Raw genomic sequence first — 144,179 nt, 5'->3', positions numbered from 1 at the left:
AAATGTGCCAATTAATAGATACAGAGTGGCAGGATGGATTAGAAAATTCAATACAACTTTCTGCTGCCTACAAGAAAAGCACCTGAACACTAATGGCAAACATGTACTCGAAGTGAAAGTTTGCAAGGTAATACTTTAGCACCCACAGAAAGTCTCGGGTAACTGTCATACTTAATCACGTAATCACTTAACTTCCTGTTAGTCGTCGATTTGCTCTAGCGGGCGCCAGTAACGTCTCCATTTGTCCCTGTCGCGTGCTAGTGTAGCCCAATGGCATCTGTTCGCTCTGGGAACATGAAGAGCCTCAAACCGATCGTTCATGATCTTCACGAAGAAGTCTGACCATATGGTAGGTGGGCGGCCACGAGGTCTTTTGACATCCCCTGGAATCCAGTCAGTAACAGCTCTAGTCCAGCGGTCATCTTTAAATCTCATTACGTGACCAGCCCATCTGATTTTTGACACCTTGGCAAATGAGACAGCGTCCCTGATTCTTGACCATCGACGGATGTCGGAACTCCGGATTTTTTCTCTCATTTGAGTGAAACGTGACATTCCAAGCATAGCTCTTTCAATTCTTCTTTGGGAGACCTGAATAGCGTTCTCATCCTGTTTTCGTAGGGCCCAGGTCTCTGAGGCATATGTTAATGCAGGAAGAACAGTGGAATCAAAGAGATGTGCCCAGAGCCGGAGGTTCTTCGCCCTCTTAGCTATTTCTTTGACGCTCTTGATGGCGTTTCAAGCCGCTGTCTTCCTCCTGTGCAGCTCGGGTGCCAGGTCATTTGTTATGTTGACTTCTCGACCTAGGTACACAATAGCTGTTGCATTCGGAGATGGTCGTTCCGTTGAGAGCGAATGGGGCATCAGGAACGAGGCTGTTTCTCATAAACATTGTCTTCGTAAGATTCAGCTGTAGTCCTACCTTTCCACACTCACGGTCAAAGTCGGCCAGCATTTGTGCCGCTTGGCTGGTTTGGTGTTATTAAAACAATGTCATCAGCAAAGTGGAGGTGGTGTAATTACCAACCATCTATCTTCACTCCCATTCCTTCCCATTCCAGTCGTCGCATGATGTTCTCGAGGGTGGCACTGAAGAGTTTCGGTGAAATGGTATCACCCTGCCGAACCCCTCTCTTGACATCAACGATCACTTCTTTGCAGAATGGTGAGATCTTGGTAGTGAATCCGCAATACAGCTCACGGAGGATCTTGATGTATTGGGCTTGAATGCCCTGATTGGGTAGGGCTTCAATGACCGCTTCCGTCTCAACAGAATCAAAGGCCTTCTTTAAATGAATGAACGTTAAACAGACCCTCATCTTGAACTCCCGAGAAACCTCAGTGAGTTTGGTTATTGTGTGGATATGGTCGATGGTGCTGAATCCTTTGTGGAACCCGGCTTGCTCGCATGGTTTTCCTTCATCCAGTGTTCTGCCAATCCTATTTAGGATGACTTGAGTGAACAACTTGTAGATGACAGACAATAGGCAGATAGGGCGATAGTTGCCAATGTCATGGATGTCTCCCTTCTTGAACAGTAGTACGGTCCTGCTGGTTTTCCATTGGGACGGAACCTTGCATTCAGACAGGTAGTGAGTGAAGAGCCGAGCCAGTGTATTGATGAGTACTGATGGCAGGTTCTTCAGGTGTTCAGGTCTGACCTTGTCTGGACCGGGTGCTGTTTGTTTCTTTACCGACGAAATGGCGTGTCGGATTTCGGAAGGGAGAACATTGGGAACGACATATCCATCCTGTGGAATTTGGTATGTCGGCAAGTGGACATGGCTGTCGAAGAGATTTGTGTAGAAGTCATAGATAATCTTCTCCATTGCCATTCTGGAGGATGTGATGGATCCATCAGGACGTCGGAGGGCAGTCATCTTGGTCTTATAGTTGGCGAAGGACAGGCGGGTGTTACGAATACTTTTCCCGGCTTCTGCCGCATCTACCAGTACTTCTGCTCTTCTCTCTTTGAGGTCTTCCTTGATCACATCTCTGCACTGCTTTGCGAGCTCGGAAGTTAGCTTGCGGTTGCCTGAGGCATGCGCCAAACCACGCTGGCGAATAAGCTCAAGAGTTTTCGAAGACAGGCGTTTTTTTGTGGCTATCTCTCTCTTGTTGTTCCTCGCACATTCATGGAGGTGCTGAACCAGTCGATCATATTCCTCGTCAATGTTGTCAACAATGGCATCTTCCCATGTTGCTGCAATAGTGACAAAGAGTTCCCAGTTGGTGGTCGTTCTGGGAGTTCTCTTTTTGAACTTTGCAGCCCTTTCTCCCTGCTCTGTGAAGTAGAATTTTGCACGAAGGAGACGGTGGTCCGATCCAATTCGAAATTTTGGGACAACAGCGACATTGGTCAGGCAAAACCGTCGATTGAATATGATGTGGTCTATTTCGTTGTGGAATCGTCCACCGGGCACTCCCATGTCCAACGTTTAGATTCTGCCTTCTGGAACTGTGAGTTACCATGGATGGTCTTGGTTGACATGATGAACTAAGTCTCTTACCCTGTTCATTCCATTCTAGGCCATGGGTCCCAATGTGAAGTTCTTCAGCTGATCTTCTCGGTCCTATCTTGGCATTAAAATCACCCACAATGATCTTGTAGAAGGTGTGGTCTTCTTTATAGAACTTCTCCAGCTCCATGTAGAACTTCTCGATTTCTCTTTCATCATAATGAGATGTTGGTGCATAGACAACGAAGATAGAAACTGCAGGCAGTGAGCCACATCTATTCAAATGTAAACGTCCAATTTGGGTTGTTAGGCATTCGAATGAATCAATGCTCTTGGCCAAGTTTGTGTTGACAAGGACACCAACGCCTCCGACACCTCTTTTTTCGCATGTTCCGAGGTACAATTCTTCTCCAGTGTCGAAAACGGCATGGTGAGATTCGTGCCTTTTTGTCTCGGTCAGACCAATGATGTCGTACTTGATCATTCGCGCTTGTACCATCAGGTCCTCGATGGATGTATCTGATACTAGCGTATGTGCATTTTTGTCTTCCTTTGTTGTGGCAGCCTAGTTCGGCCTTGAGATTTTGTCGACCTCTCCTTTCTCATCCTTCTCAATGCTGCCATGTTGGTGAAGCCTTCAGGGTCAGGTGAATGAGACCAGTTGTAGTTACTGGGTAACTGTATGTGTAAAAAATGACAATCAACTTCAGGCTAAAAGTTATGAGTCAGAGAGATAGTCATTTTTAATGTTCAAGGGATATGTACTGCAGGAAGAACTGACATATATATATATATACATATATTTATACAAGAGTCCAGCAAAATTCTGAAGACAAGTGCCAATAAGCTCAAAAGAAAACATTGACAGCAGCACCATAATAGTTGGAGAACAGCACTGCACTATCAAAATGTGATAGAGCATCTAGACTATAAATCATCAAGGAAATCTTGGATCTGAAGGAGTAAATGGAGGAAATAGTTGATATATATATATATATATATATACATATATATGTCTTTATCACCCCAAACTGAATACACATTCTTATCTAATGTGCATGGGACATTCTTCATGCTAAACCACATTCTGGGTCACAAAACATATCTCCATTAAGTCAAAAAAGATAGAAATTGTAGTAACCGTCATCTCAGACCATGATGCACTGAAAATAGAAGTTAATTACAAACAGAAATGGAGAAACTATTGGACAATAAACAAGTCACTACTGAACAAACAGTGGGCCAGAGGGGAAATCAGAGTGAAAGTTTTGCGAAAGATTGCTGGAAACAAACGATAATGAAGACACAAGCTACTAGAACTTGTGGGGCACAGCAAAAGTGGTATTAAGAGCAAAGTACATAGATATACAAATATTCATCAGGAAATAAATAACCTGTATCACTGTATCACTGTCATCCTTTTGTTCATCAATTGCCTCGAGCAGGCCCCAGTAACGTCTCCTTCATCCTAGCCCTGAGATTTTAAAAGTGCCACATTCGAGGCTCTTTTAGGGTAAGGATCATGAGACCCATCATTGTTACTGGTTTTCGGCATATTAAATACGCCACGGGGAGTTTTCCATACTCTACCATGTGGGCAGGATACTTTTGGTAGCCTGCCATGTTCTCCAGAGTAAGATCTAGATAATAAGTTGTTCCACGGCTTTCGGGAGCAGGATTTTATAATCTCTGGGTCTTGGCCGTTGATGGGATTATATGGCACTGGGGGCAGTTGGTAGATGTAATGCCTACATACTGGAAGATGGAGGATCTGGTTGGAGGAGGCCCTAGTCTCAATCTGAGCAGCCTTAGAGATCTATGCCCCAGGTCCCACACACCTGGGTTCCTCTGCCAGTTCCTTTATGCGTGAGGCTCATCCAAGCATATGGAAAGTGGTATTAAGCATGACTGTGGCTGGAACCCGAGATCTTAATCTGCAGGGGCTCTGCTCGGGGTGGGGAGGGAAACTCAATCCACCCTCCTCCAAGGGGCCCCGGTGAGGACAGCCAGTCGTGGAGGCAGGAGACTCTGCTCTGTTCTCTTTTGGAAGTAGGGTTTTATAGTCTCTGGGTCTTGGCCGTTGATGGGATTACATTGCCCGAGGAAACAAATAAACAAATAACAAATAAATATTTAAGAATGTGGTTTAGCATGAAGAATGTCCCATGTACATTAGATTATAATGTTAGAATGTGTATTCAGTTTGGGTCATAATGATATATATATATATGTATGTATATATATATATATATCACAAATCTTTCCTCCATTTCCTCCTTCAAATCCAAGATTTCCTTGATGATTTTTAGTCCAGTTGCTCTATCATGTTTCTATAGTGCAGTGGTGGTCTCCAACTATTATAGTGCTGCTGTCAATGTTTTCTTCTGAGCTTATTAGCAGTTGACTTCAGAATTTTGCTGGTCCCTTGTAAGATATATAATATAATAATAATAAATAATAATAAATAAGTAACCCCAGCTTAAGAAAATGGAAAATGATCAACAAAAGAGCCCAAAGCAGGCAGGAAGAAGGAAACAATAAAAGTTAGAATAGAAATTAATGATCTGGAATAAAAAAATATCCAAAAGAGTAAGCAAACCAAGAGCTTGTTCTTTAAAAAAATAAAACAAAATGATAAGGAAGAAGCAAGGCTCATAAAGGAAAAAACCCCAAATAATCCTAATTAACAAAATTAGATATGAAAAGGTGGAGTGTGGTGTTACCCACAGGGCAAATGCATCATCAGCCTGATGTTGCCTTCAGACTTCATGATACCCCAAAATTGCATCTGTGCCTCTGGCCCGACCCTAACAACTTAAGACCAAGTTTTCTATGAAATTAAACTACCAAAACTTAGGTGTGTGGGAGCCATGCCCATAAGCCACACCACCTCTGGCTCAGCTATGTAAGCTCATTTATCCTCCTTGCTTCAGAGACCCATAAATAAATTAGAAATAGATCAAAAGCCACAGTTAATCTCAATTTATCACAAGTCTGAACAGGCCAGTGTAGATTGGATGGGAGCAGGTCAGCCTGGTGTCTGCCCAAGCAGAACCCCCAGCAGCAGCTTGCTTCCACAATCCAAAATCATCGGGATGCCCCCACCCAGACTGTAAATTCTTGGGATGGACCTCACCAAGATATAAACTGCTGACAATTCAGGTATGTGGGGTTTGTGACTGAAGTATCAAGAGTTTCTTGGGGTTGGAACGGGATACCTTTCCCCACCTACCTGTACTTCCAGAAGCCTTGGCAGTCACGTTCATACCCTCAAAGCGTCTACCCAGTTAAAATAGCTACTCCAGTCTTACTTTCCAGATAAAAATGCTGAACACCCTGAACAAACATGATGGCCTCTTAGTGCCTGTACTGCAAGCAATAATGCACAGAACGAGAGAGAGAAAGAAGAAAAGTGCATAGAGGCAGGACAGGGTGTATGTTTGGGATGGTGGGAGGGAAATGGAGGACATAGGTGGTAGAAAATACACATTAATGGAGAGATGGGTGTTGAATCATTGTATGACTGAAAACCAATCATGGCCAGCTTTGTAACAGTCTATCTCATGGATATTAAATAAAAATTGGAAAAGAAACAAAAACAATGGATAGAACAAAAACAAATAAACAAAAATAAATGAAAAGGGAGAAATCACAACTGATACCAGGAATATTCAAAGGATCATCACGGATTAATCTTCAGTGGTTTTTGGTTTTTGTTTATTTGTCTTGGGGACTACACCTGGCGATGCTAAGGTGTTACTCCTGACTCTGCACTGAGAAATCACTTCTGTTTGGTGCTCATGGGACCATCTGGGCTCCTGAGGATCAAACTGCTTGCCTATGTTCAAGGCATGTGCCCTACTCACTGTACTATCTCTCATTCCCCAATTTTAAAAGTCTTTATGCCAGGAAACAGAGACTGTAGAAGATATAGATACATTCTTGCACTTCTATAACCCCCAAGTCTGAACTAAGAAGATCAGGAACACCTAGGGCCTATCACTATTGGGAAAATATAAATGTTAATCAAACCCTCCCCCAAGACAAAAGATCAGGCCCAGATGGATTCACTAGTGAGTTCTTTAAAACCTTTGAAGACCTACTGCCATCCTTTCAAGGCTCAGTCAGGAAATTGAAGAAACAAACACTCCTATATTCTATCAAACAAACACTACCCTTATCTATGAATCAGACAGGCCTGACACTTGCAGAACCCAATGAACAGTTCGGCTCTTTGGATCCAGACATCAGATGAGCAACCTGAGCCTGTAGTGGCATTGCCATTACTTACTAGTAGGGATGCCACCAATGATAATTTTATGTGGTGAGCCATTATGCTTGATCCAGGAACACCTAATACTGCCTGTTATGCCGAGGTGCATTTCTTCCAATATTTTATTTTATTTTTATTTATTTATTTTTAAATTTATTGAATCACCATGAGAACAGTTACAAAGCTTTTGGGTTTAAGTCTCAGTCATACAATGGTCAAACACCCATCCCTTCACCACATTTTTCACCACCAAGAGCCCCAGTATACTCCCCACAGCACCCCTCCCCCTGCCTGTATGGCAGATGATTTCCACTTTACTCTCTTTCTACTTTGATTCCATTCAATATTTAGACAAAAGACCCACCATTATTATTTGGAATCTTCCCCCAACAATCAGACCTGCCAAAAATGCATCATCAGATAATTTGTTTTCTATTACTAATTATAAAGAGCATATGATGTCATGCAGCCACTATTTTGGAATTCTGAAATTTTAATAATTAATTCTAGAGGGATTTCTGACAAAAGCCACTGGGTTCCGAGATTGGTTTGTGTGTCTCTGGGATCGTAGCCATTAAGGAGCTCAACAAGTAGCCACAGGAGCCGTTCATGGGTGGCAACTCAGGGTCTTGTCAGGATGGGGAGAAGGGCCGATTCCATCCCCCATCCCATGAGGCCCTGCGTGTTTCATCACTGCAGGTCCATACCTGAATGTCCAATAGGCTCTGGAAGATGGTGGCCACCATGTCACCAGGGGAATAGCTGGAAGGGATGACACCTTTCCCCACCCGGGGTGGCCTGGCACTGATAGCTTAATGCAAAGTCTAGACGCATTTCTGCCAAAAGCCTCTGCTGGGTTTTGCGATTCATTCGTGTGCCCCTGGGATCATGGCCGTTAAGGAGCTCAATAAGTAGCCTAAGAAGCCGTTCATGGGCGGCCACTTGGGTTCTTGTAAGAGCAGGGTAGAAGGACCGGTCCCCCCCGCCCCCCCCATTCCATGAGGCCTGCATGTCTCGTCACTGCTGGCCTGTACCTGATTCTACAATAGGCTCTTCTTCTCATATTTTAGATCAAAGTGCTCTGGGACAGACCAATTATATTTCATGATTCTCTGCTGGTCTTTTTTTTTTTAACAACTGCATCAAGTTTAACTCATCAAACAAAAGGAAAAGCACGTGTATTGTCACACAGCTCCAATATAAACCTGGGGTCACGGAGGCCAGACCCAAAATGGCACCCTGCCCTTGAACACCAAATTCTAAGAAACTCATTTTGCCCAAATCTAAAATAGAGATTTAAAGGCAAAATTATTGAGTTAAGTGTCATCAGGGTCCTTCAAACATTACCTGAGCATGAGTAGAGTCTCATCTGCTAAATCTGAACTAAAGAATCCAGGCAAAATAAGAACAGAGATATTTTTGAAATAAAAACTCCTAGAAAATGCCCTTGACCATTAGTGTGTGCTGGACAGGAAGGGCTGGGGTAAGAATAAAAGAGAATGGAGGAACATGTTAAAAATTTAAGCAGAGATAGATAAATGGGACTATCTTAAACTAAGAAGCTTCTGCACCTCCAAAGAAACAGTGACCAAAATACAAAGACAGTCTACAGAATGGGAAAGGATATTCGCCGAATACACATCTGACAAGGGGTTGATAGCCAGGATATACAAATTACTGGTTAAACTCCACAAGAAGAAAACATCCAACCCCATCCAAAAATGGGGCAATGAAATGAACAGAAACTTTCTCAAAGAAGAAATCCGAATGGCAAAAAAGCACATGAGAAAATGCTCTACATCATTAATCATCAGGGAGATGCAGATCAAAACCACAATGAGATACCATCTCACACCTCAGAGACTGGCCCACATTCAAAAGAACAAAAGCAACCGATGCTGGCGCAGATGTGGCGAGAAAGGGACACTCCTTCACTGTTGGTGGGAATGTCGACTGGTTTATCCCTTCTGGAAAACAGTATGGACGATTCTCAAAAAATTAGAAATTGAGCTCCCATTTGACCCAGCAATACCACTCCTGGGAATATATCCCAGAGAGGCAAAAATGTATAGTCGAAGTGACATCTGCACTTGTTTGTTCATTGCAGCACTCTTTACAATAGCCAGAAACTGGAAGAAACCTGAGTGCCCAAGAACAAATGACTGGTTAAAGAAACTTTGGTACATCTACACAATGGAGTACTATGTAGCTGTTAGAAAAGATGAAGTCATGAAATTTAGATACAAGGGGTACAACATGGAAATTATCATGCTAAGCAAAATGAGTCAGAAAGAGAGGGATAGACATAGAAATATTGCATTCATCTGGGGGATATAAAGTAACAAAATATGAGATTAATACCCAAGAATAGCTGAGATCAGCACCAGGAAGATTACTCCATAGCTTAGTGGCCAGTTGGGCATTCTAGAGGAAAGGGCAGCTCAGATAGAGAAGGGAACACCAAATAAAGGGTGTTTGGAGGATCCTCCCAGGAGGGGAGATGCATGTCGAAAGTGGACTATGGACTGAATATGTTTGCCACTCAATGCCTCTTTTGCAGACCACAACACCCAAAAGGAGAGAGAGAACACAAGGGATTGCCCTGCCACAGAGGCAGGGGTGGATGGGGAGATGGGGGTGGGGGGGATATTATCCATGGTGGTGGAAAATGGGCACTGGTGGAGGGATGGGTATCTGATCATTGTATAATCAAATCCAAGCACAAAAACTTGTAAATCTACAACTGTACCTCATGGTCTTTCACTAATAAAAAAATTAAAAAAAAATTTAAGCAGAATATAAAGATCAAATAAATATGAAGCAACATGGAAGAAAATATGCTGGGTCTGGTTACATGGTGTTGCTAACGAAGGCAAAAGGATCCACCAAAACCCTGTCAATAAAAATACATTAATTCAGTAAGGTATATTGGTCACACTCAACAGTGCTCAGAGCTTACTATTGTCAGTGCTGGTTGAACCCTATGGGGTGCAGGATATTGTACTCCAAGTATGCAATGTGCAGGCCCTACCTAATGTACTACTCTCTCCTGTCCCTCAACAAATAGTAAAAGCTCATGTTCCCTTCTCCCTTAATTAAGCTATTGTGGAAAAAGTTGCTCTCAAAAGTTGCTCCTTCTCATGCTATAATATGGGGAACTAGAACTGAGCTGGCAGCAGATTTTGAGACATGATAAAGGCACTTCAAACCATGTTGTGCCGTGGAAGCATCCAAAGGGCACAAAAGAAAACTGTCAAAGAACAGAGTCTGGGCACAACACTTGTTTACTGAGGGCCAAAATGTTTTACCGACGGGCCAAAAGGCCCTGCCACCTTAGAGTCCTTCCCTGTGTTTAGTGGTTAAGGTCTTTTGTTGAGCTCTAAAGTTTCTGTGAAAAGAGCCATGGACGACAATGGCCAGGTTGGGACAGGGGTGCTGAGACAGATCACCAGGGATTGGCATGTCTGCTTGTGGCTTCGTTGGTCTGCACTATGACCCTTCTGGACAGCCTGGCAGGCAGCAACAGACGCATTGCCTTCTGGATGTCTCTCTGAGTGATGGTGGAGTAGTATGCCAGTTGTGCGGGCTTCTTTGTATACATTGGAGGATGTTCTTCACTAAGCAGTCCAATATGGACATGGTCTAGCAATAAATACTCAAGTTGTTGTGGGTACTCTTCAGAATCATGCTGAAATAATTGGCGAAACTCAGAGTTTTGCCTTGGTGGAGTCAGTGTTGGGTTTTGTGGTGGTGGCACCTAGGACATAGCATTGTTTTCTGTGGAGACGTTTGTGACAGATTTCTTGAAGAAGGCTACTGTTGCTGATGCAGCCGCTGTCACTCTCGCTGCCACTGCTGTTGGAGCTGTCGCTTCTGGGCCTGCTCTTCTGCTCTGGGCCAACAGGTGGCTCAAAGTTGGGCTAACATATCTCTTAGGCAGCTTTGCAAAGCTGGTTGCAAAAGTCAGTGGAGGCACTGGACGCCACGGGCCTTCCTATATATAGTCCCTTCCTTTCTGATGTCATAAAGCCTCGCCTCTCCCTGGAGACTGCGGGAAAGGAGGCTGGGGGTTTTCACAAAGCCCCAGGATTCCTGTGGCATTGGAATGCCCTTCTGCCTGGAAACACATTCACCAATCGACCCACCCTTCCCTTGACCATGACCACATAATGACTGACAAGGGTCTGGTGTTTGTGATGGTGGGGACATGGCTTAAAGGGCTGCGGGCATCCAGGATTTGGCTTACTGAAGGAAGACATTTAAGAAGGTCAAGTGGACATTGCTACAGTTAAGCTGATTCTAAGGTTCTTGACTTGCCGAGGCACAATTGTGAAAGAACTGTCTTATATACATACAAATATATATGTATATACCTTTTGCAGAAAATTTTGTAGCCTGCGACTTTACTATGGAAATCTATTGATATTAGGATCTTTTTAGGCTCTTAGTACCATGTTATCAGTAAATACTGAGAGCTTTGTGTCTTCTCTTCTTGTATGGATGCCTTTTCTTGCTTACTTGTTATGGCAAGTACTTCCAGTAGTATATTAAAACTGTGAAGAGTTCCCAACCTATTCTTGTGCCTGATCTTAGAGGGAAGATTTTAAGTTTTTCCCCATTGAGTATAATATTTCCTGTAAGCTTGTGATTAACTGCTTTCATTATACTGTATAAAGTTCCGTCAATTGTAATTGAGTTGAGAGTTTCTGTTACGAATGTGTGCTGGGACCTGTCAAATGTTTTCTTTGCATCTATTGATGTGATCATATGATTTTTCTATTTTTCTCAAAATGACGTGTGTATTATGTTCATTCATTTCCATGTGATTAAAAATCCTTCATATCCAGCACGAATCCATTGAATCATTGAATCACATGGTGTATGATGTTTTTGATAAATTGGTGAATTTATTTTTATTAATTTTTTAACGAAACAGCTATGATTTATAAAGTTATTGATAGATGAATTTTAGGTATATAATATTTTATTTTATTTTTAAATTTTTATTAGTGAATCACCATGAGGTACAGTTGTAGACTTACAATTTTTTGTGCTTGGGTTTCAGTTATACAATGATTGAGTATCCATCCCTCCACCAGTTCCCATTCTCCACCTCCAATGCTCCCAGTAACCCTCCCACCCCCCATCCCCACATCCCACCTCACGCCTGTGGCAGGGTATTCCCTTTTGTTTTCTCTCTCCATTTGGGTACTGTGGTTTGCAAAAGAGACATAGCGTGGTGATCATGTTCAGTATATAGTCTACTTTCAGCATGCATCACTCATCCTTGGAGGATCCTCCCAACATTCTTTATTTGCTGCACCCTTGTCTATCTGAGCTGCCTTTTCCCCTATCATGTGCGGCTGGCCTCCAAGCCATGGAGTGAACCTCCTGGTACTTAGCTCGGGTATTCTTGGGGGTTAGTCTCCTATTTTCTTACTTTATATTCCCCAGATGAATGCAATCTTTCTATGTCTGTCCCTCTCTTTCTGACTCATTTCACTTAGCATGATACCTTCCATGTAGTACCACTTGTATGTAAATTTCATGACTTCATCTTGTATAACAGCTAAATACTACCCCATTCTGTAGGTGTACCAAACTTTCTTTAACCAGTCATTTGTTCTCAGTCACTCGGGTTTTTTCCAGATTTTGGCTATTGTGAACAGTGCAGCAATGAACATAGAAGTGTAGATGTCATTTCCACTGTATTTTTTGCCTCTCTGGGATATATTCCCAGGAGTGATATTGCTGGGTCAAATGGGAGCTCAATTTCTAATTTTTGGAGAATCGTCCATACTGTTTTATAAAAGGGCTGGACCAGTCAGCATTTCCACCAGCAGTGAAGGAGAGTCCCTTTCTCGCCACGTCCACGCCAGCACCGGTTTCTTTTGTTCTTTTGGATGTGGGCCATTCTCTGAGGTGTGAGATGATATTTCATTGTAGTTTTGATCTGCATCTCACTTATGATTAATTATGTAGAGCATTTTCTCATGTGCCTTTTAGCCATTCGGATTTCTTCTTTGGGAAAGTTTCTGTTCATTTCATCACCCCATTTTTTGATGGGCTTAGATGATTTCTTCTTCTGGAGTTCAACCAGTGCTTTGTATATCCTTGATATCAACCCCTTATCAGATGGGTATTGGGTAAAAATCCTATTGTAGATTGTCTTTGTATTCTGGTCACTGTATCTTTTGAGGTGCAGAAGCTTCTTAATTTAAGATGGTCCCATTTGTTTATCTCTGTTTTCTCTTGGTTGGTCAGTGGAGTATCGTCTTTGAAGATACCTTTAGCCTCAATACTGTGGAGGGTTTTGCCAACTTTGTCTTCAATGTACCGTATGGATTTTGGCCTGATGTTGATATCTTTAATCCATTATGATCTTACTTTTTTTGCATAATGTTAGGTAGAGGTCTATGCCCAGTTTTTTGCATGTGGTTTTCCAGTTTTGCCAGCACCATTTGTTGAAGAGGCTTTCCTTGTTCCACTTCACATTTCTTGCTCCCTTTTCAAAGATTAGATGTTCATACATTTGGTGTTGTGTGTACGGATATTCCACCCTGTTCCGTTGGTCTGTGGCCCTGCCTTTTTCCAGTACCATGCTGTTTAATTATTACCCCTCTGTAGTAGAGTTTGAGGTTCGGGAGGGTAATGCATTACCACGTCTTTTTTTCCCCAAGAATTGCTTTAGCTATTTGTGGGCGTTTGTTGTTCCATATGAATTTCAGGAGTTCTTGATCTATTTCTTTGTAGAATTGAATGGGTATCCTTACAGGGATCACGATAAATCTGAATAATTCTTTCAGGACTATTGCTATTTTGATGATGTTAATTCTTCCTATCTATGAGCAGGGGATATGTTTCCATTTCTTCGTGTCCTCTTTTATTTCATGGAGTAGCGTTTTGTAGTTTTCATTGTAGAAGTTCTTTATCTCTTTAGTTAGGCTTATTCTGAGGTATTTGATTTTCTGGGGCACAAATGTGAGCGGGATTATTTTTTATGCCACTTTCCTCTCTAATTATTCGTATATAGGAAGGTCATGGATTTTTGTGCATTGATTTTATAGTCTGTGACTTTACTGTACAAGTCTATTGTTTCTAGGAGTTTCTTGGTAGAGGATTTAGGATTCTCAAGATATAGTATCATATCATCTGTGAATAGTGAGAGCTTGATTTTTTCCTTTCCTATCTGGATGCCTTTAATGTCTTTTTCTTGCCGAATCGCTATTGCACTTCCAGTACTATGTTAAACAGAAGTGGTGATAGTGGGCATTCATGTCTTGTCCCTGATCTTAGAAGAAAGGCCCTTATTTTCTCCTCGTTGAGGATAATGCCTGCCATGGGTTTTTCATAGATGGTTTTGACTATCTTGAGGAAAGTTCCTTCAAAACCCATTTTGGTGAGTTTTCATCATAAACCAGTGCTGGATCTTGTCAAAAGCTTTCTCTGCATCTATTGATATGATCACATGGTTTTTATCTTTACTTTTGTTGATATGATGGATTATGTTGATTAATTTCCGAATGTTAAACCATCCTTGCATCCCCGGGATGAAACCCACTTGGTCGTGGTGTATGATATTTTTGATGAGTTGTTCGATTCTATTTGCTAATATTTTGTTGAGGATCTTCGCATGCATGTTCTTCAGAGGTATTGGCATATACTTTTCTTTGTTGGTGGTGTCTTTGTTTGCTTTTGGTATTAGGGAGATATGTGCCTTATAAAAGCCTTTTTAAAGAGTTCCCGTCTTTTCAATTTCCTGGAAAAGCTTGAGGAGAACTGGGAAAAGGTCTTCTTTGAATGTTTGAAAGAATTCACTACTGAATTTGTCTGGGCCTGGGCTTTTGTTTTTCGGAAGACTTTTGATTATCGCTTCAATTTCCTTGTTATGAATGGACTATTCAATGGATATTCAGGTATCCCAAGTCTTCCTGATTCAATCTTGGGAGATTATAGGAATCCGGAATTTATCCATTTCTTCTAGGTTCTCTTGTTTTGTGGGATACAGACTCTCAAAGTAGTCTCTGATGATCTTTTTAATTTCATTGGTTTCTGTTGTGATGTCCCCTTTTTCATTTCTGATTCGTTTTATAGGGTTCTCTCTCTTTCGTTGTGAGTCTTGCTAGTGGCTTATCAATCTTGTTTATTTTCTACAAAAACCAGCTTTTGGTTTCATTGACCTTTCAGATTACTTTTTGGGTTTCTATGTCGTTAATTTCTGCTCTAAGTTTTATTATTCATTTGCTTTGGCCGGGCTTGGGTTCCTTTTGTTGGTTTTTTTCTAAGATCTTGAGCTGTGTGGTTAGGTTATCTATGTAGGCCCTTCCTTCTTTCCTTAGGAATGCTTGCAACGTTATAAATTTTCCTCTTAGCATTGCTTTAGCTGCGTCCCATAGGTTCTGGTAGTTTGTATTTTCATTCTCATTTGTTTCCAAATATTTTTTATTTCGTCTCTGAATTCCTTCATGAGAAACTCATTCTTCAACATTTAGTTGTTTAATTTCCAGGTGTTTGATTTGTTTCTCAATGTCTTTGTGTGATTCGCTTCTATCTTAAGCGCATTGTGGTCTGAAAAGTTTGTTGATAATACTTCTATCTTTTTGATTCTATTGAGGTATGTTTTGTGGCCTATCCCGTGGCCTATTTTTTAAAATATCCATGTGCACTGGAGAAGAATGTGTATTCTTTCTTTTTGGGATGTAAAGCCCTGTATAGGTCTATAAGCCCTCTCTCTTCTATTTCTTCTTTCAAAGCCAATGTTTCCTTGTTGAGTTTTGTTCATGTTGATCTATCCAGAGGTGATAAGACATTGTAGAAGTCTCCAACTACTATTGTGTTGCTAGCAATGTCGTCCTTAAAATCTGTTAGCAGTTGTTTTAACTATGTAGCTGTTCCTTCATTAGGTGCTTATACATTTAAGATTTAAGAGTGTGATTTCTTCCTCTTGAACGCATCCCTTGATAAATTAACTATCCCTTCTGATCTTTTTCAAATATATGTTTTCTGATACTAAAGTGGCCACTTCAGCTTTTTTGAGGGAGTTGTTTGCTTGCAGAATTGTTTTCCATCCTTTAACTTTGAGTCTGTGTTTGCTCTGATTTTCCAGATGAGTTTCTTGTAGACAACAGAACGTTGGTTTCATTTTCTAGATCCATTTTTCCACTCGGTGTCTCTTGATTGTTGCATTTAGGTCATTGACATTGAGAAAGATTATTTTCATGGGACTTTGTGCCATCTTTCTGTAGGGGTTGGTTGTGTTTATAAGTGTTTTCCTTCTTATCTTACAGGAGCCCCAGTAATCCTTTTAGATTTCATTTTGAGTCTACGAAATTCCTGAGCTGTTGTTTATCTACAAAATGGTGTATCGTTCCATTAAGTTAGAGTGAGAGTTTAGCCGGATAAAATATTCTTGGTGAGGCATTCAGTTCATTGAGATTTTTCACTATATCCCACCATTGTCTTTGGGTTTGGAGGGTTTCCTCTGATAGGTCTGCTGTAAATCTAAGGGATGCTCCTTAATATGTGATTTCCTTCTTTGACCTTGCTGCTTTCAGTATTATATCTCTGTTCACAGTATCCATCATTCTGACTATGATAGGCCTTGAAGTGTTTTCATTTGGGTCTCTTTTAGCTGGCACCCTTCTGGCTCCTTGGATCCGTATGTGTGAATTATTTTTTATGTAGGAGTACTGCTATTTATTCAGGCACTGATTAGGCTGATTGAATTGTGCATGAAGTCCACCTTACTTTTTCCCATTTTTATAATTTTATTTATTGAATCACCATGAGAGCAGTTACAAAGCTTTCAGGTTTAAGTCTTGGTCATACATTGAAACACACATACCTTCACCAGTGCCTATTATCCACCACCGAAATCCCCAGTATACCCCAATCCCACACCCTACCCCTACCTGTTGGGTAGGTGATTTCCAAATTACTCTCTCTATACTTTGATTCCATTCAACATTTTGTCAAAAACACCCACCATTATTATTTGGAATTTTACCCCAACACTCAGATCTGCTGAAAGGCAACAGTAGACAATTTGTTTTCTATCACTGGTTATGAATAACGTGTGATGTCACGTGGCTGCAGTAGTGGCTGCGTGATTTTGAAATTTCAAAATTTTAACACTTATATCTGGAGGGATTTCTTGTCAAAGCCTGCTGGGTTCCGAGGTTTGTTCCTGAGTCTCTGGGATCATGGCCATTTAGCAGCTTGATCAGGAGCCAGAGAGGCCATTCGTGGGCAGTGACTCGCAGTGTCATTGGGGTGGGGAGGAAAGGGCCAGCTCCACCCCATCCCGTGAGTCCTCGTGTGTCTCATCACTGCAGGTTCAAACCTGACTGTCCAATGGCCACTGGAAGATTGCGGCCACTAAGCCACCAGGGGGAGCAGGCGGAGGGACAGCACCCTTTTCCCCATGAGGTGCCCCGACCACAGTAGCCTACTGCACAGTCCACATGCATTTCTGCCAAAAGCCGCTGGGTTTCGAGTATTGTTTCTGAGTCTCTGGGATCATGGCCATTAAGTAGCTTGATCAGGAGTCAGAAAACCCGTTTGTGGGCGATGATTCAGGGTCTCCTTGGGAAGGGGAAGAAAGGGCCGACTTCACACTCATCCCGTGATGTCCCGCGTGTCTTGTCACTGCGAGCCAAAACCTAACTGTCCAGTGGCCTCTGGAAGATGGCAGCCACCCAGCTGCCTAGGGGGAGCAGGCGGAGGGACAACAACCTTTACCCCCCTGGGGTGGCCCAGCGACATTAACCTACTACATGGTCCAGACACATTCCTGCCGAAAGCTGCTGGGTTTCGAGATTTGTTTCTCAGTCTCTGGGATTGTGGCCATTAAGCAGCTTGATCAGGAGCCAGAGAGGCTGTTTGTGGGCGGTGACTTGGTGTCTCGTTGGGAGGGGGGAGGAAAGGGCTGGCTCCACCCAATCCCATGACGCCCCACATGTCTCGTCACTGCGGGCCCAAACCTGACTGTGCAATGGCTTCTGGAGGATGGTGGTCACCAGGCTGCCAAGGGAGAGCAGGCGGAGGGACAGCACTCTTTCCTTCCTGAAGTGGCCTGGCGACAGTAACGTACTACGCGGTCTGGACGCATTTCTGCCAAAAGCCCCTGAGTTTTAAGATTTGTTTCTGAGTCTCTGGGATCTTGGCTCTTAAGAAGCTTGATCAGGAGCCAGAGAGGCTGTTTGTGGGTGGAGACTCTGGGTCTCATTGGGACGGGGAGGAAAGGGCCGGCTCCATCCCCACCCCATGAGGCCCCATGTGTTTCATCACGGAGGGCCCAAACCTGACTGTCCAGTGGCCTCTGGAGGATGAAGGCCACCGGGCTGCCAGGGAGAACAGACCAAGGCACAAAACCTATTCCCCCCTGGGTTGGCCCATCACCAGTAGCCTACTGCAGGGACCTGGTGCATTTCTGCCAAAAGTGTTGGGTTTCGAGATTTGTTTCTGAGTCTCTGGGATCATGGCCATTAAGCAGTTCAATCAGGAACCAGAGAGGTCATGCCTTCAATTATATAGCTGTTCTGGAGGTGGTTTGTGGGTGGGTCTCCCACATAACTAACTTTTGGCTGTTTACTTTCTTGGTAAACTTTGCCCCAAGTTTTTGCGGTCTGGCTAAAGGCACAGCAGCAATTTTGGGGTATCTGGAAGTCTAAAGGCTCCATGAGGCTGCTGATTCACTCACCTCAAAGGTACAGATTGACCTGCTAGTGGCACCATACCCCCGTGTCTGCATTCTTTAACACTGGGAACTTTTCAGCAATGATTTCTTTGACTGTAGCTTTTTCATTGGGGTTGCCTCCCTGTCCTTCTGGTACTCTGATGATTCTAATGTTGTTCCTCTTGCATGATCCCCTTGGTCTCTGATTCTCCTTAGAGCTATTTTGATGTCTTTTCTCATTGTTTGTTGTTCCCTATGTGATTTCTGTTGCTTATCTTCAAGCTCACTGATCCTATCTTCAGCTGTACTCATCCTACTGCTGAGGGCAACTACTGAGTATTTAATTTCGTCTTCCGAATCCTTTGTTTGTGACACTTCTTTTTGTAGCTCTATTTCTGCTCTCATTTCTTCCTGTATTTTCTCGGCTATCCATTCTACTGTTTCTTTCATTTCTTCCTTTAGTTTTCTGGATATCTCCTTTATTGATTCTTTGAGTAATTCCTTGACCATCCTCTGCATTTAGTTTCGGAATTCTTTATCAGAGAGAGCATATTTGTGGTTAACCCCAGTTGAGGATTTGGAACCCTTCTTCATCCTCTCCTTGTAGTGGAGATTTTTGTTATTTCTTCATGTTGTTTTGATCGTCTAGTGGTAAAACCCTGGAATTCATTAGCATGGTTCCCTCTTATCGTGGGAAAGGATTCTGGATAAGATCGGTCGATGGTGGTCACCCTTCTCCCTTTCTAGAGTCTCACCTTCCTCTCAGGCATTATTCTTTGGCTTATGACAGGCATCTAGTAAAAGTTTGGAGAAGGTGCTCTTTAATATTGGGCTCGTACAGCTTCTTGCTTACTGGTCTTTTGTTAGAATTGGAATAGGCCAGTGGATTATTTTTGTATTGTAGTTGAGGTTGCCAGGAATTTTTCCACAGAATTGGGTGATAAAGGCTGGGATGAAAGTCAAGAGTGCTGGGAGTGGGAAATGTAATTGCAGCTGTGTGAGAAGGCCACGCCCACTTTAGGAGGCCACACCTACTTTGAGGAGGTCATGCCCCCTACAGTGGTGTCCACACCCCCAGCTAGTCCAGATGCTGGTCCACAGACCTGTTTGGGCAGCAACAAGTTGGGATGGTGCTCGCTGTGGAAGTGGAGGCAGGTGCTCCAGGCCGGGGTTCCGGCGGCAGCTGGCTTTTAGGGTCCCGAGTTTGGGTGGGAAGGGGGCGCCAAGTGGGTACAGACCTGTTGGGCAGGGGCGGCGACTAGTTGGGCTGGCACTTGCTGCGGAAAGCATATAATATTTTAATACCTATACCACCCCCAGTATCAACTTTTCTTCACCAGCTTTCCAATAATCCCACCCTACTCAAACCCCCATCCCATCCTCACCTGTCAACTTGTCAGGCAGATTACAAACTTTCAGTGGTTACAGCTTAGATCTTATATTTTCAGTTTTGTTGAGTCTGTGTTTTGGATATATGGATATACCACTCACCCATATCACCAATATTATTGAAGCCCTCACCCCTGTTCACCCATTTCTTCCCAATATTTTCTTCCTCCCTCGATTCTTTCTGTCTCTATCCTTCTCTCTTAACATTGGGATCAAGGGTTATCTAGGAATCCCCCCCCCCCTTTTACTGCAATACATTTCCTCATCCAGTACTCTATGTACCACAGATAAGTGAGATCATCATATGTTTTTCTGTCTTCTCCTGGCTTACTTCACTCAACATGATATCTTTCAGTTCCAACCACATTGCAGCTAATTGTGTGACTTCATTGTTTCTTTCAGCTGCGCAGTATTTCAGTATGAATAATCCTTCATAATTCATTCATCTGTTGTTGTAAACCTAGGTTGATTCCATATCTAAGCTATTGTATTGAGTGCAACAATGAATAATGGTGTGCATATATCCTTTTGAGAACTTTTTTTTATTTCTGGGGGATTGATGGCTAAAAGAGGAATTGCTGGGTCTTATGGCAGTTCAGCTCTAAGTTTACTGAGAATTCTCCATACTATTTTCCACGTGGGTTATATTAGACAACATTCCCTCGATCAGTGGATGAGAGTTCCATTTTCACCACATCCCTGCCAACACAGACTGTTCCTATTATTTTTGATATGTGACAATCACACTAGTGTGTGATAATATTTCATTGCAATCTTTATTTGAATTTCTCTGACAATACATGATGCAGAGCACTTTTCCTTGTTCCTACTGGCCAAGTAACTGTCTTCCTCTGAGAAATTTCTATTTGTTTCTTATCCCCGTTTTTTGATAGGGTTTTTGATTTTTTTGTTTTTTCTTTGTGAGTACTTTATATATCCTGGATATCAAACCTCTGATGTGTTAAATGCAAATATAGTTTTCCATTTAGTTAGCTGTCTCTTTTTTTAAATTGAATCACCGTGAGGTACAGTTACAAAGCTTTTATGTTTGAGTTCAGTCATGCAATGATTGAACACCCGTCCCTCCACCAGTGCACATTTTCCCCACCAGTATCCTCACTATAACCCTACCCCCATCTCAACCCTTCCCCTGCCTCAATTTCCTCCAGTCTTTCTCTACTTTAGGGCATTATGGTTTGCAATATACATACTGGAAGGCTATCACATATGGCCTTTATCTACTTTCAGAACACATCTCCCATCCTGAACGATCCTTCCAACCTACATTGATTTAGTGATCCCTACTCTATTCCAGCTGCCTTCTCCCACAGCTCATAAGGCAGGCTTCCAACCATGGGGCAATATTCCTGGCCCTTGTGTCTACTGTCCTTGGATGTCACTCTCATATTATGTTGTTTTTTATTCTGCAAATGAGTGCAATCATTCTATGTCTGTCCCTCTCTTTCTGACTCATGCTAAGTGAGCTGTTTTTGTTTTTGTTTTTGGTTTTTTGCTTTTTGGGTCACATCTGGCGATGCTTAGGTGTTACTCCTGACTTTGCGCTCAGGAATTACTCCTGGCAGTGTTCAGGGGACCATATGGGGTGCTGGGAATTAAATCTGGGCCGGCCGAATGCATGTAGCTTTCGAGTTTTGCCAGCACAATCCTTTAAAGAGGGTTTCCTGGCTCCAGTTCACATTTCTTGCTTCCTTATTAAAGATTAGATGATCATATATTGTGGGGAGATGTCAGTATATTCAACCCTGTTCCATTGGTCTGCAGCTCTGCCTTTATTCCAGTACCATGCTGTTTTAATTGTTACTCCTTTATAGTAGAGTTTTAAGTCAGGGAGTTTGATTCCTTCTATTTTCTTTTTCCCAAGAATTTCTTTAGCTATTCGTGGGTGCTTATTGTTCCATTGAATTTCAGAAGTATTTGCTCCATTTATTTGATGAATGTCATGGATATCGTTATAGGGATAGCATTGAATTTATACAATGCTTTGGAGAGTATTGCCATTTTGACAATGTTAATTCTCCCAATCCATGAGCAGGGGATATCTTTCTGTTTAATCGTGTCCTCCTTTATTTCCTGAAGTTGCGTTATGTAGTTTTCTTTGTATAGGTCTTTTACTTTCTTAGTTAAGATGATTCCTAGGTACTTGATTTTCTGGGGCACTATTGCAAACCAGATTGTTTTTTCTCATGTTACTTTCTTCTATCTCACTATTTGTGTATAGGAAAGTCATGGGCATTTGGGTATTGGTTTTACAGTCTGCAGCATTACTGAACAAGTCTATTGTTTCTAGGAATTTTTTGGTAGAGGTTTTAGGGTTCTCTACGTATAGTATCATATAATCTGCGAATAGTAATAGCTTGATTTCTTCCTTTCCTTCCTGAATGCCCTTAATATCTTTTTCTTGCCTAACCGCTATTGCAAGCACTTCCAGTACTATATTGAACTGCAGCTTAGAGAGTGGGCTTCCTTGTCTCGTCCCTGATCTTAGAGGGAATGCTCTCAGTTTTTCCCCATTGAGAATGATGCTTGCCATAGGGTTGTGATAGATGGCTTTAATATATTGAGGAAAGTTCCATCTATCCCCATTTTGACGAGGGTTTTCATCATAAACTGGTGCCGGATCTTGTCAAATGCTTTCTCTGCATCTATTGATATGATCATGTGGTTTTTATCTTTTCTCTTGTTGATATAATGGTTTATGTTGATTGATTTCTGAATGTTAAACCACCCTTGCATCCCCGGAATAAATCCCACTAGGTCATGGTGTATGATCTTTTTGATGATTTGTTGAATTCTATTTGCTAGTATTTTATTGAAAATCTTCGCCTCCGTGATCATCAGGGTTTGGGCATGTAGTTTTCTATTCTTGTGGTGTCTTTGTTTCCTTTTGGTATTAGAGAGATATGGGCTTCATAGAAACTGTTTGGGAGAGTTCTGTTTCTTCAATTTTCTGGAAAAGCTTGAGAAGAACTGGCAATAGGTCCTCTTTAAATGTGTGCATAAATTCGCTTGTGAATCCATCTGGACCTGGGCTTTTTTTTTGGGGGGGGGAAGACTTTTGATTACAGTTTAAATTTCCTTTATGTTAATAGGACTATTCAGGTAGTCTTGATTCAACCTTGAGTGATTATAGGAATCCAGGAATTTATCCATTTCTTCTAGATTCTCTTGTTTCGTGACATACAGACTTTCAAAGTACTCTCTGATGATCTTTTGAATTTCTTTGGTTTCTGTTGTGATATCCCCCTTCTCATTTCTGTTTTAGATTATTAGGGTTCTCTCTCTATTTCGTTGTGAGTTTTGCTATCTATCTTGTTTATTTTCTCAAAGAACCAGCTCTTGGTTTCACTGATCTTTCGGATTGTGTTTTTGTTTTACATATCGTTGATTTCTGCTCTAAGTTTTATGATCTCTTTCCTTCTGCCTAGTTTGTGCTCCTTTTGTTGGTCCTTTTCTAAGATCTTCAGCTGTGAAGTCAAGATGTTTATGTGCGCCCTTTTATTCTTCCTGAGAAGTGCTTGCAGAGCTATACATTTTCCCCTTAACATGGCTTTACCTGTGTCCCATAGGTTCTGGTAGCTCATGTCTTCATTCTCATTTGTTTCCAGGTATCTTTTGATTTCATCCTTGACTTCCTCCTGACTCACTCTTTGTTCAACATTGAGTTGTTTAATTTCCAGGTGTTTTATTTGTTTCACCGTGTATGTGTGTGATTCACTTCTATCTTCAGTGCATTGTGGTCTGAAAATATTGTTGCTTAACACATGGTTTATTTTGGAAAATGTTCCGTGTGCACTGGAGAAGAATGTGTATTCTTTCTTTTGGGAGTATAGAGCCCTGTATAGGTCTATAAGCTTTCTCTTCTATTTTTGCCTTCAATGTCAATGTTTGATTGCTGAGTTTTGTTCTTGTTGATCTATCCACAGGTGATAAGGCAGTGTTGAAGTCTCCAGCTACTATTGTGTTGCAAACAATATCCTCCTTAAAATATGTTAGTAGTTGTTTTAAATATTTAGCTGTTTCTTCATTAGGTGCGTATACATTTAATAGTGTGATTTCTTCCTGTTGTACGTATCCTTTGATAAATAGAAAATGGCCTTCACTGTCTCTTCTAATCTTTTTCAATCTGAAATTGATGTCCGATACTAGTATGGCCACCCCAGCTTTTTTGAAGGAGCTGTTTGCTTGCAGGATTGTTTTCCATCTTTTAACTTTGAGTCTGTATTTGCTCTGACTGTTCAGATGAGTTTCTTGTAGGCAGCAATTTTCTTAAAGGATTTTTGCGCCAACATTTGTCAGGAGTATGAGTCTGAAATTTTCTTTTCTGGATATATCTCTCTGCTTTAGGTTTTATTGTAATCTTAGCTTCATAGAAGGTTTTAGGAAGGACTTTTATGTCTTCAATATATTGCAGAGAGTAAGCAGTATAGGCAATGAAACTTTGAAGATTTGGTTAATTCACTTGTGAACCCATTTGGACTAGGACTTTTGTGCTTGGGGAAATTTTTAGTTACTCTTTCAATTTTCCTACTTGTAATCGATCTGTTTAGGCTATTTCCTCCTCATTCAGCTTTAGGTGATTACACAACTCTAAGAATCTATCCATTTCTTCTAGGTTCTTCAATTTAAAAGCATAGAGTTCTTAATTGTAAACTCTCATTATAATTTGAATTCCTGAAGAAGCCTTTTTAATTTCTCCCCTTTCATCTCAGATTTATTTGAAAAAAAAAGTTTTCTCCTGAGTTTAGCTAGCGATTTACTTAATTGTTTATTTTTTCAAAGAATAAGCTTCTGTACTCTTTGATTCTTTGAATTCCTTTCTTGGTTTCGATGTTGTAGATTTCTGCTCTAGTTTTTATTATTTCCTTCCTCTGCTATTTTTAGATTTGTTTGTTGTTCCTTCTCCAGATATTTAAGCTTGTGTTTAGGTTCTTGATTTGTGTTTTTTCTTCTTTCTTAATATAGTCCTTGTTGCTATGAATTTCTTCCTCTTTATGTTTAGTGTTCCAGCATCTTGGAGAATGTTTCATTTGCAAAGTGTACGGTTACATCGCAGTTCTTTGAGAGTAAGGATAGTAGCTGACCTGGGAATTATTCCTACCAGGGATTATCCCCACCTTGACCACTGGTGGGGTCCAAATTTGGGTGGTTGTCAGCATCCCTCTTCCTTTTCCACTTTGGTGAAGGGTTAATTATGACCAGGGATATAGGATGGACACGGAGACTGGCTGCTGCTGTGCTCACCTCAGTGTCCTGACTGGGGTTGGGTGGAGCCTTCCTAAATCACTTTTAATCTTTTCCATCCCTCTCCACCCACAACACCTACTGTTTAGTACTTTCAGCTCTATCATCACTGTCCAAGAGTTGATTTTCATTGGACATGAGATTATCCTGCATTTGTCCTCCCTCTGATTGATTTTGCTCAATATATAAGAAAATGTTCCATTGAAATTTTGGCAAAACTATAGTTCATCTTTTCCTTGCAGTTTTTATTGTTGAAGTAAATAAATTTTGACAGAAGGAAGAGAAAAAAAAGTATGCTCATGAGAGAATACAGGCTTTTCCAGAAAGAGGAGAGAAACTCTTGAAATAAAAGAAAGGAGTTATGTACAGCAAGAGATAGTCTTTTCCTTGCGTATATATCCCACAACTTATTTATCCATTCTTTCACTGAGAACTTTGGATTTTTCTTCTGTCCTCACTCTTTTGTTTCCTTTCTCTTTCTCTCTTCCTCTCTCTTTTCTCTCCCTCTACACTCCCTTCTTTCTTCCTTCCTCCTCCTCTCCTCTTTCTCCTCTTCTTTTTCTCTATTTCCCTTGCTTCCCATTCTTTCAATGTTTCTCCTGTTACATTCTTTTCTGTTTTATTTCATTTCATTTTCATTGACACTGTTGTAGTTGCTGCTTCTGTCATTGTCTCAGGGGATACACTTGCATCTGCTGGGGTTGCACATACTTACTTGATTGCGGTGCTTGCACTCACTGTTGTAGTCCTGGGGAATTGTCAACCACTTGTGTGGTGCGTTGCAATTGGCAAGTTACTCAGTGCTTTTCATCAATCTTGTGGTCACATGTATGTGAAGTTCATACTCTACAACCCAGGGGCCTGTTCTTGTTTTATATCTTACAACATAGCAAATACTTGACTCCTCCCACACAATCAGATCCCATACATCAAATTGCTCTTTGAAAGTAAGTAAGTAAAGGCCCTCCTGTTGATCATCGATTTGTTCGAGCGGGCCCAGTAACGTCTCCATTGGAGACTTTGTTGTTACTGTGTCTGGCATATCGAATACTCTCGGTAGCTTGCCGGGCTCTCCGAGAGGGGCGGAGGAATCGAACTCGGGTCGGCCATGTTGGCTGCGTGCAAGGCAAACGCCCTACCCGCTGTGTTACACGCTCTTTGAAAATATCCATCCAAATCTATTGTGCGTCTACTAGGTACTGTGCTTTACCATCTTCTTTTTCTTTTTAAAATTTAATCCTCACAAAAAGCCTGCAAGCTTTGTAGTATTATTATACAGTTTTATGTACTAAAAAAGTAGGGTTTCTAGTTAATATTATTGTTAAAGATTGTATAGCAAGTAAGTGATGAAGTTGTTATTCAGATAAATGTATCTAGAACTCCACAAGCAGTGCATGTTCATTACATTAAAATCTGCTGTTCCTGTTCACTTGCAAACAGCATTTCCTTTCCTTTACTACCCTTAATTTGTAGTTATGTGTGAGGAAGTAAATGTGACATACTGAAAAATGAAATTGAAAGAATGACTGTAAAAACAAGTGGTCACAATTCTTTTAACTGTAGCAATGCCTGAAATGTTTGCATGGGTGATTCACAACAGACTAGTTCAAGTGTGATTTGAGGACTGCATAATCAAAGGAACTCAAAAACGTTTCTCACCAGCATGATGTGTGGTTAAGAAAGGCATATTAAAAAGAATTATATATAAGAAAGAGCTCTGTAGGGGTGACGGAGTATCCTTACTGGGTCAATAGTAGTATTCAGACACCTGTAAAATAATTCCTTGTGGAATGAGAATAGAATTATATTGTGGCTGTAACATAGGATTATGTGATTTATAAAAATATTCTTTCAGCCACCTATGGTAGTTACTAATGTATATGCTAATTATAATCCAAATAAGGTTTGTAAAGAAGAAAAATATCAGAACGTACTCAATGTTTTGCATTGGAAAGATGACAACATTTCTTTCAACTCAGATAGAAACCAAAATATTTCAGTCGCTCCTGTGACACTAATGAATCAGATAGAGTGAGCTTGCCAAAGACACAGAAGCAAATTATATTTTTTGTTGTCCCAGAAGTACATTAGGATAGAAGTAGATTTTTATGAGGCTTCACATTTGAATAAGTGAATCAGTCAATGAATTAACGAATGACAAGTTTTAAAGTTGTCCTCTATTCCTTAGTGAAATTCTGAAAACAATTTTTCAAAGATACTGGCTGGAGTGATAGCAAAGTGGTAGGGCATTTGCCTTGCGCGCGGACAGCCCGGCTCAGCCAGGTTCGATTCCACCACCCCTCTCGGAGAGCCCGGCATGCTACCAAGAGTATCTCGGCCGCACGGCAAAGCCTGGCAAGATACCCGTGACGTAGTCAATATGCCAAACACAATAACAACGAATCTCAAAATGGAGACGTTACTGGGCCCGCTCAAGCAAATCGATGAACAATGGGAGGACAATGTTTTTGGACAGGACTCTGCAAGAAATGATATTACTTCTGCAATTTTGAAAAGTCCATGAAAATATGTACAATTGTAACAAATATTTATTAAGAATTTACTCTCTTCTAACAACTTCCCCAAATGATTAAATTTTTAATTTTTCAATATGATATAATATATTGAAAATATATATTATATTACATATATTATACATATAATGTATAGCCTTATGATATTGGGTACTGGTATTGATGTTATTTTACAAATGAGAAAGTAGACTTACAAAGCATACATTTTTTGACTGAGTCCACACAGCTAAAGACTGGTGATTATATTTGATGTCATCTATTACTACCTCAATGATCACACTATATGTTCAAGGATTATGTGTACAAAATGCCTTTAAGTAATTATATCATGAGAAAGAACTAGTGGTAGAGGTAAAGAATTGAACTCAGACAACCTTACTTAAGGAAGCAACATTCAATTACTTCCTAAAAGTGTGTTAAAAGTACTTCACTGAGAGACCAGAACCATTGTACAGCAGGTAAGGTTAGATCTCTGTCATCCCATATGGTCCCTGAAGTGCTGCCAGAAGAAATTCTTGAGTGCAGAGCCAGCAGAAATATTCCTTGAACATATCCAAGTGTGGCCCAAAAAACAAATAAAAAATTTCTTCTCTAAGAATAGTAAATAGTCCAAAACTTGTATATATAAAGATGCAATACTTTGATGGATATAGACTGAAGGTGAAAGGATTATAAATCATTTTTCTTTCTTTCTTTTTTTATTTTTTTAAAAATTTTTATTAGTGAAACACCATGAGGTACAGTTGTAGACATACAAATTTTTGTGCTTGGGTTTCAATTATACAATGATCAAGTACCCATCCCTCCACCTGTGCCCATTTTCCACCACCACGGATCTCAATATCCATGGTTTTTTTTTCCACTAAAAAACATTTTATTTTATTTTTTTTCCAGACTTACATATTTTTGTGCTTGGGTTTCAATTATACAATGATCAAACACCCATTCCTCCACCAGTACACATTTCTCACCACCACGGATCCCAGCATCCCCAGCTCCCTCTCAGAAAGAAAGGGATAGACATAGAAAGATTGCATTCATCTGGGGAACATAAAGTAACAAAATAGGAAACTAACACCCAAGAATGGCAGAGATTAGTACCAGGAATTTTACTCAATGACCTGGAGGCCAACCACACATGATAGGGGAAAAGGGAGCTCAGAAAGAGAAGGGAACACCAAACAAAGGGTGTTGGGGAGGATCCTCCCAGGATGGGAGAAGCATGCTGAAAGTAGACTATCGACCAAACATGATTGCCACTCAATGCCTCTTTTGCAAACTATAAATCATTTTTATTAATTTTATTTAGACTAAAGTTTCATCAATATTTTGTTCAAAAACATGTAGTGCCTTTCTAATGCCTGGAGAATCAAGTTCTGATGTTTTACCTTGACATTCAGGATCTGCAACTCAAAATGGAGTTAGTTTTATCTCCGCCCATTCATAAAGGCTTCAGAATAACTGCATTGCTCTTATAAGATGCTTTATATTAGCCAAAAGTCTGCTTTTGCTAAATCGTCCTCATTTCCTAGTAATCTTTGTAGGTGGTTTACCTCCAGTACCTTATGGAATCTGCTTTCCAAAATTCCAGTCTGTCAAAATTTTATGCACCCTTCAGAACTCTTCTCAAATACCATTTTTTTTGCAAAAAACGAAGCTTTATTTTTACAGAGGTTTACAACGAAATTGAAAGGACAGTACATATATTTTCACATATTTCTGTTCACTGAAATGTATAATATGCTCCAGTATCAACATGAGTCTCCAGATTGCTATATTTTAATTTTATTTTTATAAAGTCCACAGTAACTTATTGCAATCAATATTCCAACAGAGACTGCCCCAATAGCAGGCCCTAAGCAATTTATTTTGTATTGCTTGTTATGAATAATCCACTAAAAATGATCAAAGTGTCCTTAGAAAAAAGAGTGTGCAGATTGTTAGATTGTTGTATATCAGCATGGAGCCATTTAGCTCATTGTATAAGATTTACTAGCAAGCTGTTAGAGGTTAGCCTTGTGTGAATATATATATATATATATATATATTAATTGAGATAAGTTGTATACATATAATAATATATTATATACATTTTAGTGAAGATAAGTTGCCTTCTACTTTATACCCCATCCAATGTGGTGTGCTACTTCTGATATATCAGTGATGTAGAGCATAAGATGCAGCACAGCTGCATTTGTGGCTGCGCATTCTAGAAATTCTAAAATTTTAAAAACCTTGATACAACTGGAGTTAAATTTTTAACTAGATGGTGACTTTGGGGTCCGGAGGCATGTCTGCAGCTTGTTTCTCTCTTCTGAGATTTATTTGTGTTTCTCTGGATTATGGTCATTAATGAGCTTATACGCCACCAGAGGCAGTTTGTGGGAATGTCTGTGGGTCTCCCGGAATCACAGGCAGATGAGAGAATATGGCTTATCACCAACTCCATGCAAGCCTGGAGATTTTGGTCACAAAACTAACATACCTGAGTTTTTCAGCAGATTCACTCATGGATGACACTTAATCTGAGCCTGTGGAGATCAGCTGTGAACATGGTGGTGATTGAGTTTTGGAGGTTTTTGGTTGCTGGGGCTTTGTTAGAATGGGTGTTTTCCCCTACCCACCCAGGGTATGAGGCTCAGCCTGAGCAGGGTTGGAGGCATGTCTGCAGTTTATTGCTTTCTTACGAGATTTATTTGTGAGTCTAAGATTTCTATTTTTAATCTAGAACGAACCTAACCAAGTACATCACAATGTTTTAAGTTCAATGTTTGCTATTATATATTAGTTGGATTTGGGAAGATGTATGATTATACATATGCATATATACCTAGTATAATATAATTTAGTGTTTTAACTCCTATATTCATTGTACCCCACTCATACATGCTAAATTTCTGCCACCAAGGCAGCCAGCTAGCTGCCCATGGCACCCAGAGCTTCAGTAGCACCATTAGCTTCAGAGCCTGCTCTAGTGCTATCACCATCTCCACGAGTCCCCCTATGTCTGGCACTCCACCGCAGACACCAGTTTGGTTCCACTTAAAGTCACTCTTTCTAAGAGAAAATATATAAAGAGCATCTACACTCATCCACGCAAACATTTTATGAGCCCCCCTCAGCTCTGTGCTGAGAGCTGCTGCCTCTCTGCCAGCTCTCTCGTCTGCTGCCACCACACCACCATCTTTACTCTCACAATTTTTAGGTTTTTTGAAGTGTTTATATTATTTTCCTAAAGGCCAGACCAGTCAACATTCCCACCAGTTGACATTCCCACCAGTGGGGATGTTTTTCCCAATATCCATGACAACACTTGTTTTTACTGTTTTTTTTTTATGTGTTTCACTCACATCAGTAGGAGATGATATCTAATTGTTGTTTTGATGTAAATTTCCCTGAAGTGATAAAGAGAAATTTTTGTTTATCTTTATGGTAATCTATATGTCTTTTTGGATGAAGTTTTTGTTCATATCATCCCTCCCCATTTTTTATGGGACTGGTATTTTTTCATTTTTCTTCTTTTTTAAATAAAAAACTGTGATTTACAATGTTATTGATAACTATAATTGTTTAGGCATGTAATATTTCAACACTAATTCCACCACCAGTGTCAACTTGCCTCTACCAGTGTTCTGACATTCCCTCTCCATGACAATCTCACCTCATCCCCACTTAGCAACTAAACAGGCATACTACAAATTTTGAGTGTTTGCAGCTTAGATATAAAGCTTTCGGTTTTGCTGAGTCTGTGTTTTGAATACATGACTATCCCAATTACCCATATCACCAGAATAACTAAAACCTTGACCACTGTTCCTCCCATTATTTCATGTTCTTTCCTTCACTCTTGATTTCTTTCCTTCTCTGCCTTTTCCTCTCTAAACATTGGTTGATCTAGACATACCCCTTTTACTACAGTACATTTCCTCATTCAGTAGTCTATGTAAGTGGGATCATCTGTGTTTGTCTGTCTTGTGCCTTCACTCAACATGATATCCTCCAGTTCCAACCACATTGCAGCAAATTATGGTGGAAAAGGAACTCTCATAAACTGCTGGTAGGAATGTTAGGAATGTTGTCTGGTACAACCCGTATGGAAAACAGAATGAAGAGTTCAGAATTGGACTGCCATATGACCGAGCAATTCCACTTTTTTTCTTATTAAGTTATACCATTGCTTGAGGTATTTTGGATACTAGCCATTTATCATATCAATGTTGGGCCAATACTTTCTTCCAATTTGTGAGATTTCTTTTCATTTAGGTCATTATTTCTTTTAATGTGCTGAAGCTCCATAGTTTGAGGTACTGCAATTTTTTTTCTTGCTTCTGTTTTCTTGTCAATGTTATTGAATCACTGAAGGTATTTCTAAATTCAATATCATGAAAAGTTCCATATTTTCCTATATATAAGGGTTCTAGTCTCATATTAAGGTCTTTAATCCATCTTGACTTGACTTTTGTTCATAGTGTTAAAAAGGGTTCTGAGTTTTATTTTGTGTACGTGGCCAGTTTTTCTTTTTGAAAGTTCAACATTTTGTTCCTTTGTTGAAGATTAACCCACACATCTGGAATTCTCTCTTTGGAACGCCAATTTTATTCCATTGTTCTGAGAGTCTGTTCTTGTTCTGTACTCACTCTTTTGATGATTATAGCTTTATAGTACAGTTTGGAGTTAGTTTCATAAAGAGAAGCTTCCCATTTTCTTTGTTTCCAAGGATTGCTTTGCCTATTGGAGTGTGGGTGACTTATTACTCAATTAAATTTAAAATTTTTAATTTATGTCTTTAAAAATTTCATGTCCACAAACCACAGGTTTGTTTCCATTTCTTCAAATTCTATTTAATTTCTTGGAGTAGTGATTTACAGTTTTCATTGTAGAAGTATTTCATCTACTTTTAAAGGCTTATTTCCATGTTTTTCAAAAAAATATTATAACACAGTGGTATGCCAAGTTGTTCATAATACAGCTTTTTTTCAGGCATTCAATGTTCTGACACCAGTGTGACTGTCCCTCCAATAACCGAGTTTGTCCCTTAGTAGGCACAAATAAATTTAGTTCATGTTGTGTATTACAACACAAAGGCAAATAGATTTATCAAAAGTCATATGAATGAAAGTCAATTTGTGATAATTGTTATATCTCACAATGGTGTTACTAAAGTCATTGTCTGAAGATTTCCTGGGATGGTTGGTGCTATTTGAGCCTTCTGTGTTACTATTTTTCTCACTAAATTTGGTATTCTTCTATGTAAATTTTCTATCAGACTTTCTGTGCTCCTACTAGTCTGACAATACTATATGAAATACTGAATTTGAAGACATATGCGGCTGCTCAGTCCAGGAACTATGGAGCTGCAATGATTTGGTGGTGTAGCAGATCGATGAAGTTCAGTTGTAGAGCTGGGCCATTTATATGTTAGTGGGTATCCATTGTAATTCTAAGTTCCTATACATTCAGAAAGAAAGGGAAATATGATTGCCCTCATTCTGAGAACCCAGAATTGTCAGCCCGGAGCAGTCTATTTAGGTACTTGATTTTCTGTGACATAATTGTAGGTTTTTAAGAAATGTCCCTATATTCTATTTTATTATTTAGGTATAAAATGTCATGGATTTCTGATAATCCATTTTGTAGCCTGCCCCTTAACTGTACAAGTCTATTGATTCTTGGATTATTTTGTGTAGACTATTTTTGAGTTTTCTAAGTGTAGTTTTATGTCATCTGAAAATAGTGAGAGTTTTTCTTCTTTTCCATTGTGGATGACCTCAATATATTTTCTTATCAAATTGCTATGGCAATGATATACAATACTATATTGTGTAGTAGTGGTAAGAGTGGGCAAGTTTTTCTTGTGCCTAAACCTAGAAGGAAGGATTTCAGTTTTTTTGCCACTATCATATTTCCTGTGTAATTGTGGTAAAAGACTGTAACTATGTTGAGGTAAGTTCCTTTTTGGCAGCAACTTTTAAGGAATTTCTCTATAACTGTTCTTTACAAATGTTTTAATGCAATTTTTAATAAAAAACTCTTAAAATACTTCATTTTTACCTAATAATTTATTAAATCGTTACTATTGGATAGCAATGGGCTGGAGTGATAGCACAGCGGTTTGGGCATTTGCCTTGCATGTGGCCAACCCAGGTTTGATTCCTCTGTCCCTCTTGGAGAGCCCAGCAAGCTATCGAGAGTATCCTGCCCTTATGACAGAGCATGGCAAGCTCCCCAGGGCATATTCCATATGCCAAAAACAGTAACTACAAGTCTCCCAATGGGTAGTTACTGATGCCCGCTGGAGCAAATCAATGAACAATGGGAGGACAGTGCTACAGTGCTATTAGTTAACAAGTAAAATTGCAAAAATAGCACTTTAAAATAGACACAAGTAAACTTACTTCGTCAATCTAGAGCAATATTGATGAGAAGTATCATAAAGGTAAAACTTAGGGGAAGCTTACCAAGAACAATGGCCTAGTGAGATTCAGTCAACAGTAAGTTTCATCAAGGAAGTCAATTTTAATTTTGTGAGTTTAAGTTGGAACAGATTGAGAAAGCATTTACTATTGGGGATTCTAATAATTATATATTTATTTAAATGTAATGTAGTCTTTAGGAAGCAGTTTTTACACTTCGTTTGTATTGTCACATTATATCCTCTGTCTGTGAGAGGGGAAATACAGACAGGAGGGTCAGTTCTATTAAAATTAAAATTCTAACTCCAGCCTTTCTTGGCAATCCTTAAAATTCCTCTGCAGTTACTTTATGCCCATAGTAATTACTACCATATGACATAAAACATTTCTTAAAAATTTTTAATATTTTTAATTTAGTCACCAAGAAATTGCAGTTATTCATGGTTGGGTTTCAGATATACATTGTTTCCATGCTGGTCACTTTACCAGTGTCCACTTACCTTCAGCAATTTCTCCCCTTCCCCCATTTGCCTTCAACCCACCAGTTTGCCTTTAAGAGGGGCGCTTTCTAAATATATAAGTTTTTGCATTGTGGTTAACAGTACTGTTGCTGATAGGATTTCATCCATAACACTTCACCACCATTAGCATCACCTTCTTCTCCTGGTTGAACGCTTTTCTCCACCATAGTCATTTCGCTTTCCCTGACTTATCTTCAGCCTTCTATGGCATATTTCTCACTAAATTTCAGGGTTCATGTTCTTTGTTTTAATTTCATTGAGGTCTTGTTATTTCACAATTATAAATATGTTATTTCTTTAATTTGTTAGCTATCACTATATTTTCATATTCATTGATGTTCGTAGAGCTTGCTGGCATAGAGTAGGTACAAAATAAATATTTATTGAACATACAAATGTATGATAGACTATTTTAATAGAATGTCACAGCTGCAAGGAATGTCTGACATGATCAAGTTCAACCATTTTCTATAAGTATAAAATAGTGATTTTGAAAGAAAGATGGCAGCCGCTTGGGAGCTTTGTGGAAAGCCAGGTATGAGCTGGTTGTTATGGGGCGACTAAAACCTCATGGGAAGGGGGCGTTCCTGGCTCGTCCTTCACTCCCTACCGAGGTCACCAGTTGCCGCCAACGAGAGGCTCTCCGGCCCGGCCATGGCTCCAGAAGCACGCAGACTTAATGCAGAGCCCAGCAGCTTGCAGCAGAAAAGTGAAAGGACAATGCGTTAATCCTCGCCACCATGTCTGCCCGGAGAGGAAAGGGTGTTGGTCCCTTCTGCCTTCTTCCCTCCGGAAAGAAAGATGGCAGCCGCTTGGGAGCTTTGTGGAAAGCCAGGTATGAGTTGGTCATGATGGGGCGACTAAAACCTCATGGGAAGGGGGGCATTCCCGGCTCGTCCTTCACGCCCTACCGAGGTCACCAGTTGCCCCCCACGAGCGGCTCTCCGGCACGGCCGTGGCTCCAGAGCACAGTAACCAGTCTCTTAATTATCTGACTCTCAGCAGAAATACTTCCAGGGTTAATAAGTAAAATAGCAGAAATCCAAAACTGCGCGGCTGCTATCGCGGCCGCGCAACATCATTTAATTCTTGAACTTAGCTGTAGAAAGGAAATAATTTCACAATGCTTCTTCAGCTTGTCTGATTTGGGGGTGTAAACTCTAAATAATAATGGTGCATCTTTTATCGAAACAATGAATCTAGTCAAAGTAGATAGAGTGTTAACTAGAATTCATCTGCCTCACAGGCATTGGGAGGGTTGGGGGGTGGGGATTTATTGGGGTTCTTCGTGGTGAAAAATAAGTATTGGTAAAGGGAAATGTGTTTGATATTTGCATGACCAAGACCTAAACCTGAAAGCTTTGTAACTTTTCCCACAGTGCTTCAATAAATAAATAAATTAAAAATAAATAAATAAAAATAATAAAATAAAATAGTGATTTTGTATCAACATATGCAGGTAGTTTTGGGTTCAAGTCCATAACTTGCTAAGTGATTGTAAGAAAATTACTTAAACCTTTTGGAACTTTATTTTCTCACCTTTAAAATTGAGGCCATGGGGCTGAAGCGATAGAACAACAGGTAGGGCTTTTGCCTTCCAAACAGCTGTCCTGGGTTCGATTCTCAGCATCCCATATAGTCCCCTGAGCAACGCCAGGAGTAATTCCTGAGTGTAGAGCCAGGATTAACCCCTCAGCATCGCTGGGTGTGACCAAAAAAGCAAAAATAAATAAATGAATAAATAAAATTAAATTGAGGCCATACATGTAATTTAGTTTACAGGGAAGATTTTGAGCATTTCATCAAAAAAGATGAAAAAAATCCATTGTAGTGCCTACCATCTGGTAGTTTTGTGTGTAAGTCAAGGTTTTGAAATAGAAATTGCTTGAACGGGAGCAGACGGATAGCATAGTGGTAAGGCATTTGCCTTGCACGTCACTAATTCGGGTTCTATCTTCAGCACCCTATATAGTATCCAGAGCACCATCAGGATGCAGAGCCTGAATGCAGAGCCAGGAGTAACCACCGAGTATCTCATGGTGTGACCCAAGAAAACCCCAAAGAAAAAGTTTAAAAAAGAAATTGCAGGTGCAGCAGTGAATCCTGGAAGACAGCAGCTCACCAGAGATCTCTCTGGACCCCATAGAGAGCGCAGCTCACTGGGGTTCCTCATATGGAGCAGGTATCCCCCTCTCCGCCCAGTCCAGATGGATCACCGGTGGCCACAAACTTTCAGAAGAAAAATCCAGGTACCCAGGAACAGGGTCTGAAAATGAAGGCCTCACGGCTGTGGAGACAGTTTATTCCTTCCTGTCTCCCAGCCTCTTTGGGGTCCTGGCTGTCACACCCACCAGCTGCCTCTGGGCCATATTTAAGGGCACCACTGGCCTTGATCCAGAGAATCACAAATGAATCTCAAAAGGGATTATCTCCCTACAGTCAAAAGGGATTATCTCCCTACAGTAATGTCTCGTGACCCCAATCATTTACATATTTAGAGTTTCAGGAGTACAGGATCGCAAAAGCTATTGCACAACCTCTCATAATAATCATAAGCAATAGAAAATAAATTATCTAGAATCTGTCTGTGGCAGGCAGGCTTGAACAGTGGTAGGAAAACTTGAAATGATGGTTGTGGGAAGGTCCAATAGTGGTGGAATTGGTGTTAATATATTGAACGTAATTAATTAATCCGAATGACCTTATGAAAATAAAATTTAAAAAAATTGCTTAAATGATTGACAATAGAAGGAATCATATGCATGGAACTGGACACAAAGGGAATTATGGAGTTGAGGAACCAAATAAGCTAGGGTTCAGAAGGACAGTGGGTATGGGAGTTCAAATCCTAGGCCATATAATGTAAGATCATTATATTGATAACTAAATCAGTGGGGCCAGAGAGACAGAATAAGGCACTTGCCTTGCATGTGGCTAACTGGGTTTTGTTCCTGGAATTCCATATCATCCTCTGACCACTGTCAGGAGTATCCCCCTGAGGGGAGAGCCAGGAATAAGCTTTGAGCACAGTTGGGTATGACCCCCAAACAAACACAATCAATAAAGGTTATTCAATTGCAATAGAAGAAAAAATGGGAAATATATATCTTGTTTTCTCTCTTCCTTAAAGATCAGAAAAAGTTACCTTATGCCCCTGTCCTATAGAGCAGAGCCTGAAAAGCATAAGGAATGGCATGCTGTTTAATCAACAATACTTATTATTATTGCTGTTATTGTCCTCACTAACAACGCAGAGTTAACTGGCTAGAGGCATTCTATTTCATAAGGGGAAATATTTTAAATAATGAATTAGAGACAGATTTCATCATGGTCAACACCATTTGCATTACTCATGATGTGACTATGCTAGAAGGTTGGACTGGATATTTTTAACTTTTTAGCTGCAACATAATATGCTTCTGATTTGGAATATAGCATGACAGATATGGTCATAAGCCTTTTCTTACTGTTAAAATTGGACCTCTGACCAGTTTTAAAACTAGATGTTGTTCACAGTTCATAAGTTCCAATCAAAATTAATATAAACTGTAACGTTTAAATTTTTTATGTTCACTTTAAAGACCTCAATTATGGACTAAATTTAAATTTAAAACTCAGCATGAATTAGATCGCGTATGTCTCTATGTGATGGTTTTTATATTATATGGTTTACATGAATGCTGTTTATCTTGGAAACAGGTTGTTATGCATGTTAATGAGACCCAGGTGTTAATTTCATGTTGTTTTTCTTTCCATGGAAGAAAATCTTTACATTCAGTTCAAGTGTTTTATAAGTATTTGTTGCCATAATTATAAGGCAATGCTTTTTGCATCACAATGTTTACCAGGTTTATTTCCTAATTTCTTTTCTAATTTCTGTCATTTCCCACTACGCTAATATTTTCAAAAGCTGTTGACTTCTATTTAGAACAGACAAAGGTGCCTTCTTTTTTTGGTTATTTCTGTGATGTCCCCATAACTTTCTAACTTTTTGTAATGCGTAAAAACATAGACTGGCTGATGAACTTCTCTAAGAACTGGCTGATACTGGATCCAGAGAGATAGTACAGGAGTTAAGGTGCTTGCCTTGCAAACTGATGATCCAGTTCAATTATTGGCTACACATACATTCCTCCAAAGCACTGCCAGAAGTGACCATTTGGCGCAGAGTTGGGAGCATACCCTGACAATCATACCCTGGGTGTTCCCTTTCTCTCCATAGAATCGACTGATGTTACAAGAAATCACTTTATGAACTTTGATCATTTTCGAGAAAGTTTTTTAAAAAATTTATAAATGGGGTACACCTGGCTGTGCTCAGGGTTTTGTTCTGACCCAGTGCTCAGGGATTATTCCGGGTGGGGTTTGGGGGAAGAATGTGCTGCTGGGGATCAAACCTAGATTGGCTCTGTGCAAGGCAAGTGCTCTACCTGCTGTCCTGCCACTCAGGCCCTCTTGTTTTAGAGACAGTTCTAAGAACGGCCATAATTTCCCACATTTTATGACATAGTTATTGTGGAGTTATGTCCAAAGAGATCATCCCCTGAATGTGTGGTGATTGCTCATTCCCATTAACTTTATAAACAGTTCTTAAGCACCTACTGTATGTTGGGAACTGTGAAATTTATAAATACACAAGAGTGTGCAAGACTTCTTTGAAGTCCTTGGAGAATTTTCAATCTCAATGGGAAACTTGTAGAAAAATTTAGTAATTGTAGTATTGTTATAGAGGTATACTGTGGGTGATTTTGAATATCAGTATAGTACTCCAAAATTAGCTTTTGGTAAGGATCCAAGAGGGTATGATATGTGGAATTAAAGTCATGAAGGAGAATTAAGAGTTATTTTAGTGAAGATATGAAGAAAGGGCATTTTCAGGAAGGAGGTCATCATGAACAAAGACAAAGTTATGAGGAAACTTTATATCAGTTCAGTGTTACTATGGATTTATGGGTGGAGAAATATATGGTGAAGCTAAAGATTTAAAATGAGGCAAGCAGACCTGAAAAGTACAGCTGGTAAGGCATATATTGCACGTGGCTGACCTGAATTAGTTACTTGCAATACATACAATTCCTTAAGCACCAGCAGTGGTAATTCCTCAGCACAGAGGTAGGAGTAGGCTTTGAGTACTGGCGGGTGTGGACCCCCAAACAAAACAAAACAAAACAAGAATAAGATCAGGGAGCTGGAGAGGTAGCATAGCAGGTAGGGAGTTTGCCTTGCACGCAGCCAATCCGGGTTTGATTCTCAGCATCCCATATGGTCCCCTGAGTACCGCCAGGGGTAATTCCTGAGTGCAGAGCCAGGAGTAACCCCTGTGCATCTCCTAGTGTGACCCCAAAAGCAAAAATAGGATAAAATAAAATTAGGCATCAGCATATTGTAAGTGGCTAAACTGTCATGCTTTCATTGGAGTGCCAATTTTTATCTTGAAGTTATTCCTGATGTAGGGGTGAGGTGACAGTGATGCAGGGTAGAGAAGATGGAAAACATAATTCTTTTTCTTACTAAGGAAGAGGTATGTATTTTTTGTGATTAGGAAGTGAGAATGGGATGCACAACACATCTTGAAATGATACTTCTATTCTTTAGATATTTCCAAAGTCGGCATGTACGCCTGAATGCTTTAGTCTTTTTAAGAGTGTGTGAAGATGATTTTGCAGGAAAAAAATTAAAAAGCGAGAGTAAAATTTAAACAAGTTAATTTTAAAAATGTAATTTAATTTAGGTCTGGAGTGATAGCACAGTGGGTAGGGTGTTTGCCTTGCACGCGGCCAACCCGGGTTCGATTCCCAGCATCCCATATGGTCCCCCAAGCACCACTAGGAGTAATTCCTGAGTGCATGAACCAGGAGTAAACCCTGTGCATCGCTGGGTGTGACCCAAAAACCAAAGCAAATATATATATATATATATATATATATATAATTAAATTTAGTTTTGGAGGGGCAGCCTTCCACACAGTGCTCTTGAGTCTTGGAGCTTCACCTAGTGATTCTTGGGGTCCTCTAGACCACATCTGATAATGCTGGAGGACCTCGAGGCTCACACCATGTAGTGTTCAGGGACATCCATGGCCAATTCTCATGATGCTCAGGTTCCTTTGTGGTAGTGCTGGGGGTTGAAGCAGGGACAGCCTCAACCAAAGCATGTGCTTTAACCCTGTTATGTATTTCTGGCCCCTAAATTATTTTATTATTTGAGGTAAATGGCTTGCAAGAGTGTAAATGTTTGTATGTTTTAGAGTTATAACGTTACCCACTACACCACCCACCATGTTGTTGCTAGTATTCTTCCACACCACACTATAGTGTTTCTCAACCTTTTTGCAACTATGCCCTCCAATTTTTGCTTTTGAGTCACACCTGTTGGTACACAGAGATTACTCCTATCTCTGAATTGATTATTACCAGTTTCTAACTTTGTTTCCTTTCTATGCTCCCATCCTACTATCTGATCTCTATTTTGTCTCATGTTATGAATCCCATTTTTTTATGTGATTTTTATCTGTTGCCCCCATTGGTGTATCCTAGTTGAGAAATGTAGTTCTGGTGGTTTATAGGTTACTTACCATTCACTCGCCTTCCCTTGGTATCATCAATTGTGTTGTTAGAGTTTAAGGGTTTCTAGTAATTGAACACTGTTTTATTTGCATCCTGCACGAGTAAGATCATCCAGTATTTGACCTTCTCTTTCTGACGTATTCTTCTTAGTATAACCCAATTCAGTTCCATTCATATTTTAGCAAAAGGAAAATAACATTTTCTTACTCCATGGTGTCTATATATTGTGTATTCTTTAGGGTTAAAAATAAATGTTTGATTTCTTTGAAAAAAAATCCCCTTCATTTCCTTTACTACAGGTTTTTCTGTAACGACCCACACCTGGTAGTGGTGTTTGCACACAAACACACACACTCACATACTTGAGTGAATGCTGCACACACTTAATACAATGCTTAATTTCTATTATATACCTGGCAACCATCTTTCCTTCCTTCCTTCCTTCCTTCCTTCCTTCCTTCCTTCCTTCCTTCCTTCCTTCCTTCCTTCCTTCCTCCTTGCTCTTTGCTTCATTCCTTCCTTCTTTCCTTTCTTTCTTTATTTTTTTTGCCATACTTGACAGTGCTCAGGGCTTACTCCTGGCTCTGTTCAGAGATCATTCCCAGAAGAGTTTGCCGACTGTATGGGGTGTCAGGGATCAAACCTTGGTTGACTGTATACAAGGAAAACACCTTTCTTGCTGAACTGTGAACTAGACTATGTGTATTTGGCTTTTTGCGGATTGAATGGCCCTGTATATGTCAATAAATCTCATTTCTTCCTTTCACTGATCTTGTACCTCTACTGACATTCTGTCTGGTAGATATATCTAATGGTCAAAGTGGAGTGTTGAAATCAAGTGTCTTTTTTAAGTCTGTGATCAGAAGCTTTCATAAACTTTACTGGCTTCTTACTTTGGCTCATATATGTTAATAAGAGTTAGTTCTTCTTAATATATTGTTTCTCAAACCAATAAGTAGTGTCCAGTTATTCTTATCTATATTTGCTTTCCTTAGACTAAATGCTATTTGTTCTTATATAAATATGACAGTGGATTGTATTTGTTCTAACATTTGGCTTGTATAATTGGTTCACATCCTATTATTTAAGCCTGTATTTATCCTGTGAATTTATGTGTTTCTGTAAGCAGAAAATAGATTTTGTTTACTTACTCATCCAACCATACTATGCCTTTTGATTGGATGGTTTAGTATATTGGCTTTCAGGGAAATTATTGATACAAATGAGGATTCACCATTTTTATGGCAATTTTGGTTATTTTTACTCTTTAAACCTTGTGGGATTTTGGGGGTGTGTGTGTCTGGGAGTTTTTTTTAGGGCTGGCTTAAATTTAGCAAATTTTTAGAGCTATTGTTACTCTAAGACTATTTCAATCTCTCCTTCAAACCTGAATGACAGCCTTGAAGGTTAGATAATGAATGTTTTTTCTCCTGCAGTGTTTTGAATATGTCATTCCATTGTTTTCTTGGTTATGTGCTTTCATATTAGAGATTTTTGGTGAGTTTTATGTTGTTTCTCTTGTAGGCTAAGCTTTTCTTTTCTCTTGCTTCTTTAAGTAACCCTCCTCTTTGATTATTTCCATTTAATTGCCATTTTGATGCCAAATGTGTATTTATATGTGGTATTTTGGTACATTAATTTAGTATTATATAGGCCTCATTTTACACTCTTTTATGTGTTCTATGATTAGAAAATTGTCTTTCTTACATTAAATGATTTCCATTTTCTTCCATTTTTAAAGTGTTTTTCTAATGCCTCTTCTTTTATTGATGTAGCTTATATTTTGTCTTCAAGATCACTGATATGGCCTTTGGCCTTTTGAATTCTATTGCCATTTCTTTCTATTTTATATTTTATCTCCATAAATTCTGTTTCAATGTATTTTTTTTAATATTTTGAATCAGTTTCTCTGAGATGACTGAATAACTCTTCCAGAGTTTTCTTTTATTCTCTTCCATAATGAAACACATTGCTCTGAGGTCTTCTTCAAAAGGTGTCAAGGTTCTTTGGTGGGTATGAGTGGACTACTGTGCCTTAGAAGCTAATTTCTTTGGGATTTTATTCTTCTTTGTTTTGTGAGTGCTAACTATGGAGCTGAAGAAGCTAGGTTTTATGATCTGAATACTGACTCACTGTTTCTACTATTTTAACTGGGTTGGAGTGACTGTGTACAGTGCTGTACATAGATGTGGGATATCTCTGGTCTGCTGCAGACCTGCAGGTAAAGGTGCAGGTCCAACCAGTGAATGCCCATCTAGGATCCAAGGGTGCTGCTACACAGGAAGGAAAGGAGGGAGTAGTTCTCAGTGCTGCAAAGAGGAGGCAATGGGCAGTGGATCCCACAGTTTAAGAGGGGGAAGTCATTAGGGTGGGCTGAATCTGCAGTAAGTCTTTGTGGTTTTCTAGTAGTTGTATGAATATGTGAGGTTGGTCGACAAAAATGCTGTACAGCTGCATAAGTGAAGAAGTGGACATTTTGAAATAGCTCTGGAATTAGGATTATGGGACTTTCATTTGCAGGCAGCTATTAAAGTAGGTGATGAGGCCCTGAACTGGATGGGGAGTGCCCCATTCCCTCTGGTGGGCCCAGAGAAGGCAGATGGGTTCTGCACTTCTAGTGTGGGGCTGGGTTGGTGATGGACAATGATTGGTGTGATATTGAGTTGAGATGGATGGTCCCAGCTGCTCCATTAGGCCCAGAAATTTTAAGAGGGAGCGAGTGAACTGTGCAATTCTTGCAGGAGGGGCAAAGTGGGAAGTGATTGGCACTCACCTATTACAATAGATGGTTGTGGCACTGAGCTGATGGGGAGGGCATCCAGGCTTTCTGGATAGCTAACAGGCAAATGGAAAAAAATGTCATCATCACTATTTATTAGGGAACTGCAAATAAATTTTAAAAGAGGGCACAAAATAGGAATTTAGCAGATCATGTCTTTGAAATTAACTATTCTGAGTATTGTTTTCTTTCTATATAAAATCAAGAGAAACGTCAACAAGAGATAGTTGCTTAGGATGACAGAGTAAACAAAAATAACCCAAATGTAGGGTCTGGCCCAAGAAAACACGGTATTTTTTGTGTTATACTCTTTTTATATTGAATTATGGATTAGTAATATGGACAATGATTTTAATTATATGGAGAAAAGCACCTACAGGTCAGCTTTCACTTACATGACAATTGGTACAATATAATTAGTGTTATCTTATCTTATAAGTATTCCCATTATAAGTTAAATTTTCTATCAAATATAAATGCAGCATACACTGTATCTCTTCTCATTCTCACCAAATTAAGAGGCTCTACATTTTTTAAGATGAAGGAAGACATTATTTCTCAGCTGAATGTGGTCTTACCCCTATGTTGCACCCTGACTACTTGTGAGAAAACCAGTCCCTGTATATTAGTCATCCCTTTATTTCTTCCTGAAATGGAGAGTAGTGGGCCATCTTTCCCATTTTAAAAACCATCTGATCTACCCACTTGACTTTCTAATCACAACTGCTTGCTTGGTCAGCTTCTGCTAGATGGTCTGGGGGAATTGGAACACTGTTGAATGTTTGTCTTTGAGCACTTGTCCGAAGCCAACAGTTTTTCTCTTTTGCCAATTAACTTAATGAGGTTCTTCAGTATGACTCCACTGTGGTTTGGTAAAAGTAAGAAGGAATATTGAAACCAATTAAACCTCAGTCTTGGAAGAAGAAGCGTAACTAGTGGACTGAGTGTTGCCACCAGAGACAGCAGTAATTCAGACTCTGGGTGGGAAATGATCATAATATTGGTTGGGAAATGGGAAGAAGGTGGAGTTTTCGAATTTTGAAAACTTGAGGGAAGAAGCCTGCAAGTCTTATGAGTTTTATTAATTGCCTTCACCTTACTCCCAGTGCTTTTTATACTAAAATTGACCTTTAGACCATAAAGTTATGCTATATAGTGTTTACACTGTGCATTTCCATTTTTGTTAGTATAAATTTAGTTTGAATATTTAGGATTCTTTAGAAGTTATATAGACATATTAACTATTTTCCCAGGGCTGTTGCATCTGTCAATTTTCTTGACTTATTAGTAAATACTGTAAATCTTAAGATGTGGCATGACAGTTATGCAATTTTATAAGCATTTTTGGTGATGGAATCTTGGATTCTTAGAACGTTTTTGGAGGAATTATTCCAGTGAACTGCATTGAAGCAAGAAGTTCTTCAGAGATCTAGGAAGGGAAAACAAACTTCGAGAAGACCAGAGATATGCTTTGTAGTACTGAAATAAATTTGGTGAAACAGCAGTAAGGAGAAGTGAAAGGCCCATGGAAACTGGTGTCAAATAAAAGGATTGTTTTTGCTGTTATTGGAAGAAGATGAGTGCGACACTTGTATTTGGCTACTGGGAATATTTCAACTGAATTGACATACTTTGCAATGGATTCATTTGGACAGCTGAATGTCTTGGTGAATGTGAATAGTTATTCTCATTCTCTTATCTCTGGGAGACTTAGTGGCTATCTGTACCAGTGCCCCTTGGTCCCTGACAACTTCTCTGCCAACTGCTTATTGACATTGGGGCATAATTATTCAGTGATTCGTTCATAACTCTTACAGTGTGCTATGTGATGCACTAAGGTCCTTTGTTAATGTTACTTAGAATAACATTAAACCTAAACAGAAAGACTTATGGTTTCATATGTTGCTTATGGGCCGGAGCAATAACATAGTGGGTAGGGCGTTTGCCTTGCATGTGGCAGATCCGATCAACCCAGGTTCGATTCCTCCACCCCTCTTGGAGAGTCAGGCAAGCGACTGAGAGTATCTCGCCCGCAGGCAAAGCCTGGAAAGCTACCCATGACATATTCGATATGCCAAACACAGTAACAAGTGTCACAGTGGAGACGTTACTGGGACCACTTGAAAAAATCGATGAACATTGGGAGGACACTGCCAGTGCCAGTGATGTTGCTTATAGTGAAAATTATTTGTGGTGTCGGGGCCGGAGTGATAGCACAGCAGATAGGCCGTTTGCCTTGCACGCAGCCGACCCGGGTTCAATCCCCAGCATCCCATATGGTCTCCTGAACACTTCCAGGAGTAATTCCTGAGTGCAAAGCCAGGAGTAACCCCTAAGCACTGCTAGGTGTGACCCAAAAAGGAAAAAAATTATTTGTGGTGTCTCAGAAAGTGAATGTTAAAGAACAAGTCTCACTTAGACTTCATGCAACCATATGAAATGTCCTTAAGTTCCATATATTAATGAGATAGTCATAGCTCAGGAAAATTAGACCACTTCTTTAAATTCATATTCCATATTGATTATTGAGTCAAGACTGGAACATAGGTAATATGCCCAAGTTTGTGTGTTTAACCTCTTTGTGTAGGTAAGTGACTTTCCCTGAAGCAAGCAGGGTTTACCAGAGTTAATCTTCATGAAATACAATTTTCTTATATGAATTTGGGGAACAAATAATTTTAAATGACCCATAATAAAAGTTAAATGTGTTTTCTTTCTTTTAGGGCATCTGGGGATGACACTTAGTGGTCATCTTGGAGCTATTGCTAGCTCCATGCTCAGGGATTGGTCCTTGTGGTACTTGGGGAAATCATATGGTCTCAGGGATCAGATCCAGATTTTTTGCATATAAAGCATGCACTCTAGCCAATTGAGCTATCTCCCTGGTCTCATGAAATGGGTTTTCTGGTTAATTTAGAATGTTCATGGATATTTGTTCTACTCCTTTTACACGTGAGCTTGTAAGATTATCAACAAGAGAGGACAAAACTCGATGCACAAGTAATTTTCCAGCCTCATAATCAATATTTGCACATTCACTAAAACAAGTACAATGGCAAGCTCAGACTCAATAATTTATCTTTAGCTGGTGGAGGTGGCAAAATTGCAAAAGGTGCAAGTACAAGGATCCTAATGTCTAATTTCATGTATCACTTTTGGGGAGCAAGGAAAGCAGGTGCCTCCCCCACAGTGCTCAGGAGGTTCAGCAGACACTCCTGTTGATACTTGACCAATCAATCCAGCAGTTTAATGTCAGCATCCAAGAATGTTGTGCATCTCAGGCCACAGAGTATGGTTATCCAGGGCTGCAGCCAGTGGTGCATGGGTATCTGAGTGGTAGCAATGACCAAACCCTGCCAAGTACATGTAAAGCAGCTGCCCTAACTGCTATAATATTTCACTTGTTTTTAAAGTATTTTCTTCAGTGATTTGACATCGGGTTCTCTTTCTATGAATATGCCATGTTGTTTCATATTCATATGGCTTTGTTGTGTTGTTTTGTATGCTTAAGATGCACCCATTACCATGATTGAATACCCATCCCTCATTGTATAACTGAAACTCAAGCACAAAAATTTTAAGTCTACAACTGTACCTCATTGTGTTTCACTAATAAAAATCTAAAAAGAAAAAAAAACTAAAAAAATTAAAAAAAAATAAAATTTGAATGATGGAAACAAAAAGATGCACCCATTACCAACGTTTCCTCACTCACTATCATGTTGATTAATACCTATTTATTTCCTAAAGACCGACTTGTACTTCCTAAGTTTCCACAATATCCTGTGCAGACTTACTTCATTACACTTTATTATAATAACATGTATATATTTATCACCTTTTCCAAGACTTCAGTACTCTTAAGGGAAAAGACTACATTTCATTTTGGGAGCCTTTCCATTAGTAGTTTACTTGCTACATATCAGTGTGTAAAATATGAATGACTGATGAAGAATAAATGAGCTACTTCCAGATATTTTGGTAGCTGTAATTCTGCTTGTATTTTGATTTCTGACTACTATTTCAGCTGAAGTTGTGACCACTTGTCCAGTTTCTTCAAGGTTTCATAGGTTTTTAAAAATTAGAGTGAATTTTTATTTGGGATGTTCCAATATCATCTTGAAAATGGGGAAGTACTGTGAGATGTTATCAAAACCATCACTGGGAAACACTTCCTTAGATGGGCATTAGCCAAAGCTATTGCCCTGCCTTGCCAAGAAGACAGCTTCATATCCTGTGTTTGGTGTGAAAATGTAGTCCCACAGATACAAAGTGCTAAGCCAAGTATCAGAGTGAGAGTGTTGCCTGACGATTAAATATGGACATCACACATTTGTTTTTCAAGATGAAAGGGTCAGAGAGATAGCAAATGTGCTGAAGAAATAGACTCACAGCTATTTGTACCCAGAGTTAAGACAATTAAGTGTAGCTCATGAAGTACAGGAGTTGCTAGGAATGATTAAAAGTCTATGAATTTAATGTATTCGTGTCTGTTAACAGATATTTATCTCCTCGCTTCAAAATGTCAGCGTTTCATAAGTCTTTATTCTTCACCTCATTTTTAAAAACAAACAAAAGCTAACTCAGTGTTTAATAACTTTTCTGAGAAAGAAATGAACACATTCCATCATATCATATATTTTAACCTAGACTGGCACATGTTCTCATTTAGAACACTACCATAATGAATCTGTAGGGCTTCAGCTGTCTTGAAACTTCAAAGGCTTTAATGGTATCAGCCTATTGTTTTCTACCAGTGCTGTCATCTTACACAAAAGAGGCAGTTGTCCCAAACCAGGCTTCATGCCTGAATCTTCACTTACTCTGTCTTTAATGTATCAGCCTATTGTTTTCTACCAATGCTGTCATGTTACACAAAAGAGGCAGTCATCCCAAACAAGGCTTCATGCCTGAATCTTCACTTATGCTGTCTTCGATCTTTTGTCCCTCTCAATCTTTACACTTTACAAAAGCATTCACATAACCTAACTTTCCTGATGACTAGATAGAGGCACTTCCTATTTTTTTCAGCAGTATGGATTTGGTTTAAGAAAGATATTTATTTAGGGCGTTATAATGAGATGACTATTGGGACAAAACTAGAGGTTGGGTTAAAATCTATATAATCAAACACTATGTTTGCTTCTTGTTTAACTCATAACCTTCAAAGCACATAAAAATCCATGTGAGATAAAAACCATGGAAGCCTCTGATTCTAAAACGTTTGTTCTTAAAAATTTGAGGTTTGGATTTCAATGGGTCACATCAATCTATAAAAGGTCTTTTACTGCTTAAATTTTGCAAAATTTAATCTCTCCACAACACATAAATACACAAAATTGACTCCATCTTTTACAGCCCTTATAAACTGTGTATGGTACTCATATCTAAACCAGTATTAACCCTTGGCTAAAACATTTGATAATTTTTTAAATTTTTAAAAAATTTTTATTAGTGAGATATCATGAGGTACAGTTGTAGACTTACAAATTTTTGTGCTTGGGTTTGAATTATACAATGATCAAATAGCCATCCCTCCACCAGTGCCCATTTCCCACCACCACAGATCCCAGTATCGCTCTCACCCCCCATCCCCCCATCCCACCCTAACTCTGTGGCAGGGCATTCCCTTTTGTTCTTTCTCTCTCATTGGATGTTGTGGTTTGCAAAAGACGCAAGGGGTGACAATCATGTTTTGTCTATAGTCTACTTTCAGCATGCTTCTCCCATCCTGGGAGTTTCCTCCCAACACCCTTTATTTGGTGTTACCTTCTCTATCTGAGCTCCCTTTTCCCCTAACATTAGTGAAACATCATGAGGTACAGTTGTAGACTTACAAATTTTTGTGCTTGGGTTTTGATTATACAATGATCAAATACCCATCCCTCCACCAGTGCCCATTTTCCACCACCCTGGATCCCAGTATCTCTCCCACCCCCATCCCCCCATCCCACCCTGCCTCTGTGGCAGTGCATTCCCCTTTGTTCTCTCTCTACTTTTGGGTGTTGTGGTCTTCAAAAGAGGCATTGGGTGGCAATCATGTTTCGTCCATAGACTACTTTCAACACACATCTCCCATCCTGGGAGGATTCTCCCAACACCCTTTATTTGGTGCGCCCTTCTCTATCTGAGCTGCCCTTTCCCCTAGCATGCCCAGCTGGCCTCTAAGCCATGGAGTAATCCTCCTGGTATTTATCTCTGCTGTTCTTGGGTATTAATCTCCTATTTTGTTACAGTATGTCCCCCAGATGAATGCAATCTTATTTCTGTCCCTTTCTTTCTGACTCATTTCACTTAGCATAATACTTTCCATGTAGCACCACTTGTATGTAAATTTCATGACTTCATCTTTTCTAACAGCTACATAGTACCCCATTGTGTAGATACACCAAAATTTCTTTAACTAGTCATCTGTTCTCAGGCACTCAGGTTTTTTCCAGATCCTGGCTATTGTAAAGAGTGCTACAATGAACAAACAAGTGCAGATGTCAATTAGACTATACTTTTTTGCCTCTCTGGGATATATTCCCAGAAGTGGTATTGCTGGATCAAATCGGAGCTCAATTTTTAATTTTTGGAGAATTGTCCTAACTGCTTTCCAAAAGAGAAGAACCAGTCAGCATTCCCACCAGCAGTGAAGGAGGGTCCCTTTCTCGCCACATCTGCGCCAGCACCGGTTGCTTTTGTTCTTTTGAATGTGGGCCAGTCGCTGAGGTGTGAGCTGGTATCTCATTGTGGTTTTGATCTGCATCTCCATGATGATTAATGATGTAGAGCATTTTCTCATGTGCCTTTTTTCCATTTGGATTTCTTCTTTGAGAAAGCTTCTGTGCATTTTGCTGCCCCATTTTTTATGGGGTTGGATGTTTTCTTCTTGTGGAGTTCAACCAGTAGTTTATATATCCTTGATATCAACCCCTTGTCAGATGTGTATTCAGCAAATATCCTTTCCCATTCTGTAGACTGTCTTTGTATTTTAGTCACTGTTTCTTTTGGGTAAGAAGCTTCTTAGTTTAAGATAGTTCCATTTATCTAACTGTTTTCACTTGCTCGGCCAGTGACGTGACATCTTTGAAGATACCATTAGCTTCAATGTCATGGAGAGTTTTGCCAACTTGGTCCTCAATGTACGTTATGGATTCTGGTCTTATATTGAGGTCTTTAATCTATTTTTTATCTAGGAGTACAGCCATTTATTCAGCCACTGATTAGCAGATTGAATTGGGCATGAACTCCACCTTACATTTTTTTCACAGTTTTATTTATTTATTTTTCATCTTATATTTATTTATTTAATCACTCTGGGAAAAGTTACTAAGCTTTCAGTTTTAAGTCTCAGTCATACAATGATCAAACACCTTTCCCTTCACCAGTACTCACATTTTTTCACCAAGAACCCCAATATACCCCCACCAAATGCCTGTGAGGCAGATGGTTTTTACTTAACTCTTCTCTACATTGATTACTTTCATCATTTTGCAAAAGATGTACCATTATTGTTTAGAATCCCCCCCCCCAACAATCAGAATTGCTGAAAGGGCATTGTGAAATACTTTGTTTTCTATAGCTGGTTATGAGAATCATATAATGTTGCCTGGCCGCTATTGTGGCCATGCAATTTTGGATTTCTGCAAAGAGTCAGATAATTACAAGATTGGTTTCTGTGCTTCTGATGGTATTGCTGTGCTGGAGAGCCGCTCGTGGGGGGTAACTCAGGACCTCGGTAGGGTGTGAAGGATGAGCCAGTACCGTGCCCCTTCCCATGAGACTTCTGTTACCCCGTCACCACCGGCTCATATCTGGCTTTCTTATAAGCTCTGGGCAGTGGCCACCTTGCTGCCGGGGGGGAGGCGGGGGAGAAAAGGCAGAAGGGAGCAACACCCTTTATCTCCCAGGGAGGCATGGTGCCATAGTTTAATGCATGGTCCATTCACTTTTCTACTGCGAGCTGCTGGGCTCTGGATTAAGTCCTTTTACCTCTGGAGCCATGGCCATGTGTGTGGTCCAGATACCTTTCTGCCAAAAGCCGCTGGGTTTCTATATTTGTTTCTGAGTCTCTGGGATCATGGCCATCAATCAGCTTTATCAGGAGCCAGAGAGGCTATTTGTAGGGGGTGACTCAGGGTCTCGCTGGGATGGGGAGGAAAGGGGCGGTTCCACCCCCATTTTGGTGAGGCAAAGAGTGTCTCATCACTGCAGGCCCAAACCTGACTGTCCAGTGGCCTCTGGAAGATGGCGGTGAGTGGGCCGCCAAGGGGAACAGGCCAAGGCACGAAACCTATTCCCACCTGGAGTGGCCCAGCCCCAATAACCTACTGCAAGAACAGGACTCATTTCTGCCAAAAGTCTTTGGGTTCTGAGATTCCTTTCTGAGTCTCTGGGATCATGGCTGTTAAACAGTTCGATCAGGAACCAGAGAGGCCATGCCTCCACTTATATAGCTGAGCCGGAGGTGGTTTGTGTGTGTGTCCCACATACCTAACTTTTGGCAGTTTACTTTCTTGGCAAACTTTGCCCCAAGTTTTTGGGGTCTGGTCAAAGGCACAGCAGCAATTTTGGGGCATCTTAAGGCCTGATGGTGCCATCAGGCTGCTGATGCACTTCCCTCACAGGTACAGATTGACCTGCTGGCACCTCTTTAATCCATTTTGATCTTACTTTTTTACATAGTGTTAGGCAGAGATTTGATCCCATTTTTTTGCACGTACCCATCCAGTTTTTCCAGCACAATTTGTTAAAGAGGCTTTTTTTACTCCACTTCACATATCTTGCTCCTTTATCAAAGATTAGATGATCATATGATTGAGGGGAGATGTCAGTATATTCAACCCTGCTCCATTGGTCTGTAGCTCTGCCTTTGTTCCAGTACCATGCTGTTTTAATTATTACTGCTTTGTAGTAGAGCTTGAAGTTAGGGAGGTTGATTCCTCCCATTTTCTTTTTCCCAAGAATTGCTTTAGCTATTCGTGGGGGCTTATTGTTCCATATGAATTTCAGGAGTGTTTGCTCCATTTCTTTGAAGTATGTCTGGGTATCCATATAGGGATTGCACTGAATTTGAACAATGCTTTGGGAAGTATTGCCATTTTGACAATGTTAAGTCTCCAGACCCATGAGCAGGGGATATCTTTCCATTTCCTCATGTCCTCTTTTATTTCCTGGAGTAGCGTTTTGTAGTTTTCTTTGTACAGGTCCTTTACTTGCTTAGTTAAGCTGATTCCTAGGTACTTGATTTTCTGGGGCACAATTGTGAATGGGATTGTTTTTTGTTCATGTCGCTTTCTTCTTTCTCACTGTTTGCATTAAGGAAAGCCATGGACTTTTGGGTATTGATTTTATAGGTTGCAACTTTACTATACAAGTCTATTGTTTCTAGGAGTTTCTTGGTGGAGGTTACAGGGTTCTCTAAGAATAGTATCATATTATCTGTGAATAGTGAGAGCTTAATTTCTTCCTTTCCTACCTCAATGCCCTTAATATCTTTTTTTGCCTAACCGATATTGCAAGTATTTCCAGTAGTATATCGAACAGCAGTGGAGAGAGTGGACATCCTTGTCTCGTTCCTGATCTTAGAGGGAAGGCTCTCAGTTTTTCCCCATTGAGGATGATGCTTGCTGTAGGCTTGTGGTAGATGGCTTTAACTATATTGAGGAAAGTCTCCTCTATACCCATTATGGCTAGGGTTTTCATAGTAAAGCGGTGCTGGATCTTGTCAAATGCTTTCTCTGCATCTATTGATATGATCTTATGCTTTTTATCTTTTCTTTTGTTGATATGATGGAATATTTTGATCGATTTCTGAACGATAAACCATTCTTGCATCCCTGGGATAAATCCTACTTGGTCATGGTGTATGATATTTTTGATAAGTCATTGGATTCTATTTGCTAGTAGTTTGTTGAGGATCTTTGCATCTGTGTCCATCAGGGATATCGGTCTGTAATTCTCTTTCATTGTGGTATCTCTGTCTGCTTTTGGTATCAGTGTGATATTTGCTTCGTAGAAACTGTTCAGAAGTGTTTTTGATATTTCAATTTCGAGGAAAAGCTTAAAGAGGATTTGGAGTAAGTCGGCTTTAAAGATTTGGAAGAATTTACTAGTGAATCCATCTGGGCTGGGACTTCTGTGCTTGGGGAGACTTTTTATTACCATTTTAATTTCCTTGATGGTGATAGGTCTGTTCAGGTATTCCAAGTCTTCTTGGTTCAGCCTTGGGATTCTGTAGGAGTCTAGGGATTTATCCATTTCCTTGAGGTTATCATGTTCTGTGGCATAAAGCTTCTCAAAGTACTCCCTGAGTATACTTTGAATTTCTGTAGTTTCTGTTGTAATGACCCCCTTTTCATTCTGATTCGGTTTATTAGGATTTTCTATGTCCCTTTCTTTGTGAATTTTGCTAGAGGCTTATAGATCTTTTTAATTTTCTTGAAGAACCAACTCTTGGTTTCATTGATCTTTAGGATTGATTTTTGGGTTTCCATCTCATTAATCTCTGCTTTGACTTTTATTATTTCCTTCCTCCTGTTCGGGTCATGCTCCTTTTGTTGGTCCTTCTCCAAGCTCTTAAGCTGTGAGGTTAGGTTATTTATGTGGGTTCGCTCCTCCTTCCTGAGGAATGCTTGTAGTGAAATAAAATTTCCTCTTAACCACAGCTTTTGCTGTGTCCCATAAGTTTTGGTAACTCATGTCCTCATTTTCATTCGATTCTCGAAATCTTTTGATTTCTTCTTTGATTTCCTTTCTAAGCCACTCATTGTTCAATAGCACAGCATTTAATTTCCAGGGGTTTGATTTAGTTTTCTGTTTTTGTTTGTGATTTACTTCTAATTTCAGCGCATTATGGTCTGAGAAGATTGTTGATACAATCTCTATTTTCTTAATTTTATGGAGGTATGTTTTGTGGCTCAGCATGTGGTCTATCTTAGAGAATGTTCCATGCACGCTTGAGAAGAATGTATATTCAGATTTTTGAGAATGAGGTGTCCTGTATATATCTACTAAGTCCCTTTCTTCCATTCTTTCCCTCAGATGAAGTATGTCCTGGCTAAGCTCGAGTCTGGTTGATCTATCAAGAGGTGATAAAGTGGTGTTCAAGTCTTCTACTCATATTGTGTTGCTATTGATGTGTTTCTCCAAGTCTATGACTAGTTGTTTTAAGTACTTTGCTGGTCCCTCATTAGGTGCATATACATTTAGTATTGTAAGTTCTTCCTGTTTTACAGATCCTTCGATCAATAAGAAATGGCCTTCACCGTCTCTTGTGATCTTCTTCACTCTGAAATCAATGTGGTCTGATATTAGGATGGCTACCCCAGCTTTTATATGGGAGTTGTTTGCCTGTAGGATTGTTTTCCAGCCTTTGATTCTGAGCCTGTGTTTGCTTTGACTACTGAGATGTGTTTCTTTCAGGCAGCAGAATGTTGGGTTCAATTTTCTAATCCATCCTGCCACCCTGTGCCTTTTATTTGGTACGTTTAGCCCATTGATGTTTAGAGAGATTATTTTTATGGGGTTTTGGCCCATTTTTCTGTTAAAATTTTTTTGTAATTGAGGGATCTGTCTTGTCTTAAAGTAGCCCATTTAGTTGTACTTGTAACCATGGTTTTGAGTCTATGACATTCCTGAGCTATTGTTTTTCTGTTAAACTATGTGTTCCTTGTGTTATGAATGAGAGTCTCACTGGGTAAAGTATTTTTGGTGAGGCCTTTTTTTCATTGAGTTGTTTCACTATATCCCACCACTGTTTTCGGGCCATGAGGGTTTCATCAGACAAATCAGCTGTGAATCTTACGGATCCTCCTTTGTAGGAAATTTCTTTCTTTGATCTTGCTGCTTTCAGAATTTTGTCTCTATCAAGGTTTTGTTAATTTTGATCAGGATGTGTCTTGGGGTATTTTTATTCAGATTTCTTCTATCTGGTACCCTTCAGCCCCCCTGAATGTGGTCGCATGTTTATTCAGCTCTGGAAATGTCGTAGCAATGATGTCTTTGACAGTTTCTTCTTCATCAAGGTTTTCTTCCTTTCCCTCTGGGACTCCAATAATTCTTATGTTACACCTCTTGGCTTCGTCACCATCTTCTCTTGCCATCTGTTTCCGAATTGTGAGTCTCTTTTCCATTTTCTGCTCTTTTCTGGAGAGTCTCTGAACTTCTTCTTCGAGCTCACTGATTCTGTTCTCATCAGCTTTTACTCTGCTGTTGAGGCCTTCCACTGAGTTTTTCAATTTTCCTACCAGGTTTTTCAGGTTGACATTTCCTTTTGCATTTTCCTCATTTCTGCCTTCAAATCCTCTTGTCTTTTATTTGGATTGCTTTCCATCGTTTCTTTTAGCTCCCTAAGCATCCTCAGTAGCTCCATTCTAAATTCCCTGTCAGAGAGGTTGTATAACATTACAGTACTGTTTGTACATTCTGGGATAGCCTCTTCAATAAGAAAATTTGGTGGGCTTTTGTGTTGCTTTACCATTGTGACCAGTTCGGTTTAGACCTTCACATTCATTGTTACTATTCTACTTGAGATGCAGAATGAATTGAGATGGACTTAATGAATTATTGGCTACTGTGTTTCTAGTGGTTGAGGTAAACTAGGGAAGGCTCCATCTCAGAGGGTAACTTATGGTTCCTATGGGATATTTAGTGGAAGAATAACTTGCGGCCACGTTAGTGGCCACGGCTCTGGAAAGAGTCCCTGGCACCGGGTGCCGGGCAGTACCTGCTTGAATGAGGAGAGAATGTCCGGAGCGGTTCACCTTTGTTTCCTTGCAGTGTGCCTCAGTTTCCATCCCACGCAGGTCCTGATAATTTTTTAAATTTATTTTTAATTTTTTATTACAGCACCATGATTTACAAAATTGCTGATAATCTAATTGTTTCAGGCATTTAATATTACAAGTTCAATCCTACCAGCAGTATGACCTTCCCTCCACCAGCATCCCCATTTTTCCCACCCATCCTTCAAACCTGACCATTAGCAGGCACACATAGATTTACTTACTATTGTTTGTTACAACAAAATGGCAAATGGAATTACAAAAAAAGTATACCAATAAAAGTGAATGTGTGATAATTTTGTATCTCACAATGGTGTTACTAAAGTCGCTATTTGAGGATTTACTGAGCTTGTTTCTTCTAGTTGGGCCTACTGTGTTATATTTTTTGCTCATTAAATTAGGTGGTGTTCTATACAACTTTCTATCATATTTGCTATGTTCCTACTGGAATGTCACTACTACAAAATTTGGAGGTATGTGTCATGTGGTGTCCAGGAGCTGTGCAGCTGATATTTGATGAGTTGGCAGCTTGATGAGGTTCAGTTGTGGAGCTGGCCTGCTTTTATGCTGGATGATGTTGGGTGTGGGTAGAGTCATCTGGGTTTTCTGGCAGAAAGGGGGATTAGTGTTTCCTCATTCTGAGAAGGCTCCAGACTTTTCATCCCAGATTGGTCTGTTTAGGACAATTTTATGAGCAAGGTTTGCTTCAGGAAGCCAAGAGAGTTTGGTGGATAAAGAGAATTAGAATTAATTTATTTTATAGATTTTGAATGAGTTTCTGAGAAAAAGGGAAATAATTTTTATCATTCTCTCTCAGAAGATTGTATTTTATTTTTAACATATACTTTATTGATACAATTAACAATGCATACACCCCATCTTTTAAAATTATGCAATAAAAACCAAGTTTCTTATTCCTTTTACCATTGTGCTCTATTATACATATTTTATTTTATCCTTATTTTTCTCTTTTTAAATTAAGTTTTTATTTTTTAAGACAACAAAAACACTTAAAGTATTTTTCTGGAGTTTTATTTGGCATAGAAAAATGGGGGGCTGGAGCCTACAGTGAGGAGGTTGCTTGCCTTGCAGACAGTCTACCCAGGTTTGATATCCTATGGTCACCCAGTCCCTCCAGAAATTATTCCTGAGTGCAAACACAGGATTTAGCTCTGAGCACAGTAGGCTGTGGCCCCCAAACAAAAAAATACAAATATAAGTGGACAGAGAGATACTACAGTGGATCAGGAACTTGTCTTGCACATGACTAACCCAGGCTCAATCCCCAGTGCCACTTATGTTCCCCCGAGCCTTACCAGGAGTGATACCTGAGCGTAGAGCCATGAGTAAGCCCTGAGCACCACCAGGTGTTTCCTCAAAAAAGTAAAATAAATACAAATATGAATATACAATTACATCCATATATAACCCACTCCCAAATAGTAGCACTATAGCACTGTCCTGATGTTCATTGATTTGCTCGAGCGGGTCCAGTAACACTGTGAGACTTGTCACTATGTTTGGCATATCGAATACATCACGGGTAGCTTGCCAGGCTTTGCCGTGTGGGCGAGATACTCTCAGTAGCTTGCTGGGCTCTCGACAAGGGCGGAGAAATTAAACTTGGGTCGACCAGGTCGGCTGCATGCAAGGCAAAAGCCTTACCGCTGTGCTGTCGTCCCAGCCCAAATAGTATTATGCCCCCAAATGGTATTATAATTATCTTATTATTCACTTCATGCATATATAATAAGATATTTTGGAAATGTTTTGATGTTAATATTGTGTTTTGTCATTCTTTTAAAAAATTTTAGTGAATCACAGTGAGATACAGTTACAGACTTACAAACTTCTCTGATTATGTTTCAATTAGACAACAATCGAGTACTCATCCTTCCACCAGTGCCCATTTTCCACCACCAATGTTCCCAGTATCCCTCTCACCATCCCCACCCGATCCCCATGCCTCTATGGCAGGCACATTCACTCTTTCTCTCTCCTTTTGTGTATTATGGTTTGTGATACAGGTACTAAGTGGCCTTCATGTTTGGTCCTTAGTCTATTCTCAATATGCATCTCCCATCTTGACCGAGCCCTCCAAGCATCATTTACTTAGTGGCCCCTACTCTATCCCTGATGCCTTTTCCCCCAGCATGGGAGATTGGCTTCCAAGCCATGGAGCAATCCTCCTGGCCCTTATCTCTACTATTCTTGGGTGTTAGTCTCCATTCTGTTACTTTATATTCCACAAATAAGTGCAGTTATTCTATGTATGTCCCTCTCTCTGACTCATTTCACTTAGCATAATACTCTACATGTCAATCCACTTATACGCAAATTTCATGATTTCATCTTTTCTAACATCTGCATAGTATTCCATTGTGTAGATATACCAAATTTTCTTTAATCAGTCATCTTTTCTTGGACACTCAGGTTTTTTCAAGATTCTTGCTATTGAGAATAATGCTGCAATAAACATACAAGTGCAGATGTCATTCCTATTGTACTTTTTGTACCTCTGCGACAGATTCTAAGACGTGTTATTGCTGGGTCAAATGGGAGCTCAATTTCTAGTTTCTTTTTGAGAAATGTCAGTATTGTTTTCCAAAAAGTCTGAATCAGTCAGCATTTCCACCAGCAGTGAAGGAGTGTCCCCTTGTTCCTACATCCACACCAGCATAGGTTGCTTTTGTTCTTTTGGATGTGTGCCAGTGTCTGTGGTGTGAGATGGTATCTCATTATTGTTTCGATCTGCATCTTCCTGATGATTAGTGATGAAGAGCATTTTTTCATGTGCCTTTTGGTCATTTGAATTTCTTCTTAGAGAAAGTTTCTGTTCATTTCATCCCCCATTTTCTAATGGGACGGAATGTTTCCTTCTTTTAGAGTTCAACAAGGACCTTGCATATCCTTGATATTAACCCCTTATTAAAAGGGTATTGAGTGAATATCCTTTCCCATTCTGTAAACTGTCTCTGTATACTGGCCACTGTTTCTTTTGAGGGGCAGAAGATTCTTAGTTTAAGACAGTCCATTTGTTTATCTGTTTCCACTTGCTTGGTCAGTGGCATTTCATCTTTGAAGATACCTTTAGCTTCAATGCCGTGGATGGTTTTGTTGACCTTTTCTTCAATGTTCCTTATGGATTATGGTATGATGTTGAGGTCATTCATCCATTTTTATCTGACTTTTCTGCATGGTGTTAGGTCGAGGTCTAAGCCTATTTTTTTGCATGTAGCTGTTCACTTTTTCCAGCACCATTTGTTAAAGAGGCTTCCTTGTTCCACTTTATATTTCTTGATCTCTTATCAAAGATTAGATGATCATATACTTGAGGATATGTGTAAGGTTATTCAGCCCTATTCTATTGGTCTCCAATCTGCCTTTGTTCAAATATCATGCTGTTTTCATTATTATCACTTTGTAGTACAGTTTGAGGTTGGGGAAAGTGATGCCTTCCATATTTTCCCCTCAAGAATTGCTTTAGCTACTTGTGGAGGTTTGTTGTTCCATATGAATTTCAGGAGTGTTTGATCAATTTTTTGAAGAATATCATGGCTATCCTTATAGGGATAGAATTGAATCTGTATAATTATTTGTGGAGTATTACCATTTTGACAATGTTCATTCTCCTGATCCATGAGTAGGGGATGTGTTTCTATTTCCTCATATCCTCTTACCTTTCTTTAAGTAGTGTTTTGTAGGTTTCTTTGTACAGGTCCTTTACCTCCTTAGTTAAGCTGATTATGAGGTACTTGATTTTCTTAGGGATAATTCTGAATGGGATTGCTTTTTTTCATATCACTTTCTTCTCTCTCATTATTTGCATATAGAAAAGCCATGGACTGTTGAGTGTTTGTTTTATAGCCTGCTACTTTAGAAATCTATTGTTTCTAGGAGATTCTTGGTAAAGGCTTTAGGGTTCTCTAAATACAGTATCATGTCTTATAGTGAGAGCTTGGTTTCTTCCTTTTATCTCTGGGTGCCCTTAATATTTGTTTTTGCCTAATTGCTATGGCAAGTACTTCCAGTACTATACTGAATAGAGGTGGTGAGAGTGGGCATCCTTGTCTTGTCCTGATCTTAGAGGGAAAGCTCTCATTTTTCCCCATTGAGGATAATGCTTTTCTTATATATGGCTTTGACTACATTAAAGAATTGCCATTTTGGTGAGAGTTTTCATCATAAACGGGTGCTGGATCTTGTCAAATATTTTCTCTGCATCTATTGATATGGCCAAATTTTTTTAAATTTTTATTTATTTACTTATTTTTGCTTTTTGGGTCACACCCGGCAATACACAGGGGTTACTTCTGGCTCTGCAGTCAGAAATTACTCCTGGCAGTGCTCGGGGGACCATATGGGATGCTGAGAATTGAACCCGGATCAGCCACATGCAAGGCAAATGCCTTTCCTGCTGTGCTATTGCTCCAGCCTCTGGTCAATTGGTTTTGATAGTTTGTTTATTGATTTGATGAATAATGTTCAATGACTTGCAAATGTTAAACTATCCTTGCACTCATATGGCGTTTGATTTTTTGATGAGGTGTTGGATTATATTTGCAATATTTTCTTGAAGATCTTTGCATCAATGTTCATCAGGAATAATGGCCTGTAATTTTCTTTTTTGTGATGTCTCTGTCTGCTTTTGGTATTAGGGTGATAAGTGCCTCATAGAAACTGGGAGAGTTTCTCTTTCTTCAATTTTCTGGAAAAGCTAGAAAAGCACTGGCAATAGGTCCTCTTTAAATGTCTGGAGGAATTCACTAGTGAATCTATCTGGACCTCGGCTTTGTTTTTGGGAAGACTTTTGGTTACTGTTTCAATTTTCTTGATAGTGATGAGTCTATTCATGTATTCCAAACATTCTTGGTTCAGCCTGAGGAGTTTATAGGAACTCCTATAAACTCCAGGAATTTATCCATTTCTTCTAGGCTCTCTTGTTTCGTGGCATACAGGCTTTCAACATAATCTCTGATGATCTTTTGAATTTCTTTGGTTTCTGTTGTGATGTTCCCGTTTTCATTTCTGATTCAGTTTATTAGGTTTCTAACTCTCTCTTTCTTTGTGATTCTTGCTAGTTTCTATCAATCTTTTCTATTTTCTCAAAGAACCAGCTCTTCGTTTTATTGAACTTTCAAATAGTTTTTTGGTTTTTCATATTGTTAATTTCTGCTCTAAGTTTTATTACTAAATTACTCCTGCTGATTTGGACTCATTGTGTTGGTCCTTATCTAAGATCTTGAGATGTGAAGTAAAGTTATTTCTGTGGGCCCTTTCTTCTTTCCTGAGAAATGCTTGAGAGCTATGAATTTTCCCCATAATGCTGCTTTAGTTCTACCCGGCAAGTTCTGGTAGCTCATGTCTTCATTCTCATTTGTTTCCAGGTATCTTTTTATTTATTCTTTCATTTCCTCCTTGACTCACTCGTTGTTCACATTGAATTGTTCAATTTCCAGGTGTTTGATTTGATTTTCCATTTCTGTATGTGATTAACTTCTATCTTCTGTTCATCATGCTCTGAAAAGATAATTTATACAATTTCTATCTTCGTGATTCTATTGAGGTATTTTTTGTGACCCAGTACACGGTCTATCTTGGAAAATGTTTCAGGTGCACTGGAAAAGGATGTGTATTCATTTTTTTGGAGGGAGTGGCAAGACATGAATTTATCTATTAGCCCTCTCCCATTTTTTTCCATCAAAGCCAGTATTTCTCGCTGAATTTTATTTTATTATATTATTTTTATGTAGGAGTACTGGTATTTGTTCATTCACTGATTAGCTGATTGAATTGGACATGAACTCCACCTTTCTTTTTTCCATAGTTTTATTTATTTATTTGTCTTATATTTATTTATTAAATCACTGTGGGAAAAGTTACTAAGCTTTCAGGTTTAAGTCTCAGTCATACAATGATCAAACATATCTCCCTTCACCAGTACTCATTTTTCCCCACCAAGAGCCCCAATATACCCCCCTACCACCCCTCCCAATGCCTGTGAGGCAAATGATTTCCACTTACCGCTTCTCTACATTGATTACATTCATTATTTCGACAAAAGATGCACAATTATTGTTTAGAATTTCCCCCCTCAACAATCAGAATTGCTGAAAAGGCATTGTGAAATACTTTGTTTTCTATAGCTGGTTATGGGAATCATATAATTTTGGATTTCTGCAAAGAACCAGATAATTACGAGATTAGTTTCTGTGTGTCTAGTGTTATGGATGTGCCAGAGAGCCGCTCATGGGGCGCAACTCAGGAGCTCAGTTGGGCTTGAAGGACGAGCCGGTACCGCCCCCCCCCCCCCCCCTTACCATGAGACTGCAGTTGCCCCATCACCGCCGGCTCATACCTGTCTTTCCAATAAGCTCTGAGGCAGCAGCCACCTTGCTGGCTGGGGGAGGGGGGTTGGGGGGGGAGGGGCAGATAAAGGCAGAAGGAAGCAACACCCTTTTCCTCCCAGGGAGGCATCGCGCCAGTTGTTTAATGCATGGTCTATTCACTTTTGTGCCGCAAGCTGCTGGGCTCTGGCTCTGGATTAAGTCCTTTTGCCGCTGGAGCCATGGCCATGCCAGAGTTGGGGAGCAACTCGTGACCTCGGTAGGGTGTGAAGGACAAGCCATTAATAATTCTAATCATACATGTATTACACAGGAGTTCGCATAGTGTCTGGTTTCAGGTAAGTCCTTAGCACATGCTTGAAAATTAGTTATGGATAAATTCTTTTTTTTAATAATGTAGGATTACTGCTATTTATTTAGCCATTGATTAAACTGATTGAATTGGGCATGGACTCCACAGTTATGGATAAATTCTTTGCTCAAATTTTTCTTTTAATTTTGCCTGATTTTCATTACAATAGGCTTCTTTCCATTTTTATGCAATTAGACTTTTCTATAGTATTTGGTACCATTCCAACTCCCTTTCTTTAAAACAATTCTTTGACTTCTGAGGTATAATGGCTGTGTACTTTCTTCTATCTTTTTTTCTATTTCTGTTTGTTTTCAAGCATATTTATTTATTTTAATTCCTACAATAGTTATTTTCCTAAAATATTGTCATTGATCATCTTTTTATTGTGATTGTTGTTTTATCTCCCCTTTCTCTTCATCTCCTTTTTCACTTTAATCTTCCTTGTGATTCAGTAATCTGTATTCTAGAATCTTCCTTTATTAGTGGTTCTTATATTCGTCCTGGCTAGTTCACAGCCCTGTTGCCATATTTAGAGACTATTAGTAGTTATTTAAAAATGTGTGACTGAGAAACTAAGTTTAAATTTGTACCTAGTGGTATTAAAGTTTAAATAGTTTCTTATGGGGGGTCTAAAGAATGTTGCCTTCCTATGAAAACCATGTAAGAATATGATAAAAGGTGTTTTTTTGATCAGATGTTCTAAATAGTGAAAAGGGTAGAAACTTTAGGCAGCAATGTAAGAAATTTTAAAAAGGAGTGTGGGTGAGGAAGGATTGGAAATTCGAGATATGACATGCAGTCCGGAACTGGATTGCGAACAGATACAATAAATTTTTGTAATAATATGCTTTTTAAAGGGCAACCTAAGGACTGTAAGGTTAGGGCAGTCTTTTCCGATCTTACATCACTTGTATCACATGTCATCCCGTTGTTCATCGATTTGCTCGAGTGGGCGCCAGTGAAGTCTCTATTCATCCCTGTCACGTGCTAGTGTAGCTCAATGGCATCTGCTCACTCCAGGAACACGAAGAGCCTCAAACAATTCATTTAGGGTCTTGACGAAGAAGTCCAACCATCTTGTAGGTGGGCGGCCATGCATAGTTTTGACATCCCATGGAATCCAGTCAGTAACAGCTCTGGTCCAGCGGTGGTCTCTAGATTTGGTCTGTGTCTGGCCCATCTGATTTTCAATGCCTTGGCAAACAGGACTGTGTTCCTGATTCTTGATCATCAATGGAGATCAAAACTCCAGATTCCTTCTCTCACTTGGGTGAAATGTGATATTCCAAGCGTGGAACACATTTAAGAGCATTGAAGCAGTTGTTAAGAGGACAAAGAAACTCCAGCTCTGGGCACATCTTTTTGACTCTGTCATTCTTCCTGCATTAACATATGCCACAGAGACCTGGGCCTTACAAAGATAGGATAAGAATGCTATTCGGGTCTCCTAAAGAGTAATCAAAAGAGCTATGCTTGGAATATCACGTTTCACATTTCATCCAATCTTAAATTATTTTGGAATATTAAAGAACTGCATGAAAGGTGATATTTATATTTTTGTATATTTTGTAAACAATAGGCCGGAGGGATAGCATACCAGGTAGGGCATTTGCCTTGCATGCGGCCGACCAAGGTTCGATTCCTCCGCCCCTCTCAGAGAGCCCAACAAGCTACTGAGAGTATTCCACCTGTACGGCAAAGCCTGGCAAGCTACCCCTGACGTATTTGATGCTAAAAACAGTAACAACATGTCTCACAATGGAGACATTACTGGTGCCCACTCAAGAAAATAGATGAACAATGGGAGGACAGTGCTACAATGCAGTTCTTGTAAACAATAAGTGAGTTGAATTACATGTTTAAACCGCAGTGCTTGCCACATACTATGCACACACTATGCATGGAATTTGGAATCAACAGATATGGAATCTGATCCTATTACCTATGTGAAGTTAACAAATAACTTAGTCTTCCCAAACTCTCTGTTTCCTCAGTTCTAAAATGGTAATAATACCCACCTTATATGGGTTTTTGAGTAAGCATAGAAAGCACAAAACACACAATCTGGCACATAATATGTACACAGAGACATTTATTATCATTGTATCTAATATCTATTATATACCAGCTCAACATCATTGATACTCTATTAGGATGATTGAAAGTTCTTTACAGGTCTAGGAAACATCTTTTTCATATAGAAAACCTGGAGATAGGATCAAAATCAGTGATTTATTGTGAAAACTTTCTTAACAAGGATGTCATTGGAGATAGCATGTTGTGGCATCATAAGATATCTAATTCACAAGATTTTATACATGTTCCTTGACCATAGGGACCAAAGGTCCAGACAGACTTATCTGCTGAAATATATAGATGATGAGTCTAATAATATTAGGAATGAATCAGAAACCCATTGGATTGAAGAGTGTCATGAAGGAATTACAGAAATATTCAGGTATTTAGTTTCAAAAAGTTCTATAGAATCTTTTGTAAACTTCATGGTTTCAATCTGCATCTAAAATGTCAATAAGAAGCACGGGGCTTAGTGGTAAAGGTAAATAAAATTACTCTGTAGATGATGACCAAAGTTATCAAAGTTACCAGAGAAGCTCTTTCTAGAGCGTTGAGATGATCTTGATCTTAAAGAATGCGTGCTGAAGACAAATAAGCTTTGATATAGAATATATAAGAAAAGCTTGACCAAAATGTGGTATAAACTGAAATTCTAAAGTTAAACTAATTTGGCTAAAATAAGTATAGAAGTGTAAATGCCTTGGCTCCCACTCTCATCCCAATTCTGTTTTTGTTTAACCCAGTGGTCTTCATCTAAACAGAAGGCAGCAACACCCATACAGTTGCCAAGTCATCAAACACTATTTTCCTTTCTTAGAAGATATATACTTCCAGTTTTATCTATATTTAATATTTGTCATCACGAGCATCATGATCACGAGCATCCTGTTGTTCGTCGATTTCCTTGAGCAGGCACCAGTAACGTCTCCTTTTTCCTAGCCCTGAGATTTTAAAAGAGCCATTTAAATCTACAACTGTACCTCATGGTGTTTCACTAATCACTTAATCACTTAACTTCCCGTTAGTCGTCAATTTGCTCGAGCGGGCGCCAGTAACGTCTCCATTTGTCCCTGTCGCGTGCTAGTGTAGCCCAATGGCATCTGTTCGCTCCGGGAACATGAAGGGCCTCAAACCGATCGTTCATGATCTTGACGAAGAAGTCTGACCATCTGGTAGGTGGGCGGCCACGCGGTCTCTTGACATCCCGTGGAATCCAATCAGTAACAGCTCTAGTCCAACGGTCATCTTTAAATCTCATTACGTGACCAGCCCATCTGATTTTCGACACCTTGGCAAATGAGACAGCGTCCCTGATCCTTGATCATCGACGGATGTCAGAACTCCGGATTCTTTCTCTCATTTGAGTGAAACGTGATATTCCAAGCATAGCTCTTTCTATTCTTCTTTGGGAGACCTGAATAGCGTTCTCATCTTGTTTGCGTAGGGCCCAGGTCTCTGAGGCATATGTTAATGCAGGAAGAACAGTGGAATCAAAGAGATGTGCCCGGAGCCGGAGGTTCTTCGTCCTCTTAGCTATTTCTTCGACGTTCTTGAAGGCGTTCCAAGCCGCTCTCTTCCTCCTGCGCAGCTCGGGTGCCAGGTCATTTGTCATGTTGACCTCTCGACCTAGGTAGACATAGCTGTTGCATTCGGAGATGGTCATTCCATTGAGAGCGAATGGGGCGTCAGGAACAAGGCTGTTTCTCATAAACATTGTCTTCGTAAGATTCAGCTGTAGTCCTACCTTTCCACACTCACGGTCAAAGTCGGCCAGCATTTGTGCCGCTTGGCTGATGTTTGGTGTTATTAAAACAATATCATCAGCAAAGCGGAGGTGGTGTAATTGCCGACCATCTATCTTCACTCCCATTCCTTCCCATTCCAGTCGTCGCATGATGTTCTCGAGGGTGGCACTGAAGAGTTTCGGTGAAATGGTATCACCCTGCCGCACCCCTCTCTTGACATCAACGATCACTTCTTTTTAGAATGGTGAGATCCTGGTAGTGAATCCGCAATACAGCTCACGGAGGATCCTGATGTATTGGGCTTGAATGCTCTGATTGGCTAGGGCTTCAATGACCGCTTCCGTCTCAACAGAATCAAAGGCCTTCTTTAAATCAATGAATGTTAAGCAGAGCGGCATCTTGAACTCCTGAGAAACCTCAATGAGCTTGGTTATTGTGTGGATATTGTCGATGGTGCTGAATCCTTTGCGGAACCCTGCTTGCTCGCATGGTTGTCCTTCATCTAGTAGTTCTGCCAATCCTATTCAGGATGACTCGAGTGAACAACTTGTAGATGACAGACAATAGGCAGATCGGGCGATAGTTGCCAATGTCATGGATGTCTCCCTTCTTGAACAGTAGTACGGTCCTGCTGGTTTTCCATTGGGACGGAACCTTGCATTCAGACAGGTAGCGAGTGAAGAGCCGAGCCAGTGTATTGATGAGTACTGACGGCAGGTTCTTCAGGTGTTCAGGTCTGACCTTGTCTGGGCCGGGTGCTGTTTGTTTCTTTACCGACGAAATGGCGTGTCGGATTTCGGAGGGGAGAACTTGGGAACAACATACCCATCCTGTGGAATTTGGTATGTTGGCAAGTGGACATGGCTATCGAAGAGATTTGAGTAGAAGTCATGGATAATCTTCTCCATTGCCGTTCTGGAGGATGTGATGGATCCATCAGGACATCGGAGGGCAGTCATCTTGGTCTTATAGTTGGCGAAGGACAGGCGGGCCTTACGAATACTTTTCCCGGCTTCTGCCGCATCTACCAGTACTTCTGCTCTTCTCTCTTTGAGGTCTTCCTTGATCGCATCTCTGCACTGCTTTGCAAGCTCGGACGTTAGCTTGCGGTTGCCTGAGGCATGCGCCAAACCACGCTGGCGAATTAGCTCAAGAGTTTTCGAAGATAGGCGACTTTTTGTGGCTATCTCTCTCGGCATTCCTCGCACATTCATGGAGGTGCTGAACCAGTCGATCGTATTCCTCGTCAATGTTGTCAACAATGGCATCTTCCCATGTTGCCGCAATATTACCAAAGAGTTCCCAGTTGGTGGTCATTCTGGGAGTTCTCTTTTTGAACTTTGCAGCCCTTTCTCCCCGCTCTGTGAAGTAGAATTTTGCACGAAGGAGACGGTGGTCCGATCCCGTTCGAAATTTTGGGACAACAGCGACATCAGTCAGGCAAAACCGTCGATTGAATATGATGTGGTCTATTTCGTTGTGGAATCGTCCACCGGGAGACTCCCATGTCCATCGTTTAGAGTCTGCCTTCTGGAACTGTGAGTTACCATGGATGGTCTTGGTCGACATGATGAACTCTGACAGTCTCTCACCCTGTTCGTTCCATTCTAGGCCATGGGTCCCGATGTGAAGTTCTTCCGCTGATCTTCTCGGTCCTATCTTGGCATTAAAATCACCCACAATGATCTTGTAGAAGGTGTGGTCTTCTTTATAGAACTTCTCTAGCTCCATGTAGAACTTCTCGATTTCTCTTTCATCATAATGAGATGTTGGTGCGTAGACAACGAAGATAGAAACTGCCACTCTCGACACGACTTCCACTACCCAGCCGTCGCCACACTCCAGGACGCTTTCCAGACCCGCGCGGCAGCTCCGGCCGAGACCCACGCACAACTGAAGACCCACAGAACAAGATAAGCGGAACTCTCTGAGACCTTGGACTCCAGGCTCGGCGGACCCAGGGACAGAGCTTCTCTGCTTGCTCCCACCACCACAGGTGACAAAGGGATTCTAATCAGGAGCCCCACCCTACCCTGCCCTGTCTGCTTCCATCAACCACCCAGGGATCGAATTGTGCACAGGAGACCCACCCTACCCAGATAAATACCCCACTGGCAGACTTCCACTCTCAACACGACTTCCACTACCCAGCCGTCGCCACACTCCAGGACGCTTTCCGGACCCGCGCGGCAGCTCTGGCCGAGACCCACGCACAACTGAAGACCCACAGAACAAGATAAGCGGAACTCTCTGAGACCTTGGACTCCAGGCTCGGCGGACCCAGGGACAGAGCTTCTCTGCTTGCTCCCACCACCACAGGTGACAAAGGGATTCTAATCAGGAGCCCCACCCTACCCTGCCCTGTCTGCTTCCATCAACCACCCAGGGATCGAATTGTGCACAGGAGACCCACCCTACCCAGATAAATACCCCACTGGCAGACTTCCACTCTCGACACGACTTCCACTACCCAGCCGTCGCCACACTCCAGGACGCTTTCCGGACCCGCGCGACCGCAAGCGGCCGCGCGACACATTATAAGACACTAAATACCCATCTTCTGGAATTGTCGTACCATATTTGATAGGGTTCAAATATGGTAACACCTACAAGGGTGATTAGAGGTCACCCCAAAAGCCTCTATCCCTCTCGGAAAGACTGGCAAGCTACCGAGAGTATTCCGCCCGCACAGAAGAGCCTGGCAAGCTATCCGCTGTGTATTCGATATGCCAAAACCAGTAACTACAACTGGTCTCTTTCACCTGACCCTGAAGGCTTCACCGACATGGCAGCACTGAGAAGGATGAGAAAGGAGAGGCCGACAAAATCTCAAGGCCGACCTAGGCTGCCACAACGAAGGAAGACAAAAATGATCGTCTGTACTTTCAATGCACGTACGCTAGCATCAGATGCATCCATCGAGGACCTGATGGTACAAGCGCGAATGATCAAGTACGACATCATTGGTCTGACCGAGACAAGAAGGCACGAATCTCACCATGCCGTTTTCGACACTGGAGAAGAATTGTTCCTCGGAACATGCGATAAAAGAGGTGTTGGAGGCATCGGTGTCCTTGTCAACACAAACTTGGCCAAGAGCATTGATTCATTCGAATGCCTAACAACCCGAATCGGACGTTTACATTTGAATAGATGTGGCTCACTGCCTGCAGTTTCACTAATAAAAAAGAAAAAAAAGAGCCATTTCAATGCTCTTTCAGGATTAGGAGAATGAGAACCATCATTGTTACTGGTATTTGGCATATTGAGTACGACATGGGAAGTTTGCCAGACTCTGCCGTGCAGGCAGGATACTTTTGGTAGCCTGCCAGGTTCTTCAAAGGAAAAAATAAGATAATAAGATGTCGTGTGGCCGCAAATGTGGCTGCGCGCTTCCGGGAGCTGGGTTTTATATTCTCTGCATCTTGGCCGTTGATGGGACCAACCTGGCGCTGGCGGCAGCTGGTGTAGGTGATGCCTACCTACTAGAAGATGGGGGTCTGGTTGGAGAAGGCCCAGTCCCAGTTCAAGTAGGCTTGGAGACCTCAGCGCCAGGACCCACATGCCTGAGTTCCTCTGCCAGTTCTTTCATGCATGAGGCCCGTCCGGACGTGTGGAGAGTGGTCCCAGCATGGCAGTGGCTGGCTCCAGAGGTCCTCAGCTGCTGGGGCTCTGCTCGGGGAGGGGGCGGGAAGAAACTCAACCCTCCCCCTCCAAGGTGCTCCGGTGAGGACAGCCAAGTGCGGGGGCAGGAAACTCTGCTCAAACACAATTTTCCTTTCTTAGAAGGTATATCCTTCCAGTTTTATCTACTTTTGATATTTGTCATATTTATAATAAATTATTTTTGGTTGTTTGTGGACAAAACCCAGCTGTGCCCCTGAGACTCCTCATTCTATGCTTGGGGGTCTTTCTCAGTGGTCCTTGGGAGATGATGTGGTTCTGGGTCTCCCGCATACAAGGTATAATTTTAACCCTTTGGACTATATCTCTGACCCAAATTGTACCATTTATTGCTGGGGGTCACTACCTTAATTCAACTTTCAATTATCTCTCACTTTAACCATTATAATAATTTCCTATCAATTCTCCTTATTCCATTTTGCCTCCTTTATAATTCACTGGAAACAAGAATTGAAAATATTACCCATATTTTGTCTCTATGTAGTGACTTTTTATTATACTTAGAATAAAATAAAAACATCTTTACTCTGATCTAAAACACTATCCAAAATGGCTTTGGACTATGCTTAACATTATATTTCCTGTTTCTTATATTCTCACTATTTTCAATAAACAAAAATGTTACTTATTTCATTATCACATATATATTTTAATGTATAATAATATTATCTCTAAATGATGGTGTTTTATTTGTCTCCTCTTAATCATGTAGTCTCATTTTGTATACCACTACTTCAGAGAGGTATACATTATACAAGTACTATTCCATTATACAAGTACTCTCTTATCACTATTTTTATTAACTTTAATATTTAAAATTACTATAACATTACCCACTATATTTGAAATTTTTACTTATTTATTTAGTTGTTTAAAGTCTGTTTCTCAGATTATTTTAAGATCCATGATGGTAGGGGGATGGAGAGATAGTATAGCAGGTAGGATACTTGCCTTGCATTTGGATAACCTGGATTTGATCTGTGGCACTCCATATTGTCCCCTGAGCACCACAAGTAATATTTTCTGAGTGCAAATTCAGGAGTTACCCCTAAAAATCTCAGGTTGTGGCCTCAAAACAGAATAAAAGTACATTATGGCAGGAGGTATTTGAGCTAAATATTTAGAAATAACACAAATTTTATAAATGGATATATGACAAAGGAGGATGTTGTAAGACTTGAAAATGTATCACTCAGAATTGTGGAAGTACATGTAGAAAGGTGACGTTGGACTATGGAAAGTGATGGAAAATGTGGCAAGGATCAGTTAGGCAGGGATCATATTATAAAAGGTATAATATGACATACAAAGAAATTTAGATTTCATGTTGAATTGGTGGTAAGAATAATAGCAAAAGCAATTGACACTTATAGAATGCTTATGATGTGTCATAAATGCGATGAGATTTCATTTGATTATCACAGGTAGGTACTATTATAATTTTATTTTTCAAATAAGAAAATCAAAGTATTAAGAATTCAAGTTGTTTGTCCTTGTTGATAAATGTTAGTTCAAATTTGAACTAAGACATAAGAACATAAGACAGTAGGCTACAAATCCCATCAGTGTGGAAAATCACAAGAGATTACATCTGAACAATACTTTATATGCATGTATATAGAACTTATAGGAAATACCTGGGCCCAAAACATAAATTTTAGACTCAGGACTCAGGCTGTAGGATAACATTGGTTTGTTCTTCCTCTGTGGCCGCAGGGAGCTTGGGTTCGTTGATTGCTCCTGTCAATTACCTTTGTCTCCTGATCAGACTCTGCTTACTTGTAAATATTGTTTTTACTTCTCCTTAATGCCCTTTGCATGGTTAGTTACTTTAGAACAATTATTTTTGTATAGATACAGGAAGACAGTTAAAAGACATGCTTTTGATACTTGAGAGTTAATTGACTCCAGATAATATTACCTCCTGGACATCTGCTCTCTCTCCTTAAGCCTCAGTTGTCCTTACTTCCTAGATCCCCAAAAAGAGGGTCCCAACGAGGGACTGGATCGACCAAGTCATCTCACAGGTAGACCTGTGAGCTACCCTAGCATTGAAATGGGCCAGGCCACTGTGCCATAATGTTTAACTGTAAGTTAAGAGCATTGTCATGGACAAATTCTGTCATGATCCAAAAAGTAATAACTAGATTTGGATCCTGCTGGGGTTAGGAAAGATTAATTCATCCTGAGCACTGTAGTCTGAGTCTGTGGCGATATGTCTTCAGTAGAGTCGCCCTACAAGCCTAAATGTGTCTATTACTTTGTTCATACAGAATGGCAAATATTAGGAAGTAGAATTAAGATGTTAATTAAGTTACTGGTCTAAGGAGAGGAGAAACACACCTTAAGTGCCCTTTTACCTTTGTGGGCTGAAGGTGGTCAGAAGGCTTGAAAAACACTTGATTGTGCTTACTGGGGGAAGGCGTGTTTTGGGAGGCATGGTTAGAGAAGAGGTGTTTGAGGAGGTGGCTGCAGGGGAGAGGGAGAGAAAGTTGCTGCGGAGAGTGGGAGAGAGATTTGTGGCCAGAGGTGGAGAGCATTGTGGAGTGAGTTAGAGAAACAGTTGGAGGGAGCTGAAGGGAGTTTGGGGCGAGTTGTCGAGAGAGTTGTGAGAGTTGTGGAGAAAGTTTGGGAGAGACGAGATGGAATAAACGGCAACTGATCACCAACCAGCTTGGCCCTCATTTCTCCTTTGTCTGCCCATGGCAACTGCTGTCCTGAGGGGGAAGTGTTTTGAGAGTACTGAACATGAGTGGTGAGATAGAGCCACCCAGAAATCCTGCGAACATCCATTAATGTGTGATCACTCATAACGTCACCCGAGCTAGAGGAGTTTACACAAGGCTTATAGGTGCTATATTATTTGGGAATCAACAAGATGCCTGGGTATAATAATGGAAATCCATATTTAAATATATTTAAAGTGAGAAGAACAGGATATAAAGTGGGGGAAAAGCTATTGATAAGGTAGGCAGAAAAACAGGAAAGGGGGGCATCATAGAATTAGAGGAAAAGAGAATATAAAGATTAGGGGATTGTCAAGGATAATATACAACCAAGAGATAAATAGAATAATAGAGATGAGGCCTGGGGCTGGAGTGACAGCACAGTGAATAGGGTGTTTGCCTTGTACATGGCTGATCCGGGTTCAACTCCCAGTATCCCATACGGTCCCCGAAACACCTCCAGAAGTAATTTCTGAGTGCATGAGCCAGGAGTAAACCCTGTGCAATTCCGGGTGTGAACTCCACCCCAAAAATAGAGATGAGGCCATATAGTTGGGAAATAAGAAATTTATTAGTGACCAGTACAGGAAAATCAGTATGTCATTGAGAATGGAAGACAGGCTATAGGTTCAAGAGATAGTTGGTGGCAAAGAAATAAACATCTAATTATAGATGATTTGCTCTTGAAACTTGGTCAAGCAAGGAGAGTTGAGAAATAGTGTTAAGAAATGGTGAAGTAGCAATGGGGTCAAAATCTGCTTAAGGTGGGGAATTTTCAGATTGTGTATATGGAGATTATAAATAATCACATATTAAAGGTATAGGAGATGGTTATGGATATGAATTTGACTGTGATAATCATAATGTGGTTTTTACAGATATTGAATTATAATACACATGAGACATGTTATAAACCAATGTCACGTCAATTAAATTTTATTTTACAAAGATGTGGGAAAATGAAATCATTGAAGAGAGGCTAATTATTGGTGCAAGAAGTCTATGATGAATATAGAAAATGGGATGAGATCAACTACACTCTGGAGTGATAAAAAAGCAGAAAGGGTGCTTGCCTTGCACATGGCCAAACTGGGTTTGATCTGCAGCATATTGTATGGTCCCCTGAGCATTACAGGGAGTGATTTCTGAGTACAGAGCCAGGAGTAATCCCTGAACATCACCACATATGGGTCCAAAAATAAAAACAAAGCCCAGGTATAGGTTTGACCTGAGTTAGAAAGATCCCTCCTCCTTGTAAAAGACAATAAGGTGAGCACTAGTAAAGATATATAAAAGCATGTGCTGACCAGCCCAGGAAGTTGTGGAATTTATATGCTTTGGATTTTGTTTTCTGTGGGCCAGGAAATGTACCATCTGCTGAGAGAAATGTGTTAGGAAATAGAACACTTTGTGCTTCAGGTCTTTAGTGAAATTTGGGATCATTGTTTACCTCATAGATCAGCAGTGGAGGCTTAGCAAATATGTAGTATTTGGTCCATCTGGCCATTGTTAATCAGAAACTTATTTATTGATTTCTGAAGAAGGTCATGGCCTAAAAGCTGTGAGAACAGACTATTAGAATTACTTATTTATCTTTTCCATTAGAGAAAAATGTGTCACTTTAGTTAGAAACAAGTTTGGAGATCTTCAGATAGTATTTTTAAAAAAATTAAAAATTTATTAAGGCACTGTGATTTACAAAGTTACTCAGAGTTGAGTTTCAGAAATACAATGTTTTAACACCAATTACATCACCACTTTTAAATTTCCTCTACCAATGTTCCCCGATTCCCTCATACCCCTTGGCCTATCTTCTTGACAGGCACATTTTAAAGTTTGGTTGCTGTAGTTTGGATTTCATATTTTCAGTCTTATTAGTTTTGTGATTCAGACATATACCACAGTTTTACACCATTAACCTGTTCAGGGCCCTAAGAAAATTGGTGGGAAGGAGCAAAGAACACAAATATGAGCATCCTTCAAGAATTTAGACATTTTACTTGAGCTATCTCGTCATGATATGAAAGATGAATTTAATTGACACACATATTAGTGTTCCCCAAAGCTTCCTTTCCCCTTTTAAGACTTTCAGTGATTATTCCTCTAGTGCAAATGGACCATATCAGAGAGTTCTTTCTTCTGCATGGTAAGATATATCACTCTCCCTATATTTTGTTGCCTTCATTTTCCAATACCCCTGCTGTTGAAGAGTCCTTCACTTCCATGCTTAACCTAACTATTGCTTATTATAATGGTTATTTTATGTCAATTTGGTGGCAACACGGTGCCAAGATTTAAACAGTCTTGATCGTTTATTTATGGACATAGTTTTGGATGAGATTAGCATTTAAATTGGTGGACTCAGTAAATCATATTCTCCAGCCTTCTCTCATGTGTGTGGGCACTATCCAATCCAATATACTTGAGGGCCTAAATAGAGAAAAATGTGGAGGAAGGCGTAATTAGCCCATTTTTTCTCTTCCTTATTGCTTGAGCTGGGACATTTCCTCTCATATTCTTCCCTGAAACTGAGATTTACACCATCTGCTTCTCTGATTCTCAGGTCTTAGGACTCAGACTGAATTACATCACTGAGTTTAAAGGATCTTAAGCTTGAAGACCACAGCACACAGTGGAATATATTAGTCTCCATAACTGCATGAAATAATTCCTCATAATTTAAAAAAGTTTAAATTATCTATTATTTATAGGTATGTATAACTACCCAATCTTCTACTGGTTCTCCTTTTCCTGGAGATCACTGACAAAATCACTTAGTTTAGATTAGAAATCTCAAATCAGTAATATATTCTTTTCAGAACTTAGGCCTCTTTCTAAGGTCAGGCACAAAAGTCAGATCAAAATGAATTAAAGATCTTAATATCAGGATTGAATCCATAAAGTCCATAGAGGAAAATGTAGGCAGAAACCTTCATGATATTGATGAGAGAGGCATCCTTAAAGATGAAATACCACTGACCAAGCAAGTGGAAGCAAAGATTAATAAATGGAACTACATTAAGCTAAGAAGTTTCTGCATCTTAAAAGAAACAATGACCAAAGCACAGAGAAAGCCCACTGAATGGTAAAAACTATTTTCCCAATATTCAGTGGATAAGGGGTTAATATCCAAGATATATAAGGCATTGGTAGAACTTTACAAGTAAAAACCTCCAACCCCATAAACATAGAGAAAAAAGAGAACAGAAACCTCCTCAAAAGAAATACAAATGGCCAGAAGGCACATGAAAAAAAGTTCTACATCTCTAATCACCAGGGAGATACAAATCAAAACAACAATGAGATATCAGCTTACACCACAGAGACTTGCACACAGCAAAAATAACAAGATCGATCAGTGCTGGTGCAGATGCAGGGAGAAATTGACTCTCCTTCATTGTTGGTGGGAATGCTGACTAGTCCAGCCTTTTTAAAAAACAATACGGGAATTCCTCAAAAAACTAGAAATTGAACTCCTGTTTGGTCTAGCAATACCACTTCTGGGAATATACCCCAGGGGGCCAAAATCACACAGCAGAAGTGTCATCTGTATTTCTATGTTCACTGCAGCACTATTCACAACAACCAGGGTCTGGAAACAACCTGGGTACCTGAGAACAGATGAGTGGATTAAGAAATAATGGTACATCTACACAATGGAATACTACACATTTGTTAGGAAAAGTGAAGTAATGAATTTGCTTATAAGTCAATGGACATGGAGAGTATCATGTTGAATGGAATGAGTCAGAAGGAGAGGATCTGTCATAGAATGACTTCACTCATTCTTGGGATGTGAAAAATACAAAGTATAAGACTAATATCCAATGACAGAAAAAACAGGGACCAGGAGGACTGGCCTATGGCTGGAAGCTTGCCACAAGTATGTGAGGGGCAGAGGGCAGTTAGGATGGACAAGGATCCAATATGACAGTAATAGTTGAAAATGATCACTTTGGACAAAAACTGAATGCTGAAGTAAGTAAAGAGATAAACATTATAACCTTTCAGTATTTTTATTGAAAAACATAATGCCCCAAAATAAAGAATAAGAAAATGAGGAGGGGAAGGAAGAGGATGAGGATGAGGAGGAGAAGAAGAAGTAGAGGGAGAAGAAGAAAGGGGAAAATAAAGAGGAGAAGAAAAGAAACAGGAGAAGACAGAGAAGGAGAAGAGAAAAGAAGGAGGAGGAGAAAGAGAAGGAGAAGGAGAAGGAGGAGAAGGAGAAGGAGAAGAAGGAGGAGAAGAAGAAGAAGGAGAAGAAGAAGAAGAAGAAGAAGAAGAAGAAGAAGAAGAAGAAGAAGAAGAAGAAGAAGAAGAAGAAGAAGAAGAAGAAGAAGAAGAAGAAGAAGAAGAGGAGGAGGAGGAGGAGGAGGAGGAGGAAGAAAAAGAACAGGAAGAAGAGGAAGAGAAAGAAGAGGAGGAAGAGGAGGAGGAGGAGGAGACAACCGCTATGATGATGATTGATGATGATGGGCATACAGGCAGGTGAGGTGGTGGGAGTGGTGGAAAAAGGAAACTAGGGACATCGTTGGTGGGAAATGTACAATGGTGAAGAAATGGATGTTTGAACATTGTATAACTGAAACCAAATCATGAACAACTTTGTAACTGTGTATCTCACTGTGGTTCAATTAAAATATATAGATTGAGATGCTAAAAAAAGAACTATCTGTGACCAAGATATAATTCCTATGGCAATCTCTTAACGTTGTTCAGTACTTTGAGCAGTTATGGTAAATCTTAACTCATTTTTGTTACTCAGGTAACTCGTTGAAAAATAGTGCTGGTTGGACTCAACAGTGTTGGTTCTGAGTCATTTGGTCAATGTGGGGATTAAACATGAATATATGCTGATTGTAATGGTAAGCCAATGTAGACAAGCCCTATATTAACAACTTTCTGGTAAAAAGGATATAAAGTAATAAAAAGATAGGCATTCTGAAATGTACCTTAGTTTATTAGTTCCTTGTGTGACTTTTGAAAACTATGTTAAGATTAATCTTTGATCTCCTTTCTTATTTGTATGTTTGCAGCTCTGCTCCTGTCCTGTAATGGCATTCCATACCTCCCTGGTTTTACTTTCCTCTACTTTCAGGTTTTTGTCAATATGTGTGATATTTTCTCATAACCAGACTCCTTCCCTAACTCTAGACTTCTAGCTATGATCTCCTTAGCTTTCAACTTTTCTTTACCTGAAATCTCACTCAAATTTCAGACTTTTGACCATGCCATGACGTGAGGATATCCTTCCTTACCTTAGTTCCTCCTAGTGGCTCAAATTTTGGGACTTCATATCTACATGGTTTGGGATGACTTCAGGTTCTTAGTATATTCGCTATGTTTCTCTTGCTCAACATATGCCCCCAAACAAGTCTCAAGTGTTTGATACAAATATGTCCAATTATTCTTCCTTTACTACAAGCTGTATGAAGGCACAGTTCATTATTTAGCTCTTATTTTCCTTCTTATCTTCATAAACGGAGTTTAGTATGTAGTTTTTACTACTTTATGGCCATGGGCTTAATTTATAGATGTTTAAATGATGAAGTTGGACAGAATTTTGGGATCTGGAGATGGTATAACATAGTTTAATGTCTCGGGATAAAGTTATTATTCTTATGTAACTCAAGACAGTATTTAATAATGTCAGCAGGACTAATTGATTGTTGTCTTAATATTGTGCTTATGGTATTAATCAATTGTCACATCAGCATATATTGACATGAGGAAGAAGATTATTTTCAGGAAAAATAGAAAAGACCAGGGCTTTTCCTCTTGGTAGTCTGTTAGATAAAGTGGCAGATTGCTGACTAAAATGTCTTTCTATGCCATGTTCTTCTGGTTCTCTGTTGCCAACATGTTTCTGACTAGGGTCTTGGGTCTCTCTGTTTGCTGGCATCCAAAAGTGAGAAGCAAACATTATATTTTCTGTTGCCACTTAAAAAATTTATACAAATAATACAGCTTAACTAAACACTCTGTCCAGTATAATATATATTTTGAAAATAAGCTGTTTAGAGGTAGAAAATATATTGAAAATGAGTTAATAAAATAAGAAGACGTAGGTAAGTTTTCCTTTTCCTATAGAGAGGAAGAAGACACCTGCACAGTATTTTCAAACTATACATTTCCAAATATATCTCTGAAAGATATTGACTATCAAACAAGAAGACAAACTGAAAATTCTTTGCCAATTAGGTCATACATTAGCTTTTTGACAGTTGTAAGCTAAACTTAAGTATCCAATGAAGAACCTGAGGGCCAAAGAAAAAAAATTGATTTTGTAGTACTAATGCTGAGGGAGGTAAAATTTTAGGCCTTTGATTTTCTTTTTTTCTTCTTCTTCTTATATTTATTTATTGAATCTCTGTGCAAAAAGTTACAAAGCTTTCAGGTTTAAGTCTCGGTCATACAATGATCGAACACCTTTCCCTTCACCATTACTCATTTTTCACCACCAAGAACCCCAAAAAGCCCCCCTCCCAACCCGCCCAATGCATGTGAGGCAGATGATTTATACTTAACTCTTTTCTACATTGATTACATTCATTATTTTGACAAAAGATGCACCATTATTGTTTAGAATTTCCCCCAAACAGTCAAAATTGCTGAAAAGACATTGTGAAACACTTCGTTTTCTATAGCTGGTTATGAGAATCATATAATGTTGCATGGCTGCTATTGCAGCCGCGCGGATTTTGAATTTCTGCAAAAAGCCAGATAATTACGAGAATGGTTTTTTGTGTTATGGCTGTGCTGGAGAACCGCTTGTGGGGGGCAACTCGTGACCTTGGTAGGGCGTGAAGGACGATCCGGTACTATCCCCCTTTCCACGAGACTTCTGTTGCCCCGTCACCTCCGGCTCATACCTGACTTTCCAATAAGCTCTGAGGCAGTGGCCACTTTGCTGTTGGGGGGCGGGGGGAGGCGGAAGGGAGCAACACTCTATCCCTCCCGGGGAGGCATGGCGCCATGGTCCATTCACTTTTTTGCTGCATGCTACTGAGCTCTGGATTAAGTCCTTTTGCTCTGGAACCATGGCCGCGCTGGAGAGCCGCTCGCGGGGGGAGGGGGGTGGCGGGCAACTCGTGACCTTGGTAGGGCATGAAGGACGAGCCAGTATTGCCCCGCTTCCCATGAGACTGCAGTTGCCCCGTCACCGCTGGCTCATACCTGGCTTTCCAATAAGATCTGAGGTGGCGGCCACCTCATATGCCGTCCAGATGCATTTCTGCCAAAAGCCACTGGGTTTTGAGATTTGTTTCTGAATCTCTGGGATCATGGCTGTTAAACAGCTTGATCAGGAGTCAGAGAGGCCGCCTGTAGGCGGCAACTCAGGGTCTCGCTGGGATGGGGAGGAAAGGGTTGGTTCCACTGCCATCTGGTGAGGCCCCGAGTGTCTTATCACTGCAGGCCCAAACCTGACTGTCCAGTGGCCTCTGGAGGATGGCAGTCACCGGGCCATCAAGGGGAACAGGCCAAGACATGAAACCTATTCCCACCTGGAGTGGCCCAGCGCCAGTAACAGGAACAGGACGCATTTCTGCCAAAAGCCTTTGTGTTCTGAGATTCGTTTCTGAGTCTCTGGGATCATGGCCGTTAAGCAGTTCGATCAGGAACCAGAGAGGCCATGCCTCTAATTATATAGCCGAGCCAGAGGTTTGTGGGTGTGTCTCCCACATACCAAACTTTTGTCAGTTTACTTTCTTGGTAAACTCTGCCCTAAGTTTTTGGGGTCTGGCCAAAAGCACAGCAGCAATTTTGGGGTACCTGAAAGTCTGATGGTGCCATCAGGCTGCCGATGAATTCGCCTCACAGGTACAGATTGACCTGCTGGCGGCACCTTACCCCCTAAAAAATCTGGCCTTTGATTTTTAAGCCAGATGCAAGTTATTTGAATGTGGTTACTCTGATTTTCTAAAGTTGTCTCTGACCAAAGTTGTTAGGATCTGGGGAGGGGGCAAGATGGCGATCCTGAGGACCAAGCCAGTCCCCAATGCCAGCTGCTAAACCATCCAAACCCATCAAAATATGGGAGAAGAGATGAACATAAACTTCCTCAAAGAAGAAAATCAAATGGTCAAAGAATATGTGGAAATGTTCTATATCACGAATTATCAGAGAGATGCAAATTAAAACAACAATGACATATCATCTCATGCCACAGAAACTGGCACACATCTAAAAGAACAAGAACAACCAGGTCGGCGCAGATACAGGGAGGTGATTAGCATCATTGATGGTAGAAATGCTGACTGGTACAGCCTTTATGGAAAACAATTTCCAAATTTCTCAAAAAACTAGAAATTGAGCTTCCATCTGACCCAGGAATACTCTTCCTGGGAATATATTTTAGGGCTTCAAAAAAAAACTATGCAGAAAAGTTATCTGCACTCCTATAGTCATTGAAACATGATTTACAATAGCCATAATATGGATACGTGTCCATATATATGAATGGATAAAAAAGTATGGCTTATATACACAATGTACTATTACACATCTATTAGGAATATGAAGTCATGAAATTCACCTACACATGGATGGACATGCATGGAAATGAATTAGAAGAAGCACAGACATGGAATGATAGCACTTATTTGTGGGATATAAAATATATAGCATCAAAATAATAACCAAAGACAATAGAATCAAGGACCAGGAGTACTGATTCATGGTTGAAAAGTTGCCACAAGTTTTAGGGGAGTGCAGTTAGGACAGAGAAGGGACCATTATGACATTGATAATTATAATTGATAAATCTGGACAAGAACTGAATGCTGAAAAAAGGCAAAGTTCTATATAATATAAACTTTAAGTAACAGTATTGAAAAGCACACTGCCTAAAGGGAATAAGAGAGGAATGGGGAGGAGAGAGAAATAAAGAGAGAAAGAGAGAGAGAGAGATAGAGAGAGAGAGAAGTAAAGTGTCTTCTATAGAGCAGGCTGGGGAGAGTGGAGGGAACTGGTAACATTGGTCGTGGTGAAGGGATGGGTGTTGGCACATTGTTTGACTGAAATCCAATTATGAACAACTTTATAATACGTATCTCATGGTGATCAAATAAAAATAAGTATTTAAAATTATTTTATTTTATTTTCATTTTCCATAACTGGTAATCTCACAATGATTAAATAAAAATAAATATTTTTAAAATTTTATTTTATTCATTTTGAAAATATGTATTTGTGATTAGACAAAAATAAATATTTTTAAATTTTTATTTTATATATGTTTCTATATGTACACATATATGTGTATGTGTATACAGGCATACATTGCTATTAAATTTTAGAACAAAGTGTCAGGACACATGATGGTTTCTAGGATGGAGTCGAATAAAGAACGGAGGTTATTGGGCTGAACGTGGCCCCTGATAAATGAAATGTTTGTGAAAGGAGAATGAAGTTATCAGAAGCCTGAATTGAAAGTTACAGTTAGAATTTCTTTTTAAAGTTGTTTTCCTTTAAAACATTTTTAAAATTAAAACACACTGCGCTTTGCAAAGTCCTTTATAGTTGAGATTTAGACATACAATATTGCAGAACAAATCCCACCACCTGTGTCAACTTCCCTCACCAATGTTCCCAGGTTCTCCCTGCCCTAGCTCTTGTCCCTAACCCCTAATCAATCCTGCCCTCTTGGAAAGAACTTTTCAAAGTTTGGTTGGTAAAGTTTGTGTCTCTTTATTTAAGTGTTATTGACTCTGTGGTTTGGATATTTGCCTCTATCATTCCTTAGTAACATGTTAGTGACTGAATCCCCTGATATGGTCTCTGTTCTTCTCTCCTCCCCTGCACTCCTTCTTTCTTTCTCTTCCCTTCCCTATAATCTGGGGTTGATTAGGACACCCAGGGCGTTTTTTAATATTTTTATAAGTGAAACACCATGAGTTACAGTTGTAGACTTAAAAATTTTTGTGCTTGGGTTTCAGTTATACAATGATCCAGTATCCATCCCTCCACCAGTGCCCATTCTCCATCATTTACATTTTTTAAAAAATTTTTGTTAGTAAAACACCATGAGGTACAGTTGAATATTTACAAATTTTTGTGCTTGGGTTTCAACTGTACAATGATCAAACACCCATCCCTCCACCAGTGCCCATTTTCCACCACCAAGGGTCTCAGTGTCCCTACCACCGTCCCACCTTGCCTCGGTGGCAGGGTCATTTACTTTCCATTAATCACTTTGCATATAAGGAAATGCATATAAGGAAATAAGGCTTACGCGGCTGCGCAGTTCAGACAAAATGTGCTGGTACGCACATGCCAGAGCCATGCTTGTAGAAACTCATGGTCACCGGGATTCCACCTGGAGAAGGTGGGACGGCAGCACCTATCCCATCTGGGACCACCCGGTGATATTGGCTCTGTTTGGGGCCCAGAGCATTCTCAGGGAGCTGTGGGGCCCTCCAGCCGGTTTTCTTCTTTGTTGCTGTGTGCTGTAAAATGGCGCTGGGGGGCGAGTTGTGGGCGTGACTTCCAGGTTCAGAGGTTGCCTGGGAGCCCGGGCGACCCCATTGCAGTTCGGAAAAACTGTCCTGGTACCCGCATTCCAGAGCCATGCTTGTAGAAACTCATGGTCATGGGGATTCCATCTGGAGAAGGTGAGACGGAAGCACCTACCCCATCTGGGACCTCCCAGTGAAATCAGCTCTGTTTGGGGCCCGGAACATTCTCCAGGAGCTGTGGGGCCCTCTATCCAGTTTTCTTCTTTGTTGCTGTGTGCTGTAAGATGGGGCTTAGGACACCCAGGGCTTTTAAATGATTGCATTGGCTCATCCAATTATTTTAAATACATACTGTAATGTTGAAAAACTGTAAGCATTCCCACTAAGATCAGGCACAAGACAAGGATGTACACTGTCCCCACTCTTATTCAACATTGTATTAGAAGTCTTGACAACAGCAGTCAAGGAAGAAAAGGAAATCAAAGTGATGCAAATGAAAAAAGGAAGTCAAATTATCTCTATTTGCAGATGCTGTCATGATAATATATATTGAAAATCCTAAAGAGTCTACACAAAAGCTTCTATGAACAATAAACCAATATAGCAAAGTGTTTGGCTGCAAAATCAATACAAAAAATTGCTTGCATTCCTCTATAAAATAATGAATCAGAGGAGAAGAGATCAAAGAGTCTGTCCCCATTTTAAATGTTGTCAAAAACATCAAGTTCTTAGGAATCAACTTAACAAAAGGGTGAGAAACTTATACCATGAAATCTTCCAAAACACTCAAGAAAGAAATTGGAGATCTTAGGAAAGGGAAAAACATTCCATACTCTTACATTGGAAGAATCAACATCGTCAAAGTGTCCATCTTACCTAAACTACATTATAGTTTCAATGCAATTGCTATCCAGATTCAGACACTATTCTTTTTTTTTGGATTTTTGCGTCACACCCAGCAATACTCAGGGGTTACTCCTGGCTCTGTACTCAGGTATTACTCCTGTCAGTGTTCAGGAGACGATATGTGATGCCTGGTATCGAACCTGGGTTGAATGCATGCAAAGCAAACACCCTACATGCTGTACTATCATTCCAGTACCCAGACACTATTCTTAAAGACCTATAAAAGTCAATTATAAAATTTGTATGGAACCATGAAAGACCCATATAGCCAGGACTCCCTCTTTAGTTGGACCAGGGCATCCTGGACAGCTATATAAGGCGTATTGGTGCTTGAAAGTCTTGTTTAAGAGATTTGGCCTATAATGTAGAACAAATACCTAGAATTTCCAATGGATAGATTTCTGACGTATCATCTTGTGGGTTTCAAGCACACCAAGCCTTCTCAAACAATTTCAGAATCTTGGTGCATTGGAGCAGTAGCTGAGGTCTGTTTCTATCACTTTTTTGAAATCAAGGAAATCAGGACAGTTCCAATAGCTCCTCTTTTTCTGGTTCAAAGATAGTATAGTAGAGACGGGATATCACATAGTGTATGTCTTAAGTACACTTTTTTTGAACAGTTAAGTTATAATAATTAATAGTTGCAGTAGAATACTCTTGAAGTTTTGGTGTTGGTAGCACTGTAGCACTGTCCTCCTCGTTATTCATCGATTTGCTCAAGCAGCCACCAGTAACGTCTCCATTGTGAGACTTGGAGTGATAGCATAGCAGATAGGGCATTTGCCTTGCACACAGCCGACCCGGGTTCGATTCATCAGTCCCTCTGGGAGAGGCCGGCAAGCTACCAGGAGAATCTCGCCTGCATGGCAGAGCCTGTCAAGCTCCCCGTGGCATATTCGATATGCCAAAAACAGCAACAAGTCTCACAATGGAGATGTTACTGGTGCCCACTTGAGCAATAGATGAACAATGGGACGACAGTGCTACAGTGCTATTGGTGTTGGTACTTCCTAGAAAATATATAAGGCATGTGTCCCTACTCTGCCATTTACCCTACTTATATCTCTTATTCATTATTCTCTCTACCATGTCCTATCACAGAGGTAAGATTGCTGGCAACTTCTGAACTCCAGGATCTCTGCATTGAGTACACAGGAACATTTCCCTTTGTCCCTTACACCTTTACTTTGCTAGATAGTGACGTGTTAGTGCAATGGACACACTGAGTCCATTTAATATCATCTCATAGAGCCCTGATATTAAACTCCAGTGATATATCTATTCTTTAAGTTGCCCAGAAAAGACACTGGTTACTAAGAAGGGGAAGAATCAAGATGGCTGCTCACAGGTAATCTCAATCATACTCATCCACACATTGTACTAGTGTTTCTGATATAGGAATAGCTTAGGAGTGACCCTAGAGCTTATTCAAATGTAAAAAGTAGTACAAGCCTCTAGTAACTCATTTGGTAAACAACGTGAAGTAAATTTGGGTAAGAAAGAAAAAAAGATGAGAGTGGCGTAGTAAAAATCTGTCTTACTGAACAAATATTCGTATTTGCAGTATTGTACTGGATGTGGAATGCTGTGAGTATTGTCACCAGGAAGAGCAGATGGAGGAGTGACATAGCTCTCAGCAATAAGGACTAGATATAGAAATATATGGAAGATGCTAGAGATGAGTTTTTAAAAGTCAACATGCACCAGAATTTATTCAAAAGCACACCCAAGTTTACTGAGATTTTGGAACAGATGAAGCAGAAAGGTGCTGAGCAGTTGCCCTAAATTCTCAGTAACAGTGAATCAAACATTCTTGGACTTAGTGTAGCCAATAGATATGAGGATGAGTCTACACTCAGGATAATATCCAGTTGATGAAATTGATCTGCCTGCTCTAGAATCTTCCTAAAGCTAGCAAACTATGAAATTATGTACATCCACAGGATTAGGCACTTTAAAAAGTATGCCATCAAAAGAGCATAGGAATACTGTATAAAGAAAAAGGGACTTAATTGACAAGATAAAAACTTCAGCTGAGAAGTACATCTAACCATTGAAAGCTGTAAAACAAATTTCAAAGAGATAAAGTGGAAGTCTGGTTTTATGCCAGGCAGAGTTAGGTGATATAATAATCTCTTTATATTTAAAGTTTTTTCAGAAAAAAATCATACCTATTTAAGAGGGGGTCAAATGTAGGCATACATAGTTGAAAACATGCAATAGTTTTATTCCACCATATATTACATTTAAAAAGTGACAGAGAAGCAATCAGCAGTGTGGCTTTTAAAATGTTTACCAGTGGTAAGGAAGGTACTTTGGTGAAGTGATGGGTTTTGGACCATTGTATGACTGAAACCCAATCACAGACGACTTTGTAACTGTTTATCTTACAGTGATTTAATTAAAAAAATTAAATATTTATTTTTAAATGTTAGTAATCGTAGTTTGGGCTGGAGTGATAGCACAGTGGGTAGGGCGTTCACCTTGCATGCAGCCAACATGGCTGACCTGAGTTCGATTCCTCCGCCCCTCTCGGAGAGCCCGGCAAGCTACCTAGAGTATCTCGCCCGCATGGCAGAGCCTGGCAAGCTACCCGAGACGTATTCGATATGCCAAACACACATATTCGATATGCCAAACACTAACAACAAAGTCTCACGATGGAGACGTTACTGGGCCCGCTTGAGTAAATCGATGAACGGGAGGATAGTGACAGTGATAGTAATAGTAGTTTATGTTTCATGTTTAAAATAGTGTTAATGTTAATGATTTTAATGTATACAGCTGCTATAGCTTCCTCTACCAAAGTGCTCAAGACCCTCCACCATATCTTTACATATTGCCTTGAGTCCACTTCATCATTGTTTTCCCACTGCCCCTCCTTACTTGGTATTCTCAGTTCTGTAATCCAGAGCCAAGAATTTATTATCATTTGAAACTATTGTTTTCTGTGTTTCTCTCTATATATGATGAGCTCATCTGGTATTGCTTCTTATCCAATTTGGGCTTATTATGCTTAGTCCTATGCCTAATTTTTCCATCCAAATTACAGCAAAGTACATGACTTCATCTCTTTGTACAGATGAATAGCATTCCGTTTTGTATATATATACCGCAACTTCTTTTTCATTTATCTGTCATAAGATACATGGATTGTTTCCATACTAAGAACTGCAATGAACATTGGTTTACATATGCATTTTTTATGTAATGTTTTGTGTTTGGGGTAGATGCCAAGAAGTGGAATCACTGAAACCTATGGCACCTCTATTCGTACATTTTTTGAGAAATCACCATATTTTCCATAGAGATTTAACCAGACAACTTGATTCCTACCAACAGTAAGAGTTTCTTTATTAAAAATCACATCCTAGTCCTCACCACTTGCTTGTGATCTTTTAAAATATATGTCATATCTGTATGCTATTATGTGTTTATATAAATTATATATGCTTTTATAATACATGCTATATATGTGAAATCATAACATGTCATAATTTTATTTACATTTACATGATAATAGATAAAATGAACACAGTTTTATATGCTACTAGTCATTCATGTGTGTTCTTTCAGAAAGTGTTCATCTCCTACCCTCATTTTGTGATGGGCTTATTTGTTTTTATCTTGCTGAACTTAGTGAGTTAGAGATTTTGTACATTAACTCTTTATCTTCCCTATTGTGTTCAAATATTTTCTCCCATTCAGTGAGGTGTCTTTTTAATTTAGCCCAAGTTGCTTTTACCACATAAAATCTTTGAAATTTGATATAATATTAAATCTAAAATTTGATATATTGTTTGTTTACTTTTTGCTTTGTTCTTTTTCTTAATGAAATCAAATTATTGAAGATATCTCTGAAATTCATATTCTGGAGAGTTTTATCTATGTTTTCAATAAATACTTTATAGATTCTTCTCTAATAATTAACTTTTGAATGGTACTTAATAAGGATCCAGTTTCTTTTTTGCATGTCATTATCCAGTTTTCCTAGTACCATTTGTTGAAAAGGATATCTCATTCCACTTTATGCATACACCTGCTCCTTCGTGATAGATTAGCTGCCCATACATCTGATACTTTATTTTTTTTATTTATTTATTTTTTATTTTTTTATTAGTGAAACACCATGAGGTACAGTTATAGGCTTATAAATTTTGTGCTTGGGTTTCAGTTATACAATGATCAAGTGCCCATACCTCCACCAGTGCCTGTCATCCATCACCACGGGTCCCAGCATCCCCTCCCACCCCTCATCCCCCCCCCCCCCCCGTCCCATCCTGCCTCTGTGGCAGGGTATTCCCCCTTGTTCTCTCTCTCCTCTTTTGGGTACTGTGTTTTGCAAGAGAGGCTTTGAGTGGCAATCATGTTTGGTCTATCGACTACTTTTAGCATGCTTCTCCCACCCTGGGAGGGTCCTCACAACACCCTTCATTTGGTACTCTCTTCTCTATTTGAGCTTCCTTTGCACCTAGAGCGTGTAGCTGGCCTTCCATTCATGGAGCAAAATTCCTGGTACTAATCTCAGCCATTCCTGGGTGTTAATCTCCCTTTTTGTTGCTTTATGTTCCCCAGATGAATGCAATCTTTCTGTGTCTATCCCACTCTTTCTGACTCATTTCGCTTAACATGATACTTTCCATGTAGTACCACTTGTATGTAAATTTCATAACTTCATCTTTTCTAACAGCTACATAGTACTCCATTGTGTAAATGTACCAAAGTTTCTTTAACCAGTCATCTGTTCTTGGGCACTCAGGTTTTTTCCAGATTCTGGCTATTGTAAAGAGTGCTGCAATGAACAAACAATTGCAGATGTCACTTCGACTATACCTTTTTGCCTCCCTGGGATATATTCCCAGAAGTGCTATAGCTGGGTCAAATGGCAGATCAAATTCTAATTTTTTGAGCGTCGTCCATACTGTTTTCCAAAAGGGTTGGACCAGCCGGCATTCCCACCAGCAGTGAAGGAGGGTCCCTTTCTCGCCACATCCGCGCCAGCACCGGTTGCTTTTGTTCCTGTGGATATGGGCCAGTCTCTGTGGTGTGAAATGATATCTCTTTGTGGTTTTGATCTGCATCTCTCTGATGATTAGTGATGTAGAGCATTTTCTCATGTGCCTTTTTGCCATTCGAATTTCTTCTTTGCGAAAGTTTCTGTTCATTTCCTCACCCCATTTTTTGATGGGGTTGGGTGATTTCTTCTTGTGGAGTTTAACCAGTACCTTGTATATCCTTGATATCAACCCCTTGTCGGATGTGTACTTGGTGAATATCCTTTCCCATTCTGTAGGCTGTCTTTGTATTTTGGTCACTGTTTCTTTTGAGGTGCAGAAGCTTCTTAGTTTAAGATAGTCCCATTTGTCTATCTCTGTTTTCATTTGCTCGGCCAGTGGCGTGACATGTTTGAAGATACCATTAGCTTCAATATCATGGAGAGTTTTGCCGACTTTGTCTTCAATAAACATTATGGATTCTGGTCTGATGTTGAGGTCATAAATCCATTTTGATCTTACTTTTGTGCATGGTGTTAGGCAGAGATCTGAGCCCATTTTTTGCATGTAGCCGTCCAATTTTGCCAGCACAGTTTATTGAAGAGGCTTTCCCTGCTCCATTTCACTTTTCTTGCCCCCTTATCAAAACTTAGATGATTATATGTTTGGGAGGAAATGTCAGTATATTCAACTCTGTTCCATTGGTCTGCAGCTCTGCTTTTGTTCCAGTACCATGCTGTTTTAATTATTACTGCCTTGTAGTAGAGTTTGAAGTTAGGGAGGTTGATTCCTCCCATTTTCTTTTTCCCAAGAATTGCTTTAGCTCTTCGTGGGGGCTTATTGTTCCATATAAATTTCAGGAGTGTTTGCTCCATTTCTTTGAAGAATGTCATGGGTATCCTTATAGGGATTGCATTGAATTTGTACAGTGCTTTGGGAAGTATTGCCATTTTGATGATGTTGATTCTCCCCATCTATGAACAGGGGATATTTTTCCATTTCCTCGTGTCCTCTTTTATTTCCTGAAGTTGCGTTTTGTAGTTTTCTTTGTACAGGTCCTTTACTTGCTTAGTTAAGCTGATTCCTAGATACTTGATTTTCTGGGGCACAATTGTGAATGGGATTGTTTTCTTGATGTCACTTTCTTCTCTTTCACTATTTGCGTGTAGGAATGCCATGGATTTTTGGGTATTGATTTTATAGCCTGCCACTTTACTATACAAGCCTCTTGTTTCTAGCAGTTTCTTGGTAGAGGTTTTAGGGTTCTCTAAGTATAGTATCATGTCATCTGCAAATAGTGAGAGCTTAATTTCTTCTTTCCCTATCTGGATGCCCTTAATATCTTTTTCTTGCCTAATCGCTATTGCAAGTACTTCCAGTGATACTTTATTTTTGGACTCAATTCTTTCCATTATCTGAGATTCTATCTTTAGTTTAAGCCCTCATAGTTTGATATCTATAGGTTTGTAATTTAATTAAAGTGAGAGAGTATGATGCCTCCAAACTTATTTTTTTCTTTTTTAAATTTTTTTTCAAACTTTTTTGTCTCAGAATGGTTTTGTCTATTCAGGGATTTTGATTTGATTTCATACCAACTTTTGTGACTGTTTTTTCTAGGTCCTTAAAGAATGTCATTAGAATTTTGATGAGAATAACATTGAATCTGTATAACATTTTGGTAAATTGTTCATTTTGATAATATTAATTCTTCCAATCAATTAATATAAAATATTTTTTATTTTCTGGTGTCTATTTTCTATTTCTATCAACAATTATAGTTTTCAATCTGTAATTCCTTTACCAGGTTGGAGTGATAGCACAGCAGGTAGGGTGTTTGCTTTGCATGCGGCCGACCCGACCCCATGCCTCCTTTGCCCCTCTGGGAGAGCCCAGCAAGCTACTGAGAGTATCTTGCCCGCATGGCAAAGCTGTGACATATTCGATATGCCAAACACAGTAACAAGTCTCATGGTGGAGACGTTACTGCACCCACTCGAACAAATCGATGAAAAACGGGAGGACAGTGCAGGACAGTGCTAATTCCTTTACATTTTTATTAAGTTAATGCCAGGTATTTGATGTTTTGTACACTATTTTTTAAAAAGAGTTATCATTTTTATTTTTGACCCCCAGTTTGTTATTTCCACATGGAAATGTGACAGATTTTACTTTGCTGGTTTTGTAGCCTGCTATGTTGCTACATTTATCTACTTTTTCTAAAAGTTATTTTGGTAGTATCTTTATCTTTTCCTATGTACATTAACATGTTTAGTTGGTGTGGTAAGGACTTATATGTCTATATTTAATAATATTGAAGAAAGTGGGCATCTTTCCTTGTGCTGGATCTGCAGAAAGGCTTTTAGGTTTAAGTGGGTATTTTTTGTCATAGAGTTTGATGTTAGCTAATTTTTGTTGTAAGTGGCCATTACTCTCTTGATGTGCATTCTTTCTATCACTATTTTCTTGAGGGATTTCATCATGAATGGGTGCATTAATTTATATAATCATATCATTAAAATATTTCCTTTTATTCATATGGCGAATTACATGAGTTGATTTGAATATATCAAACTATTCTTTTTTAATTGAATCACCATGAGATACAGTTACAAAATTGTTCATCATTGAATTTTAGTCATACAATATTATTTCACCAGTGTACATTTTTCACCAATGTTCCCAGTACAGTTTTTCTCCCTTTTCTTTGTCCCCCAGCCTGCCTCTATCTCTATGGAAGACTCTCTCTCTCTCTCTCTCTCTCTGTCTATATATCTGTCTCTCCTTACTCCACGCCTCTCTTTTAATCTTTTAGGCACTGTGGTTATCAAACCACTCTTTCATCCCTGAAATGAATCCTACTTGACCACGGTTTAAGATCATTTTTAGATATTTTTAGATTCTGCTTGCTAAGATTTTGTTGAAGATCTTTGTGTTAATGCTTATTATCAAGTATATCAATCTGTAATTTTCTTTTTAAGTAACATATATGTCTTCTTTTGATATTAGGATAATTTTGGTTTCATAGAAGCTGTTAAGAAGCTTTAATAGTATGGGCAGTAATTCTTCTCTGAAGGTCTAGTAAAACTTAGCAATAAGCCCATCTAGACCCTGGCTTTTGTTATTGGGGAGATTTTAAATTATCATTTCACTGTTCTTACTTGTGGTCCCTTCAGGTTTTCTATTTCCCAATATTGGGAAGCTGTATGATACTAAAAACTAGTTTATATCTTATAGGTTCCCCTCCTTAGTGATTCAAAGTTGTTTGTAGTAACTTCTTAGTATGTTTTTTATTTCTGGGATATGTTTTAATTTCTCCCCTTTCATCTCCGCCAATTTACTTAGGTTTTCTCTCTCCTACTTTCCCTCATAAGTCTAGCTAAGGGTTTATACCACTATTTCATCTTTTGGCAAATCAGCTCCTGGTTTTGTTAACCATCTGTTTAGTTTTCTTGTTTTCTACATCATTGATCTCATTCTAATTTTTATTATTTACTTCTTTCTGCTTTCTTTGGTCTTCAATTCTTCTTTTAATAATTTCCGAAACTGTAAAGCTTGAGTTATTGATTTGCGCTTTTTCTTCTTTCCTGATTAAAGTCTTGTAATTCTGTGAACATACCCCTTTGTTCTGGGTTTTCTGTGTCTACTGGTTCTGATAGTTAGTGTATGTATTCACATTCATTTTGAGGGGTCATTTTTTAAACTTCTTTGAATTACTCTTTGATCAAATTGTTTATGTTTTTAATTATAGTTTAGGTCGTAGGGTTACCATAATGTTCAAGTTTATGGTTTTTATATGTTACTGCACAGCACCCCACCACCCAATTACCCATGACCCTTCACTCCCATCTGTATGTTGCATCCAGTTCAGTGTTACTTTCCTCATACCATTTTCCCATTTTTAGATGATCAGCAGTTTTGGTGCACAGTGTTTATTCCCTTAGCACCACCCAGGTGCTTTAGACTCTACCTATGTCTAGTCAGCATAATTGTTTCCACCATCTCTCTCCCAGAAACCTGAACTTTCAGGTCCACATTTCCGTACATAATGTTGATAATTAATTCATATTGTCCATGCCATATTGAATATGGCACTTTAAAAAAAATCTTACGGCTAGGACGAAGGAGACATTACTGGCACCTGCTCGAGGCAATTGACGAACAACAGGGTGGTCGTGATCGTGATTGTCCATGCCCTTGATTTGTTTCTTGATATACCACAGAAGAATGAGATAATCTTGTATCTTTATGAGTGTGGTTTATTTTACTCCACATGATATCCTCCAATTTCATCCATTTTTTCCAGGACCTGAATGAATTTACATTTTTCTCGTGGACACATAATATTCCATTTATATATGTATATATATATACACATGCACTTATATATTTATATATACATGTGGGCTATATATATGCATATATATTGTCCACAGCTCCTTTAGCTATTCATCTAGTTCTTTAGCCATTCATCTGTTGTTCAAGATTTGTTTTGTTCCATATTTGATCTAATAGTTATTTAATTATATGTTGTTCTGCTTCCAAATGTTGAAGCTTTTCCTAACTTACCTTTAAATTATGCCTTGGTGGAATTATATATGCAAAGATATTTGATATTTTTTCCACCTTTATGAATACAAAAATTATAGCACGTGCTCTATCCTGTATAGTATTTAGTGTTTACTGGAGAAGAGTGTAGATAAAGGTCCTGTATATCACTTGTAATCACTTGTCATCCCATCATTCATCGATTTTCTCGAGCAGGTGCCAGAAATGTCTCCATTTGTCCCTGTCACATGCTAATGTAGCCCAATGGCGTCTGCTTGCTCCAGGAACATGAAAAGCATCAAACTGTTCATTCAGGGTCTTAATGAAGAAGTCCGACCATCTCGTGGGTGGGGGACCAGGTGTTCTTTTGAAGTCTGGTGGAATCCAGTCAGTAAAGGCTCTAGTCCAGCAGTCATCTCCAAATCGCATTACATGTCAGGGCCAACTGATTTTCAACACCTTGGCAAACGAGGCAGTGTCCCTCATCTTTGATCGTTGACAGAGGTCTGAACTCCAGATTCTTTCTCTCAATTGAGTGAAGCATGATACTCCGAGCATAGCTCTTTAAATTCCTCTTTGTGCGACCCTAATAGTGTTCTCATCCTGTTTTCGTAGGGCCCAAGTCTCTGAGGCATATGTTAGTGCAAGAATAACGATGGAGTCAAAAAGTTGTGGCCAGAACCAGAGGTTCTTCTCCTCTTAACAACTTCTTCGACGCTCTTGAAGGCATTCCACACTGCTCTCTTCATCCTGCTCAGCTCAGATGCCAGGTTGTTCATCATGTTGAATTCTTGACCTAGGTACACATAACAGCTGCATTCGGAGTTCTCCGTTCCATTGAGAGCAAGTGGAATGTCAGGGACTAGTTCGTTTCTCATGAGTATTGTGTTCCGTGATATTCAGCTGCAGTCCGACCTTTCCACAATCATAGTCGAAGTTGGCCAGCATTCGTGCCACATGGCTAATGTTTGGTTTTATTAGAATGATGTCATCAGTGAAACGGAGGTGGTGTAGTTGCTGACCGTCTATCTTCACTCCCATTTCTTCCCATTCCAGTCATCATATGATGTTCTCAAGGGTGGCACTGAAGAGTTTCAGTGAAATGCTATCACCCTGCCGAATCTCTCTCTTTACATCGATGATCACTTCCTTGTAGAATGGTGAGATCCTGGTGGTGAATCCGTAATACAGCTCATAGAGGATCCTGTACTGAGTTTGAATGCCCTGTTTAGCTAGGGCTTCAAGTTTAATTTAACTCCTTTAATTTTGCACATAGTTGCAAAATATTGATCATTCTATAACAAGTTCATTTTTCAATACTTCTGATAGTGCCTTTTCCACCTGAATTGATTTGTTGTCAACTTATCTGGAAGTGTAAATGAGCTTGTTGGTCACATAAGGACTCATGTATTAGTATTAGTATTAGTATCAGTTTAATATATATTTTAAGATCACAATCACGACCATCCTGTTGTTCATCAATTGCCTGGAGCAGGCACCAGTAACATCTCCTTCATCCTAGCCCTGAGATTCTAAAAAGTGACACATTCAAGGCTCTTTCAGGGTTAGGAGAATGAGATCCTTCATTGTTACTGGTATTTGGCATATTGGGTACGCCATGGGGAGTTTGTCAGACTCTGCTGTGTGGGCAAGTTGTCCAAAGCAACAATGAAATAATAAGATGTCTTAGTCCAGATGTCTCTGGGTCTTGGCTGTTGATGGGATTACACGGTGCCAGGGAGCAGTTGGTGGGTGTGACCCCTGCCTACTGGAAGATGGCAGAACTGGGTAGAGGATGCTCAGCCCTGATCCGAGCAGGCTTGGAGATCTCAGCCCCGGGACCCGCATGCCTTTGTTACTCTGCTGGTACTTTCATACATGTGGAGAGTGGTCTCAGCATGGTTGTGGCTGGTTCTGGAGGTCTTTGGCTGCCGGGGCTCTGCTCGGGGAGGGGAGGGAAACTCAACCCTTCCCCCTCCAAGGGGCCCTGGCGAGGCAGCCAGATGTGGGGGCAGGAGACTGTGCTGTTCTCTTCTGGGATTACCAAAAGACAGTAATATTTCAAGAACAGGGATTGCATTTCCAAAAAAAAATAATGGTCACATAATAACCCCCATTCCACATGATTTTCTTACCATGTGATCTTTTTGCTTTCTCATTAAGAACTGTATTTTATATCTTTTGTATTTTATATCTTTTGCCTTTCAATCTGTACAGAATTTTCTAATTGTTCTAACCCATAAAATCATAACATAAATGTCATTTATGTGGCTTGTATGACAGGTTACAAAGTATAATTTAGATTCTTTTTGGTTTTCTTTCCTTGTTTTTCTCTTTTCCTTTCTCTTTCTTCACTAATTCTCTCTTGACATAAGCATGAACTCTAACCACAATGTTAGTTTGGTAACACAGAAACAACCATGTTGGAGAAATCACACAAAGAATCCATATGGAAGTCCAAGGAATCCTAAAAATTCCCATTGCCATTTGAGTCTTTGCAAAGCAGGCACAAGTTAATTAACAAATCCAGATGACATATTAATTAACAGTCCCAACCACCATCTGACTGAAATACTGTATAAAACAGGACAGCTACCTAAAACAGCTGTTTCCATATATCTGACACTAAAAAGTATCAGAGGTAATTAATGATTGTTCTTGTATGCCATTTAGTTTAGGTTGTTTATTTTTGAATTTTATTTCATTGCAATTTTATTTTTAAAAATTGAGGGGTTTGGTAGGGCCTACCCAATAACACTGGTTTACAGCAATGTATAGGTTTAAGGTGTATAGTTGCACATACTAATTCAAATGTATATGCCCCACTACACCAAACACCAAGGATTTATCTACAATCCATAACCATTCAATTAGTCCTGATTACCTGTTACTTCTACTCCCTGCCCACTTCCCTTTTGACTTGCCATCATTTCGTTGTCATAATTTTGTTTAGTTTATTTTTTTGCTATATATCTATATATTGTACATATAAGTAAAGTCAAACAGTATTTGTTTATCTCTTTCTGACTTATTTCACTTAGCATAACCTCAAGACCCACATGTTATTCCAAGTGGCAACACTTTATAATTTTAGTGGCTGAGTAATATTTCACTGTAAATATCACATCTTTTTCCATTAATCCATCAATATCCATAAGGGTCATTTTCACATCTTGGCTATTGTGAATATTACTGCAATGAACATTGTGGTGTATATATCTATTTGGATTGTCTGAATATTCTTTGAATAGATTTCTGGAAATGGAAAGCCAGAACATATGGTAATCTTATTTTTATGTCTTGAGGAAACTCTATACCATGTCCATAATGACTGCACTAATTTACAGTTCCAATGGCACTGTTAAATGGTTTTCTCACACTCTCATCAACACTTGTTTCTTCTCTTTGTAATATAGTCCAGTCTCACAGATATGAGATGCTATTTAATTGTGTTTTTTTTATTTGAATTTCCCTAATAACAAATAATGAAGATAATTTCTTTGTATGTTTTGGTCATCTATGTGTTTTTTGGAGAATTTTCTATTCAAATTATCTTTATATTTTTATAGCTGTTTGGTTTTGATAAATTACATGAGTTTTAAAATTATATTTCATATATTTCCCCTTTGTTCAATGTGTGAGGTTTGAATATATTCTCCTGATCTGTAGATTTTCTAGTCATTTATCTGATAGTGCCTTTCATCACACAGAAGCCTTTTAGTTTTATGTCATCCAATTTACTTTTGCTTTTATTTCCCTTACTGTTATAATTGAATACCTAAGGACACTTTTTTTTTGCTTTTTTTTTGGGTCACACCTGACGATGCACAGGGGTTACTCGTGGCTCTGCACTCAGGAGTTACTCCTGGCGGTGCTCAGGGGACCATATGGGATGCTGGGAATCGAACCCGGTCGACTGCATGCAAGGCAAACACCCTACCCGCTGAGCTATCTCTCCAGCCCCCTAAAAACACTTTTAAGACTAAAGTCAATGGGCTTATGCTTTCTTTTTTTTTCTTTTCTAAATTTTATTTTATTTTTATAAAGATGTTCACAATAATTCATACATTTAATATTCAAGATTTTGAGCATCTTAAGGGTCAGCAATAAATTTGACAGATAATAATTTTCTTCTGAGTTTAAATTTACCTACGGTAATTTCATAATTCCTTTACATATACTTTGAAAAATATCTGTTATGTTATGTTATGTTATTTATTTATTTATTTATTTTTGGGTCACACCTGGCGATGCACAGGGGTTACTCCTGGTTCATGCACTCAGGTATTACTCCTGGTGGTGCTCGGGGGACCAGACTGGGATGGGATGCTGGATGCTTTCTTAGTACTTTATTTCAGATCTTGTATTCAAGTCTTTAATCCGTAAAAAAATAATTTTTGTTTATGGTGTAGCTTCATTTAGTTGCTTTTATGTGGGCTATTAGGTTTCTCCAACACCATTTATTAAAGAACTTTATTTTCTTTTTTGTATAATCTAACTTCTTTGTTTTATAATAGTTGCCTATATATGCTTGAGTTTACTGATTGACTCTCAATTCTCTTCCATTGTTCTGTGTGTCATGTCAACACTACATTTTTGATTACTATAGTTTTGTATTATAGTTTGAAGTAAGGGAGAGTGAAAGCTATCATTTTTTGTTGTTCTTAATTTTCTCAGAATTTCTTTGGTTTTCATAATTCTTTGTGGTTTTATATACATTTTACTATTTGCTGTAATTCTGTTAAAATAGAATTTTGAATTTGGATATCTTTAGGGAATCTAAAGGACCACTAAAGTAATGTTACTTCTAACAGATGAACTCTGAATATATATTAATTTTTGTGTTTTATTAAATTTATTTTAGCAAAGTTATAAATTCCAGGGTACAGGTTATTTATTTATTAAATACATTTATTCCTAGGTGTTTTATTCCTTTTAATGTGATTGTAAGTGGGATTATTTTCTTAGCTTATCTTTATTTTTCTTGATGTGTGGTGTAGAAAAGCACCAGATTTTATATAGTGATTTTGTAGCCTTCCATTTGATTGTACTGTTTAATTGTTTCCAATAGTTTTTAGTGGACCCTTTAAGACATTACATATTATCACCTGGAAATAATTATAGTTTTAGGTTTTCTTTTCCATTTTGGATTCTTTTTATTCATTTATTTGTTTTGCCTAATTGTGCTTAAAGGACTTCCAACACTATGTTGAATAAAAGTAATGAGATGGATATCCTTTTCTTATTTCTGGTCTTTGAGGAAAAGAGTTTGTGTCTTCACCATTGACTATTAGCTGTGGTAGTGTTGAATTATGTTCTGCTACTTCCATTTTACTGAAAGTTCTTAATTGTAAATGAAGTCTAGTGATTTTTATGCTTCCATTGCTAATAATAAAATAGAGTTATGAATAAAATAATTTCTTATTTGACAATATTTAACTTCACAAGATAATGTTGTTTCTGGATAATACAATTGGAAACCCCAATGGAGTAGATGTAAGAAGAAATGGAAACATAGAAAGCAGAAATAGTGAATGTAGATGATTTATCCAAGATTTCAGTGATTTAGGATATTTAATAAGAGTTCAAGGAAAGTTTTCCTCATTTAAATATTGTCAGAAACTTGATATATAATGATTAAGTATCACTGTCACTGTCACTGTCCTCCCGTTGTTTATAAATTTGCTTGAGCATTCCCAGTAATGTCTGCATTGTGAGACTTGTTACTGTGTTTGGCATATTGAATACGTCACGGGTAGCTTGCTAGACTTTGCCGTGAGGGCAAGATACTCTCGGTAGCTTGCCGGGCTCTCCAAAGGGGCAGAGGAGATCCAAGTACAAAATAAAATATAAGGCAATATATTTTAGATCCCAGAGTTGAAAACTTATAAAAATGAGAACAGGCATTTTTAATATACAGTATTAAATGATTTTCATTTCCTTATTTACACGGATTGAAATCATATAGCAATCACAAATTGGCTCTTACAGATTTATTTTCTGGTCATTCTATATACTATTTCTTTAAGTTTTGTTGGAGCGGTCATAGAGCAGTCAATATAAAGTAAATTTGTTATGTGCCTAAGAGGGCAGACTGGGGTTGGGAGGGAAACAGGGAACAATGGTGGAGGGAAAGTCACACTGGTGGTGTTGAAATACTTAAACAACTGTATTATGAACAACTTTGTAAAACAAGGTGTTTAAATAAAAATAAGTTAAAAAGAAAAAAATAGAACTGAATGTACTTTATCTTCAGAATGTACCTCATCAATCCCTTCCCCATGGAAACGTGACTCAAGAGGTAGAGTACACATGTGAAGCCACATTGCTAGTATGGATCCCAGGACAAACAATAAAATCTATTTGTTTTTTTGGTTTTTGGGTCACACCCAGCGATGCACAGGGGTTACGCCTGGCTCATGCACTCAGGAAATACTCTTGGTGGTGCTTGGGGGACCATATGGGATTGAGAATACAGAGAAGAAAGAGAAATTAGTTATGTAAGAGAAAATCACACACTTCTTTATTACCTCTTACTGAGACTATTACAGTCACATTTAAAATTCATATCTCTGTTTTCATCCCCTGTAGTTTGCATACTATCACTCAATTTTCTAGATACAAACATGCTGTTTATTATATCCTACATATAAAATTGAAACAAACTTTCAGTGGTTATTCTTTGCTATACATAACATGTCATAGAACCTATGTGCTGGGAGGAAACAACTGTAGCACTGTCCTCCTGTTGTTCATAGATTTGCTTGAGCGGGCCCAGTAGCATCTCTGTTGTGATACTTGTTGTTACTGTGTTTGGCATATCGAATACATCACGGGTAGCATGTCAGGCTTTGCCGTGCGGGTGAGACACTCTTGGTAGCTTGCAGGGCCCTCTGAGAGGGGCAGAGGAATTGAACTCAGGTTGGCCAAGTTGGCCGCGTGCCAGGCAAACGCCCTACCGCTGTGCTATCGCTCCAGCCCAGGGAGGAAACAAAGGTAAACTAATATACACCCATTTTAGGTACAGAATGGGCGGTAATTTTTTGTGTCTAACAGTGCAGTAGAGGTAAATTCTGGAACTGTATCTTGGTTACTTTGTAAGATTTTTGGAGGTCCTTTTGGTTTTGGGCCCACACCTGGTAGTGCTCAGTTCTTACTCTTGGTTTTACACTCAGGAGTCATTCCTGACAGGATTTTGGTGACTACTTGTAGTTTCAGAGATTGAATCTGAGTTGTCTTGAAAGCATCTTACCTGAAGTAACATCGATCTGGCCCTTGGAACCATACTTTATAAATCAGAATCTAGTTTTCCAAAAAAAACTTTGCCCCAAAATGTTAGCCAAAACCGGTCGATGAGAGAAATTGGAATTAGAATGAGACTTCCTTATTCATAAAGTCTAGTCTGACCTTTTCTATAGAGTTCTAATGAGATCACCTTAAAGTATTTTTTATTAGTTTTCATCTGTACTTTCAGAATAATTTTCATAAAGTCTAGTCTGACCTTTTATATAGAATTCTGAGGAGATCACCTTAAAGTATGTTTATTAGTTTTCATCTGTACTTTCAGAATATTTTCTAAACGTTTTATTATTTTTTAAAATTTATTTTCATAAATTTGTTCACAATAATAAATTACATTCAATACTTAGGACACCAGTCCCACCACCATTATTACAACTTCCCATCACCATTATTTTGAATTTTCCTGCCACCACTCAAACCTTCCAAAAAGGCAGATACGAGATAATTTATTTTATATAGCTTGTTATAAATAGTATAAGATGTCACATGGCCACAAGAGTGGCCGCACAATCCTGGAACTCTAAAATACTCCATTGGAAGCAACCTCCATGATGAGAGCTGGTAGTAGAACTCTGAGCACAGCCAAATACATACTTCAAACCAAAATAAGTAAATAAAGTAAATAGTAGTGAGGTAAGATGGAAAAACCAACCAAACAAACAAGCAAACAGAAACTGTGTTATTAATAGTCTTGGGTGGTTTTTTAAAAAAATTTTTTTGTACCACAATCAGTGGTGCTCAAGTCTTACTACCTGGTTCTGCACTTACGGGTCATTTATGGCAGGACTTAAACCATATGATGTGCCCAGGATCAAAATCAAGTCAGTTGTATCCAAGGCAAATGTCCTATTCACTGTAATACCACTCAGGCACCATTATTCTGATAGAAAACTATTCTCGAATGTGAGTTCTGCCATTTATTAGCTAGGTTGTCAGGAAAATTAACCTGGAAACCCTCAATTTTCTTATAAAATGGAACTTCAAGATTGTCAGAGTAGATTTGTCAGGACAATGACATTTTATAATACTGAAACTGGTAAATATATTAATGAAAGTCCATGTAAAAAATGTATAAATAAAGTTTACAAAATCTGCACTAGAATTCTAGTTTGAAAACATACCTTCTATGTTTAGAACTGATAAACAATGTATAAAATATTTTCATATGTCTGAAAGTCAGCACAATGCCAAGGTAATCATATTTAATTATTGTACATATGTGGATATTCTTTAGTGGGCTGGTGATATTAGGATGAGTAATAAAATATATTTAGCACATTAATATATTACATAAAGTTACTATTTTCCTATATCAGTGAAATCATTGATTATATTATGATCAGTGATATAAAAATATCTGTGTTGCACCAAAAAGGAGAGAGAGAACAAAAGGGAATGCCCTGCCACAGAGGCAGGGTGGGATGAGGGGATAAGGGATGAACATTCATCACCAATGTTCCAAGTCTCCCTTCTGCCACCCTTCCCACTTGCCTCCCAAATCCAAGCCTGCCACTATGGTAGGCACGTTTCTTCTTCTTTTTTTAAAAATCTCATTCTATACTTTTGAGTATTGTGATTTGCAATACAGGTACTGAGAGGATATCATGTTTCTTCCTTTACATGCACTTCTTGTCAAGAGTGATTATTTAAAATAGAAGTTGATATTCCATATGACCCAGCAATACCACTTATTGAAATATACCCCGGGGTGCAAAAACAAACAGCAGAAATGCCATCTACACTTTCATTGCAGCATTATTCACAAGAGCCAGAAGCTGAAAACAACCCAAGTGCCCGAGAACAGATGACTGGATAAAGAAACTATGGTACATCTACACAATAGAATACTAACAGTCACCAGGATAAATGAAGTCTTAAGATTTGTTCATAAATAGATGGACATGGAGTATATCACATTGAGTGAAATGAGTCAAAAGGAGAGGGACAGACACAGAATCAGCATTCATTTGTGGGATATATAAAACATTCTATGAGACATTTTTACCCAAAGACAGTAGAAACAAGGGCCAGGAATTTGGAAGCCTGTCTCAAGTGCTGGGGGGAGAAGATAATTGGTATAAAGAAGAGAAAACTATGGAAATTATAGTTGGAGATGATAACACCCACTTTTTATCCTCCATTGGTATTCTAGTTCTCTATTCCAGTCCAAGGGTTTGCTGTCATTTGATGCTTTCCATTCCTTTGTATTATTTCTTCATATACCTCATATGTGTGAGATCATTGATTTTCCCCTCACCCTCTAACTTACTTTGTTAAACATGATACCCTCCATATTGCAGTAAACTGTAATTTCATCTTTTCTTTGTTGTTGTTGTTGTTTTGGGGGAGGTCACACCTAGCGATGCTTAGGACTTCTGACTTTGAGATCACTTCTGGAGGGGTTTGGGACACCATATGGGATGCTCAGAATGACAAACCAGGTTGGCTGCATGCAAGCCAATCACTCTACCCACCATATTATTGCCTTACTACCTAATTTAATCTTTTCTTGTGCCACCATAGGATTCCATTATGTATATATGTCACAACCTTTTTATCCATTCATCTGTCATTGGAAATTTGCGTCATTTCCATATATTGGCTAATGTTCTCTTCTCTGTAATGCATGAACATAGGTGTACACATGTATTTTTGAAGTAGTGTTTCTGTCTTTTGGGAGGTAGATAATGAATGGGTCATTTGAATTTATGAATTTTTTGTTTGGGTCAAACCTGGTAGTACTTAGGGCTTACTCTTGGTTCTGCACTCAGGGATCACTCCTAGTAGGTCAAAGGGAACCATATGGGGTACAAGGGATCAGGCTCAGGTCAGTTATTGGCATGGCAAATTTCCTGCCCACTGCTCTATCTCTCTGGCTCTAGGGTCATAAGCATTTTTAAATAAATTATCATGTGCATGAAGTCCCTGACTAGATAAAGCTATTCTGGGAAGAAGTAAGATGGGAAGAATTTTGTTTCTTCACTTTAAACTTAACTATAAAGCTACAGTAATCTAAATTGTGTGGTAGTGTAAAAGAGATTCTGATCAGTGGAACAGAATTCAGAATCCATAAATAAATACAAATAAATTATGAAAAAGGAAGTAGGTGTATAAAGTAGAGCAAGGAAAAGCTCTTCAACAGTGTTAAATAAACTGAATAATTGGATGCAAAAATTAAAATGGATTCGTGTAACATACCATACCAAAAATTTAATTCAAATTCAATCGAAGACCTCAAAATTAGACCAGAATACATAATATACATAGGCAGAATTCTACAGGATATGGAACTCAGAGGTTTCTTCAATGGTTTAATTACACTGGCAAAGAAAACAAAATTAAATATAAACATATGAGATTATATTAAATTTAAACGTTTTGCATGGAAAACTAATCCAGGTTTAAATAAAAAGATGCTGCAATGAATAGGAGCAACCATACATACACAATATATCATAAAATGGGTAGTTTCTAAGATATGTAAGCCCTCTCAAACCCAACTATAAATCAATAACCCCATCAAAAATGGGAAAAAGAGATGATCAAACACTTCCATGAGGAAGACAGTCTGATGGCCAGTTGTTATGTAAATAAATACAGTGGAAGATTTTCCAATGCGTACTTGGGATACTTGATATTTGGCTTGATTTGCTCTGGTGTTTTTTTTTTTTTGACAATAGCATGTTTCTCAGAAACATTACTTGAGATGGTATCGCTTGTATCACTTGTGTTGGTTCCTATTAATCTTTCAGAACCTCTAATTACAGACTGGTAGTAGAAAGAGAATGCAGAGACATTTGCATGCTGTGACAATTGCTAGACAAAGCACTATGCAGTTAAAAAGTGAGGTTGAATATGGGGTCCAGAAGGTAGGCAAAGTTATATTAAAGAAAGAATTTGTCTTGCTAACTCCTTTTGGAGTTGGGTTTTGTCATCTTCAGAATTTTTCAGGGACTCATATTTTGCAACACAGGGAACCATAATCTCCCTAACTTTTTATTGTTTAAATATCTCATAGTCTCCAACTCTGTGAAGTTTATGTGGAAGTAATAAATATTTGGTTTTGGCAGTAATAAATATTTGGTTTTGGAGGCACATGGGCTCTGTGAGAGCAATGTCAATATATCTTTTGTAGTTAGTCTGTGTGTTTTGTAAGTTTTCTATCTCCCACATAAACCTATACATTTGTTTTTTGTTTTTCTTGTTTTTTTTTTCTTTTGCTTTTTGGGTCACACCCGACTATGCTCAGGGATTACTCCTGGCTTTGCACTCAGGAATTACTCATGGTGGTGCTCAGAGGACCATATGGGATGCTGGGAATCGAACCTGGGTTGACCACATGAAAGGCAAACACCCTACCCTCTGTGCTATTGCTCCAGTCCCAAAAACCTATACATTTGTTGAGGGTTGCATAGTATATATACTATTATATTTAACATATGTTATATTAAATATTACTATTAGTATTATTAAATGTTTGTCCATTTAATGACTGGATGTTTTATTATAAACACTTATTCTAAGAGAAAAAGGTTGTAGATATAATGAGTATTTTATTTGGTTGTGGCAGTGAGCAGAGAATAATAAAGAGTATTAGAGAGTATTAGTGGCATCAATCCGAAAGAGTTGTTGAATTAAATTCTGCATGGAGGATAGCAGTACATTGCCTGTTCTTCTAGATATTTATTGTCACTGTCACTGTCCTCCCATTGTTCATTGATTTTCTCTAGCGGGCCCAGTAATGTCTCCATTGTGAGACTGTTGTTACTGTGTTTGGCATATCGAATATGTCACGGGTAGCTTGCCAGGCTTTGTCGTGTGGGCGAGATACTCTCGGTAACTTGCCGGGCTCTCAGAGAGGGACATAGGAATCAAACTTGGGTCAGCCATGTTGGCTGCATGCAAGGCAAATGCCCTACCTGCTGTGCTGTCGCTCCAGCCCAATGTCAGAAGTCAGGATACTCCCATCCCTGTTTGTGTTAGTGGTGAAGGTGGTGGGATCCCCTAGTGCTCCATAAATATTCTTGCTTAAAGGTTCCAATTTTCTCTCAAATGATCAGGCACACAGCTTAAGAAATATATGCTCAATAGTAATTATTTCTATTTATGATTAAAATGTTCCTTTGTGTATGAGAAAATTAAGAAATAAAGAAGTTAAATAATATCCCTGAGACTACAGTTTTGAGTTAACAAAATCTGAGATAAACACGAACAAGTATAAGTACTCTGTTATACATCACAATTTTTTACTTCTTCCATTCAGTAAAGGCATTGAAATTTCTGCTAAAAATGGCAATACCTGGGAAGTACACCTTCTTTATGTAATATCCATCATCTGTAGTCAGCTTTTTTTCACTACATATTTCTTGATAAAACATGTATTTTGTACATACATGCATATGGGCTAAACATACAAAGCTTGGCATTTTAACACAGATTTGTCAACAAAATTAAAAAATCACCCTGTTTCCTTATATTCTGTACATCTTTAGTGTTCAAAATATATATCCTCCACATATTTGTCATATTTATTGTAACTATTTCATACTTTGTTGTTACATTTGTGAAAAGATTTTTATTGACAAATCCAACCTTTGTGATGGGTACAGAACAGCGTTTGCCTTGCACGCAGCTGACCTGGGTTCGATTCATCTGCCCCTCTTGGAGAGCCTGGCAAGCTACCGAGAGTATCTCGCCTGCACGGCAAAGCCTGGCAAGCTCCCCATGACGTATTCGATATGCCAAACACAGTAACAACAAGTCTCACAAAGGAGATGTTACTGGGTCTGCTCAAGCAAATCAATGAATAACAGGAGGACAGTGCTACAAAAGTATCTACATCAGAACAAAACTAGAGAGAGCAAAGGGGTCATAATTCTCAAGGTGATGCAAGTCCAGAAGAGGGTTCAACTCAGGAGGACTCTCAGTCTATCAATATTCTCAACAGATAGGATAAAAGTATCTTACCCCTGAAAGGTAGATCTAGGAAGCTCATTATTGCTTTTACTATGCTTTTTAGCGCCCTGTACTTCATTTTGTACCATTGATACAGATATTCTTAATTTATGTACATTACAGGATTTGTGTGCACAGTAATTATGTCATTCTCAAAGACAGTTTTATTATTTCAAATTATATTGTCATTTTCTTGCCGTATTATACTACTGAAGACTTGAGTGTACAAAAGTATTTTGATATATAGTTGGTAAGAGTACAGAGCAGAAAAAACACAAATTGTGTTTTGCAGAAATGGTGATTCAACTCTTGATTGAGGTCGAGATTTTGGATCCCAGAGTAGTCATAACTTGGATACAATAATTTTCCTTTTCCAATTAGACTCACTGATACAAATATTTTCACTCTTACTAATATGTAAGATTTAATTTATCATGTCTATTGTAAAGATACTGAGCACAGAGTCTTGCTGATACTAGAAAACTTAGATCTTGAGAAAATAAATCAGAGAGAAATAGGGACCAATATATGTAAACAGAACTACCTTGGTACCATTTTCTGAGGCTGTCTCAATGGGTGCTCATAGTATAATGTTTAAGAAATTATCTCATTTGTCCACTTCTTACATAGTGAGTAGTAATTTTAATTTTCATTGCAAGGTTCACAGAGAAGCAGAAAAAATGGATTGCATATCAGTACTATATTTTAAAATGACAGAGAGCATTTTTAATGTGCCCTTTCTCAAAAATTACATCCTTAAAATGATCTCTCTTTTTTATGCATATATTTTTTTTATTTATTTTTTCCCTTTATTTATTTTTTTTACAGTTGTAGATTTACAATTTTTTGTGCTTGGGTTTTGATTATACAATGATGATGATCTCTCTTTTATTCTAATCCTACTTGAATTCTTGGCTCTTCATCGAGGACCATTTAGTCTGTATAAGCATGAAAGTCTATTTCAACCTTGTACTTGCTCTAGTCAAGGTTAATACTGTGAGTTCAAAGAATATGAGCTCAATGCATGTATGTTGTGGCTGAGAACTGCCTCCCCATGTCAGTAGAGGGCAACGGGTGAATGAGGAAGCAGGGAACAGAGGAACAGGGCCCCATGCTGGCTGGTTGGTAGTGACCTATTATTTCACTCTTATCCTCATTCTTACAGCTTCATTTTCCCTACTTCTCTCTTACAGTGTAATTATTTCTCTCGTCTCCTTTGTTAAAACATAGTTCTATAGAAATCATGAAGGGTGAGGGTACACATAGGTGGGGTTGAACACTACCATAACAATAAAAAGATGTAAAGCCCTTCCTTCAGTGAGGGAAGTTCTTCTAGGAGATTAACTCAAGAACAAAATCTCATCTGGGTGGTTCACACTCTAGATTACTGGGAGATTTGCTCAAGGGTGGAATTCCATCTAGGGCATATTGCTTTCTTCTTTCCTTAGATAGTATTCCATTTATTTGTAGTCATTTTGTATAAACACAGAGGTATATTAAGCTTAAAGTTTGGCTCTTTCTGAGACTATCACTATCACTATCACCCATTGTTCTTCAATTCGCTCGAGCGGGCCCAGTAACGTCTCCATTTGTCCCTGTCATGTGCAAGTGTAGCCCGATGACATATTGGGGGCTCCTTCAGGGTCTGGGGAATGAGGACCATACATTGTTACTGTTTTTGACATATCGAGTACGCGACGGGTAGCTTGTCAGGCTCTGCCATGCAGGCGGGATACTCTCGGTAGCTTGCCGGACTCTCCAAGATGGATGGAGGCTTTGGGGGCAGCCTCTAATCACCTTTATAGGTGTTCTTAGTCAGGCATATAGGTGGGTATGATACTCTCAGTAGCCTGCCGGGTTCTCTGAGAGTGAGAACTAGAGAATAAGAGGTCACTTCCGGGAGCTTGATTTTATCATCTCTGGATGGCCATTGATGGGGTTACAAGGCAGTTGGTTGGTGTAACTGTCTAGATACTGGAAGGTGGGGGAGCTGGGTGGAGGAGGCCCAGGCCCGAACCAAGCAGGCTTGGAGATTTCAGCCCTGGGTCCCTCACACCTGGGTTCCTCTGCCGGTTCCTCGTCCAAGCTTGTGGAAAGTAGTCTCAGCATGGCTTTGGCTGGGTTCCGGAGGTCTTCAGCTGTCGGGGCTCTGCTCTGGGCAGAGAGGGAAGCTCAACCTGCCCTCCTCCAAGGGGCCCTGGTGAGGACAGCCAGGCGCTGGGACAGGAGGCTCTGCCTTGTTCTCTTCTGATAGCTTGGTTTTATAGTCTTTCTGGGACATCTTGCTATATATCCTAGACTATAATCCTCAGACCAGGTTAGTCTTTCCCAGCAGGGTCCCTATTTAATTACTTCTTTCTGTGTCATGACAGAGTTTGTTTCATGACTGTGCTCTTAAAATTATTCTTAGCTTGTCCTTTTTTGATGCCAGGGTAGCTTACTGCTTGCTCTTTGACCATCCTTGTCCCTTGCCAGGGTCCTCCTTTTTGGGTGTGGTAGGAAGTAAGGACAACTGAGGCTTAAGTAAATATCATGCATGTCCAGGAGTAAATATTATTCAGAGTCAATTAACTCCCATGTTACAAAAGTGTAGGATCAACTATGTTCCTGTGTCTATACAAAAAGAACATTGCTAAACCATGCAAAGGATGTAAAGGAAAGTGGAAAGCAATATAGGATTATTAGTGCCTGAAGAAATTGGGTGTGTCTCAGGAGCAATGTTGGTAGGAGTAACTCAATAAACCTAAGCTCCCTGAAGGAGGAGCAAGGGCAAACCAATGTAATCCAACACTTGATCTAAAGTTCAGGACTGAGTCAGCCTTGTAAACTCTTTCCTGATAGATTCTTCCCTTACCTAACTCTCTATCTTGACGCTGTGCTTTTAAGGCTTATGCTGGTGCTCTTATGCTCCTGGGCACTGTAAATCATGCCTCTTGATTCCATGCCTAGTGGTAATATCCTTGATAGGCTCTGCTTCTCCCACACAACTACCCTAACTTTTGCCCTTCCATTTTCCAGTCATTGCCAGACTTAGCTGATGTCAGGTTTACTTATTTCCCTTCCTATAGGTTCCCTGTTTATTTCCTGGTTATTTTTCCCTACAGGCCCACATGTTCTCTTGCTATTTACATCATCGTGATATCACAATTGAATGGTACTAATTATCAGATACCTTCTACATTTGAATCTATAACCAAATTGCTATGTTAAATTGTCAATTTGCTGAATATTTATGATTTTCATTTTAATATTTGATATTTAAGTGATAGAAATTACACTTACCTTTAGAGGTCTCTTATTGCAATGTGTTTATTTGGGGCCAGAGAGATAATACAGGGAGCAAGGCACTTGTCTTGCATGTGTCTAAATCCAGTTCAGTCTATATAACAACATATGGTCCCACAGGAATCTCTGGGATTGATCCCTGAACACAGAGTCAGAAGCCCTGAGCACTGCCTTATGTGGCCTCCAAAATCACTTAATCACTTAATCACTTAATCCCTGTTATTCATCGATTTATTCGAGCGGGTGCCAGTAACGTCTCCATTCATCCCGGTTGCGTGCTAGCGTAGCCCAATGGTATCTGTTCGTTTTAGGAACATGTAGAGCCTCAAACCGATCATTTAGGGTCTTGACGAAGAAGTCTGACCATCTTATAGGTGGGCGTCCACGTGATCTTTTGATGTCTCGTGGAATCCAATCAGTAATGGCTCTAGTCCAGCGGTTGTCTGTAAACCTCATTACATGTCCAGCCCATCTGATTTTTGATGTCTTGGCAAATGAGACAGCGTCCCTGATTCTTGAGCGTTGACGAAGATCAGAACTCCGGATTAGAATTTCTCAGTTTCTTTTTCACCATAACTGGATGTTGGTGCATAGACAACAAAGATAGAAACTGCCGGTAGTGAGCCACATTTATTCAAGTGTAATCGTCCGATTCGGGTTGTTAGACATTCAAATGAATCAATGCTTGTGACTAAGTTTGTGTTGACAAGGATACCGACACCACCGACGCCTCTTTTATCACATGTTCCAAGGAACAGTTCTTCTCCAGTGTCGAAAACAGCATGATGGGATTGATGTCTTCTCGTTTCGGTCAGACCAATGATGTCGTACTTGATCTTTCGTGCTTGTACCATAAGGTCTTCAATGGATGCAGCAGATGCCAGCGTACGAGCATTAAAAGTACAGACAATCATTTTTGTTTTTCTGCGTTTTGGCAGCCCATGTCTGCCTTGGTGTTTTATCAGCTTCTCCTTCCATATCCTTCTCGACTCTGCATAATCAGGGTTAGGGAAATGAGATCCATTTATTACTGGATTTGGCATATCAATTTGGTCTATTTGGCATAGACCACGGATAGCTTGCCAGGCTCTGCCGTGTGGGTTGGATATTTAAGGATATTTAAGGTATCCTGAAAATTTAGAGAAAATTAAATAAATAGTCTAAGTTTCGCGGCTGTGCGCTCCCGGGAGCTTGTTGTGATAATCTTTGGATCCTGGCCTTTGTTGGGGTTACACGGCAGTTGGAGGGTGTAACTGTCTAGCTACTGACAGGTCCAGTCCCAAACCGTGCAGGCTTAGAGATCTCAGTCCCGGGTCCCACACACCTGGGTTCCTCTGCCAGTTCGGTTATGTCTGAGGCTTATCCAAGTGTGTGGAGAGTGGCTCCAGTAAGGCCTTGGTTGGGGCCTGGAAGTCTTCAGCTGTTGGGCCCTGGCAAGGATAGTCAGACACAGGGTAGGAGACTCTGCCTTGTGCTCTCCCGGGAGCTTGTTGTGATAATAAAATAAAATAAATAAATGATTACTTTTATATAAGATACAGGCTTACTGAAAACATTTATATATACATATATATATTTATCACACAGGAAATTCCCTGACTTTGATGCTAAGGTGGATTTCTCTCATCTTTTCCCAGCTCTTACAAGATAACCGAATCATGTCATTATTAATGGATAAAGCCACTCCTTTTAATCTTCCACAAAGGGCTGGAAAGACCCACACTTATGCTGAGACAGGTAAGGTTTGATTCAGAACGAGGAAGAAGGTAGAGAGAATTATTCAGGGACAGTTTTGACCATGTGTATGTAGAAAATAGAAATGAATTTTACCATCAGATGAGCAGAACCTAATTAGAGAAGTTAAATATGATGGGGAAAAAACATGATCTCTTCCAAAAATTAATTTAAAGAATTCTTGGATTATTCACAGTACATATGAGCTATATGTTGACTGTGCCTTCTTCAGTCATGTGCCTAGTGAGGAGATCTATTAGTGACTATATCCATCCAGGGAAACTGTCATGACTATAATAAATGCTTAACTGGGGATAGAGAGATAAGACAGAGGTAACAGGGTTGTCTCATACACAGCCGAACAGCATTTCATTCCATACATCATATATGGTCCCCAGAACACTACCAAGAGTGAGCCCTGAGTACAGGACCAAAAATAAACCCTGAACGCAACTGAGTGTGGCCTAACTCCCCTGACTCCATGCCACCCACCACTCTGAATAATAATTAAGAAAGAATAATTTAGTGCCCTTAGGAAGAATGCCCAACCTAGAAAAAAATGATCCCTTGATCACTTGATCACTTGAATTCCCGTTAATTGTCGATTTGCTTGAGCAGGTGCCAGTAACATCTCCATTTGTTCCTGGTGCGTGCTAATGTAGCCCAATGGAATCTGTTCACTCTAGGAACACAAAAACCCTCAAACCAATCATTCATGATCTTGATGAAGAAGTCTGACCATCTGGTAGGTGGGCGGCCACGCGGTCTTTTGACATCCCGTGGAATACAGTCAGTAACAGCTCTAGTCCAGCGGTCGTCTTTAAATCTCATTACTTGACCAGCCCATCTGATTTTTGACACCTTGGCAAATGAGACAGCGTCCCTGATTCTTGATCATCGACGGATGTCGGAACTCCGGATTCTTTCTCTCATTTGAGTGAAACGTGATATTCCAAGCATAGCTCTTTCTATTCTTCTTTGGGAGACCTGAATAGCGTTCTCATCCTGTTTGCATAGGGCCCAGGTCTCTGAGGCATATGTTAATGCAGGAAGAACAGTGGAATTAAAGAGATGTGCCCAGAGCCAGGGGTTCTTCGTCCTCTTAGCTATTTCTTCAATGTTCTTGAATGCGTTCAAAGCCGCTCTCTTCCTCCTGCACAGCTCAGGTGCCAGGTCATTTGTCATGTTGACTTCTCGACCTAGGTACACATAGCTGTTTCATTCGGAGATGGTTGTTCCATTGAGAGCGAATGGGGCATCAGGAGCGAGGCTGTTTCTCATAAACATTGTCTTCGTAAGATTCAGCTGTAGTTCGACGTTTCCACACTCACGGTCGAAGTCGGCCAGCATTGTGTCATTTGGCTAATATTTGGTGTTATTAAAACAATGCCATCAGCAAAGTGGAGGTAGTGTAATTGCCGACCATCTATCTTCACTCCATTCTTTCCCGTTCCAGTTGTCACATGATGTTCTCGAGGGTGGCACTGAAGAGTTTCTGTGAAATGGTATCAACCTGCTGAACCCCTTTCTTGACATCAATGATTACTTCTTTGTAGAATGGTGAGATCCTGGTAGTGAATCCATAATACAGCTCACGGAGGATCTTGATGTATTGAGTTTGAATGCCCTGATTGGCTAGGGCTTCAATGACCTCTTCCATCTCAACAGAATCAAAGGCCTTCTTTAAATCAATGAATGTTAGACAGAGTGGCATCTTGAACTTCCGAGAAACCTCAGTGAGCTTGGTTATTGTGTGGATATGGTCGATGGTGCTGAATCCTTTGTGGAACCCGGCTTGCTCGCATGGTTGTCCTTCATCTAGTGTTCTGCCAATCCTATTCAGGATGACTTGAGTGAACAACTTGTAGATGATAGACTATAGGCAGATCGGGTGATAGTTGCCAATGTCATGGATGTCTCCCTTCTTGTAAGAGTAGTACAGTCCTGCTGGTTTTCCATTGGGACGGAACCTTGCATTCAGAAAGGTAGACTGTGAAGAGCTAAGCCAGCGTATTGATGAGTACTGATGGCAGGTTCTTCAGGTATTCAGGTATGATCCTGTCTGGGTCGGGTGCTGTTCGTTTCTTTCCTGAAGAAATGGAGTGTCGGATTTCGGAAGGGAGAACATTGGGAACGACATATCCATCCTGTGGAATTTGGGATGTTGGCAGGTGGACATGGCTATCAAAGAGATTTGAGTAGAAGTCATGGATAATCTTCTCCATTGCCGTTCTGGAGGATGTGATGGATCCATCAGGACATCCTGATGGATCCATCACATCCTCCAGAATGGCGGAGGGCAATCATCTTGGTCTTGTAGTTGGCGAAGGACAGGCGGGTGTTACGAATACTTTTCCTGGCTTCTGCCACATCTACCAGCACTTCTGCTCTTCTTTCTTTGAGGTCTTCCTTGATCACATCTCTGCACTGCTTTGTGAGCTCAGAAGTTCGCTTGTGGTTGCCTGAGGCTTGCGCCAAACCACGTTAGCGAATAAGCTCAAGAGTTTTCGAAGACAGACCTTTTTTTGTGGCTATCTCTCTCTTGGCGTTCCTTGCACAATCATGGAGGTGCTGAACCAGTCGATCGTATTCCCCGTCAATGTTGTCAACAATGGCATCTTCCCATGTTGCTGCAATAGTGACAAAGAGCTCCCAGTTGGTGGTTGTTATGGGAGTTCTGTTTTTAAACTTTGCGGCCCTTTCTCCCTGCTCTGTGAAGTAGAATTTTGCACAAAGGAGACAGTGGTACGATCCTGTTTGGAATTTTGGGACAACAGCAACATCAGTCAGGCAAAACCATTGATTGAATATGATGTGGTCTATTTCGTTGTTGAATCGTCCACTGGTAGACTCCCATGTCCAACATTTAGATTCGGCCTTCTGGAATCTTGAGTTACCATGGAAGGTCTTGGTCGACATGATGAACTCAGACAGTCTCTCACCCTGTTCGTTCCATTCTATGCCATGGGTCCTGATGTGAAGTTATTCGGCTGATCTCGGTCCTATCTTGGCATTAAAATTACCCACAGTGATCTTGTAGAAGGTGTGGTCTTCTTTATAGAACTTCTCCAGCTCCATGTAGAACTTCTCGATTTCTCCTTCCATCATAATTGGATGTTGGTGCATAGACAACAAAGATAGAAACTGCCGGCAGTGAGCCACATCTATTCAAATGTAAACGTCCGATTTGAAAAAAAATGATAGGCAGAAAAATGTTCAGGAGTCTACTGCAGGGTTCTACTGTGCTATTACTCCAGCCCCATGCTCTCAATAAATATTGAAAAGTTAAATTTCGTCAATCATCCTAAATAAAGTACATAACTTTTCTCTTATTTTGATTTTTATTTACTATATACTATAACACTGTCACTAAATTTTAAAAAATAAATCAGATAGTGCTGTTTGCTTTGACCTTGCTACCTTTCTCATATTGTAAATCACAATTCCTAGTTTGGAGGGTGCCCTTCCAAACACTTCCCCTGTGTTCACACATACAGATATATATATATATATATATATATATATATATATATATAAAGATATTTGTGAATGCTTTCCCAAAATGGCCATCATACCATATTATTTTCCAGTTTATGATTAATGACTTACCTCTGTATCTTACAAGTTTGTCAAGGCATATTTACTTCCTTTAAACTGCTACTTTATATATTTTGGGACAGATCATTAATCCCTTATGGACACCTGTTTGGATTTTCTAAAATTTTATTAAAGCACCATGGGTTCCAAGTTATTTTGTAGTTGAGTTTTAGACATACAATGTTCCAGCACATAATCCCACCACCAGTATCAATTTATCTCCACCAATATTCCCAGGATCTCTCCCATACACCTACCCATTCAGCCTGCCCTTTTGACAGGAAACTTTTTAAGTCCTGTCATTAAAGTTTGAGTCTCATGATTTCAGTGTTATTGACTCTGTGGTTTGAATATTTGTGTCTCTAATTCCTTAACAACACCAATGTATCTGAATCCCTTGACTGTCATGCTCTTTGTTGTTTCTCATCTATCTTTCCCCCTCTCCCCTCAGACACATGTTCAGTATTTTTTGCTTGATAATAACTAATAATAGGATAAAGAAATATACATATATACAGCTCTTTGAGCATACATATACGTATTGTAGGCAAAATATTAAAAATGTATAATTTTGAGAAATCATGGGTGCTCCCAAGCAGTGCTCAGGAAGTTTGCCAGTGTCACCTTCTGTGAAACCCAGATAATTGGGCTGAACAGTTCACTGTTTGGTATTGTTTTGATGGTAGGTCCACCAAGTTAAACTCTTAAGTGCTCGCGACCATCATGGCTATACCTGGCAGTGCTGGGGGGCCCATGTGATGTCAGGTATTGAATGTTGGTCCCTGGACTTGCAAGGCAGGCAACACCTGTGTCTATGACCCTTGAGTTATCTCCTCAGTCCTAAATATTCTTTATGCAACCTATTGTGAACCATGTAGCTACTTTGACTAATACAGAAACAGCTGGGAAAGAATCTCTCCCCAAAATACACTCGTTAAAACATTGAGGAAATTCAAAAAATTTTTTCCACAAGGAAATAGCAAGACCTTTGTAAAAGCCATTTTAGTGAGTCCTAGAACTTTATGAATGCTATTTTATAGTCCCAATTAATGTGATTTTATTGTCATTATGTAATCCCAGGTGGAATTCAGAGTGATTTTGAGATTCTGAAAGAACACAGCAAGCAGTCTAGTAAGTAGGCAAAATAGGACTGCTGGTCAAGGAATTTTCTTATGGCCTTTACTACAATAGGGTTCTGATTACTTCTCTACATTTCAAAAAGACAACCTGAAAACAGATATTTTCAACCTTCATTGCCAGTGAATGAATGAGTTTAGAAGGTTTAAATACATGTATTTCTGAACTTGAGGGGAAAAGTTGAATTCCTAGCTTTGCATGGTAAGTCACATCAGACTATAAGTAGGCTGGCCCAGAACATTGAACATAAAGCAGTAGCTTAGACCAAAATTAGTTCAGTTAAAATAATTTTAAAATTAAGTTGTGAAACAATCTGGAAATGTGAGTATGTGCTAACTTTTAGATGATACATGAGACTGTTAATTTTGTTTGGTGTGAAAATGCCATTGGGATTTATGACAAAGATGTTTATGCAGATGCATTATTAACTTTTTAGGAGATAAAGGACATGCTTGAGAATTTTTTATTGAGGCACTATGATTTACAAAAATGTCCATAATAGTATTTCAGGCAAGCAATATTACAACACTAATTTCAACACCAGTGTCAATCTCCTTCCACTACCGGTCCCAAGTTACCTCCCACTCCTAGCATGTCTCCTTAACAGTAACATTTTAAAGTTTTGTTATTGTAGGTTTGGGTTCTATGATTGCAGTATTGTTGACTCTGTGGTTTAAATATATACACAAATCATACCTCTATACTACTTACATTTACAAGACCCCTGATGCTTGCCTCCATTAAGCCCCAAGCTGCCTATTATATCCATCTTCTATTCCTCTCCATTCTAATTTTTATTTCTATAAGATAGGGTCAAGGATTTGCCTAACTTTGAAGTTTTGCATTCTCATATTGCTTTATATACAGCAGATGAATAAGATCACCTTGTGTTTTATTGGTGGTGCATCCCATTGTTTCTTCAAGCTCCTTATGCATCCCCAACAATTCCTCTCTAAATTCCTTATCAGAGAGATTATATAGATCATTATTACTGTTGAGTCTTCACTCATTATTACTAGTTTGCAAATTCTCTCATTAAGTCTGGTGGGTTTCTGCGTTGCTTTACATTTGTGACTGTTGCATTTTACAGTTGTTTCTTGAGTGTTTTGTGTACTTAGGTATCCGCACTTAGGATGCTTTAGCATGTTTATGGTGAACTATGGAGAGTTGAATGAATGTGTATCTGGGGAGCATAGTGGGCCAGGGACAAACCTGACCTGTGGGAGAAAATGGCAATCTTGATTAAATAATACAGGGTCCCTCATATCTGGGCTTCCTCAGTTTTCTGGAAATCTTGTATTTCTTAAGTACTTACAGTTTTCATGGTTATAGATCTCTCGCATCTTTTGTTAAGTTGATTCTTGGTACTTTCAATCTTTGGACACTACCTTTGAATGCAGTAGACTCTTGATTTCTTTTCTAGTTCATTTTTTTCTCCTTTTTTAAATTGAATCACCTTGAGCTACAGTTAAAAAATTTTCATGTTTGAGTTTCAGTCATACAATAATCGAACACCTGTTTCTCCACCAATGTAAATTTTCCACCACCAATGTCCCTTGTATCTCCCCCCCTCCTCCATCCCAGCGCTCCCTTTGCTTCTGTGGCAGACAATTTCCCTCTTACTCTCTCTCTCTCTACTTATGGGTATTATGGTATACAATACAGATAGTGAGTTCATTTTTTCATATAAGAATATGACAAATGTTATGGTTTTACTTTGTAGCTGGCTACTTTGTTGTATTGATTTGTTTATAAGACCTTCTCATTGAACTCTTTAGGGCCTCCTATGAATATTATTACTGCACACAAGTATAATTTGACTTCTTTTACAATTTGGTTCCCTTTTATTTTTTTTTTTTTGACTGATGGCTCTTGCTAGATTTCTAATACTGTTTAAATAAGAGTGGAGACAGTAGATATTCTTGCTTTGTGTCAGGTTTTAGAGGGAATGCTTTCCATTTTTCTCCCTTGAGAGTGACAAATAACGTGAATTTTTATAGAAGGCCATTTTTATCTTGAGGAAATTTTTTTCCAGCACTATTTTATTTAGGGCTTGTTTTTAAGGAGAGGAGCACACCTGACAATACCCAGAGGTTACTCTTGGCACTGTACTCGGAAACTCATCCTGGCAGTGCTTGGGGATCATATGGGGTGCAGGAAATAAAACCTAAGTCAGCTGTGTCCAAGATAAGAGCCCTACCAGCTGTACTGTCAACCTGGCTTCTGTTCAAGTTTTTTTTTTTAAATTATGATATTGAACTTTGTTGAAAGCTCTGCAGCAAGGTATTAAACTATAGGTTGAAAGTTGTTTTTTTTTCCACTAAGTATTTTGAATATGTCACTCCATACTTGCTAGTGTGGTTTCATGTGGAAGATCTATTGTGATTCTTACGTTATTTTCCTTATGAATGAAAGAGGAAGCCTAAATTTTCCCTCGCCAGCTCCAGCAAGCAGTCCGTTTTTGACTGTCCCATCCTGCATTTTTTCTTTCCTGGGAATTTCTGGTGTATTTCTGACAAACAGGGAGTTAACAACTGTCCAAAAAAATTCTTCCCAGAATTTAGGCTCACCAGAAGGCTAAGAGAATGGAAAAATCTAAGGCAAGTGGCCAGACAAAAATCTGTTAGATCCTTACATTCTCTTTAACACTTATCACTTGGAAAAAGAGCCCTGTTTACATTTAAAAGGACCTACTGGAAAACCCTTATCTTTAACTTCCCTGCATTTTCTGTTCCACAAAGTCCCATTTTAATATAAGGTAAAGGTAAAGGTAAAGGCCCTCCCGTTGATCGTCGATTTGCTCGAGCGGGCCCAGTAACGTCTCCATTGCAGACTTTGTTGTTACTGTGTCTGGCATATCAAATACTCTCGGTAGCTTGCTGGGCTCTCCGAGAGGGGCGGAGGAATCGAACTCGGGTCGGCCATGTTGGCCGCTTGTAAGGCGAACGCCCTACCGCTGTGCTAAGGTCCCCATAAAAAGAGCCATAGTTAACTTTGTCCTATACTAAGAAATTCTCTTCCACATAGGGAGTTATTTTTCCATTTTCTGCTGATTTCCAATAAACTTTTCTACATTCCAAATTTGAGTCTGAGCATCTTTGTTAGTCAGTATTTTCATTCTTGAAAATATTGAAGAACCTGGGAATCATGGGTGAACAGCAACCTGCCACCACCACTCCTGCATCACTTGTATTTGAAGTTTACTTCACCTTTTATTTTTTAAATTCTCTATCTGTTTTCTCTCTCTCTCTGGTTGTTGCCATTTTAATTAGTGACTTGATATTTTTCTGTTTGAGTCTATTTCATTTGCTCCTCTTTGAGCCTTTAATCCATGCATAAGACTCTCTCCAGAGACTGGGGAAGTTATGAGTTATCTCTCCCGCCATTCATTCTCCTCCCTCTCTTTTTTATATTACTATAATCCAAAGATTATATAAATCAGAGATTACTAAAATTCAGAGATTCTTTCTCTTGCTGTTATCCACTATCTACATTTTCTTCCATTCTGCTGTTTCTTTTGTCACTTTATTATTGTTGCTGGCTTTTATATTGTCTTTAAGTTCTCTGATAAGCCTCTTTGCATTCAGATGTCTTTTATTGTGACCTGCTATTGTGTTAATCAGCCCCTCCAACACTATTTTTAAGAGTGAATTTCTTTTCCATTGATTGCTTATTTTCCATTGCCTTTGTGTAGAGTATTAACTTCAGGTCATCAACCAGGCTTGAGAATTTTGATGAATTTAAGGGCTTGCCTCGACTTCTGTCTCTATCTTCCAGTGTAGTTAAAAGTCTCTGATTCCCATTTGTACTTCGAATTTTGTGACTGATGAGAGTGGAGGTTTAGATCCCTAGTTACTAAGTAGTAAAATAATTCAGTAATTATTCTAAAAGGCTACTGCTTTTGCCTTATGCTTCTGTTTTAACAGAATGTCTTGATTACCATGTAATGGTATTTCCCTGGGACTGGCAGGGCTTTATCTTGGGTAATGGGGGATAATGGAATTGGATTAAGCCTTTATAGTTTCTCACCAGGTTGGGGCCAAATGGAAGAGACAGTTTCCCAGGTATTCTAAGTGTGCCTTATTGGGAAGTTCTAAAATCAGTATCGATTGGCTCATGTCTTTTGTAATGGGCAGACAGATGCAGAGTAATGGGCAGAGTAATGGGCAGAGAATGGGCAGAGAAATGGGCAGACAGATGCACAAGAAGGGTCCCCCATTTTAATCTGATGTAATCTGTTTGTTTATTTTTTTTCTGTTGGCTCCACCAAAAGAATCATATTATTAACAACTTTGAGATCTAAATCATGGAGAATTTTTGCCATTATTTTCCTCAGTATATTTTATGCAATCTGGTCTGATATCCAGGTCTTTGATCCACTTTATATTATCTTTTTGTAAGGTATAAGATATGGATCCAACATGTTTTTTTTTTATCTTGTTGTCTAATTTTTCTAACACTATTTTACAAAGAAGCTTTTATTACTCTACTTCTTTGCCAAAATTAACCATGGGCTTTTTATTTTTGTTTTATTTTTGTGGATATTTAAATTATTGCTTCAATATATTTGCGTATGATTAACATTAACCTCTTCCGATTTTCTAATTTATGTTTCCATGTGTGTCCATTTCTTCTAGGTTCCTCAGCTTAAAGTTGCTCATGATGACTTCTGATAACATTTTATATTTTTGATGGACGTGTTGAAATTTCTTTCCTTTCGTCTAGTTTGGGCTCTCAATTCTAAGCCAATATATTCGAGAGTCTATCCTAATCCCAGTGCCATGATATTTCGTTTGCTGTGGCTTCACAGCATAGTTTAAATTTAGGTAATGCAATACACCCTAATTTCTTATTACTTACCATGTCTTTGGATATTATAGATGTTTCATGATTTCATATAAACTTCATTAGTGAACATTCTAATTGCTTGAAGAATGTCAAGGGTTTAGTGAGAATGGTATTGTATCATATAACAATTATACAGGATGGTCATTTTGACAATATTAATTCTTTGAACCAATGAACATGGAATATTTCCATTTCCTAAGGTCTATCTTTTTCATAAGTTTTTACAACTTTCATGATATAGGAGTATTTTATATTTTATTGAGTTGATTTCCTAGGTATTTGATTCATTTAAACACTTTTGAATAGAGTACTCATTTTGATTTCTTTCTCTTCTAATTCATTATTAGCATATAGGAATTCAACAGAATTTTTTGTTGTTGTTGACATTGCATCTTGCTACTTTTCCATATTGGTTTCTTGTTTCTAGACTTAGTGTACACTTTAGTCTTCTATGTATAATATAATGAAATTTGCAAATAGTAATAATTTTACTTATTTTTTAATTTCTATTTTGTGCCTGATTGCTATTCTTAGACTTGCAACGCTGTATTGAATAAAAATAGAAACAATGGACATCCTTGCCTTGTCCCAGATCTCAGAGGGAATGTTTTACCCATTAATAATAATAATGAATGTGGGTTTGCTATAAAAGGCCATTATCATATTGAATATCCCATCTACCAACACTTTATTGAAGTTTTTTGTTATGAACGGGTATTGTGATTTCTTGAAAGCTTTCTCTGTATCTATATGATATATATCTATATCTATATGATATATATCTATATGATATATATATCTATATGATATATATCTATATATCTATATCTATATAGATATCTATATATCTATATATCTATATATCTATATCTATAGATATATAAATATCTATAGATATAGATATATAGATATAGATATATAGATATATAGATATCTATATACATCTATATATCTATATCTATATCTATATGATATATAGATATATAGATATATATGATATATATCTATATGATATATATGTCTATATGATATATATCATATATCATATAGATATATGTATATCTATATGATATATGATAAAATTATTTTAATTTTTCTTTTGTTATTATGGCATATTACATCAATTAACTTGAATATTGAATCATTTTTGCATTTCATGGGTTAATTCCATTTGACTTTTCTGTTTGATGTTTATTGGTATATTGCTGATTTTGTTTTGCTATAATTTATTGAGAGTATTTGTGTTGATATTTATCACATAATTTGATATAAAAAATTCTTTTTCTAATTAATTATGCATTTGTATTTAATTTTTAATTGAAGGACCATGAGATACATAGTTACAAAGTTGTTTATGATTGGGTTTCAGTCATACTTGGGTTTCAGTCGTTACAATACCTGTCTCTTCACCAGTTTATATTTCCCACCATCAACGTACCCAGTTTCCTGCCTCCCTCTCACTGCCAGCCTGCCTCTGTGGAAGGCAGTTTTCTTTTATCTTTTTCTGATTTCTATATTTTTAACTTTATATATTACATATTTTTAGTTATGCCCTAATATCTGATCCATCCTGGAAAATGTCCCATATGTACTAGATAAGAATGTTTATTCAGCTTTATGAGGATGAAGGACTTTGTATATATTCATTAATCCAAGTTCTTCTTCCTCAATTAAGGCTCTTGACTTTTTTGCTGATATTTTGTTTGGTTGATCTGTCTAATGTCAAAAATGGACTGCTTATGTCTCCTACTATTATTGTGTTTCTGTCAATATATTTCTTTAGATAAGAAAAATATTCATAAACTTTGCTGCCCCTTCATTTGGCATATATATGTTGATAAATTTCAATACTATATTATTGTTCGCTTAATCAATAACTAAGAACCCATCCTTATCTCTAACTACTTTCTTTAGATTGAATTTGGTCTGATATATGTATTGCCATCCCAGAAGTTTTGTTTATTGGCTTGTATAATATTTTTCATCCATTCAATCTGAGTGTATATCCCGTGACTTCAGGTGTATTTCCTATAAGAAGCAAAATGATGAATTTTGTTTCCTGATATATCTAGCAACTCTATGCCTTTTAATGGGAGTTTAGTCAATTTGCCATTCAGAGTAATTATTGGTACATTATAATTTTGTCATTTTTTATCTGTGAAGATTTTGTTTGCTTTTGTCCTTAGATGTTTGGTTTTTGTGGAAGATCATTAAGTATTCATTGTAGGGCTGGATTAGATGTGGCAAATGTGTTGAGCTTCTCTTGTGAGAATGTTTTTATCTTTCCATAAAATTTTATGACAGCTTCTCAGAATAGATGTGATGATTTACCACGGTAAAGCAAGTTATATGGACATCTTTGACCTCTGTCCAGCAGGGCAGTTGTTAACAAAGAATGGTACAGAACAATCCTTTGGCATGTCCAGGTTAGAAGCTAGCCTGAACAGTCCCTGAACAAGGAAATAAGCTAGTCATGTATTAAATGCAGCATGGCCGACCTAAGTTCGATTCCTCCGCCCCTCTCGGAGAGCCTGGCAAGCTACCGGGAGTATCTTGCCCGAGAGTATCTTGCCCGCACGGCAGAGCCTGGCAAGCTCCCCGTGACGTATTCGATATGCCAAACACAGTAACAACAAAGTCTCCAATGGAGACATTACTGGGCCCGCTCGAGCAAATCGACGAACAACAGGAGGGCCTTTACCTTTACCTTTACTTTTTTCCAGTCCTGGATCTCTGCATGCAGAGACATAATCTATTGTTTACACTAACAGATATATTATGTGCAGTTAGTAGGCACACCAACATTTAAACATTTGCGTTAAGATTATAAACTCGGATAGTCACATAGCCAACCAACAGGTACCTTTACTGTACAGAGCAAAGTTATGACAATTTTCAATTCTAGTTTTGCCTGGGTGCACATTTGCTGCACTCTTAATCTGAAAAATAATAAATTGCTTTATTATATTCTTCCCTGGTCTTGCATTTGCTGTCCTCCTGTTTAAACAAGTTAACTTGTTTATCTAACCCAGTGGACTATCCTGACCTCAGGGATATTTTTTAGAAGTACTACTCCCAAAGGCAGAGGATCCTAAATTGAACAATTTTCTCATACAGTGATTTTAGTATATTATTGCATTGTCTTCTTATATGGTTTCATATGATTAATCTGTTGTATTGTTTTGTTTCCCTTATTTGGTTTATCTTCTCCCTTACAATGTTCTCACAGAGGTGACATGACTCCTCCGGAGTGGAAAAGCCTATTTTTTATTTACTTCATACAACTTAGAAGTAAATAAAAATGTGATGGGATAGCTGAAAAGAGGATTGAAACATTTTGTTATTTGTTGTTTAAAGCAATAAATCTGGATGGTGGTTTACTCATGGGAAGGGGGGCGTTCCCGGCTTGTCCTTCATCCCCTACCGAGGTCACGAGTTGCCCCCCACAAGTGGCTCTCTGGCACGGCCATGGCTCCAGAAGCACAAGGACTTAATGCAGAGCCTGGCCGCTTGTGGCAGAAAAGTGAATGGACTATGCGTTAATCCATGCCACCATGCCTGCCCTTAAGGGAAAGGGTGTTGCTCCCTTCCGCCTTTTTCATTCTGGACAGCAAAATGGCGGCCGCCTCGGAGCTTTTTGGAAAGCCAGGTATGAGCCGGTCATGACAGGGCGACTGTAATCTCATGGGAAGGGGGCTGTTCCCGGCTCATCCTTCAAGCCCTACCAAGGTCATGAGTTGCCCCCCACTAGCGGCTCTCCGGCATGGCCATGGCTCTAGAGCCATAGAAACCAATCTTATAATTATCTGACTCTTGGCAGAAATACTTCCAGAAAATCCAAAATATCGTGGCTGCAATAGCGGCCTCGCGACATCATTTGGTTCTTGTAACCAGCTGTAGAAAACAAATTATTTCACAATACCTTTTCAGCAGGTCTGATTTTGGGGTGTAAACTCTAAATAACAATGGTGTATCTTTGTGGAAACAATGAATCTAATCAAAGTAGATAGAGTGTTAACTAGAATTCATCTGCCTCACAGGCATTGGGAAGGTTGGGAGGGAGTGTATTTTGGGGTTCTTGGTGGTGAAAAATAAATACTGGTGAAGAGTAATGTGTTTGATGATTGCATGACCAAGACTTAAACCTGAAAGCTCTGTAACTTTCCCCACAGTGATTCAATAAATAAATTAGTTAATTAAAAAAATTAAAAGCTTCTCCATGGCAAAAATAAATGTGGGATAGACACTCCCCCATAAAAAAAATCTGGATGGTGTTTTATATATTAGTCTCTCAACATTTTTGTATTTTTGAAAATACTCCTAATGTATGTTTATACAGATGCTTGATAAAGATACAACTGAAAAAGAATTTCATCCATAGTAACCTACCAAAGCATATTATTGATTTATTTTGAGATTCTATTAAGTTTATAATCATTTATCTCATTCTCTGATGATCCTACTTATGTCTGTAAAACTTAGAGACATAACTAGATGAAATTTTTAGAGCTATTAGGGCATTTCTGCTTCATAGAGATTAGAGACAAGTATCTATATGCACTCTTAGAGTATGGAAATCTGAATTCTTTAAAAATGATCTTTACTTGAACATGATGTTTTGAAAAACTTTTCATAATACTATTGTTAAAGGCATTCAGTGTTTCAACACCAACCCACCACCAGTATGACTTTTCTTTCACTATTGTCCCCATTTTCCCAAACATACCCAACTCTCCATTAGCAGGCACAAATTAATCCTTTATATTGCTTGTTGCAACTAAATGACTATGGAATTATCAAAAATTATTTCAATAAATGAAAATTGTATTATCTCACCATAGGGTCATTAAGTGCTTGTCTGAAGGTTTACTACGCTCTTCATTATTAGTTGTTTTGCGTTATTGTTAATTGACCTAGTTGGTTTTATGTTACATCTGATTCAGTTTGCTCCTACTGGGATGGCAATATTGTAGAATTTGGAAGTGACACACAGCCACACTTACCTAAGATCTTTCCATTAGTGTTTATGACTGCACATAAGTTTTAGAAACTCCAGGGTATGTAACTGGGCCGTGAGTTTACGTGGCTATGATTATGGCATGTGGGTGTTGCTGCTGGAGCTTCCAGAACTAGAGGGGCTTGGGGAGAACGTGCCAGACCCCACCCTGAGGAGACTCCAATGTTCTCAGTCTGAAAACTTGCATACCTCACATTTTCGGCAGTTTGGTATCTCTGTGGAGATTAGTTTTGAATCAGTGAAACGGGACAGTTGTCATTGCAGGTGTGAATTTTGGGTGTGGCTTCTGGGGCTTCAGCTGAGCTTAGACTTGGCATGTCCCCCTCCTAAGGGCACCTCAGAGTTTATAACCAGGTTACTGGTATACTCATGAATTTTTGTCAGTTGCTTTCATCTCTTTTCTAAATTCTTATACACCTAGCATTTAAGTAATTTTTAAGAATTTTAAAAATGTATGCAAACAATGTGTATTTTTATCTAAAAATTTAAATCAGATTTAGGGATAAAGAACTCAATTATTAAGATACAATATTAACTAGAAATTCCACTTTTTGACTTCTACTCCAAGTTCCTAATCAGTTTCCAAAAGACATTTACACTCCTCAGTTCATTGCAGCACTATTTACAATAGCTAAAATACGTAAACAATTCAAGTGCCCAAGAACATGACTTGATAGAGAAACTATGGTATTTATACGCAGGAGTACTACTCAACTATAAGAAAAGACAAAATTATTAAGTTCACTTTTACATGGAAGTTAGAAGGGGAATCTAGTCAGAAGGAAAGGAACAGATACAGGACAATAGCTCTCACATATGGGATATAAAATGTCATAAGGAAATAACAAATGGCCAAAGACAACAGAACCTGAAACTTGGTCAGCAAAACGGAGTTTACTGTGGCAGGGGACCAGACGCGGGGTTGACTAAAGGAGAGGATACTCAGGTGGAGGATGTATGTGGTCCTGGAACATAGCATGCTTGAAACCATGCCACTAACAGTACTGGAAATCATGGTGCATACCGAAAAATTTTGAAAAATAACATTTATACACAAACCTTTAAAAATAGTAAATTTTAGACTTGAAATACTTTATACATCAATGACCAACCAATTATTATTAAAAATACTACTATCTTAACATGATACTTTCCATGTAGTACCACTTGTATGTAAATTTCATGACTTCGTCTTTTCTAACCACTACATAGTACTCCATTGTGTAAATGTACCAAAATTTCTTTAACCAGTCATCTGTTCTCGGGCACTTAGGTTTTTTCCAGATACTACATGGAAAGTATCATGTTAAGTGAAATGACTCAGAAAGAAAGGGATAGACATAGAAAGATTGCATTCATCTGGGGAACATAAAGTAACAAAATAGGAAACTAACACCCAAGAATGGCAGAGATTAGTACCAGGAATTTTACTCAATGACCTGGAGGCCAACCACACATGTTAGGGGAAAAGGGAGCTCAGAAAGAGAAGGGAACACCAAATAAAGGGTGTTGGGAGGATCCTCCCAGGATGGGAGAAGCATGCTGAAAGTAGACTATCGACCAAACATGATTGCCACTCAATGCCTCTTTTGCAAACCACAGCACTCAAAAGGAGAGAGAGGGAAATGCCCTGCCACAGAGGCAGGGTGGGATGGAGGCTGGGGGGGTGGGAGGGATACTGGGATCCGTGGTGGTGGGAAATGCACACTGGTAGAGGGATGGCTGTTTGATCATTGATCATTTTATAATTGAAACCCAAGCACAAAAAATGTGTAAGTCTGCAACTGTACCTCATGATGTCTCACTATTAAAAAAAATTTTAAAAAATACTACTATCTTGCTTCACTCTGTATTCCACCATTACCCCAATAGAAGAAATGAAAGAAACAGATGAATACAGACTGATTGATAGGCATGTTGACAGGCATGATGACAATAACACTTGTATAACTATCATTATTTTCACCAAGCCCAGGGCATTTCTAAGTAAAAATTTATTTCGGAGTTCACTGAAGATTCCAGTGGCCCTTTTACTTTATGATTGCACTAATGTTTTTAAATAGTTAAATACTTATGAGTGTATATAACATCTATATGTACTTTAAGCTTAATTTTATTTTTGTTTACTTTGGGACCTCACCTCTCTGTGGTCAAGGTTACTTCTGGTTCTGTGCTAAGCGTTCATTAACATCAATGCTTGGGGGACCATGTGGTGCCAAGCTTAACCTACATGCAAAGCATGTACTGGTATATATTTGTTTTTAATTGACAAGCAAAATTGTATGATGTTTTGATTTATGTAATATTTCCAAAGTGCTTGCCACAGTCAGGTTAGTTATCCTTTGTGCATTTGGAGGTGTGTGGAAATTCATAATATCTATTCTAATCCAATTTCAACTACATTATAAGGTATTGTTAGCTATAGTAATTTCCCTATTTTCTTCATTCTTTCAACCTGTAGCCATTATTTTACTCTCTTTTTTAGTTTGGCTTTTGTAGAGTTCACATAGAAGCCCTTATATAGTATTTGTGATTTGAATCTCTCTTTCTTTTTAACTTAGAATAATGTCCTCCACCTTCATCAATGTTGTTGTCAATGGCAAAATCCTCTTCATTTTTAAGACTGATCATATTTTGTTATTAATATATGTGCTTATCTATATGTCTACATCACATTTTCTTACCTGTTCATGCATTAATGAACTAAACTGTGTCTTGTTAATTTTCTCAATGTGAGAGATGCAGTAAATTTGATGTGAATTACTGTTCTTCATTTTATCTACAGTATTATATATGATTATATAATTATTTTAGGATTTACATAGTTAATAGATGTATTTTGTTTCCACTTATGTTAATATTAAAATATTAATGATAGAATTCTTGTGTATATTTTCCATTGCACATTATTAAGAATTTCTATAACAGTATAACTAACCAAAGAAATTCTGTTTTTACTTAACATATACATGATCAACCTGAGTTCAGTTAAATTCTTCCAAAGATGATTTGCTTTTGCCAGCAGCCTGGAGAATATTAACAATCTTGGACTAATTGAAGTTGATACTTTTTGCTTAGATTTTTTTACACAGCATGTATTCCAACCAGATCTTCACATAAAGGTGAAGTGGATATAAATTGTCAGGGGAAAGCTATTTTCATATCTGATTTTGTTTATTCCCATGACCTGTCATTAATTTTTAGTGTTTTCCCAAGGGTTATCATTATATACAAGTGCAAAAGTTTATTAAAACCTTTATGTATTGGTATAATGTATTGTTCAGTGAATAAGCAATCAGTGTTTGCAAGGATGTCACTATGAAGTCTGAACCCTCATTGAATATTCACAGGAGGGTACTCTAGTTCAAATGTTATGAAAAATGTGAAAAAAATTGGCAGTAGGTCCTCTTTAAAGGTTTGAAAGAATTCACTAGTGAATCCATCTGGGCTTGGATTTTTCTTTGAGGAGACTGTTGATCACTAATCATGAGGGAGATGCAAATCAAACAACAATGAGATATCTTCTTATACCACAGAGACTGATACGTATCAAAAAGAATAAGAAAAAACAGTGCTTGCATGGATGCTGTAAGGGACTCTTCTTTCTTGATGGTAGGAATGCCGACTGGTCTAATGTTTCTGGAAAACAATATCGGCAGTTCTCATAAAACTAGAAATTGAACTTCCATATTATCCAGTAATATGACTTCTGGAAATATGCCCCAGCAGACCAAAAACACACTCAGAATAGCCATGTGCACTTCTATGTTCATTGCAGCACTATTTACAGTAGCCAGAATCTGGAAACAACCCAAGTACCTGCGAACAAATGACTGGATAAAGAAACCATGGCACGTCTACACCATGAAATACTAAGCAGCTACCAGGAAAAATGAAGTTGTGAAATTAGCCTATAAATGGATGGACATGGAGAGTATAGGGTTGAGTGAAATGAGTCATAGGGAGAGGGACAGACATACAATGATCAAACTCATTTGTGGGATATTATAAAAACATAATGTGAGACTAATGCCCAAAAACAGTGGAAATAAGGTCCAGGATGAATGATCCATGGTTGGAAGCTTGTCACAAGTAGTGACAAGGGGAGGGAAGCTAGCATAGAGAATGGACTTCTGTGACAATGATAGTTGTCACTCTGAAGTGACAACGAAGTGATCACTCTGTTCCAGAATTGGGTGGTGAAAGTAGATAAAGAGGAAAACATTATATTTTTTCAGTACCTGTTTTGCAAATTATAATGCCCCAAAGAAAAGAGAGGAGAGAGAAAGAGAGAACAAGAAAGAGAAAGAAGAAAAGTGCCTGCCACTGGGGAAGGGGTGGGATGGAAACTGGGGGCATTGGTAGTAGGAAATGTGATAATGGGACATTGTATGACTGAAACCCAATCATGAACAACTTTGAAATTTTGTATCTGACGGTGATCTAACAACAACAGCATGTATATGTATATATAATAAAAATAAAGGAAAAATATAGAAAACAATATGGAAATTTATAAAAATTATAGGGCTTTGAGAGGGAGGATCATTAGGATTTTTGGAGGGGGAAGGAAATGGAAGTGGTGTTGGATTATGTACATGAGAAACAATTATTAACTATATTGTAAACCACAGAATATCAATTAATTAAAATTTTAAAGGTATATATTGAACTTCCAAATGACCCAGCAATTCCACTACTTGTCATCTATCTTGTGAACACAAAAACATTAAGTTGAAAAGATCTATAGACCTATACCCATTGCAGTGCTAAGTGTAATAGCCAAAATATGGAACCAATCTAAATGTCTGATGACAGTTGTATTCATAAATAATTAGTGGCATATATATACATCATAATACTACTAAGCCATAAAAAGTTATTGTATTATGGAGTAGTAGTAGTTATGGAGTTTTGGAGTTCAAGTGAAACAAGCCAGAGACAAAGAAAATCTATTTGAGGATCCCACTCAAATTTGGTGTATAAGAAACAAAGTGTGGAAATAGATAGGATCACAGGATAAAAACTCATGGGCTTTTCATAATTAACGGGGATACTTTGAAGAGGATGAGGCAGACTACAGTGACTTAAACACAGTGATAGAGGGAATTTGGCACTTGTGGTGGTGAAGGTACAGTAACTTTGTACACCAAGAGCATGTATGATAACAATACTGTAAGCATGTTACCTAAATTGTATTTTTATACAAGGTAAAATATAACAAATGAATGGGTTTGTAACATGCAATCAGGAAGGATATATAAAAATTTTTATTTGTAGTAAGTATTATTACTTTTGGTATTTGCTTTCTATGTACTGTATTGTTTAAATATTCACAAAGAACATGTATTATTTCTACTATCAAAATAATAATTATATTTCTATTTTGAAAAAAAATATTGCTCATTGAATATGTCCTGCTCTCAGTCATTAAAACCACAACATAGTTTGGTGTGTTAACCCCTGATATAGGGCAAGCCCCTGATATAGGGCAAGCTCCTTCATTATTGAGAATTTCTATATTTTTATGAATAACTCTTTATGCCTCAACCTGAATACAGTTGATCCAGGAGTTGTAACTTTGAACTTATTAATCTCTATCCATGGTAACTACAGTTTTTTGTTTGGTTTGGCTTCATTAAAATACTAAGATGCAAGTGTCAGCAGGAGGACAAATCATTTTTTTCTATGTGCTGTCATAGAATAAAAAGCAGACCCCCAGGGTCCCACATCAGACCTGAAAATGCACAATATTAAAATATCTTCTAATATAAAAAGCTCCTTTAAACCCCTTCATCCAGAAGCCCTACGTAAGAGTAGTTTTAGTCCCAGTGCCCTTTATATTTTCTCACTGTGTCATCACATTCTAGTTTATATTCTAGCTGCATCCTATAATCATTTGGACCTCACTGATATCTTATTTCCTTAAGACTCCATGCTCCCAAAGTGAAAACAAGTCAGTCTCACACCAAGTTGCGTGCAAAGTATTTGTAGATGCCTGCATATTCTATGTATCACTAGTTGATCACTCTCATTTCTAGTTATCTCCATAAAATTTAACCTTGATCCAAATAAGTCATCATTTGTTTGTTTGTAGGCCACACTGAGGAGTGCTAAGGGCTTACTCCTGACTCAGTGTTCACTGATCAGTCCTGGGAAGTCTCGGGGGACTAAGTAAGGTGTCAAGGACTAAACTCAGGTTGGCCGTGTGCAAGGCAAATGTCCTACCTGCATTGCTATCATTCTGACCCATAAGCAATTAGGAAAGTTGGGAATTCAGGCATAATGTTTGTTGTAGAGCAATACGTTCTGGGTAAACTGGTAAGAAGACAACATAGTCCAGAGGAGTATGGATAAGGGGCAAAAAGCAAGGTATTTGATTAATCTGAGCCTGGTATTTGTACTGCTCAGGAAGTAAGAGATACTTCAAGTAACTTCTTACTCGACTCCTTTTTATCTCTTATAGACTGTGTCTTTTATTTTATGTGTATTATCTAATTCCATACATTTCTTCTCAACTGGTAGCAATATTTTTCTAAAACCTCAATCTTTATAAATTAAAAAATAATTTCTCTCAAGTTTTTGCTAAAGAAAAACTAACAGGTAGACTGATTCCTCAATGAATCATTTATCTCTATGAATATTCTTGTTTTGGTTTTGACATCACACCTGGAAGTGCTCAGTGTTTACTGCTGGCACTACTCTTAGGGATCACTCCTGGCAGGGTTCAGGGAACTATATGGGGTGTCAGGGAGAGAATCCATGTAAGCCATATGCAATGCAAATTCCCTGCCTGCTATACTATCACTCTAGACCCTCTATAAATGTTTTGAAACTAAGACATAAACTATAAGATCTAAATAATTAGCAGTTGACTTCATTGGAGACCAGAGATTTACTCCCTTTTTCAATCACCATGAAATATACAAAGTTGTTCATGATAGAGTCTCAGTCATACAATGTTCCAACACCCTTCACAGTGCACATTTCCCACCACCAATATCTTCAGTTTTTCTCCCGCCTGCTTTTTCTTTCCCTACCCTCACAGTCTGTCTCTCTGGCAGACAATTCTCTTTTCTTCTTCTTGCTGTTCTTGTGCTTCTTGTTCTTGTGCTTCTTGTTCTTCTTGTTCTTTTTGTTATTATTTCTTCTTGTTCTTTTTGGTCTTGTTTCTTCTTCTTCTTCTTCTTCTTCTTCTTCTTCTTCTTCTTCTTCTTCTTCTTCTTCTTCTTCTTCCTCTTCCTCTTCCTCTTCCTCTTCCTCTTCTTCCTCTCTCTCATTTTCCTTTTAGGCATTGTGATTTGCAATACTGTTACCGAAAAGGAATGAGGCCTATCATTTTACCTCATTCCAATTACCAGTTTGTGTCCAGAGGGATCATTTCCAACTTTCATTGTTACAGTGGTCCCTTCTCTGCCCTAACAACACTCCCCATTCCCCTTGGTGGCATGCTTCCTACTATGGACTAGTCCTCCTGGTCCTTGTTTCTCCTGCCTTTCGAACAAACAGGGTTTTATTCTTATTCTTAACCAATGACTCAGAAAGTATTTCTAGTAGCTCGTTGACTACCTTTCACCAGAGAAACAGAAGGCCACCTATTGTCACCCTGTAACTACCATCCCTAGACACTTTTGAGTTCTTTTCAGCATCTTTCTCCTCCTTGGGATCCCTTCATTCTATTATTGGCACGTGGCCATCACTACTTCCTCCTCTTCTTAACATTTCACTATTGTTGAATATATTCATTCCTCAGTCTGTATCCTCTCAAAGTTAAAGAGGATAGTATCTCTTGTGCTCTGGACAAACTAAACTCTCAGTACTCCATGGAAACTTATCCTCATTTAACTTATTATTTTTCCTGTCTCCTTAGCTTTTCTGATTAAAAAAAATCTTTACTTGGTTAAAGTAAAACTTAGGGATTAATTGCCTAGTCCAAATAAAATAGACACTTTTCCTAAAAACACCTTCTCTATTCAGTGAGGACATGGAAAATATCTATCTCATCAAGCTGTTCTCTCTATGCATCTTTCCCTTTGCTGACAAATTTCTTTAAAGAGTGGCCTACATTCCTGTCTCTGTTGCTTTTCCACCCACTCACCTCAGACACTGCAGGGTGTCTTCTTCCTTCACAACACTACTGGAAGTTCTTTTTAAAAGATTTCAGCGGTCCCCCTTGTGTTCAATCTATTGACCTCTTTTTAAGCTTTTAGTTTAGTTAAGGAAAGTTTGCTTGATACTCTCAGTCACTAACTAAACACAAATGGCTATTTTCCCCCTGAGAAGTTACAGTGAAGAGACATGTTTCTTTTATGACACCAAGGCATGAGAGTTGCGGAGTTTGGGAGGAGCTATAAACTTTTCTTGCTATAATTAAAAATCCAATAAACACTCATTTTCATTGATTTACTTGACATGTACTTTGTGAATTCTACCATGTGGCAAGATAGCAGTTTCCATCTCTCAGAGATGTTGTGAGACTTCTTTCTCTTGATATAAGGACCAAATGATAGGCAGACTCTCAAATTGTCTTAGAATCTGTTACCAGTGGCTTCAGCAATCAGTTGCATTCCCACCTGCCACTCATAAAGAGCAGCACTCACTTATCTGAGTATGAATTTTAAAAGCCTCTCCCTAAGATACAAAATTATCCACATTGTATCATTTTAAAAATACCACTAGAATGTGGTGGGAGGAATGATCTGAGTATAATTCATTTGAAAATTCCGTTTCTGGCAGAGGGAATTTAATTTAATGTTAATAACTGAGCCTCTTGAAAAGAGGTCAAGGGGGTAACAGAGCTTTTAAAAATTCTGTTTCATAATCCTGTCCATATAGGAGGAGGAGGAGAAGAAATGCAGCTTTTTTTTTCTGAAGGAGGCAAGGGAGAGTCATGGCCTTAGGTCCCTGCTTTGAACTTCTGAGCTTATTAGCAAATGGAATCAATATTCAGAAAGATTTCACAAGTTGAAGAACTTGGAATCTTCGTTCAATGTGATTATTTCCTACCCTCTAGCTGTCTTTCAGAGACTCTTAAACACGCTCTTCAGACCTGATCAAAACATTAGTCAAGACTTATGTTTGGACATGCTAGGCAACACTGGAGTCATTAATCGTGAGGTTACTGACAGATGTTAAGTATAAGCATCTGTATGTTAAAGTTTTCTGTTACTTATCATCACATAAAAGGGCCTGACGGCTGGGGGGAAAGATAAAGCACTTTTGAAGATGTGTAGTGCATGCAGATTTGACCCAGATTCAGGAACCAGAAAGCAAAATGCAAAATGAGAATCTTGACATTACTAACTACATTTGGATAATAAAAAATCTTAATTTTTCTAATAATCTCAAATGTTTAAGGATTATTAAACTAAAATAAAAGGTCTGCTTGCCAAAATACACAGGGTGAACATATTCTGAGAATATGAAATTATGCATTTAATTTTTTTCATTTCATTTCATTTGGCTGTTTTATGGGCAAAACTGAATTTGTAGAAATGAGCCACTCATAAAAATTCCATTTAATACTTTGAGTTTTGAAGATACTAATTCCTTAGAAAATTTCTTAGTGCTCAGGAAGAAAGTTCCTAATATTATTATACCAGTCTAATAGATCATCTCAATAGTCTCTTAGGTCTACAGGAAATTCATTTATTAGGACACAGTCTATGTTATTAAGAACTCAATAGAATCATTATTAAGTTATAAATCATTGTCATTTCTGATTCACAAAAAAAACCAGTATGTTCAGATTCTTCCGACTGATCTCCAGGCATCTGGAGAAAATGAAGAATATTATTACAACCTTAGGGATTAACTATATGCATGCAATATTATTCTTTTAAAAGAAATAATGCAAGTCACTGTACGAAATTCAAATTTATGGTAGGCATATCTTACCCCCAATTATACATATGATATTGTGATAAATCTACTTCATTCCTGAATTTGGATAAGTGAGATTGAAATGTCCTTAAGCAGTTCCCAAGAAAAAGACAAAATAATTTATTTAACTTAGTCTTAGAAATCAAACAAGAACCACAGATTAACAAGCAGTATAAAATAAATTATTGTGGAGCTGCTACTGGAGCAAGCTTGAGGGGTGGTTGGTAAAATGGAAACAGTGGTGGAGGGAAGATTACTGTGGTGGTGGGATTGTTGTTGGGATATTGTATGCATGTAACAAATCACCATGAACAATTTTGTAATCCAAATAGTTTAAACAAAGTGGGATAAAATGACAGCAGATGATTTGTAACAAAATATTGTCAAAAATGCTGACACATAAGTCGGAAATAGATTTTATAACTGATGTTAATTTAAACTATGAAAATTAAAATTAACCCTAAATATATATTTGAATGGTTTTTTATAATTATTTATTTTATGACATAAAAATAAAAGGCTTTGTAACAAGTTGTAGGTAAGAACTATATCAGCTTTAATGACTATTACTCTTCTACATGTATTATTTCATTCAAGCCTCAATTCTGTGATATGAGTAAGAATATTATAATTCACATTTTACATTATTATTCCCACGTTAAAGAACAGGTAAGTAAGGCACATAAAAGACTTAGCCAAGGTTATATACAATTAGTAAAAGCTCAAGCTCAGATTAAAACCCAGGAAGTCTAATTCCATATAACCAGTACAAAGGATTGAGGACTACTGTTCTTCATATGCTACTGGAGTGAACATTATAGGTTTATGAAACAAGTTCACTCTACTTCTTCATCTCTGGATTATGGAAATAGTGAATCAGAGACCCAAAGTGAAGAAATAAGTCTATGGACTATAGCTGATGCTGGGATATGAATATATAAATTTATCAAAGTATCTTTAACAAATATTGTTAGGAAAAGTCTTTAGTCACATTGGAAAGAAAACTTGGACTCTTGTAGGATAACACTTTTGTCCTTCCTCAGGTAGCTTAGGTTTATTGGGTCACACACATCGAAGGACACTGAACTTGTATTGTAAGCAATGTCCTTTCTGTGTGGACACAGGAAGACAGTTAATAGTATGCTTTGTAACTTGGGAGTTGATTGACACCGAATAATATTTACACCTGGGCATCTGATTTCTTGACTCAGTTGCCCTTAGTTCCTAGCACCCCAAAAGCAGGGTCCCAATGAGGGACTGAATGGACCCAGGGCAAGCTGTGAGCTACACTGGCATCGAAATGGGCCAGGCCAAAGCGCCATGATACTCAACTATAAGTTGAGGGCATGATCATGGACAAATGCTGTCATGATCCAAAAGTAAGTAACGACGAGACTAGGACCCTGCTGGAGCTAGGAAGAATAACCTGGCCTGAGGACTGCGGAATGTATAGTGAGATGTTCTCAGGAAGAAACAAACTAAGTTTATATCTTACTGTGCTCATACAGAATGACATTGCTAGAAATATTAGAAGTAGATTTATTACAACTATTTAAGTAGATTACTTACTGAGGGAAAAACACACCCTTGTTGGGATCCCACCCTTGAGCGGATCTCCTAGTAATCTGGAGTAATCTCTTTAGATGAGATTTTATCCTTGAGTTAATCCCCTGGAGGAGTGATCTTACCTCTCTTTGTTGATTCAACCCACTTTTATGTCACCGCCTTACATGATTTCTATATAAACTAAGACTGTAAGCTCGGGGAGGAGAGAGTCAGAGCGAGAGGGGCTCAAGCTTGAGAGAAAGAACAGCCGTCCTGATCCAGGCCAAACACATGGCTCAAGAGCACCTAATGCAGGCAGTGAGAAAGAGCCATCCAGTGAGCTCGTGAACACACAACCTTCGGCATGATAAGATTTTACAGACTCTTATCTATACCAATCACAAGCATCAATCCAAAATGCATTATAAGGCTAAATCTAGATTTCAGTCTATAAAATACATTGATGAATACATAGGAAGAACTCTTTATGAGATCAAATACAGAGATATTTTCAATGATTCATTGCCATTGTAAAAGAAAGCAGAAGCAAATATAAACAAATGAGAACATATGAAACTAAAATATTCATGTACCTCAGAAGAATCACGAGAAGAGATACCGTAGTGGATGGGAGAAAATAAGTGTCCACTTCATATATGACTGACAATGGACTATTATTGAAGTTTTTTAAAGTATGCACAAAACTTAAAAAGAAAGCGACAAACACCCCCCATCAAAAATGTGTAGAGTAACTGAGGAGACACTTCTGCGAAGACTTCTGAAGTACTACAGGAAAAGGGAATGCGAAAATATTTACTTTATCATTTATCATTAGGTAAATGAAAATCAAGATAAATCAGATGTCACCTCAGAGCAGTGAGAATGGCATGCATCCAGAAGACTGAAATACTTTCCTCCCCATCCAACGAGACCCTGATTTACCGCCCACGAATGGCCTCTCTGCCTCCTCATCAAGCTACTTAATGGCATGATCCCAGAGACTCAGAACAAATCTCGAAACCCAGCAACTTTTGGCATAAATGTATGCGGACCGAGCAGTAGTTAACTGTTGCCGGGCCACACCAGGGGGGAAAGGGTGCTGTCCTGCTCCCCCTAGGTGGCTCAGTGGCCGCCCTCTCCCAGAGGCCATTGGACAGTCAGGTTTGGGCCTGCAGTGATGAGACAAATGGGGCCTCACAGAATGGAGGAGGAGCCGGTCCTTTACTCTCTGTTCCCAACAAGACTCCAGTCGCAGCCCAGAAACGGTCTCTCTGGCTCCTGAAAGCAGCTTAACGGCCATGACCCCAGAGACTCAGAAACAATTCAGGATTCAGCAAAAATCTTTTATTTATTTATTTATTTATTTATTGAATCACTGTGGGAAAGGTTACAAAGCTTTCAGGTTTAGGTCTCAGTCATGCAAATATCAAACACATTTCCCTTTACCAATACTTATTTTTTACCATGAAGAACCCCAATAAAACCCCACCCTCCACCCCTCCCAGTCCCTGTGAGGCAGATGAATTCTAGTTAACACTCTATCTGCTTGATTAGATTCATTGTTTCAATAAAAGATTCACCACTATTATTTAGAGTTTACGCCCCCCCCCCAAATCAGACATGCTGAAAAAGCATTGTGAAGTGATTTGCTTTCTACAGCTGGGTTCAAGAATTAAATGTTGGTTTTGGATTTCTGCTATTTTACTTATTGACCCTGGAAGTATTTCTACTGAAAGTCAGATAGTTAAGAAATTGGTTTCTGTGCTCTGGAATGGTGGCCATGCTGGAGAGCCGCTCGTGGGGGGGGGGGGGCAACTGATGGCCTCGGTAGGGCGTGAAGGGCGGACCGAAACGCCCCCCTTCCCATGAAGTTTTAGTCGCCCCCACACCCCCGGCTCATACCTGCTATCCACAAGGCTCCCATGCGGCCACCATCTTTCTTTCCAGAGAGGAGAGGGCGAATGGGGCAACACCCTTTCCCCTCCGGACAGACATGATGGCCTGGATTAACGCATAGTCCATTCACTTTTCTGCTCCAAGCTGCTGGGTTCTGCATTAAGTCCTTGTGCTTCTGGGGCTGTGGCCGTGCTGGAGAGCCGCTCGTGGGGGGCAACTGGTGACCTCGGTAGGGCGTGAAGGACGGACAGGAACGCCCCCCTTCCCATGAGGTTTTAGTCGCCCCCACTCCCCCGGCTCATACCTGCTGTCCACAAGGCTCCCATGCGGCCGCCATCCTTCTTTCCAGAGAAGAGAGGGCGAATGGGGCAACACCCTTTCCCCTCCAGCAGACTTGATGGCCTGGATTAACGCATTGTCCGTTCACTTTTCTCAGCAAAAATCTTTTTAATTTAATTTTTATTAGTGACAAACCATGAGGTACAGTTGTAGACTTACAAATTTTTGTGATTGGGTTTCAATTATACAATGATTAAGTACTCATCCCTCCACCACTGCCCATTTTTCACCACCACGGATCCCAGTATCACTCTCACTGCCCATTCACCCCATCCCACACTGCCTCTGTGGCAGAGCATTCCCTTTTGTTCTCTGTCTCCTTTTGGGTGCTGTGGTTTGCAAAAGAGGCATTGAGTGGCAATAATGTTCAGTCTAGAGTCTACTTTAAGCATGCTTCTCCCATTCTGGGAGGATCCTCCCAACACCCTCTATTTGGTGCTCCCTTCTCTGTCTGAGCTGCCTTTTCCTCTAGAATGCGTGGCGGGCCTCCAAGCCATGGAGTAAACCTCCTGGTACTAATTCTTGGGTGTTAGTCTCCTATTTTGTTACTTTATGTTCCCCAGATGAATTCAATCTTTCTATGTGTGTCCCTCTCTTTCTGACTTATTAGCATGATACTTAGCATGATACTTTCCATGTAGTACTACTTGTATGTAAATTTTGTGACTTCATCTTTTCTAACAGCTACATAGTCCTCCATTGTGTAAATGTACCAAAGTTTCTTTAACCAGTAATCTGTTCTCGGGCACTCAGATTTTTACCAGATTCTGGCTATTGTACAGAGTGCTGCAATGAACAAACAAGTGCAGATGTCTCTTCGACTACACATTTTTCCTCTCTGGGATATATTCCCAGAAGTGGTATTGCTGGGTCAAATGGGAGCTCAATTTCTAATTTTTGGAGAATCGTCCATACTGTTTTCCAAAAGGGCTGAACCAGTCGGCATTCCCACCAGTAGTGAAGGAGGGTCCCTTTCTCACTACATCTGCGCCAGCATATATTGCTTTTGTTCTTTTGGATGTGGGCCAATCTCTGTGGTGTGAGACGATATCTCATTGTGGTTTTGATCTTCATCTCCCTGATGAGTAATGATGGAGAGGATTTTCTCATGTGCCTTTTTGCCATTCGTATTTCTTCTTTGAGAAAGTTTCTGTTTATTTCATCGCCCAATTTTTTTATGGGGTTAGATGTTTTCTTCTTGTGGAGTTCAACCAGTACTTTATATATCCTTGATATCAACCTCTTGTCTAATGTGTAGCCGGCGAATATCCTTTCCCATTCTGTAGACTGTCTTTGTATTTTTTTCATTGTTTCTTTTGAGGTGCAGAAGCTTCTTAGTTTAAGGTAGTCCCATTTGTCTCTGTTTTCACTTGCTCGGCCAGGTATCATCTTTGAAGATGAAGCTAATGGTACATTAGCTTCAATGTCATGGAGGGTTTTGCCAACTTTGTCTTCAATGTACCTTATAGATTCTGGTCTGATGTTGAGGTCTTTAATCTATTTTGATCTTACTTTTGTACATGGCGTTAGGAATAGATCTGAGCCCATTTTTGCATATAACCATCCAGTTTTGCCAGCACAATTTGTTAAAGAGGCTTTCCTTACTCCACTTCACATTTCTTGCTCCTTTATCAAATATTAGATGATCATATGTTTGAGGGGAGATGTCAGTATATTCAACCCTGTTCCATTGGTCTGAAGCTCTGCCTTTTTTCCAGAAGCATACCGCTTTAATAATTTCTGCTTTGCAGTAGAGTTTGAAGTTCGGGAGGTTTATTCCTCCCATTTTCTTTTTCCCAAGAATTGCTTTAGCTATTCATGGGGGATTATTGTTCCATATGAATTTCAGGAGTGTTTGCTCTATTTCTTTGAAAAATGTCACGGGTATCCTTATAGGGATCGCATTGAATTTGTACAATGCTTTGGGAATTATTGCCATTTTGACATTGTTAATTCTCCCGATCCATAAGCAGGGGATATCTTTCCATTTCCTCATGTCCTCCTTTATTTCCTGAAGTAGCATTTTGTAGTTTTCTTTGTACAGGTCCTTTACTCCCTTAATTAAGCTGATTCCTAGGTACTTGATTTTCTGGGGCACAATTATGGATGGGATTGTTTTTTTCATACCACTTTCTTCTCTCTCACTGTTTGCATATCGGAAAGTCGTGGACATTCTTGTATTGATTTTATAGCCTGCAACTTTACTATACAAGTCTATTGTTTCACGGAGTTTCTTGGAAGAGGTTTTAGGGTTCTCTTAGTATCATATCATCTGCGAATAGTGAGAGCTTGAATTCTTCCTTTCCTACCTGAATGCCCTTAATATCTTTTTCTTGCCTAACCACTATTGCAAGTACTTCCAGTACTATATTTATCAACAGTCGAGAGAGTGGGCATCCTTGTCTTGTCCATGATCTTAGATGGAAGGCTCTCATTTTTGTACCATTGAGGATTATGCTTACTGTAGGCTTGTGGTAGATGGCTTTAACTATATTGAGGAAAGTCCCCTCTATACCCATTTTAGAAAGGGTTTTCATCATGCACGGGTGCTGGATCTTGCCAAATGCTTTCTTTGCATCTGCTGATATGATCATATGCGTTTTATCGTTTCTTTTGTTGATTTAATGGATTATGTTGATCGATTTTTGAATGTTAAACCATCCTTGCATCCCTGGGATAAATCCTACTTGGTCATAGTGTATGATCTTTTTGATGAGTCGTTATATTCTATTTGCTAATAGTTTGTTGAGGATCTTTGCATCTGTGTTCATCAGGGATATCGGCCTGTAATTCTCTTTCTTTGTGGTATCACTGTCTGCTTTTGGTATCAGGGTGATATTTGCTTTGTAGAAAGTGTTCGGACTTTTTGATATTTCAATTTCGTGGAAAAGCTGAAAGAGGATTGGGAGTAAGTCTTCTCTAAAGATTTGGAAGAATTCACTTGTGAATCCATCTGGGCCCGAACTTTTGTGCTTGGGGAGACTTTTTATTAGCATTTCAATTTCCTTGATGGTGACAGGTCTGTTCAGGTATTCCAGGTCTTCTTGTTCAGCTTTGGGATTCTGTAGGAATCTATGAATTTATCCATTTCCTCGAGATTTTCCTGTTCCGTGGCATAAAGCTTCTCAAAATACTTCCTGAGGATCCTTTGAATTTATGTAGTTTCT

The sequence above is a fragment of the Sorex fumeus genome, unplaced genomic scaffold (assembly GCF_029834395.1).
Source record: "Sorex fumeus unplaced genomic scaffold, SorFum_2.1 ptg000058l, whole genome shotgun sequence".
NCBI classification, from domain to species: domain Eukaryota; kingdom Metazoa; phylum Chordata; class Mammalia; order Eulipotyphla; family Soricidae; genus Sorex; species Sorex fumeus.
The sequence above is the reverse complement of the archived record's forward strand: the minus strand, read 5'-3'. Positions refer to the sequence as shown.